The sequence below is a fragment of the Ammospiza nelsoni genome, chromosome 1 (genome assembly GCF_027579445.1).
Source record: "Ammospiza nelsoni isolate bAmmNel1 chromosome 1, bAmmNel1.pri, whole genome shotgun sequence".
NCBI lineage: Eukaryota > Metazoa > Chordata > Aves > Passeriformes > Passerellidae > Ammospiza > Ammospiza nelsoni.
Genome location: NC_080633.1, coordinates 72,600,583 through 72,725,445, shown reverse-complemented (window position 1 = coordinate 72,725,445; position 124,863 = coordinate 72,600,583). Strand labels below are relative to the sequence as shown.

The following is a 124,863-nucleotide window of genomic DNA, read 5'->3' as shown; positions in this document are numbered from 1 at the left end:
CTTTTTGTGATGTTTACTCACAGCCCCCTCTACCTATCTACAACCCAAAAATCTCTCAAACCATTAATTTTCAAGGAACCAAGGAAATAACTTAGGCACTTTGCAGCGAAGTACTTTTCACAGATGAGAGCACAGCTGTTTGCATGTTTATTTCCTTCTGTCACCACGCTGGAAATGTATCCTGTGCTTAGAGTCATACTAACCTCTAATGAATTTGGTGAGGATGCAGACTTAAAGAAACTACAGGCATTAGCAGCAGGCTGTGAATGCAGAAGGGAGACCTGCTTTCTCCCGTGTGTATGTACAACAGGGCCAAACCTCAGCTCCAACACAACGTGACAATGCTGCTGTTCCTACCTGAGTGACAGCTGTCACACACTGTCCCGAGGTGCTCAGCAGGGGCCTCGGAGCTACGAGCTCGAGCTGCCACAGCAGGAGCTCAGCAGCAAATGTGAGCATGCTGGCTGTGGAGAGAAGCTCCCACCATGCAGGACCTGAGTTTTCTTTCACTTTTTAAAATTGCTTTTATAAGCTTTCAGTATGAAGGAGATTAGGCAAATCCCCATTCTAGGGTGCTGTGCATGAAATTTAAAATATCCATATCAATGCAGATATAAACCAACTACAACATCTAAAGCTCAATGCTGTAAATAAGTGTGCAGTACGAGGAGAGGACAAATCTCAGCTGGGACTTGACAGATTCAGGTTTTGTTCTCATTTCTACCCTTGACCTGTTTGGTGACTTTGAGCAAGTCATTGCTTCCTTTCTATTTCTTTCTGGGTCAGGGACTGCCTGTCATTTTGTGTTCATAGCAGCTGGCATGAAAAGCCCCAGTCTCAGTGAAGATCTCTGGACACTACTTCAATAAAACCAATATCCAAATACCTGTTAAAAATAGACCACAGGGAAGCCTTTTTCTTTCCTTGGTAAAAAGGTGTCATGTTGTAATGAGTGAAAACTTCAGATGTATCATTAAGTAAATATATACATGCATAACTGCATTTACACCAAATACACACATATTCAAATCTGTTCCTAATTAAAATCTAGAAAACTATCGCAACTTTACTAGATCACATCTCACCTCTGTATCTCTAAAATACTAAAATTTTATCCTCTCACTTCTAATAGATTTGCTATATCTTACTAATAAGATTTATTTTCTAGCTTTGCATAAAACTCAACTCTGAATGCATTTTTTAAAGCCATCATTTTCCCAAGCACATGGCACAGAATTGTATTTATGTTACAATGAAACCTCATATTTTTCAGTCTGTATTTGAAAGTAGTTAACATTTTTCTATCCAAATCAATCTGCTTCTCAGCAGTCAGTGCTGAAATAAGCTTTTTTTCTAGTGTTTTCAGCATCTGTTCTGCCTTTTCTTACCTCTCCCTCCTCACTTACACATATAAATGTCCATTTATAAGCTTCCAGCTGAAATTGATGCCAAACTTAATCCAATTGCATAAATTCACAACATAAGCTGCAAAAAGTACATCACTACATGCCTCAAGAATTCACAGCCTCTCTTAAAACGTCTGACAGAATCCCTGAAATTGTACTGGAAAGATTCAGTACTTTGTTTCCACGGATGTGCAGCAAGGTTTTTGTTCTTGCTGTGGGCACTTGATTTCTGATATAAGTGTTGAGGTGTGACTTGCAAGAGCAGAGAGTTCAAGGTCATTTAGTCTCAGTGAGCAAGGCATTGATCTGCTAAGCAGAAGTAAGGGTCAGGAAACCTTAAAATAGAAGATAATAGTGCTACAGATCACATTAAGAACAAATAAACAATGAAAACATCGAAAAATAATAATAATTAAAATAAAAGCAATGGGAACAAAGGTAATGGGAAGCTTTGAAAACCTGTTTTGGGCTAAAGCCATTGAGTTCTCTGAAAGTTTTGAGGTCTTATAAGGTAAGAAGTGTCACACTATTTTGGATGTATGGTCAAGCCCTGGTTCAAAAACTAGAAAGCAATAACTTAGATTGATTTTGATTGTTAATGTACAGACATCAACTGAGCTGGGATATTGGTTGTAAAATCTGACACATTCTGAGAGGTGGAACACACATTTTAAATGTTTGGGTTTTGGAAGGAAGCAGACAGCAGCACTGAATGACAGAAATTTTAAACACCAAGGATAGATTTTTTTTTTCCTTCAGATGGTATATTTAATTTTTCTTAATGATAAAGTCTAAAGACACATGTATTTTGACATTTTTCATCACAAGAACAAAGGCAAGAGCAACAATTTAGAATGACTTGTTTAATAAGATCATTAAAAATTCTTACCTTACATAATTTTAATTTTTTTAATATAAAAAAGAAATTTATAATTGGATACAGAATAGTATTAGTATTTTCAAATGCTGCTGGATTGAGAAATGGCTGCTTTTTATTTGTCAGTTCAAGTATCCCTCTGGAAACAGCTGCAATACTTGAATTGTAATTCTAGTTGGCAGCAAAAACTGGTCACCATGTCAGAACTGTTCTGACAGACTAAATGACTGAAGGAGGAAACCTGCAGGGAAGTAACTTTATTTTTTTTTAGAAAGAAGTAACTTTATTTTCTTTTTTTAGAAATGTTGGCTGAGCTAGCATCAGTGGGGTCCCATGGGTTCCCCTGACCATCATCCCCATCTTTAAATAAATAACAAGCTATCTCCAGTGACAAACACTTACCCACCCATCACTGCAGCAGCACTTCTGGACCACTGATGCTTCTGCCACCAGCAAAAGTTCACAATTTCTCAGCTCAAGAGCCTGTCGCTTGCTAATGGATGACTTTTGAAATGTCTGCTCAAAGTGGAAGGTTTTGTTTATTTATTTATTTATTTATTTATTTATTTATTCTAAAGAGGTGTACAAGCAACACAGTTTGGACTCTTGGACTCTGGTTTCTTATACTAGAGTCCCCAGTCTTCTTGATGGCTTTCCAAGTCTCCACAGGAAAAGGCAACGAGGGTGTCAGTGCCCAGCCTGCACAGCCAAGTTCTTTTTTCTCCCTTTAAGACTCTCTCAGGCGTGGCAAGAGAATCACAGAAGGCTTGCAAGGAAAATGCCAAAGCCACAGACTAAATCATCCACTGGATGAGGAATCACTGCCTTCCCACAGACATCCTGAGCCCTGGCCCCCAGTGACAATTTCATCCTTTTCATCTCTTAGTAACAGAATAAATGGTCCCTCCACAAAGCTGCTGTGAAGAGCAACAAAACGACAGACTGACACTTCCAGGTACGACTGTATTGTAAGTCACAGCAAATCACTTATACCCTTAGTCAGGAAAGGCTTTGAAACCCTTTTGAGGAATGCAGTGATGACTGAGGCAAAGGGAAATGTATTTACTTAGCAAGACTCTGGGTGCAAGTTGGTGCTCCCTTTGTCACCTGTAGCAGGCAGGTGAAGGAAAGGGCCTCTAAGGAAAGCCTGCTCCCTGACAGACAGAGAAATATGCACAGCTGGAGCATGCAGCTGATTTCATCTTAGGGCCTCAGAGAGAATGCCAATCTGTGATGTGGGGAGCGGGCAGGAAGGAGGAGAAGCAGTGTGGATGTATGGGTCACAGAAATTTCTGTTGCAACACCATCCTCATCAAAGACAATGCACAGTGGTAAATGATGCAGATGAACAACTCCCTGAGCTCTTACAGGGCTTTACAAACTTCCACCAAAAAGAAACTTTTTACAAGTGAACCACTTATTTCATTTAAATATGTAGCCTGTATAATCAGAGTCTTTGAAGTAGGGAGACAGATGATCAGGATTTGCCTTTTGATGTTTCCAAATTGTTTTAGCAAGTAACAACTATGCCTGAAGTATTTTCTGGGAAACTTTATTAGCAACGATGTTTACAACAATCTTAGAGACCAAGTTTCTCTTAGTACTGCTGTTGAATAATCTTCCAGAAACTGAAATCTTACAAAGCAAACTTAGGGTCTACAAATAACATCATGAATTTTATGTCAGCTGAAATCCCCAATCAAATCAGCTACAATTCTATTCAATTCTCTGTACATATTCACAATAAAGATATTCACAGGATCTTTTGGATTCACACAGATCCCAGTCCTGCTCTCTATTCATCTACTTGCACCCAGCTCAAGTTAATTGATCTTGCAAGAAAACATCAAGCTCAGAGAACAGAGAACAGGCTCTGAAGCAAAAAAGGACTGACTCTATCAGTAAACCAGAGACCCCCTCACACCTACAAAGGAGCAGCACAAACTGCCTAGTTATGAGCTACAGCTGTTCCACTGATCAGCATGAGCGCAATGATAATTTTTACCAAGGCAACTTGAAGAGGCTTCCCCTCCTTGGTGGCTGCTGTAAAGGACTGTGCTCATATTTCACATTCTACACAACTCCTGAAATCAACAGGAACACTCACAGCCACTGCTGTTAGACAGGCCACACACAAAAAGACACTGTGGTTTGAATAATGGAAACAGGATTTCTTTTTACCTTTTGTTTTTTGTTCTGAAGACAAGGAAAACAAAACTGCTTCAGGCAATCTTCCTAGCCCACACTTACACAGCAAAAAAGGGAAAATTACCCACTTGTAAAAACACAGTTACCACCAACACTTTATTGAGGAAAGCCTAAAACTCATTAACTGCAGTAACTGGAATGCAGGAATTATTTTTAAAAGTTTGTTTTTTCCAAGCAGTTTCTGGGTTAAAGAAGAAAAAAAGAACAGTCCTGGGTTCCTCCCCCAAAACAGCCTGATAAATTCAATCCAATTTAATGAAAATATTTATGAATAAGACTGTATTCTTCTTACAGCTGGAAAGTGGAATTGTATATAGGAATAATGAAAGTAATGTTAAAACTATGAACTAACAATTCCACTGGGGTTCTTTGGTGATGTCAAATACACTGAAATTTGCTAAACAATCATACACCTGAAAATGAAGTAATTTTCTATTCATGAAACATATGAAACTGGTCACAGTTAAGAGGGAAAATAAAATAATGGTTTACACAATTACACTTGACCCTCTGGTACCACACCATTTCATTTACTGCTAGAAGCAGATGGGCAATTATACAAAAGAATTTGAAATACAAAAGTCTTGTGGACAGAGGACTTGGTGGTGCGTTTCAAGCTTCCTACTCTTCAGAAGCATTTCAGCTTTCTATTTACTGACTGAAGCTAAAGGAAGTTACAATCACTTCTCAAAAGTCAAATGGCAGCAGCATTCAGCAGAGAGCAGCTCCTTGCCTTTACCTTGTTTTTATTCCGTCCATTATTATCACTCTCTAAATTAGAGAATGTGTTTGTATTTTTCTTTTCTCTCATCCTCTGAAATGGATTTTAAGCATCAATCCATTAGGAAAAGGCAAATCATAGAGCTGGAAGAAGTGAGGTAGTGTTGTGGGCTCAAGTGTAAACCTCCCCCCCCGTTTAAGTGCATCTCACACTGCAAGTGTAGAAAGATATGCTTCTGAAAATACACATATTGATTAGTTCAGAAATGAAACTTTGGGAAGACATTCGTGCAGCCTGAATTTTTCAGCTTCATTTGAGGTCTGCTTTGGCACTTTTGCATGAAGTGCTTCTCCTGATGTCCATCCCACACCTACAGAGAGGTGCTTCGAACCATTGCCGAAGAAGCTGCTCAGAGCAGAGTGGCCATCAGGCAGAAGTTTTCTTCCGTGAGTCGGCACGAATTCCTTGGGCCAGACTCGTGCATCCATGCTGCCCCACACTTTAACACATACAGCTGTGGGACATGCTTAAATGACTTGCCAAAAAGGATCTTTTCTTCTTTCAGGAAGAAAATGCGCAGTGAAGGAAAATAAGGGTTCAATCTGTTTTGCTTATCAGAAAAGAAAGATGAAAAATGACTCCACAATACCTACCAAGGGAGTGTATTAACTGAGAACCAGCTTAATGGAAATGAATGACTTGAAGCAGGAAAATTAAAAGAACAAACAACACTGATAACCAGTGGGAAAAAATACCAACAGACACAGTGGATTTTTAATTTCTAGTGCTGTTCAGAGCTTTTATAGAAGAAACATCTGTCTGTCTAATACAAGCCACAGACACCAAAGAAACCCAAGGAAACTGGGTGACTTAAAACTGCACACCACTTTGGGGATAAATTCTGCCCTTCCTTTGACAAAAACTGTTTTCAAGGAATCTCTCTGGAACAGCACCCATATAGAGCTTCTAATATACCATTTCACAGTAATGGCCACACTGGTATCTTCCTGTCAAAGAAATCCATTAAATTAGACACCAGCCTGACAGAACAAGAAGCTCAGAAAGAAACTAAACTTGTTAATGTAAACTACATGTACATTCTCTACAAAACCTGCCATTCTCTTGCTTCATAATTAACTTCTCCTTCAAGTCTTATAACAGTGATTAAAAAAAAACAAACCTACTCAATCTTCCACACACATATGCGCCACATTTCAGATGTGACATCCATTGTTCAAAGCAAAACTGAGTATCTCCTTTTAATTACTGCACCATTTTCTGTAAAAAGGGCCTGAACTTTAAAGCTCTGGTTTAGCAGACTCAAGAAATAAATTTAGCTGCAAAACTTAAGTAAAGTACATGCTTAAGTGCTCAGCTGAATCAGTTTCATAATACTTTCGTCCCCCTTACAGCAGAGTTCATGCAATAACTTGGCTGGTCACTGACAACACAGCACTTAGACATAGGAGACAATTGTTAAACAGCCTTTCCTCCTATTAGCTTTGGAAATTAATACTTTATTACTTCATAAAAGACAGTAAAAAGAATAAAAATAATCAACAACTTTTCATAAAAATTAAAAGGATTTAAACCCAAATCTTATTAAAAAGCCAAACTTAAAACCAAACTAAAGAAATACTATATTTGCACACACTTTTAAAGGAAGATATTACAATTTTTTTTTTTTTTTAATATCAACAGGCACTCTTCATTCATCTGCAAGAAACTAGGTTAGGTCTCCATAGGCCACAGTCAGAGTTATTAAGTAAGTAAATATGCCACTGCTTCTGTACCCTCCTTTTATTTCCTTGCTTCTTCAGTCTCCTCTGACTCTCTCTCTTGATGCTCTCTTTCCCACCTCAATTCTTTCAACTCTTGTCTGTACTTCCGTTCAATGAACCGTTTCTGATGGGCCATCTGGGGAAAGTTATCTGACACAAGGAGAAATATTTTACATTAATAAACAAACTGGTAACAGAGAAAGCCTCAACTTGTTTTGTTTTAAACTTTGATGTTATTAGAGGTAGGGGGGGAACAATGCTGTTCCCATTTTTACTCATTTATTTCTTATAATACATAGTAAACCAGGACTGTTTCATAAGACTTTGGTTTCTTTGTGATTTCTTTACATCTGTTTCTCTTGCTACAAAGCACCACCAAATCTAATATACTCACAAAAACAAAATATAAAATCCTGGTATGGCAATATGGCCAGGTATTACCTGGATGTTACATTCTGTTCCCTTAGCAACAGGTGGTTGATACTGAAAAATGAATGTGAAACTACTGTCAATGCTGTCAGGGCTTTTTGTCTTGCTCTCACTCTGAAAAGCATGAGCCACTGGTTTCAAGCATTGCATAGATGTTTCCATTATTTTTATTATTGTTTTAGACCATGCAGAATCAACTAGATGCCCCACACTACGGCAGGGATCCTAATAGGAAAGTAATAGTGTAGCAAGATGGAATGCAGTTGAGTCTGCCCCTGAAGAAGTTAATGCTTGGCTATGTACCAGAAGGCAGCCTTAGCGTAGTCTAAGAGCATGGATGAGTGAAGACTGCCTGAAACAGACTGGACAGGGCTGAGGTGATGGAGAAGTAGCTGAGGGGATGGATGCTTCTGCTTTCAGGCACTTGTCCATTTGCTGATGTGTAGGTACACATTAGTACTGAGGCTGCAAGAACAGCTTATGTAAGTGAACAGAATTGCTCCCACTTTAGTGCACGGCTCACAGAATGTGATGTTTTCTGCATGACCAGGGTGCTGACATCCCCATGTGTCTGTGCTGTGGAGACCTGCACCCTCCAGCCAGCCAGAAAGCAAAGGGGTGGCAGAGTATGTGACAGGCTGCAGCTGATGGTGAATCCTGCTGGGATCACACAGAGCTCTGGGATCACCACTGGCTCCCTGATCAGGCTGAGATGAATGCAAAAGGTTACTGCACTGATCTTTAAAGCCATAAATTTGGTAGATGTCTCAGCAAAGGACTGCTCTCTCTCTTGCTGGCTATTGAGAGAGAATTCAGCTGAGGCTTCTTAGGGAGGAGTACCGTGGCATCAAGCTTTTTCCTCCTTGGCACCAAGTTTTTTCCTCCTTTTCCTGGGTCCCAGGCAGCACGGATTCTCAGCTAGAGAATGCAGGGCAGAAGCCACAAAAACTGCAGGAGTTTGTGGCAGAGCAGAATAACTTTCTACTGCTTTGTTTTACTGGCCAGTGAAATTTGTGCCCTTTATTATACATACTACAGGAATAAAAGGTTTATTCATCAGTTATTTACAACTTGAGCATAGGACAGTATATTTATTTAAACCAGAAGGCAATCTAAACAAAATTGGTTTTAAATTGCTGTTGTTTTTAAAAGCACTAGTGCTTTGTTTAATGGAGTTCTGGGATATTTTGTTGCTCATGTGCCTCATAAAATGAAAATCAGATTTTCAGCACTGCCTGTAACATGATTCTTTAAGAACTCAGCTTGGTAGCAAGCTGTTCTAATATGTTTAGAAGGATAAGAAGGAAACTCATATAATAAATTCATCAGGGCTATCAAATGAATACGTATATGAAAACCACTTTCACTTGAAGTTAACTACTTATGCATTAAAAAACCCAACAAACAATCGAAACCAAACAACTCTACTGCACCACCATATACATAATACAACAGGGCCCTTAAGGGGCCCTTAAGGGTTGTATAACCTCCATCCCAAAAGACAATTAAAACTTGACTGGCAAGGCACAGAGAAACTAACTTGAAAGTTGGCTCTGTTTTGAATTGAAGGGCAGCAGGAGCACAGACCTCTAGAGTTCTATGGTATTTAAACAAATATGTATGTCAGAAGATAGCTGTGAAGTCCTTGGATTGATAGGCCATGAAACTCACAGCTCTCTTGAGTGGTGATACTGCCACAAGAAAACTCACTCAAAGAAAACTTCAGTAACATCTTGCAGATACTCAGCGGAGAAGGGAAGTTACATTTTTCTACTTGTCAAATTTACTGGTAGTGAGAAGTATGTGCTTAGCAGATGGATATAAAAACATATTCATTGCCTTCTGAAATATTTAAGCCCTCAGATTTCCAGATGCAGAGATAACAGATTAAAAACCTTTGACATCTGAGGAACTGCATGTGTCTCCTTTGAATGAAATGCAAAAAATGGACTTCCCATGTTCTTCTCAATAGAGAATTTCTGCTGCACAAAATGCTTATAATCTATTTGCTTGCATGTTACCCACACCTGAAACTTTAACCCAACTGACCAAAGTTACTTAATATAAGAAGCTTGCCCACACACATTCATATCTGAGACTACATTTCAATGAAGGACTGCTCCCATGCTGGCTATGCAGCATGTAATTTAGAGAGATGTATCCCTGGATACAGATCCCTGGATCTGCAGCTGATATTAACCCTTCCTGACAGAAAAATACCAAATTAAATTGTTGGGGACCTGCCTCTTAGATTTTAACCTAGTCTACTGATAATCTGGGATCAAATTTTATTTTCTAAGGTCACACTTGGCTCCCCCCTGAAATAAAGGGCAAGCATCAGAGACTATGCAGTCTAATCTCACTGAATGCATACGCATGGAAAACCTCAATGAAACACTACTGCACAGGGTTCCCTTGAAGTTGCATCCCCTGCAGCTGATCAGTTCCCTTTAACAAATACCTGTTGAGATTGTATTAACTTCAACTGCTACAAAACTGTCTTGAAAGTACTAAGAGAAAATCCTGCTGCTTAGAAGCTGACAACACTTAACATATGTGTTCTGTTCAAAACTTATCCCCCACAAAAGCTGCACCTTGCCTCACTAAAGAACAAGGAAATAAACTATGAATTCTCTGTTGCCCAATATCTTACATTTTTCAAGTGCGTCCATTGCAGCTCCCATTTCTGCTTGCTGAATACTGAAAGCAAAACAAAAGCATGTTACATGAGATCTAAGTTGTACAGAATAAACTAAAGTTTCTGACAAAGTGGATCATTAGTTATGCTTTTGTAATTAAACTTTTTGGAAAACCAGCAGCTTCTAAATCCCAGAGTGTATGATACATTAGCCATTCCATAAATATGTGAGCAATAGTACTACAGCTCCAGTAGAATATTTCTTGACTTAGACCATTAATATTAACAAAATATTCCAGTCCATTCTTCATTAAAGCATTTGCTTTTACTGGAGAGAAAAAAAGGAACAAGACCATAGATGTGTGAATATTAAAACAAACAATGATATTTTTATAACCAAGATCAGATTTGATAGTATAAACTGAGGGTTTCGGGGTTCATGGTTGAAGTCTTTGAATTCTTAGAACCATTCCAAAATGCCTAGAAGTAGTAACCTCAGAAAAAAAAAAAAAGTGTAATAGCGTGGCACTCTTAACTTGCCATGGTAAGTTGTACAGTAATCCAACAGCAAATACCAAGATAAAGACACTATTTCCTGGAAGCTGTTCTGCAGTTACTACTCCAAGAGCCACAAATAGTTAGCATTGTCAGCCACCTTGAAGGCAAATTCACCAAAAAGAGCATAAGATCCAAAATTATACCAACATTGAACCCTTCAGGTATTCCTAAAGCAGAGGAGTTTGAAGAAGGGTCTACAGCATTCCTTGGCTATAGCAGACCATACAACAGTCTACCTCCATTGCTAGTAATTTTGGACACCACCACACTCTAACACCATGTGATTAATTTTTTACTATACCTTGGACCTTTACCACATCCTATTCTTTCCCCTTTGAAGTAGACAGCTACTGTGTATGTCCTGGCATGAGAAGGTCCCACTGTCTGCAGGGTCCTGAAAGAAGAAATATTTTATTCAAGCAGGGAAAATTAAAACACAGAATCTGTTTGTGGCACATAGCTCACCAAACTTTCAGTCTGGTCAATACATATATAGTACAATTAATGCAAAACACAGAGCAAGGGTTGAAGGATGTCTGAATAGATCACACTAACCCAGAGATTACCAGAACAGTATTTATATCGATCCCATCACTTGTAATAAAGTAATAAATTATGCATAGCTGTGCAATTGCAAGTAAACACACCAATACAATTATGTGTGCACTAGAAGTTTAGTCCCTGAGAGTTTTGCAGGTAGCAAGGTTTTGTAAGGACTTTGTATTAGACATGGTAGTTCTCTACACTGAATTATCAAGTACAAAGAAATTTTCCATCAGCTTTGAAAAGTTACTTTGTGACAAAACAAACTTTCCATTTGACCTGAAGTCTAGGACATACATCAACAACCATCTGAAAGGGAAAAACGAATTCCCTAGATGTGCAATGAATTGCTTCTTTTGCAGTTTCTCACGGCTGTCCCAAAGCTCTCCCCACTTTCAGATCAAGTTCTGTCTGCTACCTTGTTTCTTTTCAGAAAGAGCACAAATTTCACATCAATTTTTAAAGTATCTAACTAAAGCACTCTATCCCTCCATGCACTGTGACAAGAGCAAATAAAACCTACCCTAAATTTAAAAGCAATAGTACTGACTGCAGTGAAACAGATAACCCCAAGAAAAGGAATTTAACAAGATAATAGGAAGATAACAGTGTAATACTAGGTCTGAGCTGTACTATAAAAATCAATTTATCATCACAGCAAAACAAAACAAACATTTGGTACTTGATATTAAGTGGTTTGTACAAAAATGGGAAATTGTTTTTTATTGGATTCATTCCCCTCAGCCAAGACAAAGCCCTGAACCCTCACACAGAGAGACAGAGGAGTCAGACCTGCAGAGCACTGGCTGCAGTGTTAAGGGGATGGCACTTACAAGTGCAGTGTGTGTCACTGTCACTAAACTGCTACACTGCATTGGAAACCTTACTTCAGTACCTGGGACAGATGCACTTATACTTTCATTCTTCATATCTTTTTGATATAATAATCCCAACAACACAAACCTTGAATTTTCATAGCCTTTATCTCTTCTTTTGAGGCTAACATTGCACACTTTCCTACAGTAATTGAATGGATACGGATGCAATATACAGCCTAAGGTTTATTATTTATTATCTTTTTGAAGCAGCTATCACACTTTAGCAACTGTAAGTAAAAATGGAGATCTATCCCATCCAGTTTCAGGTAGCTAAGTTAGGTGTTCAAGTTAAAAGGTTCACTGCCCTGAGCTCTTTGTCATTGAACACAGGAACATTTGCCAGCTGAACCCCACAGCAAAAATGTCCAAAACTTGTGCTGCCCTTCAGTGCCTGACTGGGAATGAGAAACAGTGCCTATAATCAGCAAGTGTAACATAAGGTATTATTATTTTTGTATAATAATATCAAGAAACTTCATATGCTAGTGAAAATGGAGATACCTTGACCTCATAACAAAACAGCCATTTCTTTAACTCTTTTCATTTAATACTGCCAATTCCTTACATTAAAAGAAAAAACAAATAAAGAACTATGCCAATTAAATACTCCACTCCAAAATAAAAACTCTATTTTTCCCTTACAACTGTAAAGGTAAAATGCTCAGTAACTCTTCCTTGTAATGGCCTAAGCACCTAAGGCTTAGAAAACAGTATTTTCCTTCTTCAGACAAGGGACTATAGGGCTTGGGTAATGACAAGAAAAGCAAATTATGGGGAAAATGTAGAGTGACTGAGCACATCTTGCTCCATATACAAGGAAGATTTATAATTAGCTTTATAATTATAAGGGGCCTGTTCTTACTTGTAGAGAGGAATGTCTGGCTCTTTTCCTTCTGTCCTGAGAGTCAAGCAGCACTGCTGAAGCTGAGATTTAGGATCATTCCAATCTTGATTTAAAATAAACTCCTGTAGGAAGTCCACAAAGATGCTTTTATGATTGAGAGATTGCAATAAGGGTTTCAAATGCCACAATGTGTTAAAATACAGTGGCAGGAAAGTAGGAAATTGACTGATGTTACCTTTAGCCGTGGAAAAAAGCAAACATTCATGAAAGTGTGAACGTATTCCAAATCTTTATCAATGTACAGAGCAGCAATAAAGGCTGGGGGAAAAAAAAGGTACTGTCACTCTTCCAAGGAGAGCATTATTGGCTTGCACTTTTAGAAACAAGTATCACTGGGTACTTTAAAGCCATATTCAATTACGTTTCAGAGCAGTGATCTGATGAGGGTATTATCCTGCATACTTGGGAAAAAAAAAAATCAAGTTGACCAAGAGATTAAGTGATTTTCCCAAATCCACCCAGTCATTTAAAGTGCTAGAAACAACACTCTGCTTCTAATCTCACATTTTAACCAGGAGACCATGAATACTTACAAATAAATCACTACTGGGTACCATAAAATAATTTAGATATAAATCACTCCTGTTTGTGTGCTATTTCCATTTGTTTATGGGATTTTGCAAAAGCCAAGTGGTCTGAATTGCTTGCAAAACACAACAAAATATACAAGACAGGGATTAATTTTCTTTGTAGAATATTTATCACTGTTTCCATTTCATGGGAAAGAAGGCAGCACAAACTTCCAAAAATTGACTAAAAATAATTTCATTTCCATGCAGCCTTTCCTCTTGTGGAATGACCATTTTAAAACTTCCTCAAATGCAGACAAATGAACCACAGAACTATTCACCTGCTTAACTATTTTGTCTTCCAACAGTGTCAAGAACATACTAATGAAACACTGAAACTGCTGTTAAATAGCTCAATTCAGAATAAAAGCTTTAACTTTGAAGACATGCTTTTGACCTGGTCATCTTGAACCCGCAATTTCTACGGTTTCAAATTTCTATCTGCAATTATGCCTTCTTCATGCTTTTATACAGACTTCAAAAATCTAGGTTACTCTTCAAAAATCTGGCTTTCAGAGGTATAGGCATAAATCATTTGGAAACCTGAACATACATTTTTAATAGCAATTTAGGGGATTTCTAATGGCTTTCTTAAACAAGCCCCAAGGAAAAGGAAGTCATTAAGTATGAAGTTATTATAACCAAATTAACTCACATTCCAAGAGATCAGCCAAAGTCTTAGTTCGAAGAGTTACAGGCCTTTTTGTCTTGTCGTTAGTGATGGCAAACTCTTGCATGCCCAGCTCCTCTGCCACCTTGGCCTGTGTCCTGTTGTTCACCAAAGAACTTCTCAACAGCTGCAAAAGAAAGAAGTTCCATTCCTTAGTAAAAATCACCAATAACAAACTACAAAACCTAGGAGAGCTGGGGAGAAAAAGTTACTTTTATCCTTGAGGTTTCTCACTTCTCTCAGTTTACTGACATTTAGATTCAGGGCATCTCAAGTGTTTTATATAGAGACACACTCTGTCACTCTTTCTGCTGGTGATTTTTCTTTCTGTTTCAATTCTTCTCACCAATCTTTACTTATTCTATGGACACATAACTTCTGTATATATGTCACACACTTAAAATGCTTGCTTGTGAGCTTCCTTCCATGTCATCATGAGTCCTGTACTTTCTCAGCTAATCTGCAGTTTTCTAGTTTAAGTAATACACAGTTTTATACATTTTACCATATAAAGATTAAGTAAACAATATCCTGGAGTCCATGGAACAGCCCCCAGTGTCCACCAAATAATAAATAAATAGGTGGTGACTCAAACAAATACACATTAAAGCAATATAGTTCAGTGTTTGAGAATGAGCAGATGAGGAAGCTGCTCCATTCCTTTGGCCAAAGACAAAAATACACAGATGGACAGCCTGTATGCACTATTTGCTCTGCTAGAAGGCAGCACAGCTGAGCCAATGCATCCCGGACGCAGGTCTGCCTAATGTGTTCCATATATGACAAGGTCAAGGATGTGTCATGAAAAAACCTTGGCTCCAGACAGATTACTTTAACATAGAGCTCTAACAAAGACATAGAGCTCCCACACAGCTTAAAGGAGTATTTTGGAATTTTAGGGAGAATTTCTGAACCTTTGGAGAGGTCAGCATTTTTCCTTCTTGCTTGCTTTTTTGCTTTAAATGGAACAGCATTAAAGAAGTTACGGCTACTACAAGAGGTAGGAGTGAGAAGTAAAGAATGTCTCCCTTTTCCACAGTTTATGTGCAATCTAGAGTTGAGATGCTGCACACACATTTTTTCCTTTTTTTTGTCTTCCATATCACATTTGCTCAGCTTATTAGATACAAGTTATATGCTACCTGGCTCCAGCACATCAATTGAGCTTATGAAAAATCAAGATTTATTTGCTGCACTTGATACTTCATCTCTCAGAACAGATAAACAAAGAACAGTATGTTCATAATTTGTTTGTCAATGATGTATGAAGCAGATACTCATAACCTGATCTTCGTAAACTAGGCAAACTGCACATAGTACTATTACGCCACTCCCTAACCTTGGTTTAAACTCATTTACTACTTGTTCTATTTCAAAATTCTTTCCTTTTATGTCCTCATGATAAATAAACTATACTTTCCCCAATGATATCCTAAGTACAGCATCCTAATATGTAATCTATGAGACAGAAGTGCAGCGTCCCATGACAAAAATCTGTTTCTTGTAATGGAAGAAGGATTTCTTTTGTTTTGTTTGCAGACTATTTATTTTGATGGGATCCATAATCATGATTAGTAGTATCATAAAACAAAGAGCAACACATACACTGCCCTGTGAATTAGAGATAGAAAAAAAAGCCCAGTTATCCTCTTAGCACTGTGGTTATCAACTTGCTCCATATTAGAATTTGCCTCCTCTACAAGTGTGATCAGGCAAGAAATTCAATTCCTCTTCATAATACAGACAGTCCCTGTGCCTTTCCAGCAGCTTTTTTAGAGTTAGTCTCCACACTGGTAACACACAGATCACTGCAGATGCTGTGATACATGATATGCTCAACTGGAGCCTGGCTTTAATTACAAAGCAATTTTTTTCCTAATTCTTCCATTTTCACCCAAGATATCACTACTCATGACTGTATCAAAAAATGTATGCATAACTCAGCACTGGAGAAGCTTATCTTCCAACATTCAACAAAATATCAACTTCTCTTCTGGTACAGTATTTGGCTATCTCCAAGTATGTAGATGAGACTATGTTCTCCTTTCTTTTTCTTAAACATAATTATTTTACAGACATCTCTCCACAAGCAATCACTCCACACTGGGAAGCCACTGCATTGCCAGTCAAGTAGAATTCTTTACCAAAATTGCCCTCAACACACCAGACACCATTTAGTTGATGTTCTATTATTACTTCAAATTTCAGTGTGTCCCCAGATGACAGGAGAAAGAGCTTAGTGTTTGCAGTTTCTCTTCAGATTACACTTTATCAGCCTCCTTTCTCAGATGTCTCATTTCATTTGTCATCAAATTTGAAAACATTTTAAGATAATTTTCTCTACAGATGAACACACCTCCACAGTTCAAATTTTATTTTAGGCATTGCCCGCTTCTTTGTATTTTTAAGTGTTTTCAGCATCCACTTCACTCTTAACTTTGCAGTTTTGCCTAAAAACTGAAGTGTGCAACTTGTACTTTCCAACTCACTAATCATTACACTGAGCAACAAAAAGACATTCTAATCATTGTTCTGAGCATTTACACCCATTAACAGCAACATCCCATATTCTTCTGGCCAAACAGTTCTTGCAAGTTATAAGACCATGGATGCCTACATTCTTAAAAGTCATGCAGAAAGCAAAAAACCAGGCTTTATATCCTGTCTCCTCAATGGTGCAGAAGAATCCATACAAATATAACTGAAATTAAAGAAATGGTGAAGAAAAACTCAAGTAACTCCTAGTCACAGCCTGTACTTGTTTCTTCCTCAAACAGCTTTAGCCCAAAAGATTCAAGAATCATATTCTTGATAACACATTGCCTGCTAGAGACTTAGCATTGTCATGCCTTTATTGATCTGAGGGAACCACTCTAAAATTAGGCTACTTCCTAACTTTACCTAGAAAACTTGACTAACATTCCTGATATATGTATTGCTTTGCTGATCAAGTAAACTAAGAACATTTAGTAAGCCAAACAAAATTTGTTACTTTCAAACAAAGCCACAACTCAACAGCTGCAGGGCTAATCAGGAAAAATCTACTAATACTATCATGCTGCATTTAAAATACTGTAAATTGTTGAAAGGTCTCCAAACTTAGTTGTTCAAAGTCCAGATAAGAGAGGCTAAAAGACTACAGCAATCAACAGATGACTATAACTATATTAAAATTAAATTCAAAAGCTACCTCAGGAAGTTCAGATTGAAGACAAGAGGAAAAGCAGACTAAAATAAATAGTAAAAACTTTTTTATCAGGATGTATAAACCTGCCTGTACGCATGTTCAACACACTAGAAGACAGGAATAAAAAAAGTCACATGATACATCTATTTAAATAAATGGTTTAAGACACCCATCTTTAAACAAGAACTAGTCTTGGCCCTCAATTTTATCACTGACATCTTCAAAATTTTTGATCCACTTCACAGACTGAACAGAAATTATTGCAGTGGAGTCATAAATCATCATTTTCTATTCATTGCAGTGCTCATGACTTAAAATTAACAAAGCCTTATTAAGAGCAGTGGTTGCTGAGGCTTCTTCTATTAATCAAACTCAGAACAATTCACTGGCTGCTCCAATAATTTTGGTTTCCATCCCACTCTTGCTCTTATGGAGAATATGATTGATGACAGTCTCACCGTTAAGTGCCCTTCATGATGATCGGGGAAATGTATGAATAAATACTCTGTGGCTACCAACTGCATTATGGAGTCACCCAGGAATTCCATCCTCTGGTTGTGGCCTCTGAAAAATGAGACATCAGTGCAGCAAAATCAATAAGCACTCATGAGGAAAAAGCCAAAACCAGCATGCACACACAAATTAAAATGAAGAGTGATCTGAAAGTGAGCCTTGCTCATTTTCCAAACACATTTAAGACAATTTTTCAGTGTTAATCAGGTGAGATGAAAACACAGCTCATTACTGTACTAACGCCAACTTACAGGCAAAAAGAAAATCTGGATAGCTACAAATAAATGCAATCATTAGATTACAGATCACAGACTAAATGAAGGAGAAGAGCAGTTAACATCAAATCTGTATTGGGATAAGATCTCTATCTCAAACTTGTTTTAAGAAAATGAACTAATGAAAGCAATACTTCAACAGACAAAAATGTCCACTCACAAGAAAGGAAAGGATCAGGGTTTAAACTCATACAAGATCCTGCAGAGGATAAGCACTGATATGAAGTTTAACAAGGGCAAGTGCCAGATTCTCTGTCTGGGACAACCTCAGTTGTGGGTATAAAGTGGAGAATGAGATGTTGGAGAGCTGCATTGTGGAAATGGACCTGGGGGTCCTAGTCAATGGCAATTTGAACACGAGCCAGCAGTGCCCTGGCAGCCAGGAGGGCCAGCCCTGTCCTGGGGGAATCAGGCACAGCATGGCCAGGCAGGCAAGGGAGGGGATTGTCCTGCTCTGCTCTGAGCTGGGGCAGCCTCATCTCCAGCGCTGGGGACAGTTTTGGGAACCACAGAATAAAGACAACATTAAGTTGTTAGAGAGTGTCCAAAGGTGAGCAACTGTGATGGTGAAAGGTCTTAAAAGGATGCCAAATAAGGAGCAGCTGAGGTCACTTTGTTCAGCCTGGAGGGGACTGAGGGGAGACCTCACTGCAGAGGGGCATGGAGGGGTGGGTACTGATCTCTTCACTTTCATGACCAGAGACAGGGCTCAAGGAAACAGCATGGAGCTGAGTCAGGAGAGGTTTGGGTTAGGTATCAGGAAGAGGCTTTTTTATCCAGAGAGTGGATTAACACTGGAAAGGCTCACAGGAAAGTGGTCACAGCACCAAGCCTGTCTGAGTTCAGGAAATGTGGGACAACGCTCTCAGGCACATGGTGTAATTCCTGGGGTGTTCTATGCAGGGCCAGGAGTTGGATTTGATGATCCCAATGGGTTCCTTCCAACTCAGCATATTCTGTAATACTGTTTGCTTGAAAACATGCCTGGCAGCTTTGCAAGCAACAGAACACAAGGGCAGTGCTTGGATCAAAGAGTGTAATTCTTTTCTCCGCCCAAATGTACCTCCAGGTATGTTTTGCTAAGGTCTCAGGAGTGATGCACAAATATCAGTCATGCAAAAAGCACAAAATAAACACGAGGATAGGTCTCTAATACCTTCTACAGTCTTTCCCAAGGTATTTGCTACTGACTACTGTCACAGGTGGCACACTGAGCCAGGCAGGCTTGTGAACATAGCTGCTCTATTCCAAGAAATACATGTAACATAGTTTGTTCGCAAACCAGGCAATCTGGAATACTCTAACAGAAGGGCCAACAGAGCTACATGAGGACTCTTGCTATGTACTCACAGAGTCAGATGGTTAAAGCCTACTGTCCTCAGAGTGAATGCACGTGCTAGAAGTCGAACGTGAGTAAAGATGACTCCAATTGCCTCCTCAAACTCTGTAAGCTTTTGAAGAACTGGAGAGGTCTCAATGAGTTGCCTGTCAGTATTGGACTCCTGCAGCTGCAAGAAAAATGTCGTGTAAGTAATGACAAGCTGCAGAAATTTTCAGAGAAAAGCAAACATTCTTTAAATCAAGAGCAAAGAATACAATGAACAAGTTCCATGGACAGCTGAACTGAGAAAACCACATTTCCTCTGCCTTTTGGTCTTGAGTAATTATCAGTCAAGGAAAAGATGAGCTCAGATGTATGCTGAGACATTTAATCCCATCCACTTGCATGTCTCTACATGTGGAAGCATTGCAGCATTATACAAACGTTCACAAAATATGTACAATTTTGTATTTCTGCATTTTCTAACATTATCACATTGTTTACAACTGAGCAACACATTCAAAAATTATTAGAATAGGACTGGAAGACTGACAGCATGCCAAGATGAAACAAAATCCAAATCAATTTCTTCCACTTCCCTTTAAGTATCAAAAATCAAGAATAAATACTTTAAATATGAAATTCAAAAGGGCATACTAACACAAGAATATTAAAATTATTACTTTGGGTCAATATCTTTTCTTATCAGTTTCTTGTCTGATGTCAATGGCATTATTGTGATGACACTGTTAAATGCCTTTGTGGAGCTGGGAAATGGCTTAAGCATTTCCTCCACCCTTTCTGAGCATCTCTTTGGTATAGTAATGCTTCAGAGGATGAATTATCAAGAAGGATGCCTAAAAGAAAAGTAAGAATAACCACAGCTTTTTAAACTGGCATTGAGATAATTTTTGGTTTGTTGTCTGCCCCTTTTCTATTAATTGATTACATTCAATTTGTCTTTTTTCTGTACAGAGCATTCAGTTCACACTTTCATAGAGCTACATACCCTTGCACCAAAATTCCACACTTGGGTGATAGTTGTTATTTTGGAGTTCAGATGCATGTGGAGCTGAGACTTTTTGCTTCATCATGCACAGCCCTTTCTATTTACCTACACTGCTTTTTAAAACTCCACAGTGAGTCACCCTTGCATTCTCACAACCAGAGTGCAATTCTTCAGTCTGCTGTTGTCCCTGCTACTTGAAATAATTTGGTATTGTCAACAAACTGCCACCTCACTGCTCATCCTCTTCCCTAGGCTGTCAATGAGAACAGCTTGTACTTGAGCAAAGATCCCGAGGGAAATCTGCCAGTGATCACCACTCCTTGCAAGATGTGGTCATTTCACTCCTGTTCTCCCTTTCTTATGTTTCAGCCATTCCTTTTAATCTGGTGGGGACTGACATTTTTCATTGAAGTTGCTTTTTTTTATTGCTTCTTAAAAAAAAATAAAATTTTAAAAGCCTTTCTTGACTGTCTTTCCAACAGCCTCTCAGGAAAGCCAGCAGACAGAATCATCTGCATTATCACCTGCTGTTTTGTCTCCTTCACATGCATCTGTGAGGCAGGCCTTGTCTTTACATGTTGATTCTTTCTAGAGTCCATATGTATCCAGATGATCACTAATTATTTTTTAGACCATTTCTACACACTTGGCTACTGCCAAATACACAGAACTGAAGACCTGTAACTGTGTTATCTTACCCAGGGCTCTTTTGTTGTTTTTTTTTTAATTGATTGGGATCTCATTTGGCATATCATTACAGTCATTTTTAGCAGTTTTTAAATATACCGTTTTTCAGGCTAGCTGTGCCAAAAGGCCAGCCCGAGCTGCCTGTGTTTCACCTACTGGCAAAACTCCCCAAGATGGTTTTGGGATGTGGAAGAAAACAATTTTCATCACACAAGTCAAGGTAGTAGTAAGAAATTATAAGCTTCCTACACTGACTTGCTGATTTCTAAGCAGAGTGCAAGTCTATGTGAAAGCAGGGATGAAATGGTTAAAATAAAGTAAGAGAAAAGAAAGAAATTCACAGTAAGAACAATCTTCTTTGTAGCTGTGCGTGCCACCACACAGGACAGCTAGTGCTGAATCTCAAAATGTTATCTTCCATTAAGAGTATTTTCTATTTCACTCAGAGGGATGTGGTTGTAAAAATTCTTCATATGCACTGATTTGTTACTGAAGATTTTGTCTGTGCATTCACTGCTCTTTCAGCAGTAACCTTGCACACTCATGCTTGCACTGAAGACAAGGAGGCACAGTGCAGAGAGGCTCTGACACTTGCTCAATGTCTGCCCAAGAATTCAGTAAGGGAGAATGGACTGGGACATCAGTCTCCCAACTTCCAGCCTCATAAACCAACAGCTTGTGAACTTGTAACCTTGGATACATGGAGGATAAGTTAGCCTCCAGACACCTTTGTAATTTTAGTGCTTATGTGGTATTAAAGTTACTGGAATCACTGCAACAACCACACTATCATTGCATGGGCACAAACACACAAAATCAAAATAGAATAAAATCACAACTTTTATGGCATTCAATTAATATGCCTTCCTACTATTAAGGTTTCAGTCCTAATTTTAGGTTAAGAAAACACATTCATAGATTGTTTTTCACCCTTTTCCTCCAATTTTGAGAAAACAAACAAGAAGCTGTCAAAACATTATCTCTCATTTTATTTACTGTACAGGCACAGTTATACAACAAACATGAGCCAAGGAAAGGTGAATGATTAATTCTCAGAGAGGCAAAAACTCACTACTTATTTAAAAAAACCAACCAAACAAATCACCAGCCAAACACAAAGGAAAACATATATATATATTCCTTTGGCTACTCTTAAGCACAATTTCTGAGATGTCATCACAATGGAAACCTAAGGAAAAGCATCCCTGAAAATAAAACAGAACAGTGAAATTTATTACAGAAAGGGATACACTTACTTGGAGTGGGTGTAGTGGATAATTAAGCCATACATCCCGCAGGTCCTGCAAACATTGAGAGATGCCTTTAATGCTCAAGGGAGTCATTTAACAAATTCCACAGTACTAAATAAAATGTCATTACTTGAAATACTGAACTATTTCAGATGCTGACTCTGCTTATTGCAAATTCAATAGTGCTGGCAAACTCATTTTTAAAATCGTGTATTTGCTGCTCAAAGTGCCTGTAGTTCTCCCAATTAGCTTGTGTCAAAGAGGTGGAAAAATCCTTGAACCACATAAAAAGTGGTTAAAGAAGAAAAAGATTTGTTTAAGCCTCAGGACTAACTTTATTTGCAAGTGCTCCTCAGTAGCAAGTTTGAATTCTCCATAGGAAAGGACTGAAAGAGGAAAAAAAAAATCCCACTTATTTTCTTCTACTTCATAAAGGCTTCCTTTGCTATAGCCACCAAGCAGCAAATAAACAGTGAGTTACAATAGGCTTCTAAAAACTTTTATTTCTAATAAGCTTTGTAATTTGACAGACTTAAAGGAAGGAAAATAATATACAATTCATCCTGTCACCACTGCCATCTGTGTTGCCCCAGCAGTGGGTACTTTCCTTCACCTTTACACAGAACATGTTCTAACTAACAGCCATCTAAGACACAGCCTGATCTATTCCTGCACACTGTAATTGTGCAATTGGGTAAATGCTGAGTGAAACACCCTCCTTTTTTTTCTCTCCAAACATATGTTTAAAGCTTTTAGGGAAGGGTGATTTAATTGATGAAACAGAATAGTTGCTCAGCAAGTGCATCATTCCCTCTGAGCCAAACACCTGGATCTGCAGCACCCATTTATGCTTTCAGAGCAGCACTTTGAATGGAAGCTGTCAGGTTTCCCTCACCAGCCACCCTTTCCCTACCCAAGTCAAGCAATCCAAAGCACAGCTGAGAAAATACCATAATTTTTTTGCCTGGATCAGTAGGGTTTGCTCTCCTAATTCAATTCCCAGGAACTGCATAAAACAGTATTTCTGTTCATTTGTGATCCTTAAGTAAAACAATGGAGACAAAAGCACATCAAGTTCTTTTTGAACTGGAAATCAAATCATGTAAGTACATAAATACCTTTTCATTGAAGAGCAAACGTCCAAATAATTGTTTTGCTTCTTCTAGGCTTCCCTCTAGATAAACAGCTCCTACATGAGGGGACCAATATGTCAAAGGTCAATAATGCAATTAGTACTCAGAAAATTACTAAGCATGAGAAAGTCAAAGATCTTGGACTTCTTCATCTCCAACACATTCATTTTTAAAAGCATGCTTTCTGTAGCAACACGTTTTTTTGAGAAATTTAAAGCACATTAGACACCAGTGTAAATCAAGTCATAAAATGCAAAGAAAACCTGAAATAATTATATCAATGATAGAAAATTATATATCCAAAGAGCAAAGTTTATACAAATTAACCTATATTTCCAGAAGTACTTTCCAGTACTAGACAATTGTGTCTAGTACTGGAAAGTACTTCTGGAAATAGCTAACTAGAATACTAGTACTAGTACTTCTGAAAATAGCTAACTAGACAATTGCGCCAGTTTTAGCTGGGATGGAGTTCATTTTCTTTGCAGTGATTAGCACAGTATATTTTCCATTTTTTGCTGGACAGAGGTTGATAAAACAGAGCTGTTTTTGTTATTGCTGATTAGGGCTCACACAGAGTCAAGGCCTTCTCTCCTTTTGGTATTGCCACACTGGAGAGGAGACTAAGGGGTGCTTGGGACGTTGGGAAGAGACACAGTCAGGACAGGTGACCCAAACTGACCAAAGGGATATTCCAAACTGTTGGACATCATGCTCAGTATATAAATTGCAGGGAAGAGGGAGGAAAGGGGTATGTTGGGAGTGATCATGTTTGTCTTCCCAAGTCACCATTATGTGTGACAGGGCCCTGCCTTCCTGGAGATGGCTGAACAGCTGCCTGCCCATGGGAAGCAATGAAATGATTTCTTGTTTTGCTTTGCTTGTGTGCACAGCTTTTGTTTTCCCCATGAAACCATCTTTATCTCAACCCATGACTTTTCCAGCTTTTATCCTTCTGATTCTCTCCTCAATCCCACTGGTGGAGGAGTGAGCAAGCACTGCATGGGGCTTGGCTGCTGGCTGGGGATAAACCACAACAACACTGGCAGATAGGGAAACCCATGAAATACATTTCAATAACTAGCAAACAATTAGCATTTATTCTATACTTGCAATAAGATTTCACTCTGCATATAAACAATGTGTTGGGACTATTGCAAAGCTCAAGGTCTTCCTTGAGCCTCCTTCCTTATTGGTACCACAATAATTTATTGTCTGACCTGGAAAGGGCATCTCTGCATGTCTTAGTTTCTGAAGATCATGTTTGTTTATTTTTAAACTTCACACACAGCCCTCACTAGCTCTCTCCACATGTCCATCAGTAACAAGCTCTGCAAAACTTAACATATTTTTTGCGTACCCTATATACTCTATATCTGCATAGGCACTTCTTAAATTAGTATCAACATTTTGTCCTCTGATACGTTTTACAGGACAACTTCTGAAAACCTTAAACTTGTTATTGTAAGCACAAAAGCAAATGGAATACACAGCTACATCAAGAACACAGAGAAAGGGAGTGCATGTTCCCAGACACAGGAAGAACGTGATTTGCCTTGCCTTTCCCTTCCCCTTTGATTCCTCACTAGATCTACTACTTTCTTTGGACTCTTTGAAGAACAGTTGGGGGTTTATAAGACTAATCTGGAAGAGGAATATTATGAGAGCACAAAATTTTAAACAATTCCTAGGCAGCCTGCTCATACTTCTGGTTTTTATGTTCATCACAGGGACTTTGTGATGAAGCACCAGACCTTCCAGCAGGGCCTCAAGTAGGAGCTCCAGACCCTACATATACTTTTATAGTCCCTTAACAAGCTCCCACATTTTAGCTATAGCACTGAAAAAATCTCACTGCTCAATTAACTTGCTGAACAGCTTTGTATTGGAGGTTAAACAGCAAGCCTGCTCTCTCAGCAAATCTCAATGCTTGCCAAATAGTTCTCATCACTACATCCTAGACAAGCTGAAGCCTATGAACAAAGACACAGATACATATCTAGTGTTCCTCTTCTGTTTGCTTTTTATTTTTAAATTAAAGATCAAAGCGTTCATGGAAAGCAAAACAGAGTTAAAAAGAAAACTCTTATTTCTTGATAAGAGGAAATGCAATCTGGCCCAAGGCAGAATGCACAGAACTATTGACAACTAAGCCAACTCTGATCTATTTTTCAAAGCAGGACAAAACGCTTCAGGAGCTCGTGTAGTATATAAAGACCTGTAACAGGGCTAAACCATTCCCACAGCTAGTAACTTGTACAGTACATTTTGATGAATATGAAGTCAAACCAGTGAGACTAACTTGCTTTCTGTACTCAAGCAAGTAGAGGTTCATAAAAATTTGTCATTTAAAATAGAGCTTGTGCAGACGTAATCAATGAGATTTTCAACCTCCTGGATTGGTAACTGTGGTCAGGCCCTGACTTCCTCTGCAATATAAACCTGTAGACCAGTGCAGTCAGTCACTAATCTGCATCTTAGTGCCCAACAGCAAATTTGACACAACTCGCCTTCCCCCTCAGCTAGAGGGTAGCTTTATTACACCAGCCATATTGCCATGCTTTTTACCTGTAAGAAAAATGCAAAGACTAAAAGTTATTTACTTTGCAAATTCACAGAAGGTTAGCAGGGCACAGAGAAAGTAGTCTGGTGACTCAGCTGGGAATGCCTGATTCAGAAAGCAAGCTGCTACTAAAATTCAGGGCTGAGGCTGCAGGTCTGTTCAAGCACTACTGGAAGCTGTGAACCTGCTTATCTTCTGCCAGGCCATGCTGACTGAACTGCTCCCCTGCTCCCACAGGGGGCAGGTGTCAGGCCACACTGGCACAGGAGAGGTGGAGCTCTGCAGTGACACGAGACAGCTTCACCTTCAGTGTGTGAAGCCAGGACATGGAAAATGAGATTTTCGTGGTTGTACTACACACTCAATATGTTTATATATGTGGGATATGTGCAGGAGAGGGGAAGGGACAAAGATGATACAGGAAGCCTTACTGCTACTGGCACTGCTCAACAGGCCCACATCTCCTCCATCACAGTCAACATGGCACACAGACAGGTATAAAATGTACCTGCCTGCACACACAAATGCAAACACTTTACCTATGAGGGCTTCAAAGCAGTTGGCCATGGCATGGCGGAGATCTGACTCCCTGCAAAGGTCTGGACCATGAGCGTAGAGCATGAATCGTTCCAGTTCCAGCTTCTGCAAAACATGTAGAAAGAGTGAAAACCACAGCTTTAGAAGTACAAGAGTACCAGTTTAGTCATTAAAGTTCAATTACACTGTCATAATGCAGCTACTAGGCTTGAATGAACTATGAAGCTTTTCTCCAAAGTTTCAGTTTAGACACAGGCTAAAATGAAAAAGTTTTCTTTGTTTATGAGAGGTAAAAACTGGAGTGTGAGACCATGGAAAAACCAGAATTATCAAACCAAAAGAAACTAAAGCAGAACAGTGAGGAATAGGAACTCTGGTAGACACAATCCACTGAACATCTGGCTTTTTTCTCTAAGACCATCAACAGGTGGTAGCCTCTGGGCACTACAAGAGAAGGCTCATATTTTAATCTGCAGTGCCACCTAGCTTCCTTCGTCCTTTCAAAAGTGCATCATTAACACTCTTCTGTTGCCTGAACTATACTTCTGCTTGCCAGCCAAAATCTAAGACAGTAAGCCAGATATTTTCTATAATATATGATAATTCTGCTATAGAAATGCAGGCAAGAGCCCCTAGATTCTCTTTACATATTTGTCTTTTTGACACAAAACCATTATTGGGATTTTTAAAGAAGAGATTTATGCATCTTGCAAAGTTTGTACGAGAACAGGCTCTTCCCAGCTGGGTGTTCAGTTTCTACTGATTAATTTCTTGTTAACTTTTAACTTCATCCTTCCAGAGTATGTTTGAGAGGTAAAGCTGGAGACTAAGTTGTTTGAGATGCATGGTTTCGACATGTTTCAATTGCCAAAAAGAGTTTTCCATTTTCAATGAATGGCAGCCTGTTCACTGCTCCAGAACACTGTGAATTACGACTGACAGTGTTCCACACACTTCATAATGCACAGCCACACTTGCTGGAGTCAACATAAGAGTAGAATATTAATTATTTTATATAAAATTTCAACTTCTTATACTCATCATTTGCTTCTTAGTTATGAACAGCATTCCACAAGTTCAAGAGACATTGAGAGGCTGAGAAATATATTGAGTGAACTGAATGCAATATGACACGGCAGGGAAGGAAACCAGGAACATCATATAAGACACATGAGAGGAAAACTTGGAATTTACAGATATCTAATATTTACAGCTGCACTTACAGTTTTTAAAATATTGCAATAAAAATTTTCAAAAATTGTTCTTGTACAATGATAAAGGCTGTAAACAGACTTGAAGAATATATGAGCTTTCCTGATGCAGGTTTAAAAATAGTATCATTAATTCAAATGTCAGGCAATACTGTATTTGTAAACAAGGCCCTGATATGAAATGTTTCAATCAATCCATGCTTATCTAAATTAATAAAAAAAGACATAGAAGAAAATTATTCTGTTCATTGCCTATCCTATGCCTCTCCTGAGACCTGAGCAAAAAGGTATGTTAGAAATCCTGCTGTTTTTGCCAAAATCCCAAGACTGGATAAGCTTGTTTAGGGCACTGTGTGATTACAGAGAGGAAAGATTATAAGAGCCTCTTGAAAACTATCAGCAGCACACAGTGGACAGTATGTGCACGTGTGTGGCATAATCAATTACATCAGTAAGTCTCAGACTGTTTCTTAAAAAAAAAGCTAACAAAATCAAGAATGAATAAGGGAATACCTACCTATTTATGAATAGATTGAATCAACTTTATGTATCATATTACCATGCACCAGTATCATATATGGAAATATAAAAAGCTCCATTGTTCACAGAACTAAATTAAATAAAATTCTAAGGCATCTTAATTTTTCCTAGGAGATAATACAACTCTTCTCCATAACCTTGTTTAATATAATGCTGACTATTCTGACAGTCTACAGTGGACCTGAAAACGACTGCATAGGTTATGGAGCAGATGACATTTTCCCCCCCATATTTTCTTGCTTCTGTTGCCAAGTTCTCTCTACACAGTCTATCAGAAATTATAAACAACATGTTTATAAGTTTGATTCTTTTTCTTCACTGAAGGTCTACTGTCAGCTTCATTACTTGTGCAAATTAAAGGCAAGTACAGGCACACCTTCAACAAAGACTAAAAACTCATCTCTACACCTGCAAAAATCACATGCATGCTTTGGAGAAAACACAAAGTTTTCCTTTATCTTTAAAATCTACTTTCAAACTGAAAAGGGTTCCTGCATCCCCAGTCTTGTACACAAAACACAGCAAAGAAAGTGATGCTCAAAGCAGGCAGTTCCCTCAAGAAGCAGTCCAGACACTGATAGTGTTCTACCCATGGACGTCCAACACAGAGGCACAGAGAGCTGTACCTTAGCCAGCATGGCCAGGTGCTGGTTCTGTACGATGGCAGTGCGGTACGTAGCTAATCCTCCTTCCTCCAGAGTGGGAAACAGGTAGTATAAGTGGACACTGGCAACACAAAAAGCAAACCAGATGCTGTTGGCATGTGATTAAAGAGGAACCACATACACCTGCAGAGAACTGTGCCCTTCCCTCAGACCCTAGTGGGTAATACACGTATACAGGTGGGTCCCTTCCCAAAGTGGACCTCAGCTTTAAGTAAGGTAAAGCTAAAACATTCAAACAATGCCCAATCCTCTCTGATAGGATAGCACTGGCAGCAGGGCAGGAAGAGAGCTGCTTCTCTGCTGGGCAGCACATAATGTCTAAATCCCTGCAGCTGCCAGCCTGCAGTTCCCTCATCTCAGGTTTCTGTCTAGCAGCAGCAGCAGCAGCAGAGGGCTCGGCACAGCTGACACCTAGAGGATGCGGAGGAATAAAGCACAAGGGAAGCCTCAGCCTTGAGAAACGCCGTGCTGGGGGTACACGGCGCCTTCAGGTGCTGCTGCGGCTGCTGCCAACAGGACACCCATCAGTTTATACATGTTTCTGAAAGTACTTTTAACAGATGCTAATGGAAACAAAGAACAGACCTCAACAGCCTGGATTTATCAAATGTGTGAAGTCATTATTCCACCAAAAAAAAAAAGTAAAAATCACAAGCTTTTAACAACTTTTAATGGTATTTGTCATCATGCTAGCAAGGTTCTTCATAAAACAGAAACAAAACAAAAGTAATTCACTGATCCCATCAAGATCTGCCTAATAAATAAATGATTTTGGATACTTTCATCTATGACTATCTAACCCATGTCAAAAAAAGTTTAGGGTTTTCAACATTCTCTAATTCAGGCACTGTATGGCACTAATTATTAAAATATTTTATTAAGCCAGTACACAGGGAGAAAAATGCAGATGGATGCAAGATTATTTAAGGACAAAAACTGCCATAAAACTTAGAGGCAATCCAATCAAGCATCATAATTCACAACAGCAGACACCTGAAGTTAAGAGAGGTAGAAAAAAAATCAGACTTAAATAGGTGCTTACATGCTCTATTGAACAAAAATGGAGCTCATTTTTTTTTCTGAATCGAGACAAAAGTTAGCTCAGAAAGAGAACTGATGGCTGATGAACAATGACAATGAAAAATGCAAGACATTTTAATCAGCAAGTCTTCCATCTTATCAGCCTGTACTGTTGTATGAGAGAAAAGGCCATGAGTTTTAAGGGCAGTGGAGACCTTTATAGGCTAATAGTTTTTAATATCACGTAGCTAGTGGCTAGTAGAGAACAGAGATATAAAGGCAGTTTTGTTGTTCATGTAACAAACTGGCTTGAAGAGCAAATTAGCAGTAAACAAGACAACACCTCTATTTGAAACAGTAAAACAAAGCAGGTGAAAAAAATTATAATCTTTACATTGTGCAACCTGTTTGCCTCTAGTAAGGTGAGGTAGAACAATGGAGGTAACTAATAATATGCCTGTATTTTTCACTGATTTCAGAATACTCAGGCCAGAACTGGAAAAATTTTTGATGAACCATGGAGTTTTTTTCATTACTTTTGAACAGACTGCATATGTGCTAAACTATTTAAGTTGTTATGGAAGCTAAAGCCCTAATTACTGGAAATACAGGAACTGCAACACATTCAACATTACCCATAAATGCTTCCCCCTTGCAACTAGACAAAAAGAACCCATAGAAACAAAACAGCATGCTAGGAAAAACATCTTTCCTTTAAAAAGAAGGGTAAAAAGTTCAACTTGTCTACAACTGAATAATCTCTAACCCAAATCAATTGCACTCCATGAAAGAGAAACTCTAAGTTTCTATTTTGTAATCTTTCTTGTTTTATCATGACCACTGGAAGAATTATCAAGAGAGCTGTCTGCAGGTGTGCAGGTCTAAATATCAGGCAGGGCTGCAAACATTCACAGTGAAAGTAGACACTGGAAAGTTCAATAAACACAACACTATAATAATAACATACCAAGGTGAAAACTGTTGAAGAATTCCCCATTTACCTTGTTAAGAACTCCACCACAGCATCTCCCAGAAATTCTAAACGCTCATTGTGGTTAATCCTGAAAAAGGCATTTTAAAGTTCACCATAACCTAAGTAACACATACTGGTTATTTACACAACACAATTAAAACAGAAAAAAATCAGAGCTGATTGCTAATCAGTCATGATACTAATTTTTGCAGCCTCCCACACCCTCTCTGGATTACAATCCTTTCCAAAACAGAATAATAACTATGTGACTCATGAAACTCAGGACTGACACCACCATCTCCGAAATTTCCCTATGTTCTGTTCTGAGCTATTGTCAAAACTTCACAAAATGGGAAAAGGAAGCAGGACTGCTGCCTGGCACTGAGGTCAGGTTTCTCTGTCCATCAGAGGGCACCAGATGATTGAAACAAAAAGCCTGTTCCAAGCCTTGTGCATGACACTAGGGAGCTCTACCTAATTAACATCAACACCTGCAGGGCAGGATGACCCTGCAGCAGATCGTTGCTATGGCAGAGGGAATAGGAACTTGGATTTTTCATAGCACCTTTAAATGCCTTGTTTTCTGTAACTTCCTCTGAGCTCAAAAGAAAGAATGGCTGTAGCAGGAGATGCATCCAAAAATGCCATTAACTTATTAGAATCTTTTATTTCCTCTTTTCTTTCATCACTGCTCCCAATTCACCTTTGTTTTCCATAATTTTCCATAAAGTTTCATTTCCTTCAAGCTGTCTGCCTGCTTATATTAAAAGGACTAATAAGGGCAAGCAGCTGAAAAAGACTGTGAGCTTGTCTTTGAATACATACAAATTTCTGCTCCAGACACCAAAGCAAGTAAGCAGCACCATTTTTCATTTCACGTATAATTGTAACAGAATCAAGGCAATTGCCACAGGATTTTTTTTTTTAATCCAGAAGATTTTTGTCAAGTATTTGGCAGCTTTTATTGTAATAGTCACTCCTCCAACAATTATATAATTAGTATAATTTCTGAAATAGCAGGCCTTTGTTATGGGGTGAAAGAATTCAAGTACTTCTGCTGTATAAAACAGTAGTGTGTGAACAAATCTACAACACCTCTGTGTGGCAACATAACTGAAAACACACCTGTCTCAGAAATGTGACTTTACATTTTTGTGTTATTTCATAAGAATTAATGCCATTTAGCCTTATGTTATCTTTAGAGGATTCAAATAAGCTTGAAAAGGGCATAGTCTAGATGAAACAGCATTTGGGGAACAGTGCCACAATAATTTATGCAGAATTAAATTTCTCCTATTCCCAAGCTTCTTTCAAAATGATGGCTCTTGAGTCCAGCTAGAGCACTACCTGACTAAAATACACACTGCCATCTAGTTCATGCATTTAAGAGATTTCACATGCAACTGCTTCTTGCATTAGCTTTGTGAGCTTTGTGTATTCAATTTCAGCTCAATATGGTGCCAGTGGCTGTAAACCACATCTTAAACTATATTTATCCTCACAAAATTCTTAGTGGTCATTTACGGATTATTGCATTAAAACATTAATGGGTTTTGCATCTGTCTTTAAATTGGAATAGTAAATCAGCAAAGCCCATGCTCAGCACCATACTCCTGTTAACAAGGTGCCATGCCAGGAAGGCGCTACTGTGAGAAAACATGATGAAGAATCCAATTTATAGCACTGATAACAACAACAACAAATCTTTATTCTGCAGAAAGCAAAAAGGTAGCCTTTTAGTCCTCCTCATTTCAAGGATCAACAAAAATGATAGAATTATCTGTTAAAACCTTCTTCAGACATTTTCTGCAGGCATGACCAAACATTTACTATGTCACTGCTAATGGAGGTTCAGCACACCTTCATAATATAAAAGTCAATTCAAAATGACTTTTCACTTCAAATATTTGCCAAAGCTGTTGCTGACAGTTAGTTGGTTGTTTCTATTAAGTATCTCCCACTGCAGCAGCTTCCTTACTTGTAAACAACTGTTTTCATTACCTGGAAGGAGCTGGATCATCCTGTCCCAAACGGGACATAATATTTATCAGGGTGTTTATCCCTAAAAACATAAACAATGCACTATTAAGTAAACAGACACTAATTCACTTTGAATAAATGTAGAAAACAATTACTCAAAATGTTACTTTGTAATTGCTGTACACAAGATTATCCTGTTATTTACAGGGCTCATTACATAAAGTATAATCCTTACCAATGCTCTCTGCCTAACTGACCACAGTCCCATAACAACATTATTGAATTTCTGCACACAGGGAGCCAGATAAATACCACCTTTGCATGAAAAGGACATTCTAAACATTACATAAGCAACAAATAATTTACTTCATTATCACTGAATATACTTTAAAGGGGGGAGGAATATTTTGCAGCAGAGAGACCGCACATTCACATTAGTAAGACACATTTACAAAATATATTCCAGTTCGTTCACCATGTTGAGCAGCAAATTAAGAAAACAGTACTTGCCAAAAATCTAAGCAAATACATCCTCCCATTTATTACCCTTGCTTGTTTTCAGCTCTTCACTTGCTGACTAATTTGCAAAATCCAGTCTTTTAGAAAGACCTCACCAGTGTCTACATATAATTATTGAAATCCTCTACTAAAGGCATCTCTCAACAGAAAAATGGCCAAGGAAATGATAATGGAACAAAGGGTGTTCTTACTGATTAAATGTGAGGTAAAAGAAAAATTTAAATGCTAGTGGTGTAAATAGCATACCTTTTTTTCTCATGTGTATATGGTGAACTTTTCTATCACCATACTTGGGCTGTCGAATCCCACAGTTGGATAAGGAATTTCTGGCATGATCCGGATTCATCCCAAAATTTAAATGATGGCTTGGGTGAGTCATGGCAAGCTATAGTGTAACACATACAGGAAAAAAAGGGGTTAAATGTATTTTTGCAAATGAAAGAAAGACATTATCTTAGACCAGTAGCTAGTAATAGTTATTTTTCAGTTTGAAGAAAGGTTACAAAGTGATGCAGTCAATCAGAAACTTGGTTCCAGCAATTTAAATGTAGGGTGAGCTATTTCAGATGTCAGAAAAAAGCAACATTTCTGCTCAATCATCAATTTAGCTAATTAACTTTCATCATTTTTTTCTTTAAAGAAAAATTAGTTTAGAAGAGAAAAAGCATGAATTCTCAATTTGCCTTAAGACTTTTGCTTACCAGCTTTGCTGACCTGATTTCAATACATTTGCTTACTTAAAAACATATTCACTCTAACACTGAACTATAAGTATTCATATTAAAAAAAAAAAATTAAAAGAGCTTCTCAACCATCCATATTTACATTACTTAAGTATCTATAAAACTCTCCTAGCTCAAAAAGTGAAAAAACAACAAGTACATTATTCTTGGCAGAGTTAATCACAGAAGAACTCTTTCCCACATGACTATAGAGGACTCATTCTTCACATGGAAGAGGAGTGACAGGATCAGTCCTCTGTTTTACCTTTGTATCACCAAGGATTACCAAAAGCTTACTCTGCTGCTGACATCACCACTGCAGAAATGGCAACAGTAAACAGAACTACAGCTGTTTTTCAGAACTCCATCCTGCAAACTCACACACTTTCTCCTTCTTTACACATACACAGATCAAAATATCATGCGTGTATAGAAGTATGTGCACACAAAACTTGTATATAAAAAAGAGGAAACACTGGAAAATGCAAGCTGCAGAAAGTTACTTCTGACACACGTGCAGGACTGGTGCTGCAGACTGTGAGCAAAGCCATTCAGTAATTAATTCAAACATTGTCTGTTGCCTTCCAAGCACAAAACTTAAAGAGTAAAATTATATTTAATCAACAATAAGAACTTTCCCCAAGTCCTTTTTAATTCCTTGATAGTATTACTAAGTTTGTTGTAATTGCACATTCTGAAATTCTGCTCCATCTGGACTAGATGACACATTACAGCTTTTCTGAATAGATAATTCAGTGTAATCTTTTTTTAACCTGCCTGTACTTTAAAAAGAATATACCATGATAAACTAGGTAACAATCAATGCAGAATTATACATTGAATGTGCATTAAAAAGCACCGTTTGTTATAACCAAACATGATTAACACTTTATTTTTATGCTCTCATCTCTTTTTGATTAAATTTACTTGCTCGTTTGTGTGTTTGGCTTCAACATTCTGAAAGTTTCCATCACTGCATTTTTATGTTTGACATTAAAACAAAGACAACCTGCCAACAACCAAGTCCTAGAAAATGCTCCATGTTTAATGTAACTTGCAGCAGGAAAATGCCTGGAAAACAAATCCTAGAAACCACAAAATCTGTGAGAAAAGACATTTCCTTAAAATAATTTGGGAGTAAAATCTACAAAGAAGGACAAAAACTGCCACGTTTAGAAGTTAGCCCAGTCACTGGAGAGAGATGACGCTTACTTTAGAAGGAAGCTCTGAACAGAAGTCCCCATTTTCCTTCAGTAAACTCAGAAAAGGTCTAAGAGGAAAGGGGCCACCATGCAAAGAACCAGCCTCAGAGGTAATCAGTTCCAAATATGCACTAACATAAAAGGCTGCTTATGTGACACGGATGCATCTAAAACAAGTAAGAACTTCTCCTCTCCAGTTCCTGCTCTTGCTTCTTAATAAAAAAAATTCATCATGTGCTTGCAGAAATCAAGAGCTAAACAGAAGTTTGCAAATTTCTATTCACTAGCTAAAAATGAAAAAAAGGGCAATGTTTTAACTATTCTCTTTTGGAACAACTGGCTATAAAAACAAGAAGCAGGGCACATTCACTCATCTGCAGAATAACACTGTATTCTCTATAAATACCTGAAAAAAGAACGTACCCAGAAATGAGTACTTGACAGTCTTTTCAGTAACTGCATTTTTGTCTTGCTACACATTACAAGCAAATCCAGATCTACCATGGGAGCAAAGGTAGGTGCAATATCTATGTGAACAATAGATATCTCGATTCAGAAGTCTCTTGGGAAAACTGAAATTTTCAGATGATCTGCAGTACAAGTAATCAGGTCCATCCAAGCTCTGGCAATGCCATGCACTTCAGCACTATGGATGAGCTCAGCAATATCATGGAGAAACCAGCAAGATGTTGGGGTTTTCTTTTCATCTCTTACCTGCAGCAAGCACCTATCTCGAAAAGTGTAGCCTATCAGTTTGTCCAAGTGCATCAGACACTGATGGTAGCGGACATGGTGGGTGAGCACAGGAAGCATCATTGCATGCTGAAAACACAAATGCAATAAGGAAAATCATTCAGCTTTAGTGTACAGAGAATTCAGTTGACTGAGCTAAAAATACAAACATTTCCCAATTGCTACAACTCTAGTATACTGTTCTGGTTTAAATGAGGAAAAGAAATCATAGTTTCCCATCCTTCAATTATCAAAGCCCTTAATTAATCATATGTTTTCATCTCCACAGCCCCGCCCGGACTAAAGGAATCAATACATAAACCCAGTCTTCAACTTAAGCAACTTCAATGAGGTAAAAAAATGTCTGGTCACCAGTAACAGCAAATTTCAAGAAGCTATGACTGAATACAACATTATATTTGTACCTTTTCATTGAACACCCTGCTTCAAAAATGAAGAAACACCGCTTCCCCTCTGCCTCATTACATTAAGGAAGAAACACTTTACACCACTTTAGCCAGCTTTCAGCAAACAACAGTAGGTACTCAATTTTCAAGTATAGTTGTGCCTTGCTTCACTTCCTTTTGAGGAAGAATTATGGGATTTTTGAAATGCTGTAGTCTGGCACATTTAATGGGCTAAAAAAATATAAGAAAGGTTACTGTTTGTCTAAGAAACAGACAATATTCTCCTGTTGGGGAAAATATCAATAAAATTGAAAAAAAAACAACTCTATTTTGTAACAATGGCAGTCCCCCTCTCTCAGTGTCTCTAAGGAATTCTCCACTAATACTGACTTTGGATGCATCTGGGTAGAAATAAGCAATTAGTATAGTTTATCAGTAGAGTACTATACCAAGTATGATATCAACATCACAATTCTTGCATAAAAATGAAGAGAGAAACAGGAGAAATGCAGGATTTGAAGACTTTTATGCAAGTGACTGTTTGTGAACTATTTTTTTCTAGTTCTTCCTATTACTGACATAACATGAATATATTCAAAATAAAGGTGTGTTTTAAGGGCATTAAAATCTGAGGGCTGTCACAATTAATTCAGAAAAAGGATTCTGTATGATTAGAGGGAATGAGTGTATAGCATGGAGAGAAGCAAGGAAAACAAGCACATGAAGTGGATGATGTATAATTTACAGAAAAAATGCTGTTACAGATTTCTGCAGGTCACTAATGATAGAACAGCAGAAAATACAAACTGATGAATGTTACAAGATCAAAAATTAAGACTAATGAATGGCAAGACTTTCTGTTTAAGTAAAAGACCATGAAATTCCTGAGAACTAAACACAGGGCTGGAAGGTAATCACAGAATCATTCAGATTGGAAAAGACCCTTAAGATGATTGAGTCCAACTGCTGAAGTAAATTCCATCAACTAAACCATGTCCCCCAGACCTTTATACCTTCAGGGATGGTGATTTCACCACTTTCCTGGGCAACCTGTTACGATGCTTGATCACCTTATCTGCAAAGAAATTACTCCTAATATCCAATCTTAAACCCCCTGGGTACAGTCTGAGACATCTCCTTTTGTCCTGTCACTTGCTGCCTGGGAGAACACACCATCTCCCACCTGGCTACACCCTCCTCTCAGGCAGCTGCAGAGAGTGAGAAGGTCTCCCCTGAGCCTTCTTTTCTCCCAGCTCCTTCACTTCTCATCAGACTTGTGCTGCAGACCTTTCACCAGCTCTGTTGCCCTTCTCTGGATGTGCTCCAGCCCCTCAATGTCCTTGTGGCTGTGAGGGGCCCAAAATTGGACACAGGATTCAAGGTGTAGTCTCACCACTGCTGAGTACAGAGGACAATCCCTGCCCTGCTCCTGCTGGCCGCACAAGTGCTGATACAGGCCAGGATGCCCTTGGCCCTTTTGGCCACTTGAGCACCTGCTGGCTCATGTTCGGCCAGTTGTTGATTAGGAACTCTTCCCTGGTCCTTTTCTCTCAGATGAAATAACCAGCCAATATGCAAGGAAAAGACTTCCTGGATCTCCAAATGGCAGAGAAATATAAAATCACTCCAAGCATAATTAGGAATTGTTATTAGGAAATTTTATTTTGTTACCATGTCACTCATTTACAGTTTTTGGGGGTATTTGTAAGAACATCCCTTTTATCTCCATATAAACTGTACAGGTGTGCTTCCTGTGTGTTCCTTCATGTAGGGAATTCATTGAAAAGCACCAAAACAACCAAACCTGAAACTTTTTCACAGGACAACTGTGCTTCCCTGCCTCTACGTTGCACGGTACTACACAGGAGTCTCCTCAAGCAACGTTGAACATTCTTTACACCAATACATGTGTCCCTGCATTTGAGGACTGAGATACCAAGTTTCAGACTTTTATCAGCTGTGGTGCAGTGAAAAAAGAACTGAGAGACCCCTGGGAGCACACAGAAAGACTTTGACTCTTGAAATTATATTGACAAAATGCTGCTTTCCTGGCTCTAACTGATTGATTGACTGATTCAATCAACACCCATCATCTTGGACTATGGCTACAGAATGTTTCTGATGTTTTACGTATTTATCTCTGTAGAAGAGATGTTTTTAAAATATGTATGATTTCAAACATTTTGCATGTCCTTTTCTTGCTGCAGCTAGCACAGCAAGGCAGAGGCTCTCAAGGGCCCTCAGATAGTGCCCTTATCCCCCCAGGACAGCAGGTGCTCCTGACCTGAAGCTACTAAGGGGAAGCAGGTGAGCTGAAATATTTTGGAATACATGAGATGCTGAACACTCCACACTGCTGTTGAGAGCTCACCAGCAACAATGGTGTGGGTGGAGAGGGGGAACAGAGGAGGTGTCTTCTCAGCATGGCCAGACCCTGCCACACTGTGTACTACATGCTGCCCAGCTCGGTGGCCAAGTACTGCGCTTGATATCCTGGGTAACTTCAAGTGAGCCTGTCAGAACTCAGACATTTTATACTTTTTTTTGAACATTCCACTCACCATTTTTCCTCCCCTTTCAAGCAGTTCATTTTCAAGACAGCAAAGACCAGTGTCATTAGGGCTGCATGGAACTCAGAGCAAGTATAAGCTATCAAAAGTGACTTAAAAGAGTTTCAATCTTCTAAACTGCAATGCTTTTAAAAGCAGTAATTTTAAATCACTGCACTTGAGCTGTGCCCCCAGAGCTGATTTATGCATGTTTAGTTTTAGTCTTCTTTAATCTGGTGAAAAGCATGTAGCAACAGCAGCAATCTTTCGTTTTACAGACATACAGTTGCCTATTCTTGGCCTCTCTAAGAAATCAAATCAAAGGACCTTCATACCAGAACTGGCTGATTTAGATGTTACAGCTACAAATGGGCACAAAAATTGTGAAACAGCTTTACTTTTATCATTCTTTCGTGTTTTGCTGTCCTTCAACAAAATGAAACAGGAATATTCAAGACATTAGGAGATGAATCACAAAAGATATTATGAATAACACAGAACAGTTTCAAAGTGCCTGAATTGGAAACTTACTCTGTTTACTTAAGCTATAAAAACATATACAGTTCACAACAGAAAAATAGGGAATCGATGTGATGCTCCTGAGTTATGTGAGGAGATATTGTGCCACTATTCTCCTTCTACTTCAGAAGCATTAGTAGAATCACAAGAAATGTTTCAGATGGAAGAAAAGCAATTTTAGTTACCAGCATTTCTCTCACTCTAGAATTTTCCCCTTTGACTTTTAAGATTATAATGAAATTTCTACCTATACCCTTGCCTAGCAACCCCCCTAATTTATACTCCACATTGTTAAGCTAATATGAAGTTGCACATATTTCACTCTTAAATAACATCATGAAAGCAACAGCTAAAAAATAATCCAAGTATATCTCTAGTATAATTATTTGGCTGTTACTACTACTCAAATTTTACTAATACAAAATTAAATTAAAATTACATTTATTCTTACCATATCACAAAGCTGGTTGCTGTCAACTGCTTCAGAATAGGATCTGACAAAGATATGTTCCTTAGAGATGTCATGCATATGAAACAGAGTATCTGAAAGATACCTTTCTACTGAGGCTCACCTCAAAAGGTAATTGTGGCAGGATTCCAGTTTTTTTTTACTTTCTTTTAAGCAAAAAGATACTTCTTCATGCTTTGCTGTAAAACTTGGGGTGTTTTTAAAAGCTATCTAAATAGAAAAATATAATAAAAATATGAATATAATAAAAATAATAAAATTATAATAGATTATATAAAACCTGATGGATTAAGAGTTCCACACTAGACTCAACATTTGGCAAACCTCCAGCCTCAAACTGGCCATTCCTAACCTCTCTCCCTTGCACTAATCAACCTCTGGCAGAGAATTTTAAATTACCTTTTTTGTGTGTATAGAAGGGGTGGACAGAACAACTAGAATAGTTCCCTAAATCAATAGATATTACTGAGGTATTAATTTCCATTTGGTTCCTCAGTCTAGAAGAAACCCTTGCAAAGGTAAATGGCAGCTACCAGGAAAGAAAACGCATCCCTCCGGTTCAGTTACCTGGCAGACATCAGAGCGTATCCCTGTTTTCCAGAAGCCCTGGCTGCTCAACTCCACTGTCACTTCACGTCTCATGGTGTTCTTCTGGCGAATCTTCTGCAGTGCTTCCTAAGCAGGGAGAGAACAGAGCTCCTGTGAAGAGCTTGCTGCAACAAAGCACAGCAATGCACACACCAGCGCGTTCACAATACCCCTGTGAGGTTCAGTTTTGGTCAGCAGTTTCTAAGGCTGGCACAGATCCGATAACTCCCTGACTGGCAGATGTGCTGCAATACAGTGTAGGCAGGGGATTTTGGTAGATCAAGGAGAGAACAGAGGTGACTACATTTTCTTTGCTGCAAATGACAAAACAAACCAGTCCAACTCATACATCCTAGATGATATATGAGTAAGAAAGGTAAAGTCCTTATAATAAAAGCACTTTCTTTACCAGATGTACAAAACAACCTCTTCGTTCATGTCTATCACTGTGAGTACTCCTGGTCTGAACATTCAGAAGGAGCAAAACAGGCTTTGCTGTGTCATCTTGGCTACTTTGCAGCAGTTCCTGTTCAGCTATGTCATTCTGCCCAGTCTGGGAAAGGGGTCAGCATTCACCATTCCTGGAGACTATGCTGATTGCAATCCACCAATTTTATTTCAATAAAAATTATTAAATATAGGTTTTACCTTGACCACTGGCTATTTTGGTGGTGTGTAAACAATTTGTCTTTAGAAAACATGATTTAGAGGGTTTCTAGAGACATTAAATCACTAAAAGATTTTGAGAGTATCATTGAAAGGAAATATTTTCTGTAAAAATGAAATGAAAGAAAAACAGATAAAATAAATCAGCCTGGGATTAGAATCTCTTGGTTCCAATACTATAAAGCCCTGGGGTGTGCAAGCTCCCCACATAGCATGAACTAACCCCTCAGTGCTCTGCCTTCTTCAGAACACAAAGCTCTTCAAAGCTGCAACTTATCCTGCCTCTCCATCTCCTTTTCATTACAGGGCACTTGCTCAAAGCTGTCTCTTTCCAGCTCCCAGTTTGAAGCCTGTGAGCAGGCTGGGCAGAACAGACTCTGTTTTCTGATTTGCAGAGACTCACAGAGTAGTTCCAACAGGTGCATGTGTCCAGACACAGATTTATCAAACCTCAGACACCTCAGTAAAAAGGTGCCTAGGGTAGGACGCTAGATAGCCCTGGTTCCTTTTATATTCAGTGAAGGGGATAAATGGCTTCAAAAATGCATTTCTCCCTCCACTGACTTCAAAGTGAGCCTTCAGGTCCTAATTTATGCACCTGCTGTAAATGCTCAAAGTTAGGTTAGAGGAACAAAGCCCCAGGCATGACCTTGTCACAAATAATATCATTGTACAGCCTCACAGTGGTGGATGACTGATGGCAGAGGGAACAGAGATGCTGCCAGCACTGCACCCCTTGTGCATTGTCAAAGGTGTGTCATTGAGTTTCCCTGAGAAAGATGCTACAGTGTTTGCCAGACCTGGCTGTATTTCAGTCTGACTGGCTCAGAAGCACTCCACAATATATGATTCATAATCTTTAAAAGCCCATGTACCAGTCAGGTACAGTCCTACAGCTCCTTCTGAGTTACCGACACCTCTGACAAATATATAGATTATCCTCACATAAAGTTTCTGCTTCAGCCCTGTATGCCTCCCTCTTGGCAAACTACTTGTAAAACTCGTTATCTGAGATAATACAGCCTGGAAACAAAAATCAGCAGTCCCCAGCAAGTGCTAAATAACAAAGGAACATTTTATCTTCTGGAGCAAAATATGATCACCCCCTTACAAACAATCCACTACAATTTTACAAATGAGCTATCCATTACCCCCTAATGAAAATATGCCCAGAAAACTATGATCTTCTGCTTGCTCTGTGTGTAGTTGTGGCAAACAAAATCACCTCTGTAGGGACAAATCTTTTTTTTCCTTTACAACTGTGGCACAGTTCAGTCACAATGTTGTGGGGTTTTTTGGCTTTTTTTTTTTCCATTTACAAGTAAGGAAGGCAAGAGCTTATTTAATATCAGCATCAATAAAATGTTTACTGACACTCTTGCTCACACAACAGCATACTATGCTTTGCAACAATGAAATAATTAGATGCAATGTCATATGTATCAAACACTTTCTGCAACCAAAAGCAATTCCAAAGGTGCAATTTTTGAGACTTCCCCAATAAACTGGAGGTCTCAGGAATCACACTCCATGATTCTCAAGCATCATTCCCAAGGTAGTCTATGATTTTATGAATAATTAGTGTTTCTAATGAATAAATAAAAATACAATACCACTTAATTAAATACCATCCTGTACTCGAGAAGTTAATCTCTCCTCTGTGTATTCTTTACACAGGTTGTCAAATTAAGAGTGCCCGATAGACAGGCACCAGACAAATTCAAAGCTTCAGTCCATGGGTTTATAGAAATATGTTGGGTTAGACTATATTTAGGAGTCTTTGTTTTTCTGCTTTTAATTCCCAATTGGTTGAGCATCTGCAGTTAGGAAATGCTTATTGCTCATCACTTTGCAGGAAAAAAACAAAATGAGAAAAATATCTTGTCTATCATACAACAACCAGATAATTTCAAGTCAAAGATCCGAAGCAATGTCACTATACCACCTAACAAATTATGGTTTATGCACACAAGCGTGGCAGTTTTTATTTCAGAAGAGAAATGTTTAAAATTATGAGCCAGTTAAAAGTACATTATGAAATAAAAATTCCTTCTCTATGCTAATTCTTGAAACCATTAATGGCAACAGCTATAAAGAAGTTATGGTTCCATTACAATAATTCCTATAATTGGGTAAAAAACTTGCAGCAGTCTGACAGCTGAAAAAAGGAAAAAACCTCCATTCAATAACAAGCATAGATAAAAATAAAATCTGTGTTAAGAGTCTGGAAAGGAAATATTTTGTAAAGGATTTCTATTGTTTCCATAAACAGGGCAGTCATATGGCTTTATTCCATCCCAAATTACAATGTTCAATTATCAGTTATAGGAAGGTCCAGAATACCTCTCTTTGTGATAATTTCTGCTTATCAGCCTGTTTGACTTTGGGACTATTAGCCAGCAGGTGACGCAGCTTCACGTAACTCTTCCACAGCTTTTGGTATCTGAAGAACAAAACCAGAAAACAAGTACTTTGGTCAGTGAACAGAAGCCTCTCTCTCCCTGTAATAAAATAATCTCAATGTACTTTCTGATAGGTGGCAGTGCCTGGGTAGCTGCTCCAGCAGGGTGGGCCAGGAAGCAGAGAGGAGGCATCGGTGCTCAGAGTGAGGTAAAGAACAGCCGAGATCCAGGCAGACCCCAGGTCTCCCAGATACCCACCCAACCTCTCCAAAGGGCCACCTCTGCATGCTTAAAAGATGTGCCTGCCCCTTAACTCAATTCAGGCAGGTGAAAACTCCTTCTTCTCCACATGGTTTACCTATCTCTCACTGCAAAGGAGTAGCACCCTTTCCCAGGAAGTGTCTGTCCTTACATCAGCTCAAACATTTCAGTGAAGCACATAAGGAAGAGCTCTACAAGTCACACACAACATGAAGTTACTCTGTGAAAAGTGAAAGTTTTGTTCCCTATGGATTTCCGCTGAATGAAAAGAGCAATTCAAGTTATTTCTGTGATTGGCACATACTTAAGTTTTCTGGTTTTCTCCAGCCATCGAGCCTTTTCTTATTTTGGCAGTGTCTAATTACACATGAGCCCCAATTACAATGTTTTCCTTGACGGGAGTCCCTCAGTGATCTAGCACAAACTTTCACCAAATTTGTAAGAACTTACTCCATTTGAAGACAACACCCCAACATTATATTCAGCTGCAACTGACCAACAGCTTCAAAAGTTACAGTGGGAGGAGCAACAAAGAGAATTGTGACAGGGACCCTGTGTCCTTAAGAAATGTGGACCCTGTCCTTAGGACCCTGTGTCCTTAGGTTGTCCTTGTTTTCAGGACAACCATAAATCAGACTTTGAATAGGAAACAGAAAATTAGAGGCCAGAGGAAAGAAGTTTACCCAAGTAAATTTTTACATGTATTTACATTATAAAAGACAATCTTCCCCAGCAACAACTTAGAGCAGTTGTTTTATTAGGAAGTTCTCATGTTAGCGGCTTAGCAGTCAATGAAGCAGCAGCTCTTTTACTATTTCATAATCTTCCCAGCCTCCCACATTCACAGATACATAAACAAATCTTTTCTTATTGGCATTTTTTGCCTAGGTATTTCTCTGCAGCATTCTTGAATGTATACTCTCTGCCTCTGGAGGTACTGATATTTTTTCAGTCTACAAATACATCTGAAATAGTCAATACATAGATTTTTCTCATGGTCCATTCACCACACTTTTGCAATCTGCAGATTAGCACATCTATTTTTGACAAATCATCATCCAAAAAAGAAAAATTAGTTAATGAACAAATCAACCAAAAAAAAACCCAAAAAAACAAATGCCTCGAGGAAGTTGCAACCCAAAACCAAGAACCTGAAACTGTGATCTACAATTCACATTTTTCTGCAAGTATTGACAAGGGTGAAACAAGCTTTGTTATTGCAATTAAGTTGGAGAATTAATAAACATATTACCATTACAAAAAAAATGTGTATGAGAACATCACAAAGAAAAGACACATTAGAGGAAAATCTGTTCTGGGTACACATACATCAGAGTTAAGCCTGACATTTATGAAAGCACAACAGAGGTCTTTCACAAAAAATGCTTTGTTACTTTGATAAAACAAAACATACCTGTGTTCTGTAAGCAGCTCCGAGGTTAAAACTCAAAACAAAAAACAAACCCGCAAGTAAATTTTAAAGAAAAGAAAATAAAAATGTGTGGGAAGAACAATTTTTGTCTCTTTATACTATTTTCAATGAAAATACTAGAACTTGACAGTTAGCAATAAATTCAGCATCAAAGTAGAGATAATTCTTATATTTTTGGGTCTAATTATTTCCTTTTTATGGACAAGAAAACTAAAAGATAAAGAGATATATTTTTAAGATAAAACTAATGATCAAAGCCAAAAAAATCCATTCTGTTATCTGAATTAGCACCCAACATTCCTACTTCCTACCACTTTGGATTTAAAATTCTCAGCACACAGTTGCAAAACAATACAAATGTCATACATGCACATGAGTGTTTGGGCCTGAAAACTGCAGATCTGTTGAGCATTTGCACATAAATTATCCTCTCTTTCTACATTTTTGTTTTTAGTATTGTTGCTGTTACTGTTTATTTTCTTGTCTCATTGCTGTTTCCAGTAAATCATTTTTCTCTCAGCCCGTGATCTCTGCTTTTTTGTGTCTCTCAATGGAAGGAGTGGCTTGTGGTTCTCTCATTAGTGGGAGTACTTAATTGGGGAATACCATTTTTAAACTACTGCACTGAGGAAAAAGACAACCTTAACTACACATACACCAGAGACAGGCTTTATACTGTCATCATGCAGAAAGCAGATGCCTCAGTCACTGGAAATATTCCCTGAAATAGTCAGAGGTTAAGAAAAGAACTGGGAAGAAAATCCATTAATCACTTTCTTCAATCCACAGTGAAACAATATTTCTTGGTCTGCCTGAAGTACTGATTCCCTCTCCACTCCTTCTCTACATTCCTCCCAAACTCTAACAGGATATAAAAAGCACAGAAAAGAGCTTCCAAGCTAGGAAACACTATGTAGACATGATCCTTCAAAGCACAGAAAGAGATGATTAAGTAGGATATAGCAGTATGCAAGAAACAAACATCATGAAGTAATCAAACAGAAAATGGCTATATTATTCCTTATTAGATGTGAGACCTAAAGAGCATCTAATTAAACAATCAAGCAGCAGCTCTGAAATAAAAATCATTACTTTTGCATATGATGCACAGCAGTACTGGTGAAGTGATTATCTGAAATCTTCTCCCTGTCAGTAGCATAAGACTCAAACAGTGATTTGAGAAATTTTAAAACATCCATTCAGGGCTGTTTAACAAAATTACCTAAATACATCCTCTAGTTCATAAATCTATATGCTGCAGACATTAGGAAGCTTGGGTAACTACTTGTCCTTCTCTGCCTTCCTGTTATGCTACTCTGTCTCTGAAAACCTGCCACTGGCCTCTCAGAGAAATAACATGGACCTATTGCTGGACCCAGAAGAGCTGTTGTCAGGTTAAGAAGTTTCATATCACACATGGATGCACGCTTACTTCAGCAGATCCTGAACTATTCCAGAGAAAAAGTTACTCCTCGTATTTTCTAATTTGCAGGAGCTTGTGTCTGATACCATAAGTGCTAAGCTTTATACTGGACTCAACTAAGCACATAACCAAGCCCTATTTAAGGCACAAATGACAACAGTAATGAGTTCCTGAACAAAAGAAAGAAGGAAAAGCATCTTACTGAGGATCTCCAGCATAACTGAGTTGAGCAGGTCGTATCCCAAAGTGCACAATAATAGGGAAAGTAATTACATCAGGATTGAATTGTTCGCGGTCTAGTTGATCAATACGAACTGAGCTGGGCTTCTAGGAGAAAAAAAACCAAAATACAACTAAATTGACAGCAGCTCCATGGAAGATTTACTGCCTCAAGCCCACACTATCCAGGAAACATGAAGCAACAACATTCCAAACTTGGTAAGATGCACATTAAACTAATCATTAATACTATTATAAACATTTGGCAACAACAATAACTGAAACAAAGTTAATTGAACTAACACTCAAAGAAAAAAAAAACAGAAAGGCCTTTTAATGTAAACGTTCAGAAATTTACTATTTCCAAGAACTTGAAACAACTTTCTCTGGTCAAGCATCACACCAGAAATAAAAATTAGGATTAGCATTCTGGTGTCCAAAAACCCACATGCCTGAGCAGTTTGCTAAGATCAGTTTACCTCTCTAATTTTAGTTCATGATTTCCCAAAGCAAATAAAGGCATTATTAGATCCATTCAATCACACTGACTAAACAGCATCAAAAAAAAAATCTGTCACACTACTCTCAGAAAAGGCTCCCAGGCTGATGTGTACAAGGAGGAATATAGTCTTGTATAATGAAGAGACTTTTGCCCTTTTAACAGTTCAAAACAGAAGTTCTTTTCATTGTTAAAAAGGACAGTGCAAAAGAAGGCAACTTCTGCTTCAGCTTTCTGAACACAGAGAGTAAGTAATTACTCATCACTGTGGCAGACATGCTGCTCACAGAGCTTTTGATCACTTACCCAGCATATTTAAAAACTCAGCTGAAGGTGCACAGTTTGTCTCCAAGTAAACAACTTCTCCATTACCTGTCAGGCTGCTTTGTAATGTGCTTGCTTTCTCCCCCTTTGCAATCAGCTGGATGGGGCCAATATATTTTGCTTGTCTTAGGTTTCAGAAAAAGGGCATTACTTCTAGTTGCCTGCATCTCAGAACTTCTCATTTAGCACTGTAAAGATGCACTCAAAGATGAGTTTCGGTGTTACAGAAACAGCTCTCACCATTCTCTTCACAAAACAATAAAAACTGTGTCAAGAACAAAGCTTTTACCCTCCAAACCACCTTGGCAGAACTGTTCACAGGAATAATCTTCTGCAGGGAAAAGCAAAGTCAATTCTATATATGGCCATAGTTCAACCTATTCTAAAAAAAAAAAACTTACTTAAATGCTTGGCTTTCAGATAAAGAAATATTTTCCAAGGGAAAATGCTTATCAGCTTCCCTTCAGACAAGATGACTGAACATAAAGTTACATCTCCCCAGCCAAAAAAACAAACAAAAAAAAAAAAAAAAAAAAAACAAAGGAAAAAATAAAAAAATACATTTATGTTAGTTAATAGTTAACTTACTTAAATTAGTCAGTTAAAGATGATGGTTTCACAAAAAAAAAAAAAAAAAAAGAAAAGAGAAAAGAGGTCTTCCCCACAGCACTTCTTATAAAAAAGGATTAGAACAAAAAAAGCCCCAAAGAAAATAATGGGTAAGATTTGTACCAGACAGAATGTTGTCCTCTAAACAAGAGCTTAAAAGTCCTGCTTTTTAAGGACTAGGTTAATTTTATTTTTAGGGGGTTGTTTTTTGTTTTTTTTTGGAGATTGCATAAAACCAGCTTGAGAAGTTTTTGTCTCCTCCTAAGTTGTTTGTTGGTTCTACCTACTCTTAATATTAAATTAAGGAAATTCTCCCATCTCTGTACCCCTTAAAAAAGCAGCCTTGATACACCACTCCTCTGAGAACCAGGTCATCAAAATACAACTAACAGAATATTAAACAATAATTGTACTCAACATATCAATTATAATCAATACAATTAAAAAAATACAGACACAATTTAGATACTTCAACAGAGGTAATGAACTATTCATAAGAGCAAAAAGGACATCTTTCACTATGCATGTAGCAGGGTCTGTGTTAAATGTGTGACCTCAGGACTACTCAAAACCAGATTCATCTTCATTTCTATGACAGTTCCTTGCAGTTGTCAATCAGTTACACAGCTGTTCACAGAGAGCTGACAGCAACCAGACAAAAGAACTTCTCCAAGACCTAATCACAACTGCTCCCTCACTGACAGCTATGAGAGGGGTGTAGCTGGGTTATGCTTTTTTATTTCATCATGAACACCAGCCTCCTCTCCTGTGCCCTTTCTGAAGGTTAAATGAACAAACAGCAACGTACAGAAACATCGAGTATAAACTGCACACCAGCAGACAGGATGCAAGCAAATTAGATGTTATTCTTCCAGAGCTTTCTCCCTGTGCTCTCTTAAAAGTGCTTTGATAGACTATCCAATAATCACAACCTTGCCTTTAAAGTCACATCAAAACCAAAGAAATTCTAACAGAACAGAGGCCTGTTATTTTTGTTTCCTACTCCAAATCTCATCAATCAAAGCTCTGCTGACATTAGAACAAAACATGAAATAGCATGCAGATGCAGTACAGAAGTATATTAATATATACATATATCTACGTAGTAGCGAGAAAACCATCAATATTTTAGGAAGAATGAAGTATGAAAGATGACTAAAATTTGTGAACGTCTAAATCTATTCCAACACAAAGTTACACTGAACTAATGAAACACCATGAATAAGCAAAAGAATTTTAAATAATGCTGAAATACTGTTAGTTGTTAAAGTGGGATTCATATCCTATTATAAGCTTTTTCCCTTCTCCATATATACACCTCACACTGAAAAAAAAAATAAAACAAACACATAAAATCTAGATTTGATCATAAGAGGAATTATTATTTCTGAAAAGATGCTGTGCAACAAAACAAGATTCTGTGTTTTGACTTTGTTGTTTCAAGTGGATATAATTGAATTGAAGAGCTGTCATTTTCTAAAACAGTTTCATATTGTCTCTCCAACAGAACTCCTTTATCTTCTAATGCTGCAAAATGCATAGGTAATAGTTTCATACTCTGTTTTTCACTTACATTCATAATCAGTCCAGTATGCTGCAATGTACAGGAAAAAATCCACAAACTAAGAAGAATGTCATTGCAATCTTGAGAGAAAAGACACGTTCTAATGATGCCATTATAACATGACATTTCAAAGCGCTACAGATTTCTTTTATGCTTACATATTTTGATGTCCACATGTCTCTAAAGACACTGCCTTGTAGAATGCAAGGTTTGCCAGTAAGAAATCACACAAGATCTCAGAATTAATGCTATGGCTCACAAATCACACTGCTTTGTACATACAGACACTTAGAGTTCTGTGACATAAGCAAGGAACACATACGCATTCCTCCATGCTAAACAAAAAAGGGAGTTTTCAGCTAGCTGAAATCAGCATATATTCAGCAAAATAACTGAAGTTATGTCACTGCATAGCATTCAGACACTGACAATTGTGGACAGGCTTGTACCTTGTGTCACAGAAACCATAGGCAGGTTAAGGTTGTTCAGGTTTTCTAACAATTTCTATTATGGGATTCTGGTTTAGCAACCAGAGCTAGAATCTTCCATAGTGAGGGTTCACGTGTATTTTTGCACTTCATGTTTCCAGAAACAGCGTAATTTTCTTGTTGTTTCAAAAGTTTTACTTCACTTAGAATGAAATCAGGGGGAAAATAATCTGATCCAAGTTATTATTAGCTTATTAAGTAGTTTAGTAATGTTATGCTGCCATACTTAAAAATGTGAACTGGAAAAATGCATTTAGCATGTCCCCCTGACTGCAGTTTGGGGACGGGTTTTTCAGTTGAAAAACTAGATTCCTTCTTAGGCATGGTACCAAGTTACACTTTTTCTTCAGAAACTAAGAATTTGTGCTATGAGCAAAGTAGGAAAATGAAGTCAAAAAAAGAAAGGTATAACTACTGACAAAGCTAAGATACTCTTTTGCAAACTATACAAATACAATCCTGAAGTTTTTAGTGGACATTCATCTACTCTTGTGACCCACACTTCTTAAAAGAATAATGGGTTGAATTCACATACACACTGGAGTTGAAAGGAGCTGTATTCAGAAAACAAGTGATTTAAAATACCAATTGTTCCAAAAATAATAAGGCCACAGGGGTTTCAAAATAGGTAGTGAAAATTATTACATGCATTAATTAACGTACACAAGATTCCTCAGTGTGAGTGAGAGCAGCACAGAAACAACGTGGAAAAAACTACATGGGCAGAAAATACCTTTTCCATATTCAAGCCAGTGTTTGGACAGCACACATTAAACAGAGCTGTCAATAGGGGGTCAAAAGAGGAAGAGAAAAGTAAATAGCAAATAGTTACTATTTCTCTGGTGCTGTGTCTGGGAAAAGAGAATGACATCATGCACATCAAGACGGTCTGAGAAAACAGGAAAGTTTTACACACATAAAATATAGCTCTTCCTTTTAACATGCACATTGAAACAGAGCCATCTGAAAATACACCCTTTTGTGCAGCAGCAGAGGGGACAATTCAGGGTTGGAACCACTCAATAAATTGTTCTTACTGCAATCTGCAACTGCCACTGGTCACCTTTTCCTGCTCTGTTTTATCCTGTAACAAATTCTCTGAAAGAAGACATGTACATGTCACTGGATTGTTCAAAAAACCAAAAAATTGTTTATTTGTTCTACCATGCCAGGGCTGGTAACGATCATCCCTTTGCATTCTTCTGCATATTTCTGCCATTCCAGTTCTTCCCACTGAAGCATGTTGGCAATCTCCTCTTCAGGCACCAGAGCTTTACTGCATCGTAACAAGTAGAGAAGAATCTGATGCATTGAGAGTACTTCTTTTCCTCCATCTTAAAACCATAAATAAAAAAATACATATTAGAGATTCATTCCTAAAGCATGAGCATAAGAGAAAATATGCAGAACACAAAGAATTTGTATGAACAAAATAAAATGCAAAATGCTTAGATGATTTGACAAATATGAAGGCAAATGTTTTACTGATGAATACTGCTCACACATAAACGTAATTGCTAAATTAAAGCAGTAACAGGAATGGTGGCAAGAGTAACAGTTCCATAGTACTGTAAACTTGAAGTTCCTAACTTGCCTGAATAAACTTTAAAATGAGTAAGCAGAACAATCAGATATGCTGTCCAGTTATACCTTCCTTTTCACAATTTTATCATTCTTTTCACAACAGCAGTTAAAAAGCCTTTAGGCGTTAGGCAGCTTTTTTTAAGTACACTCAAAATTTTACAGGATACTTCTGGATGGATGTAGTAAGCTATCCCTGCACTTTAAACTCATCTGTAGTGCTTACATACCGTAACTGCGGTAATGAAGACTAAAGAGCCTCATGCTGTCTTCTGTCACTAAATGAATCAAGGGCATGTGAAAATTACTTAACACCTCTGAGTTCCCAGGAAAAATGCACAGCAAAGGCTGCTTGTAATAAAAGAAGACACCATAATCTGCCTGGCTTCAGGTAGCCAGGTATAGATGTGAATATGCAAACAGGGAAGGTGAGTGATGGTTCTGACAAATCACCACTCAGTGATCACTCAGACCACAGACTATTCAAATCCACTAAGTCTGCTCATGTCAGTGAGAAGTCACTGCATGTTCCCACAATGCTTTAATTTTGACATACATCTCTCTAATTCCCTCCCTTAATAACAGGGCTAATTTGCAGGTATGGAAGAATCTTTGCATTTCAGCCCCACAGAACACAAATGCTGATTTCCCTCCCTCAAGGAGCAGATACAATCGAGTCCAGTCACTGAGAGTATTCTCTCTATCACTACACCCACAAAGAGAAATGGTGACAAACCAGGAGTAAAACCTTAGAGCAATATGGGGGATGACACCACAGCACAAGGAGTGTGATCCCAGGCATGATGGAGAAGCCTTGCAGAGCTGCTGCACAACAGCAGCACTGTGTAAGATGATGTCCTCTACAAGGCATGTGAGGAACCAAGCCCTTCTCTTCCTTCTGCTGGGAGTACAGCACTACTGCACAGAAATGATGACAGCAATGGTGTAACTTGGCCTCTCAGAACAGCTAACTCACCCAAACTCCAAGATGGAATCTTAATTGGGGAAAATACACCCCTAACCTCACTGAAAATAGAAAATACTTCTAAATAGCTACAGGGACAGATTTTCAAATGCGCAAAGTTTTCCTTCAAATTAAAGGGGGACTCCACTTACAAGACTGTTCTTTGTCAACAACTGGATTATACTCTTACACAAGAGGTAGCTCCCACCCACCAATCACTAAAATGTAAGTGTATCCTTACCTATGGAAGATTATGTACCCGTTGCTACAGATGGCTGTGCTAAGTGTAAGTCAGAGACTCTTTCTAAATCAGAATATGAAGTACTTGGGACCTCAAATGTGTTTTTCCTAGGCTTTTTTTCTCTGAATATATTTATCATCATAAAAACCTATGAAAATGAATACAATACAGCAACTGTTCTGCATGCTGTGAATCTCAGTAAACCAGATATGACTAGGTCAGAGCTACTCCAAGGCCTGTGTATAAGAAAATCCACACAGAAAACCTGACATCCCAAACCTCATTATTTTTAGACAATGTTAGGAAAGTAAGAAAGAAAAATTAGAAGGGATGGGAAATCAGCAATTCATTCCTATCTTTAAAGGGAGAGCTGATGGATGTGTGGAGATCTGATGCACCAACATCTTCTTTGATTAGACTTAAGAAGTGTTCTGCAAACACACCTGAAGGAAATAGATTTCCACTCTCTGAAAATTAAAAATCTTCAAGGATACTTCAAAAAATAATCAATAAGAAATGAAAGCTTGATTAAAAAAAAACTGTCAAAAAGATGCTAAAAGGCAACTACATATCCAGGAATATCAGAAAAAAGACATTTTTTAAAAAGAGTTAGAAATCTGGGGACCTTAAAGAAGAAGCAGCACACATACACAGGAATACATATTACAGAGACTTATCCCTCCCTATCAGTAAACAACCCAACAGCACAGAAAGAGCTAACTTCTAATCTAAAATTAAAAAAAAAAAATCAGAATATTAAAACCCTGAACAGGAAAGCACCCTCAAGCTACACAAACTAGGCAGGACAAACTTGTTCTCATTTTGTGATGAGGTCAAGTTAATCAGCCACATGTGGCTTGATGGCTTATTTTGTAAATTGCTTCAGCAAAACCAAATCAATGTTTGCTAGCAAGCCTCAGAGCTCTGCTTCTGATTGAGTACTGTGTATCCAGGAAGGAACAACAATTAGAAATAGTCATCTAGCCATCAGTACTCTCCACAGTAACAAGCCCAAACTCATTTTGCATCAGCTATAATTAATATCCCAATAAAATTTCAAAGCCCAGACCAGAAAGCACCTCCAGGTCACAGCCCTCTTGATGAAGGTTGTTCCTTATTTCATCTGCACCCTAAACCCCACGGCCGAAACACATCCTTCTGTCCACACAACCCTCCTGAAGCAATCACTGGCAGGATCTCAGCAGGACATTTTCAATGGAGCCATGACATTTACATCAACTGAAAGCCTGTCCTGGTGTCTTAGGACGCGTTAAATGCCTACGTAAGCTGTCCGCTCAAAATGAGCGCAATGCTCCACATGGAATCTTGTCCTCTGCTGCCAGGCCAGGGTTGAACTGCACAGGAATGATGGCTTTTGTCTTTCACTATTTGCTACAAGGTCTGAGCTTGCATTAGGATAAAGAAACTATCAGAAAAACATACTTGGGGGTGCCAGTGATGCTGACCCTTGCACATCAAGAACTGTGATCGGACCACATGGTACCCTGATGAGCTGGGGCCACATGAAATGTGCAAGATTAGGTAACAGCACTCCTCAAATGTCACAGCTCCATCACAGAGCATGCCAAGGAGACCCAGCACTGCCTAAAATGACTACACACACAAAAGCTGGATGCAAGACTTAGCCTGCCCATCTGAATTCCAGTTCTGAGCAACCCATCCACATTGCCAGCAAGCTTTAAAGACTTCAGGTAGAAGCACCAGATCTCTGCACTGACTGAAATATTTGACTTGCAAGAAAGGTTTTTTTGTGGAAGTTTTTCTTCTGGGAGATAGGGTTGTTTTCTGTTTTGTTTTTGGTTTTTTTATAAGATTTTTAGCTCTAATTTGTATAAAGCTATATAATAGAAACATTACCTGGGAGAAATCTCACAAACCGCGGCATGAAGTGGTATCTGGGACAGGAAACAGAATCATTTTCAAGTGAAGGACCTTAAATATGAAAAATATACAGAAAATTTATGACCAGCAATATATTTGCAAAAGGAGAAGAGAGGCAAGTTTGCTGCAGAAAAAATCAATGAATGGTAATTACATTTGATAGGGCTTAAGTTTCAATCCAAAAAGTAACAAACAAAAAAAAAAGAACAGAGAAACAACTTGTAGTGAAAGCTTCCAGAATGACAATTTAAAATAAATGGAAATAATTTAAAAATAATAAGAACCTAACAAAAAAACCCATTACTTTTAAATAAAAGAGTAATAGAAAAAGATTGGTTATATAATCAATTAATTATTACACTTAAGCCTTACAGGTACAAGCACATGTTTATCTTCTCCCAATTAGTGGGGTGGTTTTTGTTCACCATAACAAAGAGAACGTGGAAATTTCCGCAGTACTGTTTTGTGAGATTTTGGGTTTTTTTACTTTCCTATTCATTATATAAAGCTTTGCAAGAAAATAAAAACTAAACCTGTAAGTACCTGGTGTTAAAAAAAGAAAGAACAATCAGAAGCAGTGACAAGAGAGACAATACTGATATTAGAATATATTTAGTATATATATTTAGTATCAAACCAAAGGCTGCACAAAATCTATTAAACCTGTGTTCTCCTCTGCTTAACTACATAAAGTGCAGAGGGCAACTCCACAGACAAAGTCAAGACACCCTACAGATACTGAAATGCAATTCTTTAATACTCTCATTTCTCTTTTAGACCATTCTCCTTTGTTGCGGTCTTCACAGAAAGAAGCATTTTCATCTTGTCAAAAGACACAAACATTCAGCTGTAATGATAACCTTAACTCTCCACAGCTGTCTGTATGACACTGCTTTCTGAGTTGACTGCAGAAAAATACTGTATGAGTAAGTTGTTGTTAGCTTGTAAAATAAGAGAATACCCTACCTGACACGTTGACTTTCAAAATACCATGCACATGATACTCTGTAATATTAAACATGCAGTAATATTCACTGTTTGATTAAATATAAAAGTTCTTGATCAAGGCAGAAATTCAGTTTATTTATGAGACTACAGTGCCAAGTTTGTGCATTTTCATTGCAACAGCTCACACTACTGAACTCTAATTTCATCTTCTTGAAGAATGGATGAAGTTTGTCCTTCTCAAGGAAAACAACAGTTACATTGCTATTTTGAGGACTCTCTCAAAGAGAACACTACCTTTAAGATTCCAGTCATACAATTCCAAAATATCTTTGAATAGATATGAAGAGAACAGTTCAAGGCCTCTCACACAAAAATTCTGGGAAAACAAAAAAATAGAATAAAACTATAAATATATAATACTGTAATACAAATAATGCCATTCATATATAGTTAAATAAAACACAATAAAAAAAAAACAGTGTCTTCATATCTGCCAACCACTAGTTACTAGGCTCTGGAATATTGCTGAGTACTGATATATTTGTGATCATCTACTCTAATGTAGCACAGTGGTCTCTTCAAGAAAGCATTGTCAAGAAAGAATGGTATTGAACCCTTTTCACTCAATGTCCAAATCAACAGTATAGGCAAAAATTATAAATCTGCAATAATATGCCAAGCACTAAAACCCCTTCCACCTGAGCAAGCTAAGCAGAAGAAACATTTCTGAGAAATATTCTTTTTCATAGTTCACTTTTTCCCACATGCTCATAATAAATATTTATAAATCACAATCTGTGGTATCATGATCACTTCCATAGCAAGTATGAGTACAACACAAACTGAGGATTATGACCTAAACAGCCAACAGAAGAAAAAGCTGAAATGGGGAAAAACCCCAAAACCAGATTAGTTTCATCAAGTGAAGAAGTGGCTCCTTCAGCGAATGAACATATAAACTTTCCTGAACAAACAGAATCAGGCCAGATTGATAGAAATTGTGCATGTATGATATTGGCTGTAAATTCCAAACTCCACATCATATTCTCTTTCAAAAATCATTAGTAAAGACAGTCTGCAAATAATGCTGTAGCCATTTACCCAGAAGTCCTCCCAAATGGTGACTTCCCTATTTTGCTTGGTGGCCTTTTGTTGTTTCAGTTCAACAAGATCTGCAGACAACATAATACATCCACTAACAAGAAATTAATTCTTTGATCACATTGTTCTTTCTGAGGCATTTCAGGGCTGTTGCACAAATTCAGATGCCATTGAGCAACAGAAAAGGGGATAACTAGAAAGAAAAATGTAAATATATATGACTAAATTAAATACTGATCCAATCTTTGTAGTAAATATGCAGGGGTGCCTCTGTACACACTGTTCAACTGCAGCAATTTACTTCTCAAACTGGCTCCACCAGGCATTAATTAGTAATAAAAAACCCACCACAAACAGATTATAAACTCAATGCGCTTTGTTTGTATCCACAGGAAATTTGTTTTGGCAACAGCTTATATTAAGTACTGATAAGCAATCTTCAGAGCTTCAAACTTCTGATTAAGTTTCAGCTCTGCCATTGTCTCATGCAGTCATGGCAAAGGAGTACCTCCACAGGCCTTATTTTTGTCAGATGTAAGAGAAGGGTAATGCCTACTTCAATTTACAGATTTTGCATATAACTTAAAATGAAAGGAATCTATGATATAAGCACTTCTTATTGTTTGATTTTAATATATGATAGCCCAGGTAGATGGATTAATGTTAGTACCTATAAATTCAAGCTCTGTTTCAGCCACTCGCTCAGAACAGAGCCAGTCTCTTAAGATCTCACAAGGTGGGACATTACCAACAACTCATAACCTAGTCTGACTTTTAGACTAATTTTCCATCTTACCTCAGGCATCATCTCCTCAATGAAATGAATTGTATAGTCAATGTTAAACCTGATTACTTTGCATAGAGGAATCTGGAAGAAAAGAGAAAATTTTCAGCATTAAAAACTATACAGCATCAAATATATTGTTAACACAATTTTGTATGCAAAGGTACTACTGTCAGCTGAAAAGGGCCCTTACTAAAACAGCTGCTCTGGGGGATCATGCAAAGACAAGAACACAAGGACATGTAAAGGGAGCACCAGCTCCGGCCTTCACCTCAATAATAAAACACAGTGCTGACAGGAGGGATGGTGAAGGAAAGTTAAATAATGCCATCTGCTGGAGATGAAATTTTCTTTGGGAGGAAAAGTACACCTGTAAACCTCAGTAAACCTCTATCTTCTCTCAACTGGATATTTGCAAGTGAATTTGTTTGTGACACAGCATGTCAAATTGATAGAGTGTTCTGAAAGCAAGGTGTTTTTAGCACACTGCCAATTGTGTCAGCTGTACTGTCTTAAAATGCAGTTTTAAGTCAAACATTATAGCTTAGGAATAAATTGCAGTTTTATACTAAATTCATGCCATAAATATTCTCAACTTCTTCTGACTAGCTAGCAAGACAAACATTTAATTCCTTTTTTCACCTTTTTACAGTCCATAATTTGCTGAAGGTGTTTCATTTTTTTAATAGGATTTTCTGAGGAAAAAAGCTAAATTCCTAAAAGACTACAAAAATGCTTAATTTTCCCTTACACATCTACAGCTCTTACCAAATTTTACTACTCACTGGCCTCAAAGGTATGAAAGAATGTTAGAACAATTTCATGATCTGCGAAAGTGAAGCAACCCAAGGTTATTTTACATTTGTAAGCACACAAATAAATATCTGAACAGTGCTGGGGTTGCAATAAAATCAATGTACATAGCTTAAGTGCAATATTCTGCTTGCATCTTCTTACAGCCCACTGTCAAACATTAGACTATTTTGTCTACAAAAATATATTGATATCTAAAAAATCTATTGACAGATTGAGAAATTACAAAGCTGCACCAAACAAAATTGTATTTCTTACAATTTGATACAGTATTAAATGTGAATACAAAACCCTCTTAAAACCTTGGAAGCTAAATATACCATTTAGAATCTGAGCAGATGAAAACCTGTCACACTTAAATCAGTGAGCCTTTAAAAAAAGCACAGACTGTTTACTTAGTTCCTAACACATAATTTAAACTAGAAGCTGAATACTTTAGAGAAGTGACCACAACTAAGATCCCCTTGAACTGGAGTTCCATGTACACAAGCAAATACACATTAAAGGAGCACATGGTTGGTACTGTAAAACTGGTTTGGTATTTAAATATAAAAAATTTTTTTTCTACGACTGTACTAACCATTTTCCTAATACCTGAGCTGCTCAATTATTACTCAGTAACAACAGTAGAAATTCAGTAATAACCCTAATTATGCAAACTTAAGATTACATACTACAGATATTGATGTTGGTGTTCAGATCTCTATTTTTACTACCTTTTGCTCCATTTTACCAAATATGTTCTGAAGTGTCCCTCAAAGAGCAGGTTTTATGTTGTACGCCAAAATCATCTCATGACATCGAGGGATTCCTTCCAAAGGGCTTTATATCTGTTATTAACAGGAATTGGCACCACATTGTGGCTTTGTATTCAACTCTGTCAAAAAGAATCATTTGTAGCTGATCACTTCCCCTATCTGGAAGTGCATGTAAACATGCATTTTACAGTAAGCTTAACAGCTTCACCAACTACTCATATCAAAGAAGAGTTTCCCTTGTTGCCTCTATATTGAAGATTTCCATAACTCTCTGCCTTCCTGTCACACAGTAGACACAAAAATTTTAAGATAAGGGGATCTCTTTATTATTTAATGTGAGTAAAACAAAACTGCTCCTTTTTGCTCATTTGCAAAGTGAAAACATAAAGCCTTGAGATAAATTTGCCCCGAGGCTGAGTTAATGCTACTGGGTAGCAGTGCTTCCCATTCCCATGCCAGAGGTTGAACTCCACTCTCTCATTGACGTCTCAACAAGACTCCCTTCCCCTGACCACCAGAAGTAAAGAGTTATCATATCCATTAGGTAAGCAAACTGTTCCATCCTGTGTTCGTACCCATTCTTACACTGAGTTGTGGCACTGGTGAGGTAGCTAGTAATAGGTATAAAAACCATAGAAACTAACACATACTGAACTTTTTGAGAAAACCTTGAAATTACCAAGATAACAAAAAAATCTTCAAGTGTACTGAAATTAAGAATCTGCATATTTTCCATTCATGTTTGGCTAACTCAGCTTATAGTGAAAGCATGGCAGTTGGGTACCAATTTTCTTGTTACATGTGCTTTCAAAAGACAAAATTAAAAAACTGTACATATCTACAACTTTTACAAAAAATTGTAACTTGCTAGATCCCGAAGAAGCTGAACAGCTGTTACAAAGTATTGGATACATCTCAGTAAGTTTTAAGAGAGAAAACCCTTTAGAGTGGATGTCTGAAAAATTTCATTTGTCACTTAAAAGGAAAACCTTTTTTTGTTGCTATTGCTATTTTTTTAAACTTTGCCTACTTAATAAACCCACTCAGCCAATTTAAATCAAATTAGCAGTCTTGGAAAGTTCTTCCATGGTTTAGTTCACTTCCAAACTGTGAAACACAAAAAACATTTCTTCGATGCACATCACAGCTTCAGTCACAGTTCAAAGACGCTGCCTAACACAATCAATCAAGAGAAAACCTGAGATTTATTAGCACAAATATCTTTCCCCTGTGCCCAGTGCTGGTAAGATGTTTGTAGCATGCATGTCTTGTTGTTAGAGAGATGTTTTGCTTCAGGAGAGAATGAGCACCTTCTAAAGAAATCCCCTGTATGAACCTTGAAGTATGTAGCAATGGCCATACTTACGTTTGTCAGGGGGGCATGTGCAAACATAGAGAACCCTTCAAAGATATATTCATGGTCATCATACTCAATAACAGTAGGTCTGTCTGTCTTAAAAAAGCAAACAAAACCACCAGGGAGTAAGCAAGAAGCAGTATGACTTTTGTCACAGAAAACAAAATCAAAGTCTTAGTTTGAATTATTTATAAAGTACTTACTAAGAAATTTGTGGGAGGTGACACAGTAATTCGGTAGTGGTACAGTCTTCCAGCATTGTTGGTCATGGGACGACATGGTTTAATGGGCTTAAAGAAAGAGATAAGTAGAATTATGTGTAGAGTCAAGGCAAATTTAGATTAAAAGGAGAATAAAGCATTTCTAATAACCATGAAATATGCATTAGGAAAAATTAAATAAAAGCAGGTAGTCATAATTAAGCATTCTGGGAAGGAGGAAAGTGTGGCCTTATCTCCATTTTCACATTAAGAAATATTTTTAAAGCTACTCAAAAGCAAAAAAGGGGCTTTTATTTTTTTCATTTAACTCTCCATCTCTCTTACACAGAACAGTTAGCTGTTCCAGACTGATTTCCCCTCCTATATAAATCTTTTTCAGGAAACACATTTTAAAAGTTCACAGAGAGGAGCCTGGACGTCACATGAGAAGATCTCAAAGTACATCATCAAGACAGACAGGTATCAGCTCATCTGCTTGGGGGAAATCTGAGGCCTGAAGAGATGGGATTAGTCTACCATCACAGAGATGGCTCTGGTAATGCCACTCTTATCTCCCAGGTTGTAATGCTTGACATTGAGATCCAAAGGCAGCCAGACACTTGTGATTTCATGTTTCCTTCCAGCTTGTTCTGAAGCAGTCCTGTGTAAAGACCTAAACCCCTCAACCGTCAGAGAAAATCACTTTTTCATATGCCCTACATACAGCTTGCGGTTCAGAGGCTGCCACCAGCCTGTTTGGAATACACTGGGAAAAAGAATAAAACCACTGCAGTGAGCAGGGTACTCTTTTGAACTGCAAGACAAAAGCTGGCCTGTGGTGATGGCAAGACAGCTACACCACTACGCTGCTCTGGCAGTAAGGAAGGTGGTTCTTCAGCCCCAAAACAAGCTTCTCACAGCTTCAACAGGGCAGCTGCAAACAAGCTAGTTCAAAAGTAGGCAGTTTCACCGACTGGACACTGTGAAAAGCAGTATATCCAAGAAGATTTTGTAAAACCTGGGATTCTCAGATGGCATTGTTCCAGGGAGCAGCTGCCTTCATGCAGCAAGTTTTATATATAGTAGTTTTCGCCTGCTAAATTTTGTTCCTTTTCTGCAAGAATCCTAGATACAACATGTGGAGGAATAGATCATGAACTGGAGAAATTTATAGTAAGCTTCAGATCAAAGTGAATTTTCTGAATTCAAATAATTCACAGAAATGTTCATAACTCCTTAACTGCAGACAAATAAACAACTGTTTCAGTAAATATCAGTAAATATACCTAAGAAGGCCAACTGAAAAATAAAATTTTTCAAGAAAAACTACGAAGATAAGCAGTAAAGCCTACATGCTAAGGCAAGAATGCCTCCTGACAAGCCTCCTGCTTCTTTCAGCAGCAGAATTACTATTTACTTTTCTTTTAAAGCAATCACTTCACAAAGTGGGCCCTTCACAACACATTCATCCATTTGAAGACAGCAGATCTTTGATCACAATTCTTTTCTATTAACACAATCATGTTTCAGAAACTTTAAAAAAAACCCAAACAATCCTAAAACTAAACAAACACAGGCAAAAGTTTTCTATATTTCCAGGTGGATTTCATTACCAGTATTATATTATAAATATGAGGTTATGCAACTAAGTGATTTGAAGCTGCATAAGAGGTTTTTTTCACTCAGCCCATAAATCATGGGAAAACCCCCTCAAATCAACCCAAGCAGGAGCATACAGCTGCAAGTTTGTATTCATAATTGCAATCCTTAGAATTACTAATACCTCTTCACCAGGATAAATGCCATGTCTTATTCCTGTTCGCCGGGCTTTAGCACTGCATTTGCACAAAGGTCCATCATTCATCTGTCAAAAACAAAATAGGATTCTGGTTTTATTGAAAAGTGGTTTTGGAAAAGTATGTTGGTTTTAATGCCCTGAGTGCTGATGCTTCTAAAAGCCTGTCATGCTTAGATTAAGTGGATGTTCTTAAGCCAATAAAACCAAAAACACTGAGGTATAATACACAGCAGCATCAGAACTCCATCACTGTTTCAAAAGCACAGGATGGAAAAACATTCTCAGCAGAATTCTACCACCCTGCTATAATATACCTCTTTTCCTTTGCTTATATACACAAACAGCATGCTGACTGCCTAAAACAAAATTCAGGTCCTAAACATGCATGTGTCAATATTTACATGCTGAATTCTCCCTATTCAAACAGTTCCACTGAGTTCTCTGATGGAAAAACCATCCTCGACACTGAGCCCTCTGCCATGGAACACAGCTATCCTCTAAAATGCAAGCCATTCAAATATTTTACTTGGTGCTTTAAAGAACTGATGGGAACACTTCAAATCCATCCTGTGAATAGATCAGTAAAAAAGATAAAAGAGGAAAAAAACCCACTTGAGTATTCTGTATGGGTGCATCAAGTGCCTATACCAAAAAGGGCCAATGCAATACATCATAAAGCTGGTGTCTTTCTTTTCACTTTTATGACAAAGATCAATGCAGACTATCAACTACTGCAACAGCCTTAAGCTTTCTGCTCTAACATTATGCCCATTTCAGAAATCCAACATAAGAAGCCCAGAAACAAACCAGAAAAGTAAATTAAGTTCCCAACCCCAGTTTTTAATCAAAGCCTGAATCCAAGAAGTTAAACTTTGTTAAACCTTCCTTAGGATTTTTTTCCTTCTGAGAAGCTGAGAGGCCTCAGAAACAAAATGTAAACAATGATTATCTGCTGCTGTGGAATGCAACAGGTGGATCTGTGATTGGCCTCATGTGGATGATTGGAATTAATGGCCAATCACGGCAGAGCTGGCTCTCTTTCTGTCCAAGCCACAGACCTTTGTTATTCATTCCTTTCTATTCTTAGCTTAGCTAGCCTTCTGAGACGAAACCTTTTCTTCTATTCTTTTAGTATAGTTTTAATGTAATATATATCATAAAATAATAAATCAAGCCTTCTGAAATCCGGAGTCAAATTCTCGTCTCTTCCCTCATCTCAAAAACCCTGTGAACACCGTCAAAAAAACTTCTTTTAGCTTTAGAGAAAAAAAAAGAACCAAACAAACAATAAACCTGCAATGTAATAGAAAAACCAGCAGAACTTTCCATGCTATTAAAAGTAGTCTGAAAACATAAACATCCACATCTGAAAACATAAGCATCCACAGTGGGGCTAAATGGCATCATCACATGTCAGATATAACATGAAGATACCACAGGAAGGAAGAATCACAAAACCACTGTCATTGTCAGCTTTAGGCAGCTGGGATAGGGATACAACCTTTAAGTTTGATGTTAACCTCAGTTTCTTCAGACTGGCACAATGCATATGTTCAAAGGAGTATAAGAAGCAGGAGACTTCTCTACTCCTTTGGAAACTTAGTCACACAATCTTAACAATGGAGTGACATGACAAGTTGCTGTTCACATAGTTTTTCTCATACTCTGAGACCCTCGAGGAAGGAACAGGCTCAAAGAAATAGAGTCATGCTCATAGGCAGAGGCATACTTTCTCACTGGCTTGTACAGCAACACGACAGAAGAGAATTAAAAAAGCAGTCAACAGCAAATTGCTCATCAGTGCTCCAAAACTAAGCACCCACTGAGGCTATTTAAATAATCATCACGTATTTCTGAAAATCGTCATCCTTAATTCTTAGAACTGCTCCGCACGAATACAGCCTCTGTTATTTCAAATGCACAGGCCAAAACTGAGAGAGATGTGAAGCACCTGTAAAGCCTAAGACTTGAGAAGCAATCAGATACATATCTATCTTGTCCCCAACAACACTGCTCATAGAAAAAAAAATGCAGAGATTGCAGAGAGTCATCATGAATTGATGGTAAAATGATGGTGAGAGATCACAAATTCACATAGGCAATGCCTTCTCTGACCAACAGAGCAACACAAACAAGCAGATCACATTTGTAAGGCAAAAGCCACTATGGAGGCATTGAATGTAACAATTTATTTTCTGGAAACTCTCAGCACTGCTGGAGATTATCCAAGTTAACAAACAAGCTTCTCAGATTGAAGGGTTGGGAAGATCCATCCCAGAAATCTAGTTCCATGTCAGATGGGGTACCTGTACATGTCAGAGTGCATGGCAATCATTCCTGTTTTATTTATTGACGGAAAGCAGACAAATACCTATGAAAACTTCATTAAATGTGTTCAAATAAAATCTACACACAAACAGTACAGCACTGACAGGCTCACCATGATTGATTTTAGCCTTTTCAAGAAAGATCAAGAGTCAGTCTCAAGAAAGCTTTTGGTAAAGTACGTTTTTCAGCAGGATATTCATATACCAAACATTCCTGGATCTATTCCTTCTACAGCCATTTCACTTTTTTTCTGTTAATATTCTTCACAGAATATTACTTTGAAGTGTGCCCAAGAGCTACGTAATTTTTTTCTGTTAAATATCTGAACAGTTTGCTAATTTTGTTTTCCATACAAATAAAAACAGCTAGCTATGCTCAATCATTTTTTTAACTAGAAGCATAAATATGAATCTGTAATAGAATATTCAACAGACTTTTGAATTACCACAGTGGCAATATGCATTCCGGTATCTCTTCACATTATGATTTGTTGCATGCAAAACTCAATCATCCCACAAAGTGACAGAAAAATAAATTTCCTGAGGTGCCACATGAAATGAGAGAATAGATTGTAAAATACTTAAGTAAGAAAGATGAAGATAGTGGATTTGCAAACATTGCAAACAAAAACTAGTCTTCTATGCAATGTGTATATTCAAAACACCACTTCATGAGCTCAGCAATTACATTTAATGAGAACTACAATCTCCATGCAATTACGAAAGAACCATTAGACAAGAAATTAGAAGCATTAACTGCTTATTTAAAACATTATTTATCATTATGAGCCAAGAGCTTAAGGTGAAAAATTTGTAAAGGATGTAAACACATTGCCTTTTCTCCGGTTGTGTACCTTTATCTCAAGGCTAAAAGGACAGCATTAGCACATTGTTAGCATTCAGCTTTTATTAACGCTGTCAGACATAATTCCAGCTGAATAATCCCCAGGATTAATTATCTGGAACCACACTGTTGAAATCAAACGTGAAGTGCTTTGAAGATGAGAGAGGAAAGGGAAAACAGGGGTAAAGAAAGTATTTTGAAATGCACTCGCATGTTTGTCAGTCTGCAAGTCAGTCTGCACACAACACAATTTTCAATGTATTGGGAGAATGACCTTTGGACACCCAGTACTTTTCCCTCACACCCTACCTGTCCTGGATCATTGTACCACAATTCCTCATGGAGACGATCAGGGTGTGCTTTTTTACGCTTAATTTCTGCAATGACGTCAATAACATCCGAATCTGAACTGCTGGAGCAGCTGCTGTCATCTTCGGAGTCACACTCGGACTCACTGGAGCTCTCTGATTCACACAGAAGAAAGAAAGATGGCTGAAAAACACTTCCACATGCCCTCTTCTCCATAGCAATGTATTCTCTATCATGAATTAAAGTCTGGAGTTAACATTAAAAAAAAAAAAAAAAACAAAACACCCACACAAAAACCTTGAACTCAATATCTCCAATCTCCTGTGGTACTGTGGAATGAATCTCTTTCTTATGGATGTAATTGTAGTCACTCATTTCCACAGATATCCTCAGCTACAATTTAAATAAATGCCTTCATAGCAAAGACATTTACCAGTATGCAAGTAAAGCTTATTTTATTCTTGGAATAAAATGCAAAGTTTCTTCCATTTTTTAAGTTTTGACATAAGAGCAAATATATTACTATTCAAATACTGTGAAACTATGGTTTCAAAGTACACATTTTTACTGAACATTAGACTCTCCTTAGTTGAAAGAAAAAGGAGAGAGAGAAAATGAGAGAGCATCACTAGGAAAATGTGTCCCTTTTTTGTTTTCAAGATGTATTTTTACAGTTCATAATTTGGCATAAAATACATCCTTGGAACACGTGGTCTACATAGGCCATCGATGCCCAGCTGAAACAGGTTCCTCATGAAGTGTGCACGCATATTCGTACAAATAACTTAAATTTCAAAAGTTTCTGATATACATCTGATTAATACTGATGTCCATTTTCAGGTGCAAAATATGCATGGAACCTGTGACAGTAAAGTGGAGTTTCAAAAGACTAACACAGAACTTTTCAATGTAATGTATGGAAATTATACAATCATAGTATGGTTTGGGTTGGGAGGAGCCTTAAAGATTGTTCAATTCCAATCCCTTTGCCATGGAGAGGGATACCTCCCACTAGACAAGGCTGCTCAGTGCCCCATCCAGCCTGGCTTTGAACATTGCTAGGGACAGGACACCCATAACTTCTCTGGGCAACCTGTTCCACTGCCTCACTGTCCTCATAGGAAAGAATTTGTCCCATCATCAGCCTTTCATGATCTAAAAGCGTTCTTGAAGGGCACTGCAATCCCACTGCAACACATGATTGCTGCTAACACAAGCCAGAACAGAGACAGCCTTTACTGAAATACAAAATTAGACAAACTACTAGACACGACATGGCTGTAGGAGAAGCTGGCATCGACACCAACTCAGCCCAACTCGGGGAACAGCGAAGACATAGAGCCTTAGGGTTCTCCAGAAAGAGAGGAAAAAGAAAATGCAGAAGTTGCCCTTGGCGCTATCACATATTAGCCTGGAGCAGCAGGCTTTCTTCCTCAGAGATCTAAGGAATAAGGGATTTACACAGGTATGTTGAGTGTAGCAGCCATATCCTTGATTCATCCACACATAAAAAAGCACCTCCTAAAAAACCCTACAGCTAACTTTGCTAGAGATTCTTGAAGGAGTTTAAATATATGCAAATTCGCTCTTCAAAAAAATGTGAAGAACTCCTTTACAAAAGTAAGTCCACATTTTATTTCATCTGTATTTAGTTTTTTTCTGTCCTCTTCACTGCATCTTTTTATACCATCAGCATGTAACCATGTAATTATGCCTGTATTTCAGCTTTGGAATTTTTGTTATGCAACTTTTTAATGAGTTACTAAGATGAGACCTGAGAGTTTGAAGCAGCTCACCTGGCCAACATGAAGCGATATCTAAAAAACAAACCCAACAGAGTATCTAAATTATCATGATATGCCTACAAATTTCTTGAACTAAAGCAACTAACTAAAAAACACACTATGAAACACTGAAATGCTGGAAGTATGAAAAGAACAACAATTTTCACAAAACAAACCAAGAAAAAAAAGCTTTCGCTGATTTCTGAGGAGACAAATTGCTATAAAAACCTCTGCCCTGCTAATTCAACCAGTACTTCCCCAGTACTTGATGCTGCTGGATTTTCACTGTCAGAAGATCCATACAGGATCTTCACTGTATTTCACTGTCAGAAGATCCATATAGGTGGAACAAGATAATGCAGATAAAGTATGTTATGAAAAGTGATACTTCTGCAGATGTCTGACCACACTAAGCAGAGTTGCACAACAAAAGTACAATACTGAAGAAAAACTCAGATTTTTGCTTTTACAGCACAGAGTCTATCACCACTACTCTTGCTCGCTCTTTAGAAATATAAAACCAGGAGCTCCTTAAAGCCTCTCATGTGCCATTCTCTGGACTATCTGATCATGCTCAGGGTGTTTCATGCCATGGAAGAAACTAGCATTTGGTAGTGCTCAGTACTCCTTATTTCCCCCTAGGCTTTCTGGGTAAAGAATCTAGCCCTACTTCCATCAAAAGCTACAGTAAAACTCCCATGGACATGAAATACAAAGGAGAGATTTAAAATTACTTACCAACGTTATTAAATACACACAGCTGCCAAAACAGGTTAACTACAGATTAGTCAATTTCAGAGCTTTGTCATCATTTCAGCCTACCTAAATCTTCATCCAGCTTGGTTTTTGGTGGCTCCCATGGTGGCCTGGCTGCTTTGGCCTTTGCCTGTCGCTTTCCTAACTCCTCGTCAAACTTTTCATACAGATCCCGGAGCTTGCTTGTTCCTACCACAGTAGAGTCCCCCTGTAAATTAAAAAAATTAGAACAACAACAGAACAAAAAAAGGACAGTATTAAAATAGCACAAGAAGTCAACATTTATCAGCATTTCAAGAAAAAAAACAAAAAGGTGGGAAAGACAGATCTTTCAGTGAAACATGGGAATACCTAATAAAGCTTTATCATATTATTACATTTCTTCACCAGGTGAACTAGCAGAGAAATTATTTAGTTTGCTGGTATAGCACTTCTAGCACTTTTCCAAATTTGCAGGAATATATGGTGCTTGAGGCATTTTTGCTTACAGGTTAAACACAGCGTACAACAGGGAAAAAATAGATCTCTCCCTCCTGAAGGCAAGAAAAAAGGTATGCCTCTTCCATGTACCACTTATCTGAATGCTAACAGACAGAAGGAACTGATAAAAAACAGAGAACAGCAACATATGAAGCCCTAACAGGACTAAAAGACTGAGATGATTGGGAAGAGAGAAGAATTAAATGACACAAAATTATGATCCTGCTGAGGGGGTTCATATTATAAAGGACTGTCTGCAGTCATTTTAGAGTTCCTGCTGACATACCACTTGATCCATAGGGTCATTGGAATAATAACTTTCAGAATGGGTACAGCGAACCCAGACTGGCTTGAGCAATTCCTCATCTTCCTCTTCATTTTTTTCAGATGCATTCTCTTCTGATTCTTTGTCTTTGACAGCAGTGTAATTTTTCTCTTTACTGGAGCTCTGGTTCTCAGACCACCTTTCTCTGTCCTCCTCCCACCGGGTTCTCTTTCTCTCTCTGCTTGGTGACCGGCTTAGTGGGAGAAAGCAAACAAAAGCAATTCTCTTTATTATTTTAAGATGAAAAACAGTTTGCTTCAGATCAGTAAGTCATTCTATCATATAAACTACAGCAAAATCCAGCTGCCGTTCCAGTTTTTAAAGTTTTTTACTTTTGCACCACAAAGAGTACAAGAGTAATTTGTAGTTTTCAACTACTATAAAAATGACTTAAAATTTGATGTGCTTTTTATTTTAAGTCATGTTCAATAAATAAAATAAAAAATACATGTCATTTTAAATTAAAATTCCTACTTGCATACTAGGTGAATTGCTTTTAAGTTAGGAACTCATTGGTAAAAACTAAGTCACATCAGTCATAACTGGAAGTTACAGTAAGAAGTTTCAAAGCACAGCCCCAAACTATTGGCACGACAAAAGAACTTGGGTTTTATTAAAAGGATTCTACAGAATCAACACTTTTGTTACTCTAACACACCTTAGAACAACACAAGGTTCATCACAAGAGTAATGCTTTTGAAATAGGAGTAATGAAACTACCTACTTCTTTTTTCATCTCCCCTGCCTACAAAACCTACAATGTTGCAATATTTTCAACTTTCAGAAAGGAACAGCAATATAAGAAAAGCCTCTAAAAGATAATCAAGAGTGACTCTAAATAATTTTGGTACTTTACAGACTAGAAGGCTTAAGAGAAAGTCTTTAGGACACAGCAATGAAACTCCCTGTCTCCAGAGATTAATCCTGTTTCTAACTCTACGAGGTCTTGAGATAACTGGCATGTATCAGTAGATGATTATGAATTTAAGACACTCATCTTTTCTGGTTTTCACATGCATACACAAAACCTCACGTGAGTGGATGCACAGAGCCTCAAATGCTCATGAGACCACATGCAGCCTTCCTTACCTTCCTGCTCTCTTGTAATCCTTTTTGTAGGATCTGTCTGGTGATGGTGATCTTCTGCTGTCACGGTGACGATGCCTCTCCCTCTCCCGCTCCCTTGAAAAGTTCAAAAAATGAGTTAAATGAGAAATCTGGCATTTCATACATTCTACACCTGAAAGGAACACAACAGCAGCCTAAGATCATGTTATACAAAATGACATCCACATGCTGACTGCTAAAAACTCAGATGTTCTTAACACTAACCTTCAAGAAACTTGTAAAAGACAGCCAAGCGTCCATGTCCTCCACCTTTGTCACAAAGCCATCTCTCTCAATACTAGAGTTAATTCACACCATGCAGAGGTGACATCTATGAAGTCCCCACAGGACTTATTACCATTTTTCCTCTTCCCCTGTTATGAATGGCAAAGCAGCTGAGGGAGCTGGGGTTGTATTCCCTGGAGAAAAGGAGGCTCAGGGAAGACCTTGTTGCTCTCTACAGCTGCCTGAAAGGGGCGTGTAGCCAGGTGAGGGTCAGCCTCTTCTGCCAGGTAACACAGAATGAGACAGCCTCAAGCTGCACTAGGGGAGATTTTATGTGGATAGCAGGAAAAATCTCTTCACCTAAAGGGTTATCAAGCAATGGAACAGCTGCCCAGGAAAGTGGTGGTATCATCATCCTTTGAAGGCACTTTAAAGAAATGTAGGTGTGGCACTTAGGGACACAATTAAGTGGAGGAGTTGGCAGCATTAGGTTACAGGTTGGACTTGATGATCTTAAAGTTTCCAACCTAAATGATTCTATGAAATTACTGTATTTATTAGGCAGGAAAGATCACACGGGCAGATTTTATACTCTGCTAACAGCTGGTAAGTCATTGTGCATCTGTTAAAACTTCTAGTCTGCTGGTACACTAAGAATTATAAACAGGTGCCTCAAGTGGCTTGGTAGGTTAACAGAATGAGTCAAAATTATTTATGAACATGTATATATGTATATGTCCACACTCACAATAGGAAACAATGCAAATTTACATAGCAAAAAGTTCAGATAAATCATCTATCCTTTTTCCCCAGCCCCATTTATCCTTTTTTGTTGGTGCCTTGTTCAGGCATGGATTTCCATCTTCAGAGAGAGCGTACTCTATGCCATCTGATTTGTTTGAGAGACAGATGCTGCACAAAAAAATCAACACCAAGTCTGGCAAACAGTTCTGAATAAGTAGATACATTATCAAGTAGATCTGGAAGCTGTTGGCCTAAAGTAGCAATCCAAAAGTGTTTGAGAAAGAAGCTACTGAAAACATGCATATTTAAAACTTAAAACTGAAGTTTGAAATTATGCAGAAAAAAGGAGAAAACTCCACAAGCACGTCATACAGAAAAGGACAGTGTCTTAATGCCAGTTGCATTCAGTTCTACAAAAATCCTTTTTCAAAAATCAAAGTAAACTTACTGAGTGTGAGGCTTGTGTGTTTTTTTTTTGAATGCAGGCGTCTTAAGGTTCTGTAATTAAGTCTCTGCATATCTAAATCAAAGGGGCTTCATTTACTCAGGCTTTATGTCTAAATTCATGTTTTACATGCGGTATAAAAAAATTCTGAGCTTTTAAATTAAGAGCATGTGATCCAGGAATCCTGATAAATACTTTACTTTCCAATAGCTCTTTGAATATTTTGGCAAAGCTCATTAAACACATAAAGGGCTACAAACAGAACAAATCTAAGACATGAGAAAGATTTAACTGATGATGGCTCTAAAACACACCACAGCAGATTATATCAGGTCAGCCCATAATTTCCAAGCTATTTGTGTCCATGAAGAAGAGGGACAGACATTTCATGATAAATCCCAAAATAAGTAGTGCACACTGAATGACATCAGTGAAGTCTACAACTCACCCATACTAATTTTCACCTCAGTCCTCTTGAGATCATGGGTTGGCTTGCTGAGGTCTTTACTCTGAACACAGCATGCTCTTCATTAAAAAACCTTACTGCAAGTATTAGCTATGGGCCCCTATCAGACTATAAACCTCACCAAGTCAGTATTCTCTGCAAATAGAAGGCTTACTGAAAGAAAGTAACACCTGGCACCCTAACTCTGGTTTCTAAATCTTGAAATCTGAAGTGCTGGGGGTTAATTGTTTGGAAGACTCAACCTTCCATTGTTTTAGAGTGCCAACTCTATTTTCCTGCTACATGTGCACAAATTTCTAAGGTAAATATGTTGAGCACTACTCAACAATCCACTCAGTGGGATGCAAAGAAGCTCTTGTTTGAAAACTATCTCTGTGGACAAGAGCAACAGGTCTGCCAGCTCACAACCGTGAGGCAAAGCAGTGTACCTGGAAGATGTCTAAACAGTAATTTTCCCATGAGACCCAACTACTGGCAACTTCCCGAGCTAGAGGGACAAACAAGGGTAAGGCAAGAACATTGATGCAAACACATACCGCTGATGACATCTCCCCCCTGCAGGCAGATAAGAGTTACCTGTTTCGCTCATAACTTCTGTGATGAGGCGATATCCTCCCTCTGTCATAATCCGTGCGGTGCCGACTGCTCTCCTGCCTCCTCCTGTCCGGGCTGCGGCCGCGATCCCGACGATCGCCGTGGTTGGCGGAGCGGTGCCTGTCGCCGTGCATGTGCCCGTGCTCGCGGTGCCGGTGCTCATCGTAGTGCTTGCTCCTGTCCGGGGAGCGCCGCTCGCTCTGGGCCTTCTCTCCCTGGTACTGCCCCGTGTGCCGGAAGTGGCTGCTGCCGGCGCCGCTGCTGGCAGCGCTGCTCGGGAAGGAGCCGGAGCTGTGCTGGTAGCTGCTGAAGCTGGGCGGCGGGAAGGACTGCTGCGAGTACCCTGCCGAGTACACGGGCTGGTAGCTGACCTGCTGCGGCATGACCGGTGGCGGGGGAGGGTGCGGTACTGTGGGGGGAGGCATCATGTAAGGAAAGGTGCTTTGTCCAGCAGGTGTTCCCGGCACGGGAGTGTTGCTAGGGTTTGGCACTGGTGGAGGAGTGGGAGGGAAACATGGAGGCACTGGGAAGCTCTGCCGCATCTGGTGGTTTGGAAACGGTGGCCTCATGGGACACTGGCTGATGGGATTTTGCGTGGAAGGGGGCACTGGAGGAGGATAGGGCACAAAGTCTGGCCTGGGAGGCATGTACCCGGTGGCGGGAGGGTTGGAGTAGGTTGTCGGAGGGGCGGTTTGCTGCTCATACTGATACTGCACGGAGGGCTGCTGTGGGTGAAGCTGCCGCAGGTTCTGAGGGCGGTAGGTCTGTGTTGAAGTTCTTGCTCCTGGTCCCCCCTGGCCACGGGGACATCCTCGCCCAGAATGGAAAGACATGGCTCACCTTTATTGAGGAGAATAAAAATCCAGAGTCACACAATTTTTGTAAGATGTCCTCAATGCATCCACAGGAGCTACTCCTGAAGTGCTGAAACTGCAGTTTCCTTTAACAGAAGCAGTAAATGATAGCCACTTTCACTGGGAGCTTTGTGCTCCTCAGACCTTTAGTGCACGCCATTTATGGCCCTTTTGATTCCTTCAAGCCTCTAATCCATGGAAGCACTTACTGTCTTTAAGCCAGAACCCAAGCTGGATCATGCTTTACGAGTAAGGGCAATGTAATTTCAACAAATTATTGTTATGATGACAGGTCAAGGATACAAGCACCTCCACCAGTACTTCAACACTTTGATATAAAACCTTTGGATACCCCCCACCAAAGAAATCGCTCATTACTAATAACTGCAGTGGTCATCCAAAGTTGCATAACAAAGAGTTCTCTCTAGAGCACAATTCTAAGCTTTGGGCAGAATGACTTGACTAATGCCTCACTGCATGCCACCTGGCCCAACAAATCATGTAAATTTTTAAATTAAATACTAGCAATTTACACTCACTATTGAGTCCCCAATGTACTAAAGGGCTGAATTCAACAGACTCTTCAAAGTGTTTTAAGTGAAGTAGTTATATTTTTGTGGAAAAACAGGTTACACATCTTATAGGTTATGAAAAAAAATCATGTAGACTGTGCTATTCTTTAATTTTGTTGAAATAAATGGTTCCCAATAAATCCCTCAATGGCCTTCTTGGCCCTGCTACCCTTGAGAAACTATCACTGCTTAAAGTAGGCTTAAGTGTTGCTGAAAACTAGGCATGTATTTAAGGCATTAACATTTATAAATGAAAGCACTGTGCTGCATTAAAGTTTAAATTGATTCTTTAATAACAATGTTAAGTTTCAAAACCTGAAAAAAGGGGAAAAAAACACTAAAGAAAATCTATGGCTGCAATGGAAGGAGAGGTGAAAAAAATTATCTAAGCATCTCCAGAAATCAAATCCTGTTTTCCGTAAGGCAAAGTGAGAAAGAAAGGGGAGACATACACATTTGGAAAGATGACCAGAGAAAGGAAATAAAGCCTCCCTTTCACTGAGGCTTTGCTGATGCTGAAGTACATGCACAGAACATTCTCCCACCTGCTATAGAGCAACATGGCCAACCTGAACTGCTCAGAGCACTACTCTCAGCTGCATCCTGGTGACACTGCAGTAAAAGATGCAGACTTGCTGAGAGAAAGTAGACAGCTGCTGGTGCACTGGAGGGAGAAAGAAAAAGAAACACAGAGGAAAAGGACTGATATCAAAGAGGAGGGACCAAGAGGACTCTTACGCATGCAGGGCTTAGTGGAAGTAACTGGCATTTGTAGGGGTCTTTCCCTCTCCAGAACAACCAAGGGCCAATGTGAGTGAGAATCCCACACTTTGAGGAGACAGCAGCCATCATGGTATAAAGCCACTTGTTCCTTCCCGTCAGCCTGTACCTGCTCAGTACCCTCCGATATTGTAAGGGCTCTCAAAAAAAAAAAAAAAAAAAAAAAGCCACAACAAACCAGGGGAGAAAAAAAGAAAGTCAATGTCCATTTTGTGTGGCAATAGGGCACCCCTTTGATATCACTAATTATAACCCATCATATGCTGAATTAATTTTGCTTTGGTTCTCCTGTTGTGCTCTTACACAACTCAGGCTTGCAACAGAAGACTGTTCTAGACTTTGCTAACGTTCACATAAAATGTGTATTTATTTAAACAGGCTGTACCACAGTGCCTTGTCTTTAGGTGTGCTCCTTTCTAACAAGTCACAGCATTCAAACAAAGGGTCTTGTTTATCAGCTCTCAGATCTCCTAACACCAGAGAACTGCTCTTGTTCTACCACTTTTATTTCAGTCCTTCAGGGATGCACAGATGTGACTGAAGAAGAAAATAGATTCAAGAAGACAAGAAACTATTTTATATGCCCAAATTATTTTAAAGCTCCCTCTGCTGCAAACTCAAGTCCCATTCAACTTTCATTTAAAGTTAAGTAAGTTCGAAAACACAGAAAAGGGCAAACTCCCCTTCCCCTGTCACCTAAAGAGGAATTTTATTGCACTGACGGGAGCCATTGTATTCTAAAGCAGCACCGGTCCCCTAAAAAACACTGAATAAACTCGCCTCTCCCTGCAGATGCCCTGCTGAGAGCAACAGGGCACTGACACATGGAGAAGAGAGCACTGAAGGTGACATCATCAATGTCTGCAAGTGTCTAAGAGAGGGAATCAAAGAGGATGAAGGCCGGCTTGAGTGAATGGGCACAAGAGTGAATGGGCAGAAACTGATGCACAGGAAGTTCCACCTGAACATGACGAAGAACTTCTCTAAGTGTGCGGCTGCCCGCGCACCGAACGCATTCCACAGAGAGGCAGCGGAGTCTCCCTCACCGGAGATATTCAAGAGCTGTCTGGACACAATCCTGTGCCATGTGCTCTGGGATGACCCTGCTGGAGCAGGGAGATTGGACCCGATGACCACTGTGGTCCCTTCCGACCTGACCCATCCAGCGCCACCCGGCCTCACCCCACCGCCGCCCCCCGACGGCCGGGGGCACGGAGCCGCTGAGCCGCCCCCGGCCGGGCCCCGCTCCGGGCTCTACTCGGCCGCACGGCCCCACCAGCCCGACCCCGCCAGCCCCGCGGAGCCGCCGCGCTCCGACCCCGGGACCGCGCTCCCGACCCCGGGACCGCGCCCCCGCCACGCCACGGCCGCGACCCCTGCGGAACCCCGCGAGCAGCGCGGAGCGGCCCCAAGGCGGCCCCGCCGCCCCTCGCCGCGCAGCCCGGCACGCCGAGCCCACCTGGCGCCCCGCCGCCGCCGAGGCCAGCGCCGCCCGCAGGGCCCCGGCTCCGGAACAGGAAAGCGGTGGGAGGCGCTGCGGGCGGAAGCGCCGCCCGTCCGAGGGGAGCGGCGGCATGAGCGGAGCGGAGCCGGGGCCGGGGCCCGGCGGCGCCGCCCGGCCCGGCGCGGCCTCCCGCCGGCATTACCCGGCCCTGCCCGTGTGGGTGGTGGAGGACCACCAGGACGTGAGTGCCCCGCGCTGGGCTGCTGGGCGATGGGGAGTCCCCCGGGTGGGGCATGGGGAGCGGTTTCGCTTGTTCCTGTTTGTGTGAGTTTGTTGGTGGGTTTCTCCGCGGCGCGGATGGCAGCCAAGAGAAGTGCCCGGTGCGCTCACCGGCGGCCTCCCCGGGAGATGCGCTTTCCCGTCTTGTGTGCGGGTTCTCCGGGCGCTTCCTTGGGAACGGCCCTCCCCTCCGCAGCCACACACAAACCCTAAAGCTGCCTTCCCTTCCGCTGCTGAAACATCAATGAGCTTCAGCGCCCAGCTGACCTGATTTTCCTTCCCGATTCTGTGACTGAACTACTTATTGCCATGATCGCATTTTGGCATCTTTTAAAGCCATCATTGCTGAATGTTTTTTTGTCTTCTTTGTATCATAGATTGCTGTGATTTAAAGGGGATAATAGCTACGTTACACTGCTGTTATAATTTTCTAGCTATTAGTGGGATGCTTGGAAACTCAACCCTACCCAGTGTATGGCATGTCAGCAGAGGATAAGTAAATATAATCCCATCCCAACTAATAGATTGGCTCCCACTTGACGAGAAATGTTAAAAATCCGGAGGTTTGCTTTTTTTTCGTGGAGTCATTGAAAAGGGGAGTAAAGCAGGAATTGCTTTTGGACTGCTGCATCTAGTTTCTCATGAGGTTTTTTATAATAGCATAAACTTAGGCTTTAATCTTAAAATAACAGATTCTTTACTAGATTCTTTGCAAAGATAAAATATTAGTGTAGTAAAGTTTATTAAAGACTATAATTTTACAAATTTTTAAGTACTTTAATACAATTCTTTTTTGCTAAGACTCAGTGAATATGTGATGCTGGTTTTTGACAGCTGGTTTTTCATGGTACCCAAGGACTTGGAGTGTCACTGTAGTAGGAATTCTGAAATAATGCTTCTTAATGGTCCTTCTTTGTTTTAGTCTCTATATTTCTGTTTTTAATTAGCTTAAAGTTCTATTAATACTATATATTTAATTTAAAATATTTTCACTCTAGGAATGTGGATGAATTGGCCTATCTTGCATAAAACATAAATGGCTTTTTTGTCCCAAAGTGTAAGAACTGTAAATTGGTGAGTTGCCTTATCTGTTTTTCACACTTCTGAGTGAAGAACTTCAGCAGGGAGTAAAGTTGGGCAGTTGAGAAAGGTAGTCTCTATTGCAAACAGTCATGGAGGGATTAGGAATTAATTCTTCAAGAGGAATTGGTTTAATGGTCAGCTAAAGTTTAAATCATGGTGGGGTCAGCTTTCAATCTGTATCACTTAACGTATAAGGGGCAAACTGTTTTTATCTCCATAGCACCAGTGCATGGTGAAGAAGCTTTATATCATGGAGAAAGAAGTACACAGTCAATGATCTGCAGAAGAGGAAAGACATTCCTGAGTCTTAGTTGTAAATGGAGAAAAAACCTCAAACAGCTAGGAATTGAGTTGAATGGCTAGTGAGAAGAGCTGCTGCAAACAAGACTTCCTATAAAGAAGGGAAAAGGGTGTAAAGCTGTGACTCTTCAGCAGTTTTTCATCTGCAACACTTGGACTCAATAATGATTACTGTTCATGAGTTGTCTTACCACTGGAGTTATTTCCCCTTTGTATTGTATTCTGTCTCCTCCTCCCTCTAATCCAAATTCTAAAGGAACTAAAGTGTACTGGTGGTTTTGCTGCTAAAGCTGTTGCATTTCTCAGCCCACTGGCTATCATTAAAATGTTTTTGTTTCTGTTGCTTTAGGTGCTGCCTTTCATTTATCGTGCCATTGGCTCAAAGCATCTTCCTGCCAGTAACATCAGTTTTGTTCATCTTGATTCCCATCCAGACCTTCTTATTCCTGTGAATATGCCTGCAGACGCTGTATTTGACAAAGAAGCTCTTTTTAGGTATGTCCTGGGTACTGCATCAGAGTAGACTTTAATTCTTGCTGCCTTTGATTCACACTGAATATTGCTATGACTGCCTAGGAAGGATGAGCAAAAGAGATATAAGTCAGATTCAAGTTGTATCTTCTGTCTTTTCACTTTTGCTGAAACTTTATTTTTAATGGCAAAAGTTTCCTTGCATGTCTAGCAATTTAAGATGTATGAGTTTGCTTTGCATATTGGCTCAGCAGTGCATGATGGTGTTATCCCAAGTGGTTCCTCTGGATAACAGGAAAGCACTTTGCATGGATGCTTGTCTGAAAAGCTGTAGTTATGAAACAATCTTTCTCTCTTCACACTGAAAAACTGTCGTTGAGATTGAAATAGCACATCCTTTGTTGGTATGCTGAATATGTGAAGTAGAACAAGATGTTCCTATTACAATCATAAAGAACACTACCTAAGGTAGATAGGTAATAAGCCACTGTGATCTCTACTATTGTCTTGCTCTTCCTGTTTTAAAATAAATAAATGTTTATTTTAAAATAAATATTTTAAAATAAAATTTTAAAATTAATAAACAGTATTTAAAATACTGTTTGCATCAGTATTATGGTGATTTACACCAATTACAAGCTGATGCATTTGGTGTATTTGAATCACCTTAGCCAGAGTCAATATTTTGTTCTCTTTATTGGATGAATAAAAGGTTTTGTGGATTCTATCACAAAATCATTTTATGCTTTGGGTTGGAAGGAACCTTAAAGATCATTTAGTTCCAACTCCCCTTCCATGGGCAGGGACATTTCCACTAGGCCAGGTTGCTTAGTCCCCATCTCACCTGGCCTTGAACACTTCTGGCCATGGGTCACCTACAACTGCTTGGACAGCCCATGTGGTGTGTCTCACCACACTCAGAGTGAAGAACTTCTTCCTTATATCTAATCTAAACACACACTCTGTCAGTGTAGACCCTTGTCCTGTGACTGCATGCCCTTGTAAAAAGTCCCTCTCCAGCTTTCTCGTAGTTCCTTTTGAGGTATTGGAAGGTACCATAAGGTCTCTGTGCAGCCTCCAGGCTGAACAACCCCAACCCTCTCAACCTGTCCTCACAGGAAAGGCATTCCAGCCCTCTGGCCATCTTGGTGGCCTTCTCTGGACCATGTAATTGTTATGTGGGGGGCCCAGACCTGGATGCAGCACTCCAGGTGTGTGGTGTCACAAGAGCAGAATATGGGGGAAGAATCCCCTCCTGTGACCTGCTCATCATGCTTCTTTAGCTGCAGCCCAGGATACAGCTGGCATCATACACCTAAAAAAATAGGGTCTTGATAATGGGGAAAGATATTAATTCTGTGGATATGGATTGACTCACTTTAATTATTGGGATGATATTTAAAATACACTTGGAGCAGTTTACAGTTAAACAGTCTCATGAGGTCAGTTTGAAGTTATTTACAATAATGTTGATGATGTTCCTTGCACTTTTCCTCTCATGTATTAAGAGATAAAGGGCATAGAATCACAGAATCAGTAAGGTTGGAAGGGCCTCTAAGATTATCAAGTCCAGCCATGAACCTAACACTGCCAGGTCCGCCACTAAGGGGTTTCTAATCAAAGTGCCATGCCAAGAGTGAAGCCAATTCCACTCTAGGTCTGAACTTTTTTATACCTACTGCAGGCATTCTTGTTTTGTCTCATGAATAAAGATTTCCCTCTTTTTCTTTCTTTGTTGGTGTTACCCTTACATGGAGTACCAGTTTTAGATGATTTGCATGGGGGTCTTCAAGATGTGGAAGATGTTTGTGGTGTTCTTGACCATTTTTATTCATAGGGAAAGTAACATTGCTATCTTCTGTCTTTCTCTACTGATTACAGTGAATTAAGTATTGAAAACTGGATTATGCCTGCTGTTTATGCTGGCCATATTTCTCAAGTAGTGTGGCTTCACCCACGCTGGGCTCAGCAGATCTCGGAAGGGAAACACAGTTTTCTGGTTGGGAAAGATGTATCAACAACAACTATCAGGTAAATTGTCTGATGACATATACTAGTAATATAAAAGCCATCTCCATTGCTTTTCACTGGAATTTTTTGTTTTCTTGGATAAATATGAACATTTAATTTGTATTTATAATTTCCTTAGAACCTAATGCAGTTACTCGTGTATCAACTTAGTCTTTGGTCTAACTAGTAAAATTGTTATTTGGTATCGGCCATGACTTTTTCTAGTGTGGAGCAGGTTTTTTTGTTTGTTTGGAGTTTTTTTGGTTTTGGAAGTTGATCTAGTTAAGCACTGAAACAGGCACTCCATCATTGAATGAATTCTCCATCATTCAATAAAAGACAATTCACCTGAGCAGCCTCACCTAGCTTTGAAGTCAGTTCTGCTTTGATCAGATGATTGACTAGAAACCTCCAGTTGTCTCTTTGAATGTTAATTATTCTGTGATTCAAGTTTGAATCAGAGCCCCTCATCATTCTACAGGATGCAGTCCATAATAATTTTGCACTCACCATATTCACAGTGTTGGGATTTTGTGCAGCTTTAGGGGATATTTGCAAGTCATGTCTCTTGTGAGCATAGAAAAAAAAAACCTTTTGAAGCAAGTTTAACAGAAAACAGCAGAGAAATGCTTTGTTTTACCACCTTAAATAAAACACTTAAAGCTCTACAATTCTGAATCTGAAGCCTAAAGGGAACCTAAATGAGTTTTTTTAAATAGCTAGTGCTTTCTGTTACATTTAATCATTTAGCCTATATATAGGAATAAGTCACGATGCCTCTCTCACTGGTGGCCTTAGCAGTCATGGAAACAACATATCAGACTTCCTTTTGAAGACATTTTCTTCAAGGTTCTAGGCTTACCAAAACGATGAAGGAAGAAAGGGAAAGAGTCCTCATAAATACAAATGTCCTAAAAGTTTTGATGAGAAGAGATGGATAGGCAATAGATACAGCCTCATCATTGGTGGACACTAACATACTATGAGCTCATGGTGAACCCCGCAGAATTTCTGGGAAGATGTGCTGTGATTGCCTAGTCAACAAGATGGGGTTGTAATCCCGCCCCTGACCTTGACAAACTGAGCGTAATCCATCCACAAGACACTGGGGAACTGAACTTCAAATTTCTCCTGCTTAGGAAATGATTTGACTTTATGGTTGATTGATGGTGATACCCTGTATTCAAATAAGGCCTTATGACAAGCGAGCAGTTCACACTTCTTAATCTTATTTCTAATTTCGGTTTATGATGATTAAGGCTTAATGTACTGCAATGCAGGTTGAAAATTCTGTTCTTTACATTTTCACTTTAAGCAGAAGTTTTAGTGTTGCTTTTGGCTGGTTAGTTGTTTTGTGGGATTTTTAAGTGGATTCAATTGATAGTTAGCTACTTATCCTCTGGTTACCATGTTTGTCACTTAGGGAATGTGTTGGGGGTAAAAAAAAGTTAAATTCTACTTACGGATTCATAATATTGTACTTTCACTAAGTGTAAATATTTATGCATTTCAGGGCACTTCACAAACCCAACTATCATAATTTTCCCCGAAAATTACAAAACAAGACAAAACAAGACAAAAGCTTTGCAATCTTATGTGCCATAGTATCTTGTCAATTCTGGATGTTGTCTTTAAAATGCAATTCAATTTCAAATTAATCTTAGTAGCACATAAGGCATTATCTTTTTCTTATCCATTAAAACTTTGTAGGGCTATTATAATAAATATAGAGTGAATTTTAATATATTCCACAATAAAGAAGTAGAAAAAACTTTAATATAATTTAAACCTGAAGATTAAAAGAAATAATTTTGTCTACACAGTTTTATGGCTTTCATTAGCCATCAAACATATTTTCATTCTTCTCTGGGTCCTTAAAGTATAAAATGCTTTTTCCTATGCTCTTTGCCAAAATGTGTATTAACTGGGATTTATTGTCAATTGTAGGGTTACAGGCACAGATAATTACTTCTTAAGTGATGGTCTTTATGTTCCTGCTGATCAGCTGGAAAACCAGAAGCCTTTAAATTTGCACGTCGTTCTCATCAATCCTACTGAATCATCAAACAGCGGTGAAGGAAGTGGCGAAGTAGCATCTGCTAAAAGACTGAAGCTAAATACAGATGACACAGCAAGTGCCACTTCTGCCTCTTCAGTGGCTCCTGCTGACTTGGATCACGTCACTCAGAGTATGAAGAAAAAGGAAATGCAAAATGCAGGTGCCCTGAATGGGGCAGAAACTTCGGCAGAAGACTCAGCTTCAAGCCATCTTAAAAACAGTGAATGCCCAATAAGGAACATTGCTAAAGATATCTGCCAAGTACTGCAGAATGGGGATGCATATGTTTTGGACATTGACTTAGATTTTTTTTCAGTTAAAAATCCATTTAAAGAAATGTACACACAGGTAAGTATGGAAATTGAGTAGCCTCGTACCACTCACTAGAGTCCCAGCCCTAATATAAATGTCTATGGAGAAACTCTCATCTAAGCTAAATTAACAGATTAGCTGATCATGGTTAATGATTCATAGTAACATTTTAAAGAGGTATTTCCATTTTAAAGAAGTATTTCTAAGGGAATGTATGTGGTAAAAAATTTCAACCACCAAACAGGAGGAGTTTCTTACACTTGGTGTCAATATTGAGTGTATGTTCAAACTCAGGTATATACTCAACTTCTTCTTTTTGCTTGGGACATAAAAGCTATGCTTGGGTTCCCAGAGATTACCTTCCAAATACCCACAGCAAGATTCATCAGGGGAGATGAGAGCCTTTGTCATTTTTTACCCTCTATAACCTGAGCTTAGAAAGCCATGATGGTATCAGGAAACTGCCTTTCAAAAGGCACAGTAGTGTTGATTATCCAAAGAGTGGTACCTTGTCCTGATGAAAGGCTGTTATTCTCATTATTGTCTGCCATACTAGAGTAGGGAAATGATCTTTTTTGAAGGCTTTGAGGACTGGTTTTCTCATTTGAAGAGTCATTTTCTTACTGTTTTTTTCTTTTTCAAAGACAGAATATGAGCTTTTGCAAGAGTTGTACAATTTCAAGAAGCCACATAAAAATGCAACAGAGGTATGATGCTTCCTTGTGGAACGTATGAAGGAATGATTCTTTTTGTTTACCCAATGAAAATGAGTTACAACAACAGGAAGGAACCTATCAAAGGTGCTTAATGAAGTGGGCTCACATTAAGCTATGCAGCCAAATGCTAATCAGCAGCAGCTTAGATTTTTTTTTTTTCTATTAAATGTTTTGTTTGAATATGTGAATTGCATAAATATTTAGTATGAGTGTCAAAAATTGTTTCTGTAAACAAAATGGTAATTGGCATGAAAGGAATGAAAACCTAATAAGTCACCAGCAAACTTGTTCTCTTTATAGTTTAACTGGGGTGGGGTGTTTCTTTTTTGTTTTTTTGGTGGCTGGTTCTTTTTTTCTTTTTTTTTATACCTCCCTCCAGGCTCTCCCGTTCCTTCCCTTGTTGCTCTTTCTTGATAGTCAGCGCTGTGATGAGTGTGTAATTGGTATTTCACCTTTTTGTTCAGATGTGGAAAGCATGATATTATGCTAAGTACTGAAATGTACTTTTAATTTTATGTGCTGTGTACTTCTAAAACATGGAAATACAGGCTTTCATAATCTTGTCTGAACACTAACACTGAGAGATTCAGCACATTTAATTATCACAAATAAGTGAAACCTAATTAATATGTGTGAATAAAAAAATAAAGAGACATTGAATATTGGCAGATTGATTTTTATATTGCTTAGTTAACCAGGAATAAAATCAGGTACAGATTTAAAAGGTGGCTTTTTAAAATTTGTAGTGAGAAAACGAGGACAAAGTGAGATGATTTATTCTGAAGGTGTAAGAGTTTCTGCAGGCATTTGTTATGATCCTCTTGAAAAGATGTGCTGTAGGAATGAGTCGGTTGTTTCTGATTCCCCACTTCCAGTAGGTCAATCATTACAGAAATTAAATCATAGGATAAGTCATGATGTTCTTACCTCTTTCTTTTCCCTAACATACTTTTGTGTATGCTTATTTAAAGGAAGAATTGCTGGATTGTGTTGAAAACCGTGTTCATCAGCTGGAAGATCTGGAAGCAGCATTTGCGGATTTGTGTGACACTGATGACGAAGAAACTCTACAGAAATGGGCTTCATATCCTGGGTAGGAGGTTTCTAAGAGGCCTACATTGCAAATAGAAGCTTGAGAACTGATTTGTCCAGCATTTTGTTAAGAGAGAAGGATAGGATCTCTGCAAGTATACGCTTTTTTCTTTAGTCCTAGAGGCGAAAGAGACAAAACAAAAGGAAAGGCAGTCTACTGTCTTCAGCACTACTGTTAGCTTTGGAAGCTCAGTCTTGTACGGCTTCATGCAAGTTTTGTTGTCTATGGGTGGAGGCGTATTTGGTGACTAAAACCTTGGTCATCAGTGTGTAGCACAGCTCTCAAAAAAGGCAACAAGCCGAGGAGGACATGGAGAAGCAGTTCTTTAGTGCTCCCAAAGGTTCTGCTTTCTTTGGAAAAATGGAAATTCATGGAACTGTACCTGAGCAACAGTCTCCACTAAACATCTGAACTGCATCACTCCGCTTTTAAACTAGATGTTTTCACATGAAAAGTTTTCGGGTGGAAAGAGACAGGGAAAGTCTGAGCTTTTCCTTGATAGGAAAAGCACTCATTTTCCACATCAAATGCAGCAGTTACTGTACAACCTCTCTAACAGTGACAAGAAGTATTTCCTATAAAGTTCATATGACTTTTGAGCTGCAGCAGCTTCTCTGCAGATATACCCTAAAAGAAGCACAAGGAAGACTTGCCAGAGGCAGGTATAAAAATAGGGGCTTTATAAGAAAGACCTGGTGAAACAGTACAATAATACTGATAATTTCTATTTTTGCAAGTGCAAGATGACAGAGGAGCAAATTTCCTTTTCAAATCCTAGGCCATCATTTCTACTTCCTTCTTTTTTTCTCACCTTTTTTTTTTTTTCTAGCCATTTAAGGTATATAAATGTTTCCAACTGTTTGTAAAAAATTTCGGTTTTGTTTTCACTCCAGAATGAAGCCACTTGTTCAACTAGTTCACAGTTTGAAAACCAGGATCGAAAGCCCAGACTATGAAATGGTAGGTGACAGAAAGCAGAAAGCAGACAGATGTCAAAAGCATAGCTTCAGCAGAGAGGGAGAGAGTCATGCTTCCTTTCAGACTTGCTTCTTGATTCAGAACTTCCTGTGATTTTGGTAATTTTCCTCAGGTTTTATGTCTTACTATTTAGACCAGCTTTTCCTTTCAAAGCTGCTAACATTCTAGCCTGCTTGTCTATCTACATTTAGGCAACTTTAGTGTGATCTCCCAGGACTGTGATGTCTTGGGCTGCATTCTCTGAATGGAGGCTAAATTTCACCAGTCTGTTGGTCTCCTTTGTAGAACTTAAAATAAGGTACTTATTTATAACTTATCACAGCTATATCATCTTCAAGGACTCCAACATACTCTGAATTCATAAGAAGAGGTACAGGGTACTGGAGATAATGAAATAATCCATACAACCTCCCGAATTTTACTTGTTTAAGAGGTGCAAGTTACCTGATGGGCTAGGGATGGTATCCTAAAGACTGTCTACATGCATAAGCTATATTGATAATTCATCAACAGAAATGAAATCTCTCTTTAATTTACCCACAGGTCCATCAGGCTGGTCTGACCTGTGATTATGTGGAGCTTCCTCACCATGTTAGCACTGAAGATGAGATTGAAGGCCTCATACAATCCATTAAAGTTCTACTGACAGATCTGCCCAAGCCCACACTGGTGACAGTTGCTCGGTAAGACTGTGCAGATATTTTGACTTCAAAATGTTCAGACTATGCTTATGAAGCTAAATGATCCTGTCTGCACAGCACTAGTTCTGTTAAAGTGGAAGCCTGACAGTGCTTTAGCACAGGTTATTTAAAGGCAGTGTTGAGGCCTTGTGTGTGTTGGGATTGATAGCTGTCACTGGAGTTCATACATCTCTACTTGTGGTACTTAAGCTAATTAGGGCAAAGGTGGCTTGGGCTGAAATCCCACCTTCCTTACTCTGTTACTCTAGGGTTTGTTGCACTACAGATAGGACTTCTTTTTTTCAGTGAAACTTTTGTTGGAATGAGTTATCATCTAGTAGACTAAAAGGCATTTATATTCTTCAAAGTTCTAGTAAAACTTCATTATGGGGTAAAAGTTAGGCTTCCAGAAATGTAAAGGTTTTATTTAGAATAACAGAATGGAGTTTGAAGCCAGAGACCTGGGAGAACCAAAGAACTGGCCTGAAAAAATCTTAATTTGAAGACCACAGTGTGCCTCTTGACAAATTATTGCAATTTAATCAGTCAGAAATACTAATTGTGCTCTTAAAGCACCAGCAACAATAGCAGAAGCTGATATGAAACTGGTTTTGGCAACAAGAACTAATATGGCTAATGCCTGCAAAAAAATGAAGTCTGTTCCCTGGGCCAATTGCAGGGTTATTATCCACTGCTGTGGAGAAACCAGAATCATCTCTGTAGATCTTAACAGATAAAAAATTCAGGAAACCAGTTTTTACTTGTATCTGAAGTTCATTAATAGATGCTGTAAAAAATGCTATATGCCAGGTATTGTGAAGATGTTTTTCAGGTTTTCCTGCCTGCTTTACCAGTAGCATTTGAATTTCTTAATCTAAATTTTATCTGTGTCCTTTAATTAGATAATTTCTTTGAACTTTGACTGCCAGGGTGTTCTGTACCAGATTCAGGAAGAGAGTAGAAAGAACAGGAAAGATTAGATCATGTTCCTGATCTGCTGCAGACTTTCTATTAAACTTAAAATGTAGTGCTAAGAAGCACAGCACTATGCTTCAAAGGGATACTGGGAGGCAAAACTTGTTACAGTTTGAAAGAAGCTTCAGCCTAGCCACAGGGCATTGCAGGAGTACACAGTGTGGTTATGGTTGTGATATCTGTATTCCCATGATTTTTTATTTTTTTTACAGATCAAGTTTGGATGATTACTGCCCTTCAGAGCAGGTTGACATCATTCAAGAGAAGGTTCTCGATTTACTGCGTTCTGTGTATGGCTCACTGGATGTGCACTTAGATTACTCAAGCACTTCATCTGCTTCGTGACCTTTCTTTGTGTGTTGCTGTCTGATGCAGAGGATTAATTTAAATTGTTCATTAGCTGTGATTGCAAGGGTAACACTGCTGTTATTTCAGCAGGTGGCACTAGAACCCAAGATGACCAAGCTAGGGTTTGAGTTGCATTGTTTTCTCCACAGCTGCATCTGAACTGTTACCTGTTTGGCTTTGTTCAGATTAGTGCTGTAATTCTTATTTTTACTGTCTTGTTTCTTAAAATTGGTGCAAGAGAAACAACGTCTTGTCCATAAATTGAGGGGTTATGTCCCATTTCTTTGTGTCTGTAAAAAAAATAAAATACATAATTTCTTAAAATGGTTTTCCATTATGTATGTTTTTTGTAATTTGGTAACAGATTTGCTCCTGAGTTGTATTATGTCTTTTAAAAACTGGTCTTAAAAAAAATGCCCTTAAAACTGTTGGTCTATGTAGTGATCTTTCCTATCTCTTGTGCTGGGATACCCTCTCATTTCTCTAGAGCAGCACATAGCTTCTGTCCCATCCATAGAATATCATTTATGTTTATTTTCTGTTTCACTAATGTCTTATTTTGCCTTAGAGTATTTTATTGGTGGCTTAGGTAATACCCCTAATGTACAGACATTGGGCTTGGTATTTTCACTTTTACATTATTTTGAGGATAAAAAGTATGTGTGCATGTGCATGGTTTTATGTTTTAAATCCTGTAAGGAATTGATGGCTCTTCAGAAACAAAGATTTTGCTTCACTGAAGTCAGCAGCAAAACGTTCTGTACCAGGTTTTCACTCATTTTGGTATTGCTATTTAGGTAATAACAGTTCTAGAACTACTTAATTCAGAAATCAATATAGTTATAGAGAATACTGGCACTTTCAGAGGAAAAAACCCCACAGCATTTATTGGGAATGAAACTGAAACAGGAAAGAAAATGCTATCTAGAATATGGTCTTTTATCATGAATAAATTTTGCTTGTAGTTTCTTCTGAAATAACGGAGTTCATTTGCTAACTTTGCTTTACAAAGACTTTGTGCACTTTTAGAGTTTTTTACTGCTTCTGTCGTTGGTAAAAATGACTATATTATAGATTGTAAATATATCATTCCTTTAAAACATTTGTTCTAGTAGAATACATTCCATGACCATGGATCTGTTTTATTTGTGGTTTTGTGATGTGCCTGTCACAAGGAGCCTTGGAGCCAATATCCTTAATACTTCATCAATTATGAACAGCCATACATCACATGCAGCAATGAAGTGCAGTCAGATATGTGCTGCTTGTGGAAAGATTGGGTTTTTTTAAAGTTAAAGATCCTTCATGCTGGGCTTTTCTAAGGTTGTAGAAAACAAAAAACCCGTGTGGGGCATGGCTGAGCCCCTCCTGGGTGGGCAGGTAAGAACTAGTTTTCCTTGGGGAAAGCCTGGGCAAGGGAAGGCAAAATGCTGCCTGGCAGCCAGGGCTGAGGGATCCAGGTGGGGGAGCTTTTAGTATGGACCAAACCAAACAGTGCCTGCATCTCTGCCTGGATGCTGCTCTGGGGTGCCTTGTTTGGTGGGGTAACAAAATTAAACTCACTTCTTTGCATTTTATCTGTGGTCTTGTGGTTGTTCCTGTGCCCTGCCTATCCTGGTTCATGCGCACATGTTCACAGTTCTGCAGAATCAAAATAGCATCCTGAATTGTCTATTTGTTTTTCAAGTTAATTAAGAAATCTTCCTTTCAAGCATAGTTTTTGTTTATGAATGTCAAATTGTTGTCATCTGAAATCTCTGACTAATAGTCTGTGTATATGGCAGAAACTGCCAGTCTCACATAATAACAAAACATTAATTTCTACATTAACGACATTTGCGAGGTTGTTTTTTACTTTGGTGAAATATAATCAAGCCAAGCCAGAAACAGGTGTCTTTATTTCTTGCTTTTGCCCTATAGGGCTTCTTTATTAACCAGATGCACAAATCCTCCATTCCCTGTGTCTGCCTCATTTTCTTCTCAGCCTATTTCAGAATAATGTATTATGCAGAACAAGACAGTGAAATGCAGTGCATAACTCCTCTAATCAGCACTGCAAGGATGGGACATGAAGGCCCATTAGAAATAAACCCACCTGAGGATATTTGCATAGCAGCACTGTCTAAGTCAGCAGCTTCATATTGGCTCTTGTGTCTAGATGCGTCTGGCAGCATGGAGGAGTAAGGATGCCCACTTTGGAGGGCATTTGCAGATATTCCTCAGTGGTAGAGATAGTTCTGTTGCAATTGTGGCTCAGCTTCCAAGATGCATCATCAGCCTGAGCAACCACACACGCACATTTGTGTGCAGAATGAAGTAGGGCCTTAAACCAGATATGCTGAGCAGCCTCTGCCTTCCCTGTGCATCACCAGATCTGCACCCCAGCTGCACTGTGGATTTCCGGCTTGTCACTGTGGAACAAAGTGAGCTTTTCCAAGAAGAATGAACAGGGGATGAGTCAGATGGTGGAGGTTACTGTGTTCTCTGTTACCATTTCTTCCTTTCCTTGAGGCTTCTGTCTCAGTGTCTGTAGCAGCTCTGTCCCTTCCTGTCTTTGGTAATGATGCTGTGAGTCTGTCACCCTAGACTTGGTCAGAGCTGGACTGTGGGGGTTGAAGAGTCAACTCCATAAATACCTTCTTTCTGCTGCTACTGAGGAAGAAGAAGAAAATTCTCCAGCAAGATGAGTCTTGGGGAATGAGACCCTTCCCTGGAGGTATCTAAAAATCTACATCTGTGGCCCTTAGGGCTATGGTTTATTGATGAACTTGGCGGTGTGGGGTTCATGATTTAACTCAATGATCTTAGAGGTATTTTCCAACCTGAACAGTTCTATATTTCTAGGAGACCCAGAATATGGGTCCTCTCTCCTTATCCAAGGAACATCCAAGGAACAGCACTGGAAGGTCCCCTCCTGTCCTGCTTGATGGCACCTGTTGTCCCCATCAGTGTCACAAACCCTTTGTAAGTCCCAACCACTCTCAGGAGGAAGGGTGAAAGACCTTCATTTTCTGCCTTCAGCTTTCAATGTCACTTGCAAGAGGAAATCTTCTGTCCTCACAGCAGAGGTGCAGCTCCTACTCCACAGTGTAGATAGTCAGGGACCCAGTAAATGCAGTCCCAGCTCCTGCTTTGGCACAAATTCCCTCACTGTCATCAGGTTCAGCCACAGACCAGTCCTGGGAGAGAGACAGAGTGGCTTAGTTTTACAATGACCCCAAGGGAGAATCATATCAGCCTCCCAAAACTATTTTTATTCCTTACTTGCCTTTGAGGCTGTGGATCACTGTCTGCCCTGCTTCTCTGTCACAAGCACAGCTCTGGAAGGTGCTGGGTCCCTTCACTGGTGCTCACTTCCCCACAGACATAAAGGGACTCCCAACTCCCCCCTCTCTCAGATAAAGGAGCTCTCATCTGCAAAGGAAAGCTTTACACACTGTAGTCCCAAGCATTCAAGAAGTGGCTCTGGTCTGAATTTTTGTCTGGTTTTGTGTATCAGTTGGGTATTATTTTTATAGTTTTATTGCAATTTCCTTTGAGCTTAAATAATTTCAAACAGGAGTACTTACCTTCTCAAGGAAGAAGCCATCTTATTGGAGAGAGAAAAATCATTCCAGTGTTCCCTTGCAAGTGCTAATTATGTATTTTCAGCAGCTTCCATGAACATCCTGATGGTTTTGCATATCTTCTACCACAGGGGATTGCGCTGTCTGCTGGGTTGCATTCTTAGGGATTTCATGCCTTTAGCAGATGTGTTAGCATACTGTTTTACTCAAGGTCCTTGCCAAAACAAATAAGTACTAATTTGTGTTTGTCTTTCACTGCTTTACAGAATGAGGTCCATTGCAAACTTAGGGCTAGGTCTCCCAAAACAAGTCTAAAATATGTCCATCTCTTGCCTGCCCTAGGCAATACTAAAGCTTCTTTAATGTATGATGTCACAATGTACAGTTAATAAATATCTCCCAGCAGAGTTACTAATACAAATATTATACTGAATATCGCTGTACTACATTATTTTCTAATGTTTATGTCCTTTGCACTCTGCTTGCTACCCAGCATCTCTTCCAGCATTTCTTGTAATTGCTTCTAAACATGCTTTGGACAACACAAATTTAATAAGACTACAAGGTGTACAAAAGCCTTCTGGAACACTGTGCCCTGCACCAGGTGGTCCTTCCCCACTGCTTGATTTTGCTCAGCTCTGAATATTAATGACCAAGCTAACTCAAATCCCTGGCTTTAATTTATCAAAGCTTGCCTTGGGACTTTCTTCTTTTTGCTTCAACTTTATTTATTTTCTCACTCTAAGTACAAGTCACCAGCTACCCAATTCCTACTGACGCTGAATGTCTGATATCATTTGTGTAATTCCAGTTGCCCAGACTCAGATGCCCCTTGTTTCAGTAAGGCCACTAGCTTCTCTGAGTCACTCCCTACCTTAGCTCTAGGCCAGTCATTAAACTGAGACCTGGCTGATACTCCTCAGTAAATCCTGACATTTTTATTTTAAGTGGCATTTTAGGTAAGTCTGTAACTAAAGTCAGAATATGAATGTATTTTTGTTTCTGTACCTCTAGGTGCTATTTTATTTAAATTAATATAGCACTGCTCAAAGCTAGCTCATAAAAGTTCCTTAGAAGTACAAGTCAAAAGCTGATGCATTAGTGACTTTAATTTCCCAGATAGTCCAAAAGTGTTAGTGACTGTAACAATATCATGTCAGACAGAAATACTTCACTGATAAGGCTTTTCGTTTCCTTGTTTATAAGTTGCAGTAATAGAAATACATTTGTGAAATACATTTGTAAAATACTTATGGTACTCTGGTTTTTACAGGAAATTTGACAGAATGAAATCTGCAGATTAAAAGTTCTGCCTTTGATGAGGTTACGGATGCTGCTTCCTTTCTAATAAGTGACTCCATGTATCATTAGACAGTACAAGAATCTAGAAGTAGTTCCTTTTTCTCCCTGTTTCTCAGATTTCAAGGAGGCTAGCAATTCTAGCAACAAAACTCTATTCCCTCCTCTCCCAGCTACTCATTCTTGGATTTTTTAGATCTACCTTCTTGCCTTGGTTCTCTCCTTTTTTTCTTCCAAGCCTTTAATTCTTTTGACATTTTCTCACTCTAGACAGCAGATCATTACTAAACTCTAGAAACACATTAGGCACAGAACACTTCTATGCCCTGAATGCCTCATTCTTTAAACCATAATCTTGTGCACAATGCAGAGCAAGTGACGCTAAAATCATCAACAAGAAATCTTACTAAGAAACTATTTATACAGCCATGCTGCTCAAGCCTGTTGCCAAAACATCCTCATAATTAGGTCCGACAGCTGAAATGAAGGACAATTCAGTGAACAAAATACCAGGGACTGGCCTCATGGAGAAGAAACACTTTTGAAGCACTGAATGCTATTGGGGATGAATTCCCACTATTATTTTTTTTTGCTGCTGCCTGTGATTCATCAGGTTTCTGAGGAAATCCTGGTAAATGCCTGCCACAGGCCAATAAATATTTGAAATGTGACTGGAAACAGAAGAGAGTCTGATTACTTAAAGATTTTTTAGGAGAAAATTCCAAATATAAATGTGATCTATAATCCCTTTCTCTTGTCTTACATATTTTCCCAACCTGCCAAAGATACTTCCTCAAATTTCCATTTCTCCCGTTTGTAGTTTTCAGTCTTATTTTTGGTGCCTAATTTTATAATTAATAATTCATAATTATTGTTTAAGTAACTAGAAAAATTCACCTCTTCTTTGATTCACCAGCAATAGTGAAACATTGACATTTTTATCTGTAATTTTATTAATCTGTAAGAATTTTTCATACTGGGTCGGTCAACATTGTTTATGTTTTAAATGTATTTGCTTCAATGTGGAGTCTAATTTTTGTATGATTAAAGAAATGTATGAATATAAATATTTTCATCTGAAAAATTTAATATATTAATTGAAATAAGATCAAAATGTTACAACTTGCATACTTCAGAAGAAAAATAAATTTAAAAAAATATCCTAGCAGTAGCTAAGAATAAGAGTATTCCTGGGACAGCTGACCTGAAATGGCCAAAGGCCTATTCCTTAACACAGAATGTCATGCCCAGGATATAAACTGGAGGAGTTACACAGAAAGGAGTCTGACTGATGCTCAGGGACAGGCTGGGTGACAGCAAGCAGGTGCTGAGCAATTGGATTGTATATAATTTGTTTCAATTGGGTTTTAGCTCGCCCTCTTCCTCTCCCTTAGTATTATTGTTGTTGTCATGAACATTATTATTATCATCATTATATTATCCATTGTTATAATTATTAAACTGTTTTTATCTCAACACAGGATTTAATTTTTTTTTCCAGACTCTCCTTCCCATCCTATCATGGGCAAATGACAGCACATTTTATACCTAGATATACAAAGAAAATTATCATTGTATTGTATGGCATATTACTAATCAATTAAGACAAGTAAATATGCAATTTAACTTGTAAACCTAGGGTACGTATGACAAGTATGTCATCAATGTCTTTAGATATTTGGCCATAGAAAGCATTTTAAAGAGTTACCAACAGCTTATTGCTCTCCCATCCCAGAAGAATCTGCAGCTAAATTCCATAGCTGGAATCCATACAATGCAGTCCTTGATGAGTGCATCAGTGTGTCCCTGCAACTGTACTCACAATCTGTAATGATACAGTGCACAGCAGTGCATCTTTTATTAAGACTAATTTTAGACATACATCAATCTTCATCAACATATACTTCACTGAACCTTCACAATCACAGTGAGTGTTCCACTGAGTAAAGGAGAAAAGGAAGAGGGAAATATAATTCCATTATTTGCCATGTTTATTACTAGAAAATGTTTGTGTCTGTGGTTCTTTGTATTTGTGATTTAGCAGTGAAAACACAGGATCTAGTAAGTTGTTTGTGAAAGATGAAAACTAAGTGCCTTTGACATTATCTCAAATTTGTTTATGCTCTTAGAGTTCTCCCCAGGCCATTAGAACCAATGCTGTGGCTATGCTTTGATGGTACAATTTTGATTTTCAGAATTATGTATTTCCTGAGGCTGGAATAATACTAGATGTAATCAGTCTGCTGGTAAAGGTCAAGTTGTATATGTATTTCTTTTTAAACAATGATAGCTATAGAGAAGGAAAACATATTTGTTTTCTTTGGATTATAAGAATTTAAAATGAAACACAAAGTGAAAACAATGTGTTGTTTGTATTTGGCACGTAGGGAAAACTGATTTTCCAGTTGCAAAGCATAAGCCTGAGAAGAAATTTCTGGACAAAACAATTTTCTATGTTTTCCCAGGAGCAAGAATTCTGTGTAGTCACACACACAAGTCACATTGATATTTGAAGAGGCAGAAAAATAATCCCAGCTTTAGTCTGGAAGCTTTAATTACATCATAAACTGAGGAAGATTTCAGGACAACAAAAGATGGTGGTGGTGATTCTCCAGTCCTGCAAGGAAAAGACAATGACAGACCTACTTACCTGCCCTGTGTAATAAACCATCATGTGAAAGGATGTGAATTAACACTTTAAACCCTGTTCATCCATAGATGGAAGACAAGAGAAACCATTTGTTTTGTAGCAGAGCTAGAGAAGTTCTCAAAAATGTGTAGCCTTCTAAAGGAATGAGACATCTATCACCACCATATGGTGGGACTGAGTGTGACTGTTGTTCTCCACCTTCCCTTTCCCCAGATGAGTGCTGGCTGGCCCTTTTCATCTTCTTCCAGCAAATTCTGGGGTGGATTAGCAGAGGTGAAAGGGAAATTCATGGATCAGCAAACCAGAGTATTTTGGAACCAAAGACAGCTCCAGAATATCTGCAGCGGGAAAACACAGATCAGCAACAAGATCAGCAACAACACATGCAATGGACACAGCTGTTCTCTGAAACACAGGTTCACCAAGATAAGACATTTCCATGCAACACTGAGCCTGTGAAAAATACATGCCTTGATGACGCTTATCTGTGAATACACTTTTACTAGGTTTGAAGGTTTTCCTAACAATTGGATAAAGAGATGACCGAAAAAGATGTGGGCTCTTACACAGTGTTTTCCAGGTAATCTGAAATTGATGAGTTTCACATTGCTGGAGATTAAGAATAAATTGTCTGACTGTCTGAGGAGAATCTTGGGCAATTTAGCAACAGCAGCAGCAAAGGCAAAACCATCCGAATCAGCTCTTTACTGAAGACAAGTTATTTTCTTTGGGTTAAATGAAGGTCACAACCAGCATGATCCTTTTGCAAATTGAACCATTTTTTTACTTTATAAGACTATTTTATTGGCAAATAAAACAGCTGCTAAAGGTTTTCTCACCAATTTGCCTTGCAAAGTGAAACCTGGGACTTCAAGAAATTTAAAAGGGCTGGACATTGCCTCCTAAAAAATTAGGTAATCAGTAATATGTATGTACAGCAAATTTCATTTCCAGTAGTTTTTAATTGCACACTGAGAGAAAACTTGGGAAGAGATCACAAAAACCCCCAAAAAACAACAATCTTTTTTTTTTTATTCTCCTGGAGTATTAAATTGTTGTGCTAATTTATGTCAGGCTTTCCTCTTTCAGCCATCTACAAGCTTCTAGATCTGTAAATAAAATTACTTTCTTTGGTCATATGTCATCTTATACCTCTTGGCTGACTTGAGGAAAGGAAAGGCTTTTCAATGGCTACCTTAATGCTTCATTTACTTTTGCTTGCAGTGCTCAGTGAGCCACTTAGCAATGTCTAGGTATGAAGTAATTGCAGTCATTAAAGCACCTGCTGTAAGAGCAACAGCTGCTTCACCCAGAGTGCATCAATTTTTTTCTTTCTGTTTCCCCAGCTTAGTGTAACTAGTTAGAGCTCTCTTTTTAGTTTTTTGCTCTTCATTAAATGTGTATATAGTTTAACATTTCTCTGATAAAAAGGAAATAGCATATTAAGAATGGCGAGAGACCTTTCAAAGGAGATCCCCCAAGCTCTGCTTCTGCTGGGTAAATCATATAATTGAGGGTCTAGGGAGTTCAGTGGGTGAATTGGGAGTTACAAAAGACAGAAGTGGGTTTTAGTGGCTGTAACAAGTGGTAGCTGATGAAGAGGATGTGTGACAGTGAGAAGGGAAAAGCAGAAGAGGGTGAAGAAGGTGTGGTGTGGGTCTCAGGAGCTGCTTGGAAGTCAGCCTCCTCTCTGGTTGAGTGCAGTGAGGGGCAGAAAAGACCCTGACACTGTGTAAGCTTAGGTGTCCCCTACCAGGAAAAGTTCAAGGTCAGACTGGATGCGGCTCTGAGCAACATGAACAAGTTGAAGGTGTCCTGGTCTTTCCAGGGATGTTGAACTAGAAGGCTTTTAAAGGCTCTTCCTCACCCAAAGTATTTTATCATTCTATTCCATGAGGGAAATTAACATGAGGCTGTTTCACAAAAGTTTTTTCCTGTATTTGACAGTTAAGACACTCGATGTCATGTACCACTAAATTCCTAGTAGAAAGGAAAAATGAGCTATTGTTTGCAAAATGTGTGCATTGTGCCCTTGTCACTGAGATCTTTCTCATATTAATTATATCTAAGTGAGGTTTTATTTCCTGTACTACTTCATCATTGTTGGTCATAAATTGCTCTGCCTGCTTTTCATGTCCTTGAACAATGGCATATACTCTTCTACTGATCACTAGTTAGGGGGATTGGCCACTATTGCTGAAGTAAAAGAACTTCAATCATGCAGAGACTTGGCATATGAAATCTTCTGATTCCTGATGATGTCAAATGGTACTTAATGTCTGTCTTCTCAGGCAGAAGCACTTTAGTGTACAGTTTATAGCAGGGTAACACAGCCTGGAAGCCCAGTGTGACTCCAGACTCTCCCTACATGAGTTTTCAGGAACAAAGAAATCCCAAACACTGAACAGATAGAACCAAGTTGTTTCACTGAGCCTCGAAAGAGGGGGAGAACTGTTAGGTCCTCTAACCCAAAGTTTTTTTGGGAACTAGCCTATTGCTAACAAGAATTGGTTCAACAGGAGCAAGTGCAAGTTCCTACACGTGGGCTGGGGCAATGCCAAGAAAAGATGTAGGCTGTACATCTCTGTAGGAGAACAGATTGAGAGCAGCCATGGGGGAAAGGAATAGGGGGTCTTTGTGGAGTAGAAGTTCAAGGGAAATTTCATGTAAGTTCATGTAAGTTCCATGAACTAAAAGTTCAAAACCATCCCATGTAAGTTCCATGTCTTAGTTCCCTCTGCTGACAGCTGTCCAGGTGGTGCTCCTAAGCTATGAATTGAAATCCCAGTGAAGTAATAAGGGTGAGGGTAAGAATATCTATTTCAGATCAGACAGAAACCTCCACAGGTCTGAAAAAATATATTGCACATTAAAGTCTTTACTTACTAGGTCTTACAGACTTTTCTAGGGGACCTGGAATTTCTTTATTTTTTTTGAAAATTAGGATGCTTACCTTGAGAAAATGTATATTCATCTTGTTTCCTCTCATTGTTCATTTCCCTCTGGATGTAAATGTCAGTGAAATACATTTAAGGGAGATTATTCTGAGTGAAATTTCAGGATGTTTTTAGAAAGCATTATCTCTTACTAAGTATACCAGAATTCTTTGAAAGATCTCAGGAGATGCCTCATTGTCCCAAGAAATTTTGTCTTGGATTAATCTATCCTGTTGCATCTGTGTAAAATGGTGAAACTTTGAGAGTTTTGAACCCACCAAAATGGACAAGGAAACTCACCAGGATACATGGCAGCTTTCTTATTTTTTAAATATGTGTAAGTACTGGTTCAGACTGTGTTTAGCTGAAATGGCTCAAGAATTGGGAAAGAACTGTCATGATGTAAAAACATTTTGCCAGGAAACATTTCTCCTGGTACCCACTTATTGAGGCAATTGTCCCTGCAGGAAGTAATGTCTTCAGATACAATTTTAACATTCCAGGTTAAACAGTTCTTGTTATCTTTGCTCACTGCTCAAGAGGTTCTCATCTGAATGCTTTTGAGAATAAAATTATACTAGAATAACAGTGGCATATTACATTCAAATAGGAATATTAAGAGTGTAGAGTAGCTTGAGATTGCACACAAAAAGTGAATTGCTCTTTAACATTCATTTAATTTTCATTGTTATTTTGAAATTCATCTGTACTGAATCTCTCCTGTGGAGACAGGTTGAATGAAGCTGGCATTTCTCAGTTCTACAGTTACTGTATCAACTTATTCTCTTCTCCAAGATAAATTAGTCTTCAGATGAAAAGTGCCTTTAATGCTTACCAATTGTTCCTCAGTTTCAAGAAAAAGCAATTTAAAACTACCGTTACATTTTGACACAGAACAAGTACAAAAATGTTACTGGAACCCATAAACTTTATAGAGTAGGATTAAATTTTCACAAGAGAAAGAGAAATTCAGATCTGTGTTGCTTGTTTGAAAAGTTATAACATCCAGCAAAAGGCTATAGCAATTAAATATAAGAATAAAATTAGAGGTGGGTTTTCTTTCCAGAAATATATGGAAGGGAATAATGTTTTTAAGATGTGCTTTTGGGCTATAGAAATAGAGAAAGAAGAGTGTACTGTAGAGAAAAACTAAAAATGGTCTATTTTCATATCTTCTTTTTGTAAAAGCTGCTGCTGCATGTGAATTGTCTATTTAATTGGCATTAAATTCAGCAGTGAACTTTGATTTCTCCAAGGTATAAATTATAATAGTTCTTGTCCTGGACAAAACAGCTTTATGGATTTTGTTCTCTATGTGGTTGTACATGCTGTCTCAAAATGTGATATGCTTTCTGAGTTTTGGAGCAGGGCAGCAAGCAGGAGCCATGTTGGCTAAATCAGAATTTGCTGCCATGTGGAGAGGGGTTGACTCTGGTGTCACTAGCGCCAAAGGAAAAGCAGTCAGATGTCCTGGAGCTGAAGGCTATTTCCCAGGCTAGAGGAAGTTCCCAAGTGCCATGCTACAGTGTTAAACCCTCAGGATGGTTCTGATCTCTATCCTTACAGCCTCGTTTGAGATTAACGATTTCTGACCCTGCGATTCTTGTTTCATGAAACAAAAAATGAAATGAAGGAAGGGTAAACCAAAATCTTTTGAAGTTGTCTTTGTCTTACTATGCCTGGGGAAAAGCTGCTCAAAAAAATTCCTGTTCAGGCTCAGATCTCCCAGTATCCAACCTGCCAGGAGGGCTATGATAACTGGTTACAGTTATCTTTGGTGAACAGGGTTTTCTTCATTTCTTTCTGCTTAAAAGGTTCCTCAAAATATATCTGTCCACTGTTGCATATCCATGAAACATGTGTGATAAACATTATCTTGCTTTAACAGTTAGTTAAGCAGTAGCTGTTGCTCTTGAAGATAACATGGCGTATATAAATCTGGAATCTCAACATTTCTGTGCACGCCCTTTCATTACTGCAAATATCTTCCTTTCTCAAATCTATGAAGTTTCCCTCTTCAGTTAATATTCTGTCTTCATTTCAGGAGTTGGAATTCATTATCCTTTTGGGTCCCTTCCAACTCAGGATGTTCTATGATTCTTTCATAAGTAAGGAGAAATTACGGAGTTCAGAAAACTGTCTCCACAAAATCTGAGTTTGGCTGTGCAGATCTCTAGCCTACAGTCACAGATACAGTGTCACATTTCTTCATCTAATTTTATCCTCTGTCCACAAGGAACTACTCTCTACTTTATAGTAGTTTATCTGAGCTGAAACTCTGCCCATGGTACCTTTCTGTTTAAAAGCATCTTCGCAAATTATCATCTCTTAACTGCTACTTCTGGTATTTTTTTTTCAGAGTACATTTTAGAAAATTTTTCAACTATTTTAATTCTAGTCCTCACAATAAAGCATATGGTTCAGCTGACTAAAAACCATTCTGCTCTTCAAGCTGCATTTCTTATCCCTAAGTGCATTTTTTTAAGATGTGTACTCTGTGCATGTTGAGAGGTCTACCAACTGCAATATGCAGGACTGAGAGCAGTAAGTGATGGATAAAAGTTGTAAAATGGTAAATTTGCTTATATGAAAGGAAATGTCACATTTACTATCTGTAGCCAGCACTCTCACTATTGCAGTATAATAATTGTTTTGGTTATTGCATAGAACTTAAAACTCAAAGTCAATCTGCAGGCAGTAGGTGCATTGAACATAGGAATGTAATATACATGGCATTAGCAGTGACCTGTAAGTGGCCTCATTAAAAAATTACTAGGTATGAAATGGATTGTTCTTTCTTAGGTATAGTGTTCAAGTAATAGAGTGGTATTAACATTCACTTTGGAGGACATGACATGACTCAAAAGTTAATTGACTGTTTAGTAGCCTGTTGTATTTGAAAATCTGAAATGAATTTTCCCTCACACTTAATGAGCTAGAGGTTTTTAATTGGAAAAATATTAGTTCTCCAGCTGTTTATATTATAAATGCCTAGGGCCTGCTCTTGTTTAATTTGTTGTGCTCTCATTTAAAGTTCACCAGAATGCATTTTAAATAGTGACATCTGAATCAGGGGGGAAATAAATCACCTCTTGCAGCAGCGTCTTCAAAGACTGAACAAAACCAAACTGCAAGCCCTGACAAAACTATAAAGCAGACACTAAGGGCAGAATATTGCCTATGGAGGGAGACAGGTCCTTTGTCAGAGACAAACACCACAGTTTGAAAAAGGTTATTTATTCTCTACAGAATCTCTCTGAATGTTTTCTTGCAACAGAAAGCATATCTTTGGGATGCTGCAGTTGTTATTAGGTTGGAACGGCAAGGGAAAAAATTGTATTTTGGTTGTATTCCAGTGTATTTCAGTTATAAGTCTAAAACATGTCTTTGCTTCTGTTTGTCTTGTAAGATAAAAAGGTCTGCAAAGTTTCTTTTTTCATTGTCTTAACTTTGAAAATATTCAGTCAGGGTTTAAATCTGAAGGTAGCTAAAATATATGTGAAATGCTGTTGAGAGGAATTGATTTTTTGCCACCTGTCATCCAGTTCTTTCCAAATATCATTATTTATTACAAAAATAATTATTTACAAGCACACCTCAAAATTCTTCTTGGGTAGGAGAGACACCTGTAATTGAAACTTATTTCACATTTTTGGCTCTTGGTAAAAAGTGGTGGCATAACTAAAGAAATAATCAAAGTTGTCAGAACTCTAATTCATCTAAATTTATGAATTGTGTTTCATAATTAGAAACTTCAGTGCAGGCTTTCTCAATGTAATCAGGGCATTTACTTGATCACAGACTAAATGCATGGCTTTGATTAAATATTCACATTGCGGTTCAACATGTGTGCTTACAGCAGAAATTTCTGAATCTTTAAATTTCTGCATCTTGTTTTATGCCCACGTGTTCTTTTAAAGGAAACATACACTGTTAGTCACCGGGTACATTACGGAGGAGTGACTGTGTTACTCGCTTCAGTAGAACTTCCGAGACATATAAGTCCAGAAATGTGTTCTTATGACTTTCCAAAGTCCAGAAATGTGTTCTTATGACTTTTCAATGTGTTCTTATGACTTTCCACAGAAATTCATAAGAACACATTGAGTAAAAGCATACTTCATGCAATTTGCTGTTTCTGTCAACAACACAGTAACACTGTGTGTCCATTCATGGCCCTGATAACATTTATAATCTTCCTAAATCAGCTGATACATGCAGTGAAGAGACTGCATAATCCCTTTCTTTTTATGGCATTACCTGCCTTAATGTGGAGATTTTTGAGCAGCAAACATGGATGTGATTTTGATAAGCTGGAGTATGAGTTCTTCATCACACATTAAAATGTAGAATAATAGATGTCTGACTTCAATGAACAAGATTATTAAGTTAGAGGTCATCTGTTTTGCAATATATGCATTCCCTTTAAAATTACTGTGCTTTGTAATGTTTTGCTTGTAGCTGTTCAGTTTTTGACTTAGCATCATTATTTGTTTTGGAGGGGGTAGAACTCCTGCCTGAAGCTAATTTAATCAAGTGTCACTTCAAACCTCTAGGCAGAAGTAGTGGCACCATTTTGAAGCCAGTGCATTTCCTCGAAATGTACAGAGCATCCTTCAATTCCCAACTATGCTATCATTTGATTTATAGCAGAATCACATATACTCATGAGAAACAAAATTAGCAGTAATCCTCAGAAGAAGCTCAGTATGAATTTGTAATTTTTTTTTTTTTTGGTGAGAAGATGATGGCATGAGTTCAAGAGCCTGTTTCTAGAAAATAATAAATTGATTGTGGTATTTGTGCATAATGGAACATAACTTTTCACCCATCATCTCCTTGACAGAAAGAGCTGTGTTGCCTTTACTCGGTCAGATGTCAGAAGCCTGAAGCAAGAGGTTTTAATCTACTTGGTATAATTTATTTATTCAGAAGTAAGACTCTGCATTACAGTACTTCAGTGTGAACAGACTGAGACAGGTCATTCTGTTGATTTGTTTTTCTAATGGAGAAGAAATAACTGCAGGTCAATATACTTCAGCAATGGATGAGCTGACTTCTTACTGAAAGAAATTACTCAGAAATGAGAACCTGAGGCTTGTTGAATAGATGAGTCTGAAACCTATCTATTATTTCTGCAGGAAAATACAGGCCCCTAGCAGTTGTATTTGATGTTCTGCTGTGTGGTGATTTGTCAATGCCATGACAATTGCTTAACACTTTTTGGATCATCAGATGTAATGTATGTATTTCATCATTGCACACAATGTGCATTGAAAAGGAAATTGTGATATTACAATGCATTGAGCATGTCCAATTTCTGGCAAAACAAATTACTCTAAACATACTTGCATCCCCTTGTAATCTAATTTTACAGCTACCTCTGGGTATGTACTGAAAAGTATCATTAAAAAAAAGGGAAGAAAGTGTTCAGCTCTCACAAAGTTCTCACATTTCAAGCAGTCTTTTACAGGGACACAAGGAGAGTGTGTGATATGTTGCTGAACTTAAAAAAAAATACTAATATTTCCAAGATTGCTTAAATAAATAATAAACTGTAAATCTATTTAAACATAATATCGCTTGGCATAAAAGCAAGCATTAAACAGATATAAACCAAAAACTATGAACAGATAAAAAATATAGCAGAAATAATAAATTCTATCTAAAATTGACAGAGATAATAAATTCACAGAGATAATGAATCTATTAGAGCTTCTTTTCCATGTCCTGTGGCACTTGGAATTAATAGTATCTGTTGCTGGTCTCTGAGAATCTGAAATATTAATGAAATGTCTGCTACATGTCATGTGGCAATAGTGTAAATTCTGCAAATCTCATGATATGTTGACTAGAAGATGTAACCCCAAGCAATTATCATGATTGTCAAAATGTCACAAAGGAGCTTAAAATTTATAATCTATAAGTGCAAGTTTATCTGACCTTGAAAAGTTGAAGTATATTTGGACTGAGAACTTAACAGATCAATTAATTAAAATTTTCAACATAAAAATGTTGTTGCAGTATTTTCCAAGTGTCTTCATGTGGCGTGTTGTGGCAAGCAAGGGAAAAAGGCTCACCCCAAAAGTCTATTCATCAAGTATCTCAAATGTACTGAGATAGGGTATTGTAATTTTTGTTTCTAACTTCCTGTCTGAACTCTTGAGGTATGTGTCACTCTCTCAAAAGAGTAAAAAAATGCTGTAGTTTGGTTCATGTTGTCATCATAACATCCAAAAACAGTAGGAATTTCTAGAGCTTCATGGAAAAGAGAAAAATCCTGTTTTGATGTCTCCTTGCCAAACACCTTAGATCTAGATATTCTTTTGCCTCAGCTGAAGCTCCCTGCCAAGACTGGAGAAGAAGAGTGTGACTGACAATTGACCCTATTATTCATTAAATGTGGAAAGTTCCATCATCGTGCCCTTTGTATTCTCAGGTTTCTGACCAGAGGTGGTAGAAAAGAAGCCATATCTACAACTGCAAAATAAAGTCTTTAAGAACCAGTACTGACATTTAAAAATTGAATCTTACTGTTACTGTCTTTGGCAAGGAGTTCTCCTCTTAAACTTTAGTTGTCTGTACCATACTTCTGAAGGTTCAGGGTCAAAACCTGATTGGAATGGGGCTTTGAAGTCAGGAAGGAGGTTTTATAACTGCATCAGAAGACATAACCTTTGAAGAGATGAAAGCAGAATATAGTTGCTTCTCATATACCCTGACAACCCTTCACAAGTGGTATTGAGTCCTTTTTTGTGTAGGGCTGTGAAGGAAGGACATGTACCTCCCACCACTAGAAGAGAGCAGTGCTGTGAGTGTTCATAGTTATGCATTTTTTAAAAGTCTGGGATTTTTCCCAGCAGCAACTTCTGATAAATCAAGGCTAAATAGAGGTATAAGAGCCTAGTGACTAGACTTTTACCAAAGTGACATTTGAAGAAAAACACGTGATATGCTTAAACTATCTGAGGCATGAATGGCTGTAAAAGGCAACCTTTGGCAAGTCATCAAAACTGGTCTTGTTTTCTCTGCATTTCTGAGGGTGTAGCTGTGATGATGAGGAATCAAGATTCTGAAGGTTCAATTTCCTTCTGCATATTCCTCTTGCAGCTCTGAAAACTGGCAGTAAAGTGCTCTCTGTTAACACCTCACTCAGTTCCACTAATGAACAGACTCCCTACTTCCCAATAATGGTTGCTTAAGAATCAATTGATTGGGCTTCACAGCGATGCATTGTGCTACTGCAAATTCTACCAGCCAAGAGGTTTTTGGCAGCTCCAGCCTGAAAATCTAGATATCTTTGTAGGACTTCCTTGACAGTTCTGAGTGCCCCAGTGAAATGTAACAAGCTCTTAAGGATTGTTTAAATGTCACACCTCTGTACAGTAAGTTAGAAGTCCAGTGGAGCTGGATATAGAGCTGTCAGTTTACCACAAGAAATAATGTCTAAGATTTATCTTTACTGTTAAGACCCAGGTGAACTATAGAGTAAAATACTTAACCACAAATTAACACAACTTCAAATTCAGCTAAACCTGTGTGCTCATACATTTGAATACATTTCCTGTACAGCTCTAATAATCTGTTTTCTTGGTTTTAGTAGCATTAAAGTCAGGTTGTCATGTTTAACTTTTCTGTACAGTGTTATCCTTATATGTGTGTGATAGGTTGATTTTAAAACCTCTACCAAAATTACTTTACTGTAATGAATGAATTCATAATGATCTAAAAAATCAGTAAATGCTACACAATTAATGTCCTATAATTGTAGATTCTTATGTCTTCCATTCAAAAAAAGTTTATTTTAATACATCAAAATAACGCATATTGAGAAGACTATGTAAAATTGTTACATTAGTGACCTAGCAAACCTAATAACAGGTGTTAATTGTAGTGAAAACATGAATTTTAATGCTGAGGGATATGACAAACAAAGTGTCAAAACCTCTAGTTTAATACTAACTACCACTTTGGTTAAATGGTCAGGTGGGGGTATTAACACAGAAGACAAGACATGGGAAAAGATTGTGAGCAATGGTGTATAGCACAAACCAGATTCAACTGTACTGGAGATTTATGGCTTCCATTAGATACAATTTCTCAAGAAATAAAAGCTCTCAGTCACGTGGCAACAGGGGAGCCAGTGACTTTCAGGATTCTGCTATGGGCTGTGTTATTGTCAACAGTGTTATGGTTCAAACCCAACCAGCAGCTCAGCACCATGCTACTGCCTTCCCATTCTCCCACCAGTGGGATGGGGGAGAGAACTGGTGAGATAAAAGTGAGAAAACTTGTACTTTGAGATAAAGACAGTTTAATAGGCAAAGCAAAAGCCACATACGCAAACAAAGCAGAACAATGAGTTCATTCAACAGTTTCCTTGGTGTTCAGCCATCTCCAGGAAATTAGGGATTCCCCTCTGGTGGTAGTGACTTAGGAAGACGAACACCATAATTCCAAAATACCCTCCTTTCTTCTTCTTTCCCCAGCTTTATATTTTGAGCATGATGATGTATGTTCTAGAATATCCTTCTGATCATTAGGGATGACCACAACTGTCCCAGCTATGGCTCCTTCCAACCCTTTTGCACCCTCAGCCTCTTCACTGGTGAGGTGGCGTCAAAAGCAGAACAGGCCTTGGCTCTGCGTAGGCCCCGCTCAGCAAGAACAGAAACACATCTAGATTAGCAACTCTGTTTTTAGCACAAATCCAAAACATGGCTTCATATCATCTACTGTGGGAAAAATGAACTCTGTCCCAGCCAAACCCAGCATAAACACTCACTGTATAAATGCTTACTCTTAGTTATTTCACCAGATGTAGAACTCTCAGATTAATCTAGGCAACCTGTATTATAAACACACAGATATTAATAAACCAGAAAACTGTGTTGCTCTTTGTCATTATTAGCTTCTGTCTGTCTGCTCAGCTTCCAAAGGCACAGACACAGGGATCACAAAAATATACTGTAGCAGAGCTACAGTTTGATAGCTGAAAATCACTTGAGATAAAATAACTTGAAGTCTTCAAATCATAGTCCTTTGACACTCTGAATCAGATAGTTGTAGTCAACAGGTAGCATTTCAGCTGCTTTATAACTTCAGAAAGATGTGAATTTATTCTGGCTAGCCTGTACATCACTGCCCCCAGCCACTGTTGCTTTGTTGCTCTAAAACTTCTATTTATGTAAGTAAATGTACCTTATACCTTTCTGACACAGCTAGAAACAACAGGCAGTTGGTTTTTTTAATTTGTGGTTAGTTTGGTTTTTTAATATTTATCTTCATTTCAAAAGACCTTACATTGTTCAAGAAAAGCTTTGTATCAAATCTTCAGGAAACTGAATTTTCATTATTATTCTTTCCTGTCTGTTGTTACTCGTAGAGCTTGATGAAAAGAGACACAGGGTGAGGAAAACACTTTATATTCAAACTTCAAACACCACTCTGAATTCAAAACTGTGAGAATTTTCTTCAAACATCTACAGAATTTGGGCTAGCCATTTATCTAATAGATTCAAAAGAATTGCCTAGCTAGGGCTTAAACATGCTCAGCTGAGATACCAAGTAAACCATTACTCTCAGAAAAGATAAGGAGTACTTGGTAATTCTTCAAGCCTATGAAGAAGATTTTGACATATCAGGCAAGCACAAAGCTTCTTTCACAATGAACAAAAACAAAAATCAATTGTCACAGGGCAGTTATGGAAGTGCAGCTGCATCTGGGAAAGTATAAAACCAGAAAGGCCGCATTGAGGAGAAAGAAATTATATGCAAGTAAGATGGACTTCACTTTAAAGTCTGGTAAGTTCAAATGTGAAAAATGGTGTTGGTTCTCCAAGCTAGTTCTACATATTTACCTTGAATAGATATTCTAAGTGAACCTTAGAAATTAACATTATAGATTAGTCTAAACAGAGAAATGGAGACCCCACCAATAGCTGACTTTTCAGTCTCTGCACAATGAGTTTCCTGTGTGCACCGTAAAGACCTTTCAGTAAACATGAAGATCTGGGAACGAAAGCTGCCTTCGTTACAAAAGCTTTGTTACTGTGCATCTTCACTGCACTGCAGCATGGATGATTCCAACTACTTCTTTTATTTCTGGCAGTCGAAGTTTTTCTGGTTTATATTGAGAAACCCTGGTGATGGTGGTGAACTCTCATTGAGACCAACATTTGCTGGAGTTTAGTTCTAAAAGCTAAATTCTCTTGCCTGCATTATACTTACAATCTGTATACCTGTTCACATGGCAACATAGGTCAGTTCACAAGAGCTAATTATTTCAGGTTCAGTGAGATGTCAATAGTCATGCAGGGCTATGGGTGATTTACTCCTTATCACATAGGCTGAAAAGCAGGAGGAGAGATTGATATTAATACATTAGCAACTGAATTGTTAAGTTCTTCTGAAGAGTCACCCAGAAGCTGCAAGTAAATCTATGAAATATTAATCTTGTTGTGAGACTTTGCATGTTCTTCCTACCCCAAAGGCACCACTGGAATTTTGACATCCTTCACACAAGTCTCTGCTGAGTGGTTGCTGAGGCTTAGTGCAGCCTACACAAATCTCCAGTGGATTTTGTGGCACCAAGATGGTAAACAAGGTTAGAAGCTGAAGTGCACACATTTCCTAAACTGTCTACCTTAAAATTATCAGTTATCTAAGCAAACAGAAAGATATAGAGGTAATGCAGGGTGGGGAGGTGTATTTTATATGGAGATTGTGTGCTGTGGTTTTTGTGGGCTTTATTTTTTGGTTGTTTGGTTGTTTTTTTGTTTTATTTTGTTTTGGTGTGGGGGTTCTGTTGTTTTTCTTTTTTTTTTTTTGTTTGGGTAGTTTTGGTTGATTTTGTTTTGACTTGTTTTGGTTTCTTGTTATGTTTTCTGAGGTCCTTGTGCCTTTTTGTTGTGGCTTTGTGGGGTTTTTTGTTTGTTTTGGTTTCCCTTCCCTTCCCTTCCCTTCCCTTCCCTTCCCTTCCCTTCCCTTCCCTTCCCTTCCCTTCCCTTCCCTTCCCTTCCCTTCCCTTCCCTTCCCTTCCCTTCCCTTCCCTTCCCTTCCCTTCCCTTCCCTTCCCTTCCCTTCCCCTTTCCCCTTTCCCCTTTCCCCTTTCCCCTTTCCCCTTTCCCCTTTCCCCTTTCCCCTTTCCCCTTTCCTTTTTTTTTTTTGTGGCAACTAAAATTAACAAGCCTTGTTTTGAAAAGAAAACAAGCTTTGTATTTTATGCTGAGATGCAGTGCTGGCCACAGCCCTACCCATGAATTGTGAGTTCATAGCTGAGGCACCCTGGTATTTCCAGCTGGTGCTTCTGCCCACTGCTACAGCACATCCCAGGAGATGACAAGACATCCACCGCAGGAGAGCACCCATTTGCTTCCATCTGGCATCATTCTGGATGTGCACCCTTGCCTTGTGCCTGCTACAGGGTGATGAGTGCAGGTCTGGCTGACACATTGCACACTACAAGACCCTGCAAAACAGCTTTTTCAAGCCTGCTTTGTTTAGGTTCTTAGTTAAGTAGAAAATTGTTCTTCCTTTATCTCAGTCCCTTGGAACGGTTGTTGCTTAATGCTCTAACTCTAGCTAGACACAAGGCCTGGCTTTATGAAGCACACAGTACAATCACATTTCCCTCACTGAGTGCACGCTGGGAACTCGTGCAGGCACTAATCCTGTAGGGATCAGCAGCAAGACAGAGGTGACTGCCAGAAGCATAAAGGTGACTGCACCATTGGCTGGATTTCCTGAGGCAGGGAAAGCACTTCGTGCTTGGGAGCTGCCTTGGAGCCCCAAGCCCTGCTCCTGTTCCAGGCACTGGCCTCCCTGACTGCCGAGCCTGGCCTGGCACCCATCACACCATTACCTCACCAGGACTTTGGGAGCCCTGCATGTAGGAAAGGACAATGTGATAGCTGCAGGGGAGAAGGTGCTGAACGGCATCCCACTGAAAAGGACTTTCAGGAGAAAGAGCACATCTTTTTTTTCTGACACCTTCCACTCTCAGCAGGTAGGAGTCTTGTTAAATCTTCCTAAGCAAGTCAACTGTCCTAGCTCACCATCTTTTCCTTCCTTCTGCCTGGATAATACTCACAGGGACCATAATATGCAACTCATCATTCCATTGGAAAATACACTCAGATGGCTGCGGTTGGCTGCTTTGTTTCCCTGCTTTCTCAGAGTGGGAATGACTGTGCTTTCTCCTTATAATTCAGAGGGAAAACCAGAATCGGGGGAAAATTCCATCCTAACAGCTTTCCATGCCAGCCTGGGGAGTGGGAGGATCTCGGCTTCAGCACATCTGGGCTGCTGCTCTAAAACCCCATGTGGGAAATGCGTGAGTTGTTTGATCCACAAGAGAAGTCTGATACACAAAGAAATGGCTCTGATTTTAAAATCAGGATGAGGGAACTTGTTGCTGTTGTATTTCCTTATCAATGATTTCAATTACTGTTTTCTCTCCATGTGGGTTGCCTTTTCAAATGAATTGCAGTCACTGAAAACATACATATGCAAGTATTAAAAAAAAAAATAATTTTCAACTACTGGCCGAAGGATTTTTATATTAGATAATAATCCTTGATTATCCTGAGATTAAATACTGTGCTTGGTGCATGCTGATGCAAGTTGAACAAAACAGGCTGTTTTACTGCAGTGGGAGAAAAAGGCCAGTAATTACACTTCCTAAATGAAGTGCTGTCAGCCCAAGTTACAGCCTTGCAGCTCTTCCAAATTCCTGAGACTCAAATTTCCAGATACTATTGACTCTTTGATATTCTGGGCCTGCATTCCAGAGTGCCCAAACTGCTGAAAAGTAATTGTTCTGCTTTTAGAACTGTCTCAAAACCACTCTACTTAAACCTCTGTTTACTTCTAGCTAGTATTTAGAATCATCAGGTAGCTCAACTAGGAAAACAACCAGAGGACAAATGTTAAGCAGCCCCTATTTTGCAGAAAGATATTGAGAAATACTCTGAGATGAGATTCTATCAGTTTTATGTTCCACTATGAGAAAAAATATGCCTGATTGACCATGTTCCTTGTAGTTTGTCCAAAAAAGGTGTAGGCTCTCTTAATAGGTCTAATTTTTCAAGCCTAGTGATCAGAAAGTCAAATATCACTTCTCATAGTAAAAAAGTAGAAAACTGATAGATTGCCATCTCTCATTTTCCAGTAAGTATCCTTCCAGTGAGTAAACTTTAATGGACTTTTTCCTAATTCTGAAATTTTTTGCAATAGAGCAACTTGGAGAGATCTGTTGGAGCTGTCCCTTAAAGGAGTATTGCATATTAAAAGTTGACTTTATAAATAGCATTAATGTATGCTTGTAACATTTCAGTCGGGCTGAACAAACCAAACTATTACAAAATTATTACAAGAGTTCACAAAAGTGGGGTTTTTTTGTCATTTATGGACTCAAAGTATAATTTTGTTGATGTATTCCTTTTGCTTTTAAAGCCTTGGACATGATTGGATGTGGATCATTGTAATACCACAATGATATTGTCTATGAGATAATTATAGAAAATCCAACTCCCATTGCTGATAAGCCTCCAAGCTTCTTCTGTGATACCCTGTTGGGCAGAAATGTGTTAAATTGCATGTTTCTCTTCTTATTTCATCCATTTTGGAGCATTACATCAAATAGTTCTGGAAACTACAATGTCTGCTCTTGGGCCTGAAATGAATTTTTTAGCTCTGCTGCTAGAGCAAAGGTTGAAAAGGAGGAAAGAAGGAAGTAGAGGGGGAGAAATTAAATGTATTATATGTATGTAAAATGTATTTTTGTCTTTACTGAAATTCATATTGACTTTACAAGGATAATTTTACTTTCATTTATTATGCAATTTTATATAGTTGACACAGATTTACCAACAGTAAATGGATATATCCTTTTTTATCATAAGCATACAATTTTATGTGATAAATAAATGGAAGGACAGGGACAAGAATTAATCAAAGCTGTAAAAATAAAATGAGCGTGTGTGTGATACATATTTTCTCATTTTTAGATAGTTATTGTTTGATATGGTTATTATAATTCCACATTGTAATGGGAAATTCAGTTTCTTCTACCAAAAATCATGAAAATCTGTTAATAGTATCATGTACCAAGAGACTAAAAAGATTCTTTTCTGCTCAGCCAGTAAATATGTTCGAAATGAGTTGCCTGTAATTGTAAAGCTTGATAACATACTATTGAGCACGCAGTACATGGTGAATTGAAGGAATATATGGGGAGGACATTGATTCTTTGAATAATTGGACTTCACCCTTTACAAGTAGTTTGTAAGCCTACAAGTAGAAAATCCATTGACTGTATTGCCTCAGTTAAGGTTATATAGTTACTACTGTTCATAGAAAGTTACTACTGTGTGTACAGCTAATGTGTAGCTATTCTACAGCCTTTTTCACTGTTGCTGAAACATGAAAATCAAGAGAAAGATAACTTGCTGATAAAAATATAGGTCCCATTTACTGAAACTTTGAGAGAGCAATGTCCCATATCCTTTATTACCATCATTTGATCTGTACTGCATCAGATATACCAGATTTTTTAAAAATGCAGTTGCATCTGTCAACCATCCTGAAGTCTTTCATAATCTTCTTCCCTACCTTCTCTTCTTCTTCATTGCATTTTAAAAAGAAAGGAATAAGGTACCATATTGATTTTAAAGGATTGCAAATATCCATTTTTGACAGTTTTAAACTGAAGTTAGCTCAGTAAAAACCATCATTTGTTCCTATGTGCTAGGTCAGGAATAATATTTTCTTTTTTACACCATACTTTTACTATCTAAAACTAAACTGACCCTACTTGTTATTATGTCTTAGTCTTCATTATGATTCCTTCCATTGTTTTCACCCAATAAAATATATTTTTAATACATTCCTGTATAATAGAGAAGTCTGTCACACCAGTTCAAACAGTTTACAAAGCATCTTAGTAGCAAACATAATGGTGAAGAATGACTTTAGGCTGAATATGTGAGTATTTTACTCCAAGCAAAACTCTCAAAGGGCTCCAAAATTCCACTTTCCTAACCACAGAAGCAAAGAGTCTGACTCACCTAAGGTGTTGGCAGAGAACAAAGCACATGAGCAGCAGTATGAATGGCAATAACAATTCCCAGCTGATTCCATTCACTGCAAATGGAAAGATGGACATGATAAAGCATTAGCAATATTCATCTGTTAGCATATCTAGTGTTTAATTCAGAATTTCTCTCTGGGGAGGGAAAATGTGCTGGAAATTTTCTATCATTTGCTCACTTGCCTTGCTACACACTGATTGCAACTGCCTGATTGGCATTCAGCTTGGCAGCAAGCAGAAATGGCCATTTATGTGTGTGTCTCATCTGTTTGCAGATGTGACCCTCAGCTATGGCTTTACTTGCAGGTTAATATCATGCTGATGTAATGGAAAATGTTCATGCAGCCCAAAGCTCAGCTTTTCAGGCCAGGACAAAATAGCAGCTGCTCATGTTTGGAAAGGTAGTTTTTGCAACCAAAATAGACAAGCAGTTTTCTCTCTCATACTTGAATATTAGGAAGATTTATACAACATGATATAAGATTTATACAAGATTTATACAACATGAGGGAATTTTAAATTGAGAGTAACAAAAATCAGATTGCTTATGCAATTCCAATTAATATCAACTTTCAATTCTTGCACAAACTGATTGTATCCTACCTTCAGCAGGACCACTGGCTTGCTGTGGCTCTTGTTTAGAATATTAAAAAACAAGTTACAGTGAAAAAATCTGTTGGACATAGTTCCTATTTGATGCTTGTTTTGGAATCCATCAACAGCAAGACAATAAGGAAAAAGTTTTTTGTTAAAGGCCCCTCTGAAGGTCCTCATTTTCCAGCAGAGTTCCTATAAAGTGTTTGGAAATTTCTTCAAGTATATGTATTTTTGTGAATATTCACTAACCCTGTATTCTATATAACTAAGCTGATCCAGCTACATTAATGCCAATCTGAGATTCTCTAGAATTAAGATGATTTTGAGCAAACACAAAACATATTTTGCATATTACAAGTGTTCATAACAGAACCAGAAGTATAGTTCTTTAGCTGGAAGACAGTTGCAATTGTTCATAGACTTCACCTTCAAGTCCTGTTAAGTAAATAAAATTTGTAAATAGTGTAACAAATTAAATTTTGCACTGACAGGGATAAAAGATGCACAATGTTTTTAATACTTATTATTCTAGCCAGTTCTTTCTGGATGTTCTGCATCAATACTGATGGGTGCTTGAGGACATATCATACAGAAAATTCTGTTCTTAATAGCAAAATCATATAGCTCACTTATTATCAAATCTATTCAACAAAGAGCTTGTGGCTGTCCTCCCAGTAAAAAGGAGCAACCCTGATATGAACAAAATATATAGGCTGACATTTCCCACAAGTGTTATCAGAAGGTGCTTTAGAATTTGATTGTGCCCAGCACCAAGGATACCAAGAGCTCCTCTATCAATATATTATCCACCTACTCAACTGCCACCCTCCCCTGGAATGCTTATTACATTTCTGTGGTGCATCAGCTGTAAAGCACGAATTATCCTGATTTCCCTTATTTACCTTTAAGTTTATTTTAATTATATAGATATATATTTAAAATACTAGTCTCTTTTATACAGCAGTCCTTTTTAAAATACTACCTGAAATAGAAGATAATTGAAAATACATCAGGAAGTTAAAGAAACATGAAGATTACCAAATATTTTTTTTCTATGTGCTGCTAGGGTTTCAAGTGAGATTCGGTTCAGAACATTAGCAACTGGGAAAGCCAAACTTCCGAGATGAACTTCACCATTGCAGCAGCTCTGTGTATGTTACCATGGAAGCATATTTGGGAGGGAAAAGGCAGCTGGGGACAGGGAACTAACTCTCTCAATATAGTGGAAAATAACTGTTACAATGCTGATCTCCTTCCTCTATAAATCTCTTTGCAAGATGGTAAATCCAGACCAATAACCGCTTTGTGATTAGCCCCACTCATGAGGGCAATAATCAACCAGCTGTCTATAGAATTGAGCTCATTCTATAAAATGGATCTCAGAAAAAAGGCTCACATTTGGGCCAAATAGGAAAAACCACTCTGGCAGAAAAAGGCAATGCCATATCACAGCAAGAAAACACCATGAAATGACAATTTAATTGGTGAGGCACTCTGGGCAGGGGTCAGTGGAGGACAACATCTGTACAAGACAGGAGAAAAAAGTGCTTTTGTCATTTGATTCTGTCTCCTCATGGTTTCAATCAGCTTTGATCTTGGAAAATTTCACATATATGAAATTATATAATTACACACACACACACACGCACGCACACAAACACATATATATATATACATATATATATATATATATATATATATATATGTGTGTGTGTGTGTGTGTGTGTGTCAGTATTTCAGTAGTGTCTTAATGTTCTGGGGACTTGAGATAAACTAAATTTAACCTGACAATTAAGTGGGTATTATATAGCTAAAGGTGCAGAAGTACACTTTGCATATTTTCTTCAAAAATATAGCAGCACTTAGGCTTTTATGCGCTTTGAGATGACTCCACTCCCAGTCCAATGGAACTTTGAAAAGAGTAAAAAAACGCTTGAATTACTGCTCCATAAAAATGTTACTGAAAAATTCAGTTTTGATTTGTGCTGGTGTATCACATTTCTCATGTATCACTAAATAGGTGCTAAGTAAGGTGCTAAGTATATTTTCTTTAGCATGGCTATCTTAGCTTAGTGGTAAACCTTACCACTGCTAATCTCTCATTTGATAATCCATTATCTGAGCATTTAGTCAAGGGGCTTGAAAATGAGCCTTACTTATTGGAAACTACTTTTTAAAAGCCCTTTCCAATACAGTCCTGTTGTTTGGAAGTTGCAAAATAAGTCCATTTTTGATTGACTGTGTATGTTGTCAGTCAGATGAAAGTGACAATGGTATGTCAGGGCTGAAATCGAAGCAAAAGCTGAAGAATTTATGAGAAAGGACAGAAGTCTAATGCTTAATTTCCATCAATTAATCCAGAGTGTAAGTAGTATCACTGTGCCAGCAGAGACTGATATATGTTCCGCAGTAAATCTAATCACCCATCCTAATTTAAAAAAAAAATAAAAATTCTCCTGTCTATATCTTTTATTCGAAAGAATAATATGTTTGCTTTTCTGGTCTGAAAACAAGACAGAACTAAAATAACAATGAGGAATTACTTAATCACCTTTATAGCTTCATCAAAAGGAACCAACCTGGGCAGACCATTAGCAAAGACAAACGAATAACAAGCCAAAACTTAAAAGAACTGAAATAAAAAATGATTAAAAGAAAACTACACATTTGTCTCCCTACCTATAATAAGCATAAGAGTGAATAGCTGATGAAGTTTTGAGATGTTTGATAACTCAGAATATCTTTCTACCTTAATTATTGTCTCTGTTCTGAGGTTTTGTTCCATAGATTCTGAGTCTATCACTGAAGCTGAGTTTGGGGTCCTTGTGGCTCACAGTATTATCTGCTCCCTAGGAATTGAGAGTGGGCTTTCTAGTTGGTGGCTGATGCTGACATAGCTTAATCAAATCTCAGGTCACAAACTGAGTACTGGGGGTCATCTAAATCAACCTCCTGCTCAAAGCCAGGACTGCTGCTGAATCTGGACCAGCGGTGGCTATGCCTAACCAGGTGTTCCAAAGCTTGGACATGGGAGATGCCACAGTCTCTGCATAACCTCCTTTTGTGCTGCACTGCTCTGTCACTGAAAAGACTTTTCAAATCTGAGCCTGTGGAGCCTGTGAAGTAACAGTTTGTGACTACTGCTTCCTGGTGTATCATTTGGTGCTGCCAGGAGACATTTGGCCCCATAATCTTGGTTTGGCTCTATAAATAGAACAACATGTCCCTTAGCTCCCTCTCAACAAGCTTAACCAATTCAGGTCTCTCCACCTGTCCCTACAGGACACTTGCCCACAGTCTCTGTCCATCATTCTTGTTCCTTGCAGGATCTTTTCATATTTCTACATATCTGTTTTGAGGAGAGAGGCACATGACTGGTTTGCACTCTGCCAGAGCACTCACCAGTGCTGAGCAGAGTGGGGATAAAAGCTTTTCTAAGCCTGCTGATCATCTTTCTCCTAATAGAGCCTGGGGTTTGGCTTACATAATTTGCACAGAGCTTAATGTAATACATAATAAACTGAATAGATTCAGAAAAATTCTGTATGGATAACAAGAAAGGAACTGTAAGCAGCTGTGTGAAAAATAACTGGGATAGAATTCAAGGAGAAGAGATGGGTTTGGCAGGAGTTTAAGCTAGATGGAGTCACAGTGGCATCTGTGCTCAGAAAGTGACAGGGAAGGTATGAAACAGAAGTGAGGGGACTGAGGAATACACTGAGATGTATTATTAGAGCTCTTTTGATAAAAATTTGCAAGAGACAGCTGTTTAATTTGAGTGACTCCTGTTCAAATCATGAAAAGGTAAACAAAACAAAGAAGATTAGTCAACACATTCTCAGTACAGGAGGTTCAGTTTTTTTTAACCTGGAGACAGACCATTGAAATAAATGTCTTCAGTACTTTGCCCTTCTGTAAGGTCACTAACTACATGATTGATTTTAGGTTGGGCTCCATTTGATGCCTTCTATTCCTGCATTCTCCTGTGAAGTAGTTGAAATAAGGACAGAGAGAAAACTCACCAATTAACATCAGCAAAACAGACTCAACTTCAAGAAAATTAATTTAATTTATTACCAATCAATTCAGTGTAGGATAGTGAGAAATTAAATCTTAAAATACCTTCTCTCCTAACTTTCCCCTTCTTGCTGAAGTCAACTCATTCAGAATTTTCTGTGTCCTCCTCCTCAGTGGGAGAGGAGTACAGGGAATGGAGTCTCTGATAAGTTCATCACATATTCTCTCTGCTGCTCTTTCCTCCCCAGGGGGAGGTTTCCTCACACTCTTTCTCTGCTCCAAGGCGGGGCCCTCACTGGGCTGCAGCGGGTATCTGACCCACCATGACTTGCATGGGCTGCAGGGGCACAGCTGCCTCGCCACGGTCTGTGCCACGGGCTGCAGGGCAATCTCAGCTCTGGCACCAGCAGCACCCCTCCCTCCACCTCCTTCTACACTCTGCAGGGTGTCTGCAGAGCCGTTCCTGTCACATATTCTCACTCTTTTCTCTGGCTGCAGCTACTCTGTGTTACTTTTCTCCTTCTTCAATACATTGTCCTGAAGTGTAACCATGAGCAGGCCTTGGCCTTGGCCAAGTGGCTCTTCCATGGAGCCAGCAAACATTGGCTCTGTCAGAAATAGGGAAAACTTCTGGCAGCTCCTTACAGAACACAGCCCTGCAGTCTTACCATCCCCTCACTATCAAAACCTTGCCATGCATCTTACTGTGATGTGAAATTAACAAAATATATGAAAATATCCACTCCTCCTTTCTTTTCCATTACTACATAATCAAAGATGAAATGAGCAATGCACAGATTAATAAAAGTCCGGAAAAGGAAAGGGAGAAAATTTGAACGCTTGAAGTGTGAATGTGGGATGATTTTTTATCCATAGTTTATATTTAGTGTTATGCCTAAGGTTTGTGTTGAGCAGAAATCCGCCCAAGGCCATGGGTGACACAGGTATTGGTAAGATTCATGTTTTCTGTTTAACTGCTCCGAAGGGTTCTTCTACCAGAAAAGTGTAGAAGGTGTTTTTTGGGTCATAGTTTACTATGCATCTCTACTCTCTTAACAGAGCCATATTTACATAACTAGTTACCCCACAGGAGAAAAATATTCAAATAGGCAGTCATTGACACTGTGACTAGCCTGATCCCACTGAATGCTGTAACTAAAGAGGGAGCTGATAACACAAAATATTTGCATTTTTGCTCTGTTGTTGCTGCAGTAGTTTTTTCACCCACCTGAAGCCTCTTGCATATTAATCAAATGCTTTTGCTGGAAAAATTCAGTGTTGAGTTATTTGAGCTGGTTATACAGAGCTGATTAATCTTCATTTCCATTTAGTCAAGAGTTGTAACTAATGGTAACTGTGGCATTGAGATTATTAATTCATGTTTACAAAATATGAATCAGCTTGATTTTACTAACAAATCTCATCCTTTGGAGCTAAGAGTTGCTTGATACTGACAACAGCTGAAGCCAGTCAGGTAGAGATGCTATTATTTTGCTTCTTTTTATCAAGATTTTTGTCTTTTGCTACTATCTAAGTCTTCTTGCCTCTTGATGCAAAATACCATCTGAATAAAGAAAAGGTAGTTGAAAGTCCATGTGTAGAGTCTAAGACAGCAAATAAACACTTAGAAAGAGATTGCTCAGGAGAAGTGAGACGAGACAGCTGCTTCATTCCCACTTGTATGGAAGGCCATTGATTCCAAGAAGAATATGAGGCAGGTTATGAGTGAGGCCAGTGAAATGGAACTAGAGCCTTAGAGGGTTTCTTCCACTCCATGGTGCCAGTGCAGAGACAGAAGATTGAAAATGAAGAAAATTTGGTAATAATAACCTTCCTGGTGGTACAGAAGACTGTGTGATTTTCAATATTTCTCTGTATAACATCATATCCACTTAAGTTAGCCTGTGTCTCTGCACTGTTATATGAAGTATTAGTGTTTATCTGAATCAGGTCACATAAAGTTCAACAGTTCTCTTTCAATAGAAGAAAAACACAAGTGAGTAGAACTGTATCATTACAGCAAATGAAGCAAGAGCAAGACTAACAATGAATACCTAAAGCAGGAGCAGGATGTGGGTTTCACATAAATGGCACAGTCTGAGAGCATGTTGTAATGAGTTGTATTTCAGCAGAAGCATTCTGCAAGTGAAACAGCACAGTCCTTTACAGTCCCATATTATCTTCTTTTCCAGTTGCTTATATGGATGGCAGTGTACCAGGGCAGAAATTAATCTGCACTTTCACAAATACACAAATATTACATTCTGCATGCAGAGTCATGGAAGTACTTGTCTGAGCACTGCTGACAAACCGCACACCATATCTAATACTGCAAATGTTGTAAAGAGTCCAAATTCATTTGGTACTTTCAGATTTCAGGAGATTGTGCTAGCTGAATTAATTTGAAAGGGAAACTCCTTTTTACCTTGATACAGCTTGCTGAAGAGGCACTGGGGATGAGACTTGGGCAAAGAAGTAAAGCCTATTAAAAATCATTAAAATAAGCAGACTTGATGAGGAACATATTGCTTCTATGAGCTGATGAGAATTCACTGCGTGAGAAGAAATCTGATAATGCAGAAGATGATGTGTTCTTAAATGAGAGATCAGGAGTCTGCCTAGTGGAACAGGTGATCAACAAAATTTGGCTATTAATCTTTGAAACTCTTCTCACTTTAAGAGCAGTTTTCCATATTGAAAAAGCTTCTCTGCATGGCCCATCAAGGTGGAAGTTAACCCCTTTTCCCTCACTACAATAGGGAACACTGCAAATTTCTGTCCTGGTTTCAACTGGGATAGAGGTAGTTTTCCTGTTAGTAGCTGGTGCAGTGCTGTAGTTTGGGGCTAGGATGACAGGAGAGTTGATAACATTCTGATGCTTTGGCTGTTGCTTAGCAGAGCTCAGCCTAAGCCAGGGATTTTCAGTTTCCCGTGATCTGCCAGTGAGGAGCTGCACAAGAAGCTGGGAGGGAGCATGGCCAGGACCCCAGCTGACTCAGCTGGCCAAAGGGATATTCCATACCACAGAATGCCATGCATAGTGTGTAAACTGGGGGAGTTACCCAGATAGGGGTCTGATTGATGCTCAGGGCCAGGCTGGGTATCGGTCAGCAGGTGGCAAACAGTTGTGTTGTGCATCACTTGCTTTTCTTGAGCTTTATTTCTCGCTCCTTTTCATTAAAAATATTAGTGTCATTTGTAACAGTAGTACTTTATTTTAAAGCATTCTTATCTTTACACACAAAATTTCCCCTTTTCTTTCCTATTCTACTCCCCACCATGAGTGTGGTGGGGGGTGCTTGAGTGAGTGAGAGGCTGCGGTGCTTATTGCTGACTGGAGTCAAACCACAACAATTTCTCACCTTGCTTCTTGAAAGTGCAATCGGGCAGAAAATTTACAGGGAAGAAGCACAGTTGGGCAAATCAAATCCATTCTGTATTGGATCCTACTGCACAGCAGGATCCTTTTGCCTTCTGCTTATTTATCACACTGCTCTAACAAGAGAAAGATATGTTTCCCTCAGGCTGTATATATTTGGGAAGGAAGGTCAGATTAGTTCAAGACCTGAGATTTGACCATAGACAGTTCTTGTTACTCTCTCAGCTGCCTTAGAGGAATGCCCATGCCCTGCCTTTGCATTGCTGACCCCTGCTTTGCTCTTCCCTCTTTGTTTTCTCTCTTGAGAATTCATGCCTGCAGCTTAACCTGGAAATTGCTGGGCTGCAACCAACCTTGGGCCCCAGCTGTGGTACCAGCCCTCCTTAACCTTGGCTTACTGGGGCATGGTGGGGCTGTGTCTCATGAGAGAGGAAGGTATGGACCTGCTGTTGTTGGCATTTGCTGTCACAGCTGGCCTGTGGCCCATGGCTTGCACTTAACTCTGACACCCACCTGCTAGCAGAGACATTTGTGTGAGCCTGTCTTAACTGACCTAAGCAAAAAACACAGGAATTGTTTCAAATGGGAAGTCTCTGGTCATTTGTTTCTTCCTGACTCATCTAGCTTAGGGGAACAGTGAGCTCATCCTATGGAGAACACTGTTCCCTTGGATGAGGAAAGTAGGTGAGCAGCTGGTGGGACACTTGAGATGATGATGTCTTCACTGGCACATCCATGCCAAGAAGATGTATCCATGCCCTTCTCCTTTCCTGGCATGGTGTGTCTTTTCAAGTGCTGATTAACCCAGGGCACTCAAAGCCAGCTGGGTGCATGGGTGGATGTGTTCCCCAAGTACCAAAATCCCTGTAAGCATGTCCAGAGCTGGTCTCAAGAGAGCCTCTTGATGCTCTTGTATTTAGACCCGGCATGGTGATGCTCTTGTAGTGTTTAGACCTAGAGCTAAAGGTCCTAGTACAGGTCCTAGGTGCTCTTCTGAATCTCCCCTCGGGGTCCTTGTCTGGATATTATGTCTGATATATCAACTCATTACTACGTCTAAGATATCAACTAGAACACACAGTTCCTCAAATGGAGTTGTGGCTCATTCTTTTTCAAATAACCTTTTTTAAGCATAGCACTAGAGCATTAGGTCATGAGGTTGAAACTTGCCTATACTCCAGTGAGAATTTTTTATTCCTGGCCCTCCAAAAAGTGATATACAAAGGGTATGCAACTGTGTCACTTTCTATTAATTACCTTTCAGTATAAAAACAATGTTGCTTTTTTTCCCTTTTTTACCATCTTTACTACACCAAATAAGATTTTTTTCTGGCAAATCTGAAAGTAGGCTCTCTTTCCTGGTATTGTGAAAGAGTTTCAGAAGCTCTCAAATAGGAATGGGCAGAGTGCTTGCTCTTGGTGATGCAAAAATGCTGTGAAGTGTGAGAATTGGGTCTCTATCCCCAAAGGAATTTGTGTGAAGTGAACTTCTGTACAAACATCTTGAAGCAGAGTTTGTGATGTATCATCTACTGGTGTACAGAAAAAATAACTATTTTCATTTAAGCTTTTTATCACAATAGAGATGTAACAGTGCTCCAGTGTACATTCTGAAAGAAACATGTTGAGAAACTTTATTTTGTTCAAGGGTGAGACTCATATGCTACTTTATTTTGAATATCTAGTTCAAAATAAAGTAGTATATGAATATCTAATAAAAATTATATTTCCCCTCCTTATTCCATTTTAATATCTTTCAAAAAATTTTCACTGTTTTGAATTTTGGCACTGACGTTTTGGCAAAGTTTCATAATAAAATACAAGTCACAATGAAATATTTCTCCAGATAAATAGGAATTGAAGACAAGTCTTCTCTGTTGCACTAGTACTGCATCCTGTCATAGGCATAATTACTGTGTTTAGATGTTGTTCAGTAAGGTGAGAAGTCTAAAGGGAATATTGTCATTTCTATTAATGATAATTTCCAACTGTGCAGAACTGTGAGCAGTTCTTCAGCTGTCTCACCAGCAACAAAGGAATTATCAAAGTAAAGATACCTCAGTGAAAATAAAACACAACAAAGGTCTACTGAATCAAAGTCAGTCACCAGTCTGGAACCTTTGTGCATACTTGGAAGTTTCCACATTATTAGCACCCACTGTCCTTCATTCTTTGGCATAAAATTTACGTAACTGAAGTACAAATGAATATTTGTTGTCGATATTATGCACGGTTTCCAGCTGCTTTGTACAAAAGAACACCTACAAACATATTAGGCTTCTTCAGCTTTTTGTAAATTGACCTTAACTCTTCAGGTAGCAAACAAGATTATTTTGCTTACACTCCAGTGGATGGGCTATTGCTGTGTGATAGCTGGCCAATGTACAGGGAATAAAAATACAGGTTCCCTTTCAGCTCATTGGTGTAAATGTTGAGTGCATTGCTATAGCAACCCAAAATTAAGAATTCATTAGTTCTTCCCACTGGCATCTCTTAAATTACTCAGTGTTTTGGAGAGGAAGGAAATGGATTTTATTGGTTTTCCTCAGCAGCAGGTTATTAACCCCTTTGATATGATCCAACACAGGCTTGTGCTCATTGCTGCTACCAGACTTCAAACTAAGACACCTGAAAACCAATTAAGAGCCCTGTGACTGCTGGGCCAATGCCTAACCCCAGAGAAGTCAAGGCTTGTTAAAGTCTGTATTTGGTAAATGCATGAATAGATGAAGATTTGCAGCCCTGAAGGAAGTGATGTAGCTTTCCCATTGGCGCTGACCAGGATGATGGGGCAGCTCTGGGTCAAAGAGTTATTTATACAAGAGTATTGGCGCAAATACACCTTTTCCCCTGGCCTGGCACAGTTCCCCCTCTGGCTTAT

The 124,863-nt window shown here is 38.6% G+C and overlaps 2 protein-coding genes across 3 annotated transcripts; one reads left to right on the top strand and one right to left on the bottom strand.

Moving 5' to 3' along the window:
* Positions 1 to 3,819: 3,819 nt before the first annotated feature.
* DROSHA (drosha ribonuclease III) lies at positions 3,820 to 74,326 on the bottom strand. Its single transcript, XM_059486757.1, has 31 exons — positions 73,476 to 74,326; positions 71,002 to 71,094; positions 69,874 to 70,105; positions 69,174 to 69,315; positions 66,568 to 66,722; positions 63,073 to 63,153; positions 61,293 to 61,379; positions 61,099 to 61,185; positions 58,174 to 58,245; positions 56,571 to 56,652; positions 55,305 to 55,379; positions 51,805 to 51,974; positions 47,140 to 47,264; positions 43,763 to 43,862; positions 40,733 to 40,840; positions 36,204 to 36,311; positions 33,812 to 33,950; positions 33,068 to 33,128; positions 31,095 to 31,154; positions 29,035 to 29,134; positions 26,660 to 26,762; positions 23,543 to 23,613; positions 22,431 to 22,475; positions 19,508 to 19,665; positions 17,828 to 17,933; positions 14,168 to 14,309; positions 13,119 to 13,201; positions 12,902 to 13,005; positions 10,920 to 11,012; positions 10,076 to 10,122; positions 3,820 to 7,143 (listed from the first exon to the last, which is right to left on the bottom strand). Exons 1-31 carry the CDS (start codon positions 74,324 to 74,326, stop codon positions 7,013 to 7,015), a joined length of 4,011 nt encoding a protein of 1,336 aa, XP_059342740.1. The 3' UTR covers positions 3,820 to 7,012.
* Positions 74,327 to 77,247: 2,921 nt separating this feature from the next.
* Positions 77,248 to 89,581, top strand: C1H5orf22 (chromosome 1 C5orf22 homolog). 2 transcript variants are annotated; one of them, XM_059487095.1, is made up of 10 exons: positions 77,248 to 77,384; positions 78,421 to 78,496; positions 79,155 to 79,300; positions 81,158 to 81,307; positions 83,234 to 83,693; positions 84,302 to 84,364; positions 85,345 to 85,466; positions 86,360 to 86,426; positions 86,988 to 87,127; positions 88,312 to 89,581. In XM_059487095.1, exons 3-10 carry the CDS (start codon positions 79,260 to 79,262, stop codon positions 88,442 to 88,444), a joined length of 1,176 nt encoding a protein of 391 aa, XP_059343078.1. In that variant the 5' UTR covers positions 77,248 to 77,384; positions 78,421 to 78,496; positions 79,155 to 79,259; the 3' UTR covers positions 88,445 to 89,581. The 2 variants fall into 2 exon arrangements, with proteins under 2 accessions (XP_059343078.1, XP_059343068.1); XM_059487085.1 differs by lacking the exon at positions 78,421 to 78,496.
* Positions 89,582 to 124,863: the final 35,282 nt, after the last annotated feature.

What these genes read in the sequence shown, in the direction of transcription:
- DROSHA (XM_059486757.1), bottom strand. Translation starts at nt 74,326, where the DNA reads ATGTCTTTCCATTCTGGGCGAGGATGTCCCCGTGGCCAGGGGGGACCA. An exon ending in CACATGCCCCCCTGACAAAC is followed by an intron (nt 58,246 to 61,098) that starts GTAAGTATGGCC and finishes CTTTTCTTCCAG; the next exon opens with ATTCCTCTATGCAAAGTAAT. An exon ending in GAGATAGGTGCTTGCTGCAG is followed by an intron (nt 33,951 to 36,203) that starts GTAAGAGATGAA and finishes GTTACACTATAG; the next exon opens with CTTGCCATGACTCACCCAAG.
- C1H5orf22 (XM_059487085.1), top strand. Translation starts at nt 77,274, where the DNA reads ATGAGCGGAGCGGAGCCGGGGCCGGGGCCCGGCGGCGCCGCCCGGCCC. An exon ending in GACAAAGAAGCTCTTTTTAG is followed by an intron (nt 79,301 to 81,157) that starts GTATGTCCTGGG and finishes TACTGATTACAG; the next exon opens with TGAATTAAGTATTGAAAACT. An exon ending in CACATAAAAATGCAACAGAG is followed by an intron (nt 84,365 to 85,344) that starts GTATGATGCTTC and finishes GCTTATTTAAAG; the next exon opens with GAAGAATTGCTGGATTGTGT.